Raw genomic sequence first — 138,827 nt, 5'->3', positions numbered from 1 at the left:
CAGAAACGCTTTGTTCACGGTTTTCCCCTCGGGCAGCAGGATACCAGGTACAATCTCATTCACTATGCCAAGCAGTCGCAGAGACCTGATCTTGACAGGCTGATCCTATTTCTCAGCCTTCAAAACTGTCACGATGTGATAGTAATTAAGTGATAAACGAGTGGCGTTAAGAAAAGGTGGGCTTTGTTTTGTGTTCTTTCATTTAAGATTATGGTTTTTACTGCTGGGCTATGGCTTCAGCTTTGGGGCCAGCGGGGTAGCGCCGCTTGAGATGAGGGATCCCTGGATCGCTCCTGGTGACCTCTCCAAAATGAGTTTTGCCAGTGTAGTGTCTGCACCCAAAACCTTGCACTGGTACTCTAGCAAAATGAGCAGCTGATACAGAATGAGCAAATTCCTTGCTGGGTACATGGGCATGAGCCAGCATCCCATTTAAATGGACACATCAGATGAATCTGATAGAGCATGCTGGCTCCGAGCACAGCGTGACAGGCTCAGTGAGACATCTGTGCTTTCCACCGGAGCAGGGGGCCTCCAGGCACTGCCGTGTGGGCTGGTGCACGCAGTTTGGGTGTGCTGCCAGCCTAGACCCGAATTTCCGCAGCGCTGGGAACAGCTGGTTGTCCTGCTCTGCCCTCAGCTGTTGAAGCAGCTGCTGTACAAAGCCCCCCTGTGACAACTGCCTAAGCCAGGCACACCTGGGCATTGGGACATGCCGCGGCTTACACGTGCGGCAGGAGCTACAGAGAAACTCCTGTTGCCTTTGAGGGCAAAAATCCTTAACTTCAGCCTCCTGGGTTTGAAAATGAGGGTGTTGCAAATGTGGTCCAGGTGTGGGTGGGACCAGGGCTGTCACTGGTAGCAGATCCTTGCCCTGTTTGGCAGCGGGCAGCTCCCACAGCCGAAGGTTGGCTGAAGTTGCCCGAGTACCATTAGGAGAGACCATCCCAAAGGGCTTGGGAGCCCATGGGTATCGTGTGGTCTGCACACCCTCAGCCATGGCACTGAGCCACCCGGGGCCCTGCCCCTCTCCCGGCCTGCCCCTTTGGGTGCTCATCCTCTTCCATGGCAGAGGGATGAGCTGGCTGAGGGAGTAATCCACTGAAAAATAAGTTTATTTTGCTAGTGACTGTCTGTGCCACAGAGGTGAGAGCAAATGGCCAGGGGCAGCGTGGGGATGTGGCTGATGAAGCAGCGCTCTGAGGGTTTGACCACAGCCTGTTTGGCTGTAGGCACCGAGGTCTGTTTGGCTTGTGGCTGTGCTCACACTACAGAAAAAGCCGCACACACAGACACCCCAAAAGCAGTGGGCACCGCAGCGAATGCGGAGGCTGGAGCCAGCCATGGCATTGTTCTCACATTTACGAGTAGAGCTGCTTTTTACACCTAGGTGGGAACTGTGAGTGAAAGAGCTCCTGTTGGTAAATCACCTACTTTTCTGTGCAACAAGCTGCCTCTTAAAGATGTGCCTTTGCGGGTGAGCTGAAGTTTGCATGTTCTCTGCAGCTGTGCAGTGGTTTGTTCCGCTCATCGCTTCACTCTGCCAGAGGCGGCCGTCACCGCAGTTCTGCCTGCAGAGCTGGTGGTGGCCACGGTCCCCAGTCTGTCTCTGCCTGAAGCTGCTGGGTCAGCGGGGACCTCCCTGCCGAGAGGGGTGGCTCACCCCGAGTGTGTGGCTGTGGGAGCCAGGGTCACCTCCAGCGCAGCGGGGCCACAGTATCGCTGCTCTGGCACCGGCTGATGTCTTGTGAACCGCAGAAGGCCATAAAGGCACGCAAACTGTTTCAAGGGCCAGATGTAACTGCAGTTATTAAAGTTGTTCTTTTAATATTGGAACGCGTTTTAATGATGCTTTAAAAATGCTCTTTCCTCAATTAATGTCTTTAAAAGGCACTTACACAAACAAAGCTGCACAGGCCACAAAGGGGCAATAGGGACGTGGCGCTTTCATTCCCAGCTCACCCAGCAAGAACAGTGCCTCTTTCTTCTGCTGCTCTTTTTATGGATGTTGACTGTAGAACTGATGCCTGCTTAGTCTTTGATCTTAAAAAATACTTATGCAGAGGCTTTGTTTTAAACTTACAAATAGTTGTGGCCCTTTCTAGCTCAAAGGAGAGCTCCCATCGGTCCTGGAGTACTACAGGAGCCCACATTGTGTCTGTGCATGCAGCTTAGCTTGGTAAAATACCTGGTGCCCGGATGTATGGTGCTTGAAATGGCAAGTTTTTGCCAGTGAAATATCAGCGGGTGGGTATCACTTATACCAATCCCACAAAAATATTTGCAAAAGCATTCTCGGTTATCAGAGCACTTGTATTTTTCACAGAGGAGTTTACAAATAACTTTCCCACAGTCTCATTATCACCCTGATGATCTGTTACTGTCTTGCTTCACTCGGTCCCATTGATGGTTGCATTAGGTACACTTGCCAATTTATATGAGATGAAGGTTCAGTGTGTATATGAATGCTTCACACTTATCTTTTGACACACACTGTCTTATCAAATGGAGAAGGATTTGCCTTACAATGAATTTTGCTGATAATCAAGTGTTGTTTGCCTTAAAACAAGACAGGGCTGCAGGGGCCCCGCCAAGCCCTGCTGGTGTTTCCAGAGGGAGCAACCACACCAAGGAGGATGGCCAGAACTGCCTCCTGGTTGAATTCAAGATTAATAACTCTTGCGTGAGAAGTAGGACAGGATTTAATCTAAAGGAGGTTGTGGTTTGATTTATTGTGCGGTGCTGCTGAGAGAGGGAAGGCGCTTTCCCTTCGCCCGCTGTTTCGCCCTGAGCTGCCTGCTCCTGTCCGTCTCCTTCACTCACTGACCCAGGAGAAGCCTGCTGGCTTTGCACCTCGGGAGAAATGAAAAGCAAAGCAACGAAAGAGGAACAAGAAGAAAGTGAGCAAAAAAAGGAAATGAAAAGTTAACTTTTCTACTAGACCAGCTGGAGCAGCCAGGGTTTGAAAGGGAGAGGCTTCATGTGGTCAGATAAATACATTTAAAAAAGCATCTAATCCCCTTGCCAGCAGCGCGCGGTGAGCCAGGAGTCAGGTGCCGATGCGCTGGGTTTGGGTGCTCCCTCTCCCATGTGTTTGCCCCTGTCTGCAGGAGCCGTGTCAGTGTGATGGGAGCAGAGCTGTGTTGGGAAGTGGGTGGGTTTGCTTGGCTGGACTGAGACGTGCATCCCCTCTGGCCCTCATCCCTTCTGTTTGCCAGCACAGCCCCTGCTGCAGGATGGCCCTAGGGCCGTGGAGGCCCTGAGCAAAGGAGCCAAAACCCCTCCCAATGCCTTAAAAACAGGCCTATAAAATAAAAGATGAGTAACACCGATAAGCTAGGCCTAGCTGTCTCCTTCCTTGGGGTCGCCATCCTCTCGCTCCAAACCTGTTTGAACCTCAGGCTTCTCTAAGAGTCTTGTGCTTGTCATGGTAAAAGTCATACCAAAGTTGTTACTTGTATAAAGTATATAAAAATAAGGCGGTTTGTTTTCTTGCCTCCCCAGGGGCCGGTGCTCAGGAAGATCTGCTCCCTTCCGTGCTTTACCGTTGGGGAATTGTGTTAATTATTACTGGGTATTTGAGTGTTGCCTTTTGCTCCTGCAGGAAACATCCAGATTAGCCCCTTGAGGCAGGAATAAAATCACTTACCTGCCATAAAGGCTAACATAACATTTATAAAGTCAAAACTATAGTCTTTGAATATTTCATGAGTCTTTAGGCTCTGTCACACCCTGCTGCAGAAATACTTGCCAAGAGGCAAGTTTTCTTTCCAGCTCGGGTCAGCGGGTGGCTGGATTGCAGGGCAGGCCTCGCCGTCCAGGTGCATTTCCACCCCATTTCCTTCTGCTAGCTCCTGCAGCTTGCCTTTGCCCCCAGGACTTGGATTCAGCACACGGATGTCGAATTTGAGCAGGAGCTTAGGTGACTTCTGTAGCAGTTGCTTTCTGGCCAGGGAGCACCGTTCTGCAGCTTGACCCCATTGCTGCACGTTACTGTCGCATTGCTGCTGCCTGCGGGCAGCGGGGTTGCTGCAGTGCCCCTGCCCCTTGTCTCCTGATGGTTATTTCACTCACACGTGCGGGCTTCATCCATCCTGGAAGGTAAACCACCGGGCTGGGAGGCTGCACGTTAGGGATTAAGGCAATTCTTTGAGGGCAGAAAGGGATGAATGTTCTAAAAATAAAGACCTTCATTTGTTAGCTGTCTGCATTTGTATTATAGTCAATGTGTGCATTGGGTATTTGCAAGCTTTGAATGTCAAATATTCACTAAGTCATGTCAAAGTACCATGACGATGCTTTTATTAACTCTACTACATAGTCCGCACCTGTCTTCTGCAGATGGTAGGCCTTCTTCTGTCTCACAGGCAAGGTCTGAAATTTCACTTTTTTTCATGTAGTCTTATTTTGGATAAATATATTTTAACTTTAAGTGCAGGAGGAAAATAACTGCAGGGTTCTGTGAAGACCTGGTTACCTGAGCACACCTAAGGATGTTCCTGCAAACCTAAAAAAACCCAGGCCCAAACTGGTTTCTTTTTGCAATAGTGAGGTATCTGGATATATTTTTTCACATCCTGTCTAGCTAGTCAGGCTGTATTGATTAATGGAAGCTTCCAGAGTAAGCATAAGGCTTGGTTTGTCTGAGTTTGCAGAATATTCTTGTAAAACATCCCTAGGCTGGGATGCTGGGCAGAGGTGATGCTCTGGCTAAACCTCTGATTATTGTCCTAATTTGGTGTCACTCTTCTCTTGTGGTCCTGTTCAAAGTCACAGACCGATCTCCTGACAAAACTGCGTTTAAAGTCAACCTGACAAATTAAGAGAACAACGTTTTATCTAATGATAAAGCGGACTGGATAAAGCAATCACCTCTGTGGGGTGTGTGTGACAACCATTTGTGGGTGATTATCTCTCTACTTGCTTTAGCTGAACACCCCAGCGGTCTATAGCTTCTATTTTGGGAATTAGTGTTAGTGCAAAGGTGCTCGTAAGGTGGGAAAGGCTGTGTAGACGCTGGCTGGTGGGGCAGTGGTGGCAGCAGTGACCGGGTCTGATCCTGCCTCACAGTGCAATTTCTTTTGGAATTTTGTGCAAGGTAAGATCCGTGGCCTGGTGTGAGAAATTATGTTGCATGGGAAACTGCTTATATGTAGCATATAGCAAAGTCGTGATTATTTATAAGCAGCGTATCACTTGTCCTCAGAAATATGAATATTAACTGGTATTCTGGGTAAATTCCAGTTGGGGTAACCCTGTACCCCAGCTAGAGGAGGGGCTGGGTGGCATTCTGAGATCAAGTACAACAAGTAATTAGAAGGTAAAGGATTAATCAACTTTGAGTACAAGGGCTGGGCAGGATCTCTAATCCTGCGTGAGTCAGATCTTCACATCACACTCTGCTCTTGATGTGTCCCTTTGACGATATTAAATTGCTACAGCCGGTTTAATGGCCTGTGTAAGCAAGTGTGTGATCTCTTGTTATAATTGTAATCTTGTTGTTGACCTATAGAAGATCTGTACATGTCCATACTCACATCCTCACTCAGATATCAGGTGTGACTATTTATGCTTATGGATTAAAAACACCTCTTTCTCTAAGTGCTACTGGAAAATTTATTGTTTCATTGACATACCTACTTCCTACAAAGCTTGTTCATTTGAATAATCATAAAGACAAAACAGGAGGAGGAGTGAATGCGAATCAAATCAGTATTATGTATATGGATGAATATATATTATATATATGGATGAATACTCACAAATAGGTCTAGTTATTGCAGAATTCTTTCTTTCTTCTTAGCAGAGTGGCTCATCTACAAGATCTTGACTTCTGACAGGCAAAGCTGCTGTAAGTTTCAACCAGGGATGTTCATACCTCCAAGATACAAGCCATTCCTCTCCCCCCATCTGCTGGATGACTTGCACTTTTACCTAACTTCATCCAGCGGGCAGGCAGCAGCCTACGGCTGTGGTAGTGAATGTGTGGTTTGCCCCTAGAACTCCTTCTTCAGTGTTTTAGAGAAAAACGAAGTTGCTTTGGGAGTTTAAAGTTTCCTTCTAGAGAAGGCAGTTCTGTTTTGTGGTGGTCTGGAAGGAATCGCCCGTTGAATGGCAGTGCCAGCCAGTTTTGCAGCTCCTCTGGGTTGCAGCCAGTTGCTGGAGAAAGCTTTCACCTTCATTTTAAACACACGCAATTTCATCCACTATCTGTTTCATCTCCTCATGCTCTTTCGCAATGCTCTGTGAGTACAGCCAGCCTTGTGATTAATCCTACTCATTCTGATACCAGTTAGCCATGGGAAATTTTTTTACAATGAGCAATTCTCTATTCTTAGCAAGAGTTTGGTTTTTTGTTTGTTTTCCTCTGGATACTTTGACCATACAGGTTCATCCTTTGTTACCGCTCTCAATGGAAACAAGTTTGAAAAGTGTAGGTCTCACAGATACCTAATTCTTCATGTTTTATCTATTAATCACCTACACTCAGTGTTCAAAAATTCCATTTTTGTCTAGAGGCTGTTGGTAAGTTATTCCAGGAAAATGTTTGTTGTCTCCTGTGTGCTTGTCCTGGATGGAGCAGGATGCTCAGGATGCAGCGCACGATGTCTGGGGTCTGTGGGGTTGATTAAGGCTTAGGGCTGGGAAGTTTGTGCTTCATCTTTGGATGGCGTGGGCTGTAAAACCATCCCGGGCAGGGCTGTTGGGAGCACTTGGAGTGCCCTCTTGTGATGAGCCTCTGGCTGAAGCAGCAGTTCTCCACATTTTCGGAAACCTCTTGTGTTATCCTTCTCCATCCCACCTTCTGCCCCGTCATCCCTGTTTCTTCACAGCTGCACCTGCCAACGTGGAAACCCTCTTCTTTGTCTTTCAGCTCTGCTTGTAAAAATATGCTACATTTCACCATGAGGCCTGGCATATGGTAGAGCTTGTCACTACATTTGGAGTCCAAACTGGGCTCTTGTTGCCTCCTTGCAAACAGCAGCTACTGCCGTAGAAATCCCTCCCGCTGAGGCACGTTTTGCTCTTTCTCCCTTTTCAAGGCCTGCTATGAGAGATGGAAAGGAAGTTACTCTGCTCCTGCCCTAATCAGAAGATCTAAAAAATACAATGTATTTTATAGTTTATTTATAATTATAATTTGTTATTATTATACATTCCCCTATATTATTCATTTGGAGATAGTTTTGCTGCCTCTGCTGCTGCTGGGTGAGGTGCAGAGGAGGTGGAGAGGTTTGCGCGGTGGCTCCTCTCAGGGGATCTTCAGGGGAAATTAGGATAAATGTGTGTAGGAGAAAGATGGATGGTGCTGGTGGGTGGGAGTGTAACCCTGTAGAGCATGAGGCGCTCCTACCTATCAAAGTCCTGTAACAGAGCTGTGGCAGAGCCAGAAGATGCTCTTCCAGCCCCATGCTGGCAACTGCAGCCACCACACAGGAGACCACGGGTGGGTACGCTTTTTGGGAGATGCGAACCCGATGTGCATCTCACTGCCTCTGCAGCTCATCTCTGAGCATGCTGAGGTGTGAAATGAGCCCCAAACCATGATGTTCTTCTCACACGGCCTCTCGCCTGTTGTTAAGTGGAGAGTTGTGTTTCCAGGACAGTTAATTTTCACCTTGCATGGGTATTAGGCGCCTGTTCCAAAGAAATCAGTGGGAATCTTTCCTCTGACTTTGGTGTTGATCCAAAGTCCCTTGCAAACTCTAGTTTGTATGTCAGAAAAAGCAATTCTCTGCCTCCCTGTTGCTTTTTAATTTTGTAATACTATAAACTCCCAACAATTTTTGAGTCCAGGACACACACAGGCAATTTTGTTCCCAGATTTTTTACTTCCTATCAAGATTTTAAGGTTGCAGCACGCGAGTCTTTAAAACACCGTGACTTTAAGTTCTGTAACCTTGCTTTATTACAAAACATATATTTGCCAGAGCAAAGAAGAATTTGGGTTAAAGGAAAGCAGATATTTCCATTTCCTTGTTTCCAAGGGATGTTGCAACACCTCCCGATATAAAATAACCTGCAAAGGAGCCTGCGTCACTGCGTTTTTACATTGTGCCACAGAGGAGCAGGACAAGATTCTCTGCTGAATAAAATTTGCTGTTGTGGAGATCTATAAGCCCTTTGTCTCCTAAGATGCTTATTAACTTGGGTAGTTTTGGACTGACTGGATTTCACAGTATTACAATAGATAATGATTGCAGTGTTTATTATAGAATAATAAGCATAGGACAAAAGCTTTTGCTAATGCAAAGCACTTGGCCAGGGACAGGCTGTGTCCGACAGTGAGACATTGCCATCTCTTGGGCAGGTGCAGCCTGAACATAGACTTTGTTTAAAACCTACGATAATTAAAAGCCTGGTAGTGTAGCTGAGGAATACAAAGGGGCTGAGTCTATCACTGAGTCCAGTATCCTGGTATTTTAGTTGATACTATTCATACGTATACATCTTAATACTGGCAAGGGCACAATCAGACTCAGAAATCAGAAACACAGCTTGTTATCTCTTTGTGTAAAAATAGTTGTAGTTACCAGGTTGATGTCCCTTAAATATTACAAGCTGTGAATCATTTCTTCTCCAATTATGAGACTGGAAAAGTTTAGATATAATTACATCTGGGATTATTGTCATTTACCTCCTAGAGTCTGAGCCTTTTTAACACAAGGCTTAGAACTGACTTTTAAAAATGGAATCTGCAATTTTCTGCAGTCACAGGGTTTTAAGAGATTAAGCTTTAAGAGTACTAAATTTCCTAACTCTAATGGCAAAACTACGAGGGTTGGCAGCATTGGTGCCTGACTTGCTTCTTGATACTACGTCTCCTTTTTTAAAAAGAAGGTGCGTAGGCATAAGCTCCTGATTTTAGTTAAATTCTGTCTTTCAGAAGGGAAAGTGGCAGGTGTATGGAGCTAGAGAGACCCTCTGTGAAATAATGAGATGAAAACTGATAATATTTGGCTTAATCCAGAGTGCTGGCATTAAGGTTCTTAGAAAACAACACCTGGCCTTTGCTGATTAATAGGCGGCTGCTGTGTTATTGATCCTGGCATACACCTTTGGTAAATGTTGCCTGTTCTAATAGTAAAAAAACTTCCTGAAACTTGGCAGCCAGGCAAGGCAATTTTATTTGTCTGTGGAATTTTATGGGAACTTTACGTGAACTTTACATATATGAGAATAATTGCACCTGATCCAAGTACAACAGCAGCTGTATGGACAAATCTTTCCTCATTTGTAAAAAAAAATTAAAAATTTTGAATATTAGAATATGAATTTTTAAACAATGGTGGTTCACAATTTTTGACCAAGTTTTGAACTTTAGGTATTTGGCCGCTATGGGCCTGTAGGGTCTGTGCAGAGAAAAAGAGAGAAACTGCTTATTTCCTGAAAGAGCCCCAAATCTTAATGCCTGCGCCGCATCGGTAGAGCTGCCAAGTCTGGCGTTGGAGCCGGGGCGATACCGGGGTGTGTGCTGGAAGGAGAAGGCATTGGCGTGATGGGATGTACCCCTAAAAACTTTGGGGAAGGCAGACATGAGGGATGAATGAGACAACAGGCAAATGAGGCAGTACAACCAAGGGTACAAAAAATGAGAGACAATATAAAACTTTATGGTGCACGTTTTATACTTTAAGTTCAGCAATATGCAATAGAAAAATTTCCTAGAAATACTCCCATTTATACATACGTGCATGTGTATATATATATCTCTATATATCTAAACCCACACACACTACAGTGCTCAGATGTAGAAGCTCCTGTGCTCGGGGTGGTCCAAGCAGCCTGTTGACTACTCCAGCGCATCTTTCTCCAGGTGTGCTGTTGCCAACTCACCGATCCTCTCTCTTCCTTACTTTGGCTCCGTAAATGCACTTTGGTTTCTGAATTGCACCCACCAGAGGCCAGAAAGAGCCCTCGCCTCTTTAAATTGTTCAGAAAATCCAGTTAAAGTTGGATGTTCATATAAAATCACTCTGACAGTTCATGTCCTTGCCATGATATTATTCAAAATACAATTTTATAGTCCACAGTGTGAGTAGTTTTAAAAGGTAAATTACAGCTCATGGCTGTTTATAGGGGTCACTGTGATTTCTACCAGATTATTCACAGGCAAACATTTAGCCTGAGAGAAAGAAATATTTTGAATCAGTTAGGTATCTATTTAAATGTAATCAATTATAAATTCAGATACATAAAACTGCTGTTTTGTAGTATGCCATAGACATGATGTACTTCCTTTGGGATTATTTTGATCTCAGAATAATTAAATACTTGGATATACATCACGAAGTGTCGAGTGGGCACTTTAAGCTGCAGAATTTGCTCAGGAAGGAACACAAAGGCAGCACATTACCTCATAGGTAGCAGGTCCTGGGTCTATCTCATGGGTTTCATATATTAAACATGAAAAAGGAGATTTCAACCAGAAAATATCATTTCCAGGAAGCTGCAGTAAAGCAGCTGTTGCTCTATGTGTCCTCCAAATAGTGACAGTGGAGATCTTTCTGTGCTTCTTTAAGGACTGTACAATATATACAGATTTTCTTCTTTATTTTAGCATCTACTCCTGTGAATACAACAATCTCTGTATTTGCGGATGGGAAAGAAGTTTCTGCATTGGTAGATGTTCTTCAGGTGGGGTACCTGTACTGCATTATGGCTGCGTATCGCTTCTCTACTTCTTTTAGAAGTAATCATTTTGCTGGGAAGGCTCTTGCTCGTGGTGCATTCAGCCGGTTCCCACTGATACCAGGAGGAGTGGGGGACGGGGAGCAGGAACAGGGCACCTGCCACGGGCACCCGCTGTCCCCGCTGTCGCAGGCTGGGGACACATGCCACCAAAGTGGTCCCAGAGGGTGGCACTCGGGGGGGCTCCCAGGCTGCTTTGACATCCTCAGCCACAGCATGCGGCCAGCGGGGAGGCTGACAACTCTGGCCCCGGAGGGACAAGCTACTATGACCAACCAGCCTGGCATTTCAGACCCTCCCTCAGCAAATATCATCTTTCCTGAAAGACGGCACTGGAAACAAGGAGGGAAACAATCCCACCACCTGCTATTAGCAAAGGCATGGATATTGGGGACTGTTTTGTTTCTTTTTCCTTAAACACACTGAAGGAAAACAGCAGTACACCAGAGAAGCAGGGTTTCTGTGACATCCCCGAGCCCAACACACAAAGGGAGACCAGAGTGAAAAAGGGGAGCCAGGTAATTTTATCACTTTTTACCTTTGGCCATCTAGAGTTTCCAGACGAGCACAATGGACGTGTTTCTTAGTCAAGACCAGAGGCATCTGTAGGTCCTGACAAAGGAGATCCGTGCCCTGGAGCAGGGCTTGGAGCGGGGCCGCACTCTGCTCCCCGCTGCGGCGGTACGATGGATGGGGGAGTGCGTTTGTTTGCAGGGCCATTTCACACTACTAAAAGGGCTTCAAAAATCAGCACCAGTGTAGGAGTTCAGCCCGACGAGCTACAATAACTCATGTGCTGTAATTCCGGTCTCTCACATAAATAAGTACGTTACTGGTATTTTAAATATGCATTTAGGGACTCTTAGAGTGATTGACTCGATAGAATGTAATAGGTATCATGAAGTTCTTATAGTCCTTAAATAACTCTCTAAATGCTTATTTATGTGAAACGTTAGCTTTTGGATCCTTCTAGCCATTATACTTTAAAGTGCCATAAATCTCTATTTAGGTGTAACTGCACTGCCATCCTGCAGACTTAGGAAATTTAAAACATATGGTGTAGGGTTTGTGGAATATACTGGCATAGACTGATGCAGGTTTTTTCTGATCTTATTTTCCTGTTGATATCTGAATCTTAATAACACCAAATGCAATTATACTGATTTTACAGGGAGATTATTTTATTCCTTTGCATCCAGTGAAAATCCCTATGGCAGTATTTTTTTCAAGTCAAGCATTTTGACATCCTATGTGAGTAGTAGCTCCTTTTTCTGTGTAAATGACTTGTTTAATATTTACACCACACAGTATTTAAAGTTCTCATCACAAATGAAAGCCCCCCAAAATTTTAAGCTGAAAACAGAGCAACTGTAGAGACAAATTCCAAAGATTTTTTTTTTAATTTTTAGGTTTTATTTGTCTGAAGCATTTAGTTCATAATTCTTTCTTTTGCAAAAAAATGCAAACTAGCATCCCAAATGCTGTGCACGTGGGGACACCGCACGTGACCTCCCAGCATCCAGGATGGCTGCAGTATCCCCAGAGTGGGCTGTTCTCCATGGCATCTGAATAGCAGCATCTCCAGATGGAAAAAGATTTTGATCTTTTATATTTTGCTTGCTTTGTTGTGGTGTTTTTACACCACTTACAGCTTAGTTCTCAGTAGTCATATGTTGCATAGAAAAATTCGACATTATTTAGGTGAACGTGTAATTTGATGACCAGTGAAGGCTCTGCTACAGAGCTGTATTCTGTCTGTTCTGACATCTTGTTCTTACTAAAGGGAATTTAACCATTTTTTCCCTTTTGTGGGTAAATCAGGATACAATGGGAAGAGAAGAATAGAAGGACCCCCAGGAGGACCTGGACAGCAAGGACCAAAGGCAGAAGAGTAATCAGGTGCTCAGTGGTGAAGCAGGACTTCCTTCTTGGAGGGGACAAACTGGTCCTAGAAGACCTCCAGGAACTGCAGGCTACATGGGGCAACTGGGTCCCAGAGGTGACACAGGACTGAGAGGTAACTGGGGAGAAAAGAGGTCCAAGGGGGACAGAGGACAAATGGGTAGGAAGGGCTGGAGGGAAACGTGGAGTCACCTGGTGTCTGAGGATTGCTGGAGCCCAAAGGAGACCCTGAAGTCCCTGGAAAAATGGGTCAGCCTGGAAAACACGAGCTGGCTGGATTTCCAGGTTGAAAAAGAGAGAAAGGACAGAAGGAAATTGGGGGAGAAAATGAAATTGTAGCTTTTTTAGTGGGTCTTAAAAAAAACAAACCAGCCTTCTGTTTTTTTTTCACCCAGCAAGGGTGAATTCCTGCTGTCCATTTAGCACTGCCTCTAAGCGATGTTTAGGAAGCTACAGCATACTGAGTACATAAGAGAGGAGAAAAAAGGTTGTAACTTGACTTGAGTAATTTATCTGTTGCACTGTCTTATATGGAAATATTCCCTCCCCTAATTAACAACATATTAACAGCTGACATTTTCATTTCAGTCTGTTTTCTGTTTAGCTCAATTGTTTTGTGACAACGAATAAAGAAAACCAGAACACATTTCAGTCTTTCAGAAAATAAAATTATTGGTGGGGGAGAGGAGGGCCTCTTCCAGGAGGTCTGCTAAATTGTTGTGGGAAATCTTGTGAGAAGTGTTGATTGTTTTTTCACACAGAAATGCTAATTTCCTTTTAACACTTCTTACCCAACTAGAATGTAATTTAATTCCATTTTTACCCACTTCCTATTCTATGTGAATACTCTCTTTTCCAGTATGCCTCCTTGATACTTGAGCATTAAGATTTTAAATTACCTATTATTACAAACCTAGCTTATTTTCTATGCTGCTTGGGTTTTCACTGTTTCCTCCTTTATTCCAAAACAGATTTTTTTCAGTTTATCAGTCTACTGTGTGTCTGCAGGTCTAAATTTTCTATTTTCATTTGCAAACAATTGGAAGTGGAACCCTCTGGGAGGTGCTTTTTGAATCTCTTTTGCTGATTTCATTTAAGAAATACTCCATTCATTTAACACAAAATATATTTACAGTTTACTGTGTCCCTTTGTGTTTCAGAATGGCAGGCAAGGAGAGGATCCCGCAAGTACAAGGTTGTTGCGGCTGCATCCAGGCTCAGGACCCTGCTGTGTCCCTGGAGGAGGAGCAGGCTGCAGAGGAGTGGAGAGGTGAGGGTCTCTGGTGAAATCCTCCCTGTCCTCCCCATCTCTGATAACGATGGGGAGCCGGCATTAGGGTTGCAAGGATTAGTGGTTACAAGGATGCCGCTTCCTTGGGGAATTGCTTTATGCCGGTTAAAGCTTCTTCCAGGATGCACTGGCTTTTGTGTGTTTGCTTCTGCCCAGCCCCAGGAGGAGCTTTTAGTGACCCAGCAGTTATGAGAAAATCCCAGCCCTTCCTACCCATGCCTGGTGGAAGAGTCGGTAGAAATCAGCAGCATGGAGGCAGCTTTTTTTTACTCAGCTTTGCAAATCTCCGTCAAAACCAGTTATCTGCAAATATGCAAGACTAGGATTGTGTTTGAAATGTACTTTGAAGGAATTTTAATAGCCCACATGCATCATTTGTATCAGTAAAATGTAGATCCAGATCCCCTGAATAAACAGAGTGATTAATCTAGTGCTAAATGTTAATTTACGCTCTCAACCCATGAGTTTTCCAAACTGCTTCAGTAACTCAATAAGCACTGTATAATTTAAAAACCTGCAGTAGTCACGTAATCTAATAATACTATTCCAGACTGCTACTGTTCAAGCTACTCAGGAAAATACACTAACCCAGGATTAAAGCTGTGTTCCTTGCTTTAGCTTTAGTATGCAGCAAATACGGCATTAAATTGAAGTCTGTGAAAGAGTAGCTTTGGTGAATATGGAGGCAACACTGTAAAATGCAGTAATCTTGGTTAAAAATGGTTAATCGTCCCCTGTTGAATAACTTCTGTTGCTAATGAAAAGTCCCGAGTTAAGACCAAAATAAGGATTTGATTATAATTTATTTGATTGCCTTTTATCTTCAATTTATGTCTCCATGATCTTGTCAGAAATATAACTGCTGAAGACACAAGTATTTTTAACTTCAGTTTAAAACATTGACTCCAATTACAGTATTGAAAAGGGTTATTAATTTTTAAAAAGAACTGTTTGAATTCAGGATCCACCTCTGTTTTCAGCAGTACGAATGAGAATCAGTGAGTGCTGGTGCAGGTTCCATTGCAGGAGCTGTGACAAGCCCATGTCCTACACGGGGTTAGAGCATCTTGCTGTAAAACTCCTAATTGATTTCTTTGGAATAGCCTAAAAAGCTGGTGAATCAATCTAGCCTGGTATGCTTAAATAATAGACTTTCCTTAATCAACTTTTTATTGCTGAAAGCTGTAGACTATTGTGCAGGAAAAGGTGGTTGCAAATAAATCATGGAGGATTACAAATCTCTCCACTTACATTAAAGGAGAATTGATTGTTTCCTCCAACCTGCCTGAAACAAGCAGCCTTTCTTGTCCAGCAGCTGAGCTTTGAGTGTACTGGTATGTAGTAAATTCAGAGCGATTGAATGAGATGGTTTCCTTGCTCATATTTCACCAAGACAAGGCAATGAAAGGCAATCTCACATTCCTGCATTTCATGCTGCATTCTGAACTGGGTTGGGAAATCTAAGAATAAATGCTGGCCCATTTTAATGTCACTGGGGAAGGAAACAAGTGCTGTGATTGCTGGGAAAGAGCGAGGAAAATCAATTAGCTCATGAAATCCTGAGGGGTTATCAGTTCCAATAAGAACAACGTTGTCGCAACCCTCTCAGGGGAGATTTGTCCCAGGGGGACAAAACCCTACCCTGGGTACCCTGCTCTGCACTGGAGGTGGAGGGAGCAGAAAGCATTTGCTTGCCCCGTCTCTGCATTTCCCCAGGACAGCCCTGATTTGAGGCTGAATTCCCATTTCGGTGCATTTCCATGCAGGAACATGCACGCATGCACTCATGATCCCATACAGCTATTTCTGTAATTTCTCTTTCACCCTTTCTAAACTCCCACTGCAAGGAGGGGAGTGCGATGCCAACCTCTGCACGCTAAATACCGAGAGAGAAACCTGGACCCTGCTGAAGCAAATGGACAAATTCATGCTGAGTCTGATGGTACCAAAACATGATGCTCTGAGTTGAAAGAGGAGTGTCCCTAAAGCCCCGAAAACTGGTGTTGGGGGAAGATCCAAAAAAGTCGCATGTGAAGAACATCATCCCAGCCCAGGGAAAGCATTTGAATTTCCTCAGATTTCAATGTCACCTTGCTCCTTTCAGGGGACTTTGCCAATCCCCCCTTCTCTCCACACCATGCAGGCTCTCATTGGCCACAGGAGCAGCTGTTACACAAATAAAACTGATTCTCTCCGAAAATAAGATTGTCTTTTTCAAAGTGCCATTGAGGGGGGGTCGTCCTGGGAGCAGGACCGTTTATAAGGTAGGAGACAGCACGCACTGGTCGTTTAGTCTTCAGGTGGGATATTTGCAATGAAGTCGTAGAATTTAAGACATAATGGCAATATAATTTGTCTCAAGAAAAGTTACTATCTGTAATGTACGTATAGCTGCATGAGGACTAGTGTTTTGACTCTCCTGTATAAGAACTTGAAATAATTAAATAACAGAAAGTGCCGTCATCTCCCTGATATTTAAAGCTGTGAGATTGGGGTTAAATACCTGTTGTGAACTGGAATATCTAAATACTATAATTTCAGGGACCAAACAAAAGAAGTGTATTATTACAATGCTGTTATGGGACACATGCTAACAATTAGTAGATATTTAGATCCAATTAAATATAGATGTACTGAATGAGATGTCACTGCAGCAAAGTTTAATTTTATGTCCACTGTGAATCGTAATCATAGAATCATAGAATCGTTTAGGTTGCAAAGATTTTAAGATCATCATGTCGAACCGTTAACCTAGCACTGCTAATCTTTCCTGGTGGGGGGATTCAAATGAATGATTTTAGAATCAGTGGTGGTAGCTAATGTAATGAAAAAGTCCAAAATTTCAGTTTTATTAAAATGCATTTATATATTTAAGAATAATTATTTTAGGAACAGTCTTGCCCATTGTAATGAAAATCTGTTTAACAATTTGTTGGTCTGAGCAATTTATTTTCTAAACAGACTGGTAAGGTGGTGTTTTTTATTAATTATGTTTTTCCAGTATTTGACAGCAATCCATCAATCTGGCTATGTAACTGGAGAGCGTCTGTTTTTAGAGCTTGTTGAAGAAGCGGCTTGTGACAGTAAAACATAGAAATGCGAAGTTATGGGTTTATTTAGTTATCTCCAGCAGTGGCAAAACACTCCTGCATGAGTATATTCTTCAAAAGGAGAATTTGGTGCTTTTTTTTCTCTTCCTAGACAGCAGATGACCTTCCTTCTCTGCGACTGCGGCTTCTTCCCTGCTGCTGGCTGTAAGGTCTGGCTCCTCTCTGCCTGCCTGCGCTGAGCGCTGCCCTCCCGTGCCAACCATCCTGGAGTTAAACTCTTCATGGTAAGGTTGGCAGGGGCTGGTTGGGAGCAAATACAGGCCTATGACAAAAATCAGTGCCCGGTATCCTGTCCTAATGCGACACACGCCCGGAGAAGGGATAATTTATCCTTTACTGGAGCCGATGGGGTGAAGAATGGGTTGAACGGCATCAATGGGCAACAGTGATCACTGAGGATTTTGTCTGGACAATCAATTTTCCATTAAACGATTTGGTTTTGTGTGAAAATGGAAAAACTCATGACCCTTTGCCTCTAAAACTGAATTGTTAAAGATGGAAAGATTATAATCCAGCCCCCAAATACCTGACTTTGAGTCGGACCTCCTTTTGCCCTCTGGATAGCAAGGACAGTCAGTGTTTCTCCTGGTGACTTTTTCATGTAATAAAGTGCCTTAGCTGCTAAGGAAGGTTAGATTACAGGTTCAGCAAGAAAGGGAGTCTGTTCTGTTGGTATTTACAGGTCGGTACACTGGTTTAAAAAAGAAACAAAGATGCTTTATATGACAAGTCATCTGAGAGGCATCATCTGTCCTATAGGAAAAAATGTGTGCTTCTGACTTTGTTCTTTCTTCCTGGTTCAGCTAAATCAACACTTTAAAAATAAAAAGAACAGACCTGAAAGTTTACACTAAAAGAATATGCAAGTCCAGAAAATCAGTCAGTAACAAATTAAAAATCAACATAAAAATTTTGGCATATTTGATATTTCATTTTGTTTCCATTTATTCTTTTAGAAGAAACCTTTTTATAATGTGCAGTTGTGTTGGACTCTGAAGTCATTACTGAATTATTCCTAATCATACACTCGGAAGGGAGACATCGTGTGTCCCAATGATCATATAACTCTCAATCAGTCCCTTGAACTTCCAACCACAGTGAACAAGAGCAGCCAAATGACAAGTGCTCTGTAGGGTGACAGTCAATAGAGGTGAGCAGGCAGGAGGTTTTGCTAATTTTGCTTTACTTTCCCCATAAAAAGTGAGGCGTTGTAACGTAGTCCTCCAGGCAGATGCCTACGTGTTCCTGATGCTACTCCTGCAGGTCTTCTGGCTTTGTGGGGAACATGTGAATGCAAAGGGTGTTGTGCAGCAATTTATTATTGTGTTTGTCTTTTCCTACAGCTGCCAACATGTGGAGCTCACCGTGGCCCATCTCAGCATTTGTGCTGCTGGTTGTTGCTGCCGTGCATGCGGGAGTGAAGGTGACCCCAGCTGTGAAGTACACGAAGACGAAGCCCTTACAGCTGGCGGGTGACGGTGCCTCTCACACCCCCCTCACTCCCCTCACGGGGAAAAGCTCGATTCTGGCAGCACCAGGCAGAGCTGAGTTACCCACCCTGAGCCCCGCAGCCCGAGGGGCCACCACACTCTTCCCCTTTGAGAACTACACGCTCGACCCAGCCGATTTCTTCTTCAACTGCTGTGACTGCTGCCCACCTGCTGTGGGGCCCCGAGGGCAGCCGGGAGAGCAGGGACCCCCAGGTACAGGGACTCCTGTCTCACCACACTCAGCTAAAGTGCATAAACCGCATCAAGGAGTCTCCTGCTTTTCCTTCAAGAAATGAATCAGCAGGACTTGTGCAGCAAATGCTGAATGTGATTATACCTTGTGTAAATCCAGAGCAAAAAAGTGCATGCCAGCCACATCCCATAAGTTATAAAACACCAGTATGAGTGGGAAAGCCCCAAAAAGGAGCTTCCTCCTCATGGCACTCACTTTGAGGACCACACTGGCGTGGGAGCGGATGCAGAGCTGGCCCCATACCACATCGCTGCTGGCGGGTGCCCCACATGGCCACGCTCTTTGATTCTGTGTCCCTGTGTCTGATCCCCTGGCAGTCACAGATTTACTTTCACATTCACTTCAACCATGGTTTTATGACCCTCAAAACTACCTGCAAGCAGTTTTGTGTCTTTGCTGAAGGTTTATGATAAAAGCCTCTTTTTCTTCGATTTTTTTTTCCCCTTGGAAAAGAGGAAGTTAAATACAAAAATAATTTTGGGTTCAAATTTTAAAATAATTATTTGCTTTCACAAAAGGCAGCTCTATATAGAGCACCTAAATATTTTATGACACACTTTGTCTCTTTTTTCTACTGCTAAAATACATATCTATAGAGTGCCTAATTCTAATACCGCTGTAATGAATAGTGCATTAGTCTGCAAATGTTCACTTTAATAGCACTAATATTGGAGACAGAAACTATTCATCTGAGGAAAGGTGGTAAAATCTTGAAATAATTTTCTTTCAATACAATGGACTCAAGGGATTTTCACTTCCCATAGCTTGGGAGGGATTGGCTAATGGAAATTATAGTGGCTGCAGAGGGAGTTTGCACTCATACATCTCTTGAGTGTTGATGGAAAAGTCCTTGTGTCAAATGGGTCGTGTTGTGATGATTGAAGCTGCCATAGTCAGCTCCCAGATGTGCACCGGGATTCTCTAGATTCCCAAGTGGATGAAAAAGTACAAAAAGATGGAAGCCCGCTTGCTTGCCTTTCAACCCATCCTTTATGCAGTATGGAGCTGTCTGCCAGGTTCCACTTTTATATTTTCAGACAATTCTTTTTAAGGAGAGGGGCAATTACGAAGCTATGGGAGCTCCTTAGATGCACTCAAATATTAAAGACTGGTTACTTCTGATGTTTTATGAATGTCTGAGCTCCTGTGGCTCAAGGGCAGCTGAAAGTTGGTTTTAAAAAATCTTTAACTACAGCCACGAGTGAAATGCAAAACTGTAAGATTTGGGGATTGCAGTAGCTGAAAGGCCAAGGCTGGGGAGCTGCGTGCCTGACCAGGGGACCTGCGAGCACTCACCCCACTAATCCCAGCACGAGCAGTGCAGCATTGCCCCTACCACCCTTCGCCTTTTACCCTGCTGTAGGGTTTCAGCTGCAGTGTTCGCAACGCGTAGGGGAGCAGGGCTCAGGCCAAACCCCTCTGTCTCACGTCTTCTTTGTATTGGTTGTATGATGCCAAATAAGCAGCTCTTCCCAGGGTGATGGAAACAGAGTTTGCCTTACATGCATCCCTCAATGCCATGTTGCCTAGCTATTATTGTGAATTTTCTTTATAAACTTAAACCTTTGAGTTACTAAGATAATTTTCTTGATGTGATTACGTTACAGGTCCCAAGGGGGAGAAGGGAGATGCTGGTCTGCAAGGTCTGCCGGGAACTCCAGGTCCTCAAGGTCCGAAAGGTTCTAAAGGAGAAAGAGGTAAAGCACACTAACTGCTCATTTCAAAAACAGATGCTGTTGTCATCATCAAATACCAGAAAATTATAGGAAAAAATATTTTTCAAAGGAAAAGGAGTATGCTGATATGGCTTGACACCTTGCAAGATTTAGCTGGCATTAGTGCAGGGACAATAACTCAGATGGTGGTCATGTATGCGCAGGTGGTATAGCAACAGCTGCTCATAAAGATCTCACTCAAAGTTCCTCGTTCTGAATGGGAGTTTAAAAACTGAGTTCAATTTGCTTTGGATTAGGGACATAAGTAGGAAAAAAACACCATGGAAGCTACGCGCAGGTGTAGAAGCTGCATTTCAATTTAAGTATCTCAGGCAAAATGATTTCAGCTAAGATGGAGATCAATTATTATCCAAGAGTAGTAACAGAAAGGAAACGACCATGCCCTTCATTTCAGGCTTGGAGCAGCTCTGTCCTGCTGCCACACACCACTGGTAGCATCCTGCGGCTGCCTTTGGTCATGGACAAACACCCAGCAAAGCCGATAACAGGGGTACCAGCAGCAGCGTGCTGTGCAGTTCAGTCAGTGCGGTCTCTTAGGCTTTGATTCACTTCTTGAACAAGACTTTTGGCAGTTCTGGAGTGAGAAATGCAGAGCTGCCATCTTCTCCATCTTGCTGTTAAACAGCAGCAACCGCCTCCCAACGAGGCACTGATTAGAGCTGGAAATCCAACATTCAGGTGAGATGCAGTTGTCTGCGATGGTGCTTGGTGCTGTGAGATTCAGCCAAGGTTTCTGAAGGCATTTCTTGAAAACACACATTGCTCATCTCTGTTTTATTAATGAAGTGAGGGACACATGCAACATGGTACCAGTCATCATCTGTGCAATGACAGCTGTGCTCCAGACAACATCACTAACAGTATATTAACGGTGAAATGTCCTAGGAGGCAAAGGGGAGCAAGGCGAGCAAGGAGTGAGTGGAAACCCCGGTTATCCAGGCAAACCTGGGCTGCAAGGTACGTAACACGGGCCGGGAAAGCCAGGAATATTGCACTGACCTTTCCTTCTGCTGTTGGTGATGCCCCTCCATCTCCAAAGCAATCCAATACTTTTAATCTTTTTTTCCTCCCCACTTTGCCCTTTTCCTAGGTGAAGCTGGAGTAAAAGGCAATAAGGGCAACTACGGCTTCCCTGGACTGAAGGGACAAAAGGGGTCCAAAGGGGACACTTGTGAGAACGGGACCAAAGGAGACAAGGGAGATAGGGGGGATGCTGGAGATCCGGGAGTGGACGGAGAACAGGGTGACAAAGGGGAAAAGGGAGACACAGGGGAGAAGGGGTATTGCGGGGAGCCAGGAGGGAGAGGCGCGAAGGGAGAAAGAGGGGAAGGGGGGACAAAGGGAGAAAAAGGGAGCAAAGGGGAGATGGGGGTTGAGGGAATTCAGGGGGTGGATGGAAAACAGGGAGAAAAGGGTGAGCAAGGAAGTAAGGGTGAAAAAGGGGACCTGGGACCCGCCGGTGTGATGGGACCTTCTGGGCCCAAGGGAGTTGCCGGCAGCAAGGGAGGTCGAGGGGCCCCAGGAAAGAAAGGCTCCCGTGGGGCGAAGGGCGCCCGAGGGGACACCGCAAAGCTCCTGCGATCAGCGTTTAGCGCCGGCTTGTCCAAGCCCTTCCCTCCACCCAACGTCCCTATTAGATTTGACAAGATTTTGTACAACGACCAGGAAGATTACAACCCTTCCACCGGGAAATTCAACTGCAGCGTGCCCGGGGCATACGTCTTCGCCTACCACCTGACAGTGAGAGGGCGTCCAGCCCGTGTCAGCCTCGTCGCCCGCAGCAGGAAGGTGGCCAAAGCACGCGAGACGCTCTACGGCCAGGAGATCGACCAGGCGTCCTTCCTGACCATCCTGAAGCTGAGCGCGGGCGACCAGGTGTGGCTAGAGGTTGCGCGGGATTGGAATGGGGTCTACGTCAGTGCTGAGGACGACAGCATCTTTACGGGGTTTCTTCTGTATCCAGATGTTTTTGAGATCCTGCTATAGATTTAAAGGGCAAAGATATTACTGAGAAACATGCCTTTCCCTCTGCCTGCGAGAGGAGAAATGAGCATCAGTTTAGCATATTGGTTTAGTTGCTAGGTTTCATGATCTTTTAACAAAAATACTTATATTTGCAAAGTATGGATTAGTTTTAACTAGCAGCCCCAAGAAGTGGCACGTACTTTGCGCAGGTGGGTGATGGCTAAGAGAAAACGTTGTCCAAATACCAGCAGGACCAGCACGGGGAAGGTATTTCACATCACAGACTTCAGGTTTGTAATTAGCCTATTCAAATTATATAATGAAACTCATTGTCCGACTGCAATTTTAATCAGGCCAGCTCCTGCAATCCTCGCATGGTCAAAACTCCTCTGGAAATCAGCACTGATAACTGTTGGTTTCGGTAAAGATTGCAGAGTTTGATTTGTAGAGCTTAATCAGATGTGAGCATAAGCAGTAGGTTTCTTGAAATCATGTGAAAAGATTTGAAGTTATTTTATCATTGAATCAGTATTATCTAGTACTTTAGACTTGGTCGTGAATTATATAAAGGTTTGTCTAAAAGAGTATTAGAGCTATTTGATCAGTGTCAAAAAAACCTAACTAATGTCCTTAGGCAAAAATATATCTGAAACTTTCAAAAGTAACTGAGAGAGGTGCATAATCCACCCTATTAGGCTACTCAGAAACCCCCGTTTCCGAGCCGCTGACGGTTCAGCTGATGCTGCAGGGTTGGCCTTGGCGCGGGGAGGAGGAGGCGGCAGCCAGGAGCAGGCTTTGGCACTCGCATGAGTCCTAAAGCATTGTGATGGCCCAGTGGAGGTGTGGGCAAGTTTTTAAAAAGCTGGTTTACCAAAATGGAACTGAATCTTGTGAAATAAAAGTATGACATTAAATAATCTCTGGATGTCAGATTGGATATATTTCCTTATTATTAATGCACCTTCTCATTGTAGTAACTTTACACCACCTTTGGCATATTAACCATGGCACACAAAATTGTTCCAATCACTCTTTTTTTGAGAATGAAAACTCAAGTCCCCAAATTAGCTTTCAGTGGCACTGCGATTTACTTGTCTTCTCAGGCAGTCACAAGCCTGGGACATTTTCCCGGTGATTTGATGAGTGCTGGGTCTGACCCCAGCGCAGACAGGGCACATTAGGCTACTATTCCCATTGCTCTCAGTTTCCTTGCTTAAATTGCTGTCATGCTTTCCATACCATATTTAAATACCATCATAAATCATGTCCCTGTCCCTAATGTCTTCTTTTTAGATGGCACCAAGATGAAGAGTTCCTGACTAACAAAATTAACACCAGAGAACTGCTGTTAAATTTTAAGATAAAAACAAGGCAATTTTAAAAGGCTGATCCTATCTATCCGGTAAACGTAAAGGGTCCTTCAACTCATCAGCTTTGCAGCCCTCTTTCAATATCAGCACTTCAAATGTGAGATGTACTGGCTTTGTCAAAAAGTTGGTACTTAATTTGGTACTTAATCTGAGTTAGTTCCTATGTGGTTCAAATCTAGAGTACTAAGTATATAAAAGATGCAGATTTCAGTTTATGAATTCTCTGGCAGCTGTTAAATATTGATGAAAACCAAGAAGTTGTAATAATAATTTTGGATTCCTGCTGTCACAACACCCTCAATTCTTTTGTTGTGCCTTCCTGCTGCTTCCCATACGGCCCCTGTAACAGATGGTGGTATATGGACATCTGACTAGCAATTTTCCTCTTCTCCTGCTGAAGTTTCTTACACTTTTTGTATAAATAACTTCTACAAATGCTCTTGAGAAAACAATGCAAAAACTCAGGGTCTCTCAAGAATCTGCTCAGATCTAATCCTCTCCATAAATTAATTACCCGGTCCTCTAGAGGAAAGAGGAGCTGGCAACACCATACAAACCAGAAGAGCACCTGCTTCCTTCCAAAAATCTCTGCATAAAATATGCCCATAGAGGGGGCAGCTGGATTAGGAGACTTTGAGCTGCTTAAATCCTGCAAAGGTGCTCTGAGAGCAGGTTAATAGGAGCAGCTGGAGACAATTCAGGCTGTGCAAAGGTCCAGACTTCCAGATCCTGGGGAAGGACGCGGGACACAATCCCGCTGATTTCTAAACCCCCATAATGGCCACGGGAGGGCTGCGATGGCAGTCCGTGCTGGCTCCTCTGCTAAAGACATATTTTACCATTAACTATGTACCAGCGGAAGGGATTTCTGCCTGGAACCCTGACTGGGAAGGCAAGAAGCATGCATATAAGTTACTGAAATAACACACAGCTCCTTCATATTCATAAGTTTCTTAGGGTCTATAGCTTTGCCAGTGGTACTTTTAGTTTAGTTTAAAGTATTGATGTTTATTTTGAAAGCAGATTTTTAAAAAAATGTAATTAAAATACATTAAGCAAGTATCTTGCAAAGTCGAGTGTGTTAAGCACAGTGTGGGGTGGATTGGATAAATATGGATCTTTGCAGGGAGGGAGTTATCTTTGTCTAATATCAAATTGAATTAACAATAATGCCTGGAAAATATTGTTTCTCTACATTATTATTTTTTCTGCTTTGGTATCTTGGCCAAACCATGTGTTGTTTGTTAACCAAGTACCTTTAATCAGATCAGTCCACAGCTGGGCTCAAAAATTGCCCCAAATTAGCTGAAATTTTCAACACAAACAAATGTACACACCTCCTCCTTTTACAAGCAGCAACTGAGGGGGCTGGTGCCTTGGTAGGGTTTCTATCTTTTAAAGGCCATATGAAACCTCCCTGCTCAAAGGGTTTCAGAGCTTTAAACACAGCAGACCTGCGGGAGGGCTGAAATGAAGGAGACGGGCAGAGCCGCTGCCCAGCTGGGTGCGACATGCTGTCGGTCGCAGGTCTCGCCAGCTCTGCCTCCGCCGGCGGTAGCATCGGGCCTTACCCTCTCCTGCCTGCTCCCAGGTAGCCTCCCCGAGACCATTTGGCTGGAAAACTTTAATCCAAGCCATTTTCCATTGTAAAACGTCATTTTTTTTACAGTAGTGTTTGCAATCTCACTGCTGTGAGCGTTCTTTGGTGAAGCGTTCTGCTGCAACAACTTTTAACCAAAGCAAACTGTTCTGCGGGAAGTTTTGAAGTATTAAAAAAGCCCTCATTTTTATAGGCTTTCCTCATTTTTCATGGCGTGTCAGAACAACAGTGAATGAATTGATTGAGGATGTGCTTTGTCTCAGTGTGTACCACTGCTAAAAAATGCCAAAATATTTGTTCCGTTTCGCTTCTGCTTCTACTTAGCACAGATTTATTTTGTAAAACTAAGCGTCTCCTGTCTGCATTGTGATGAAGCAATTTGACACTGGTATAAGAGAAAATGAATGCTCAGTGTACTAATCAGAAGAGCAGCTGTTTTCAGTAACTAAGAAAAATTATTCCAAGCTGACATAAGGCCATAAAAAGCAGCTGCTTCTTTAATTAGGATGTTGAGGGCTAAATCTACAGAAGGGTTTGGGTGCCTTGCTGGCAAAACCATACTGGAGCCTTGAGTTAGGCAACTAAGTCCTCTGTATAAAACCAGGGGAGAGTGAGGGATATCCGACGGATGGATCCTGAGCAGTCACAACTCCTTGCTGCAAGCACTCTTCCTAACCTCAGAAAACAGAGGATGCTGGTGGGAAGGAAAAGCATTCCTGATACTTTGATAAAGCCCCTGTCTGATATATGGCTTTGCTTTATGCCATTGCTTTTGTCTCAAAGTAAATAAAGTACCTGGAGTGGTGTCAGGGCAGCGCCGACCTCACTCTTGCCTGGCACAAATCGTGCTGCAATCAGCTATAATGAGATTACAAAGCTGTGCTGATTTCCAGAGAAAAACACCTCCCTTCTGGTATTTTTCATGCCTTTTCATCCCTGTCTCAGATGTTCTACAGATGCCACAATATTAACGCTTATTTTCATAATTTTGTCGGCAAGGGTGTGGTTTTTGCCCAGAGGAACATAAGAGGCTCTGTCCTACACCAAGTAGCTTGGGTGTCCCTGTTTTTCTTGTTTTGTGGCTTCCCAGGTGCCCTGTGCTCCTGAGAGCCATCGTGGCTTTCAGGCAGCTCACCCTGCTCACCAGCTGAGCTGCGTTTGCCCCAGAACGAAGGCCACCTGCAAAGCCTGAGGGCTGCTCTGTTGGTTAATAAAAGGGCTAATATCCCCCCAGCTGGGAGTGCTGGGTCTCCTGGGGAGCAGAGACGGTGCTGTGGTGGCCTTTGCTGGTGGAAGGTTGCTAAGCTTGGTGAGATCTTCCTCCTGGATCAATACGCTGTGTCCCAGGCAGCAGCCAGGTAAGCAAGCGCTTGCTGGTATAGACCGGTTTGGATGAAAATGGATATGTTTCAGTAAAGATGTGCTGACTTCAAGAGAGGAATTTGTAATAGGTTTGAAAACATAATATAATAATCCAAATTTGGGTATTTTAGCTGAAATATGTCTTGTTTTTTCAGAGATCTGTAACTTTGCTTACAACTGCTTGGCTGCGGAAAGACTCTTTCTTCAAAGGAGAATGTGAATTAAAATGGATTATAGCGTGATCACTGCCAGTTATCCAGCATGCTTGTAAAATGCTGGAGCTTCTTAATAGGGGGTATTTATCAAGTGGTGTGTAGGCTGGTATTGTTTTCTAGATATAGCCACCATTATTTATTCATAGTAAGAGTTTTGTCACAGTTTTATATGCCCTGTCTGCAAAGCTGCACCTCTGAGGCTGGGGTTTCAGAAATATTGCTTGAAATTGTTTCAGAATGGCAGAGTACTGCCCCATGCAATGATTTAATTTCCAAATGAAAAGGGTTTAACCCTTGCACGGTGTTACAAGGTCTGTTTTAATAACAGCTATGGTCTTTTATAGGGGTGCCTGAACTTAGATGCATACATTAAATGTTGCAAAGTCAATTTTGGGGTAACTTTGAATCACTTTGTGCATTTTAATGACTTTGAATAGCTCTTGTTTTTTGTAAATGAATTCTTTTCAAGCAGGGATGTTTCTGTCTTGATAAAAAAAGCTTTCTGGTTGAAGTTCCACTTGCTGCAGCTGGAGCTTTCATATTTTATTCCTTTTATAGGTCATTGCATTTAGGGTAAAACCCTAAATCTCTTATTTCAATAAGATAAAATTAAGGATGAACAGAAAATGCACTAGCTTTGTTTTAGCTAATCTTTCTCAGTTTAAGCTTTGTCTTGCAATCTCCAAACCAACCTGTTATAAGTTTGAGACTCTCCAGGCTTTGACTCAAATTGGGGGAGGTGTGGGGGGGGAGTCGTCCTGGAACTGAGATATCTGAGTGTGTTTGTAATGGAACAGGTATTTGCACTTGAGACACTGGGGGTTGAGTGAATGGGATACCAGGCTAAAGGCCTGGTATCAGATTGTGATATTAGGCCCATCAAATCAAGCAAAAAAAGTGCATGCTGTTTGAGAGATTAAACTGATAAATTATTTTGATTGAAAAGTTTTCTGGTATTTGGTCAAAAAGCCCCATGCAGCTGGTTCCACAGAGCTTAAATCTTGTTTTGCTATTAATCCTCTTTATGGTCAATGGGATTCGAAATTAATTATGGGACTATATCTAGGAGTATTTTTTTCCTTTAAAAAAGTTTTATTTTAATTAGACCTTAAATGCTTGCACCTGAGTGTGCACCTGTATGTAACTTCATGCTTGCAGGTGCCAATGCAGATGGATGTTTTGATGTGTTTGTGTATTTACATGGGAGGAAGGCATTGCTTTTGCTACTAACTTTCGGGGTTTCTAAATGGTGACTGAAACTCCTGTAGACACACCTGACCTCTGGAAACCCCGTGGCTGTGCTGTCGCAGGCATGGGTGGCTGTGGCTGGCAGAGATCCCGGTGCAAATCCTGCTTCGGGAGCGTCCTTGTCATGTGCTGTTGTGTCCCTGTTCCTCCCCCGCCACCTCCCTGCGTGTCCGTGATGCTGTGGATGCCAGCACCCATATTAGTGTTGTGTGTTGGGATAAGCATGCTGGTGGGTGCTGGGGCTGCTCTGTGTACTGGGTTGCACATACTGGCTTATTGACATAGCCTATTTGGTTCCTCATTGTGACCGATGCAGTTATTAATGTTAAATATAGCTCTCATGTAAACAGGAGGAAAAAAGGCAAGTCTGATCTAAAGGTGCAAAGGTAGTGGGAGAGGCAGGGAACAGGAAAAGAGGTTGGAATGTCTTATTAAAAAATACTAATATATTTTTAATATGCTGGCTCTGTCTTAATTGCTTTGTATTTTCTGGATGTAAACAAGGTGGTGGTCTGGGTTCCCCCCTCCCGATGTGTTTGATTGGATTCAATGAGGTTATTGAGTTTTATCTCCCTGTGGAATCTGGACCTATGTGTTTTGGAAGAAGGCAGATAACAGGAGCAGTGAGTTTTTAGGGAACCTATGGTTTGGTTTTGCTTGAAGTCAATAGACCAATGTTAATGAATTCAGTTAGGAGCCACAGCACGTCGTGTTTAAGGGAGCGTGGCAAACTGAGCTGTGTGGCTTTGGTGGTTGAGTGTTTTTTTTTTTTTTCCCCCTCCCCCTAAACACCTTTAGATTGCAGTCGTGTCCTAGTAAAGCAATGTGGGGAAGTTTGTTAGGAAAAGAAAGTTGGAGGGATGAGCAGCATTAAGGAGTGCTCTGGTGAGCACTGCTTAGCAAATGGAAATTCAGAGCTGAGCACCAAATCCCTGTTGCACCTCCAGGGCAATTGTGGCAAGGGATGACTTAGTTGTTTCAATGTCCTTGGTGTTGCTAGAAAAAAATCTATACGAACAAAGTTGGTTTAGGAGTATTTACAGGGAAGAGCATAGTATCAGCTGAAGAGATTACAGATTAGGTTTTGGGTAACTGTGGTGTACAAATGTTCATTTATAGCAGGGACTACAAAATGTATTTGCCCTTGGCTCCTTGCTGGTCCTTGGCCACTTCCCATGTCCTCCCCAGCTGGAGCTGTATATGTAACAACTGAGTACATCTGACTCAGTGTTACCAAAATATTTTGGTAATCTGTTGTAATTCTGTTTCCCTACCTCTCCCTGTCTCTTTTTCAGGTAGGTTTTTGTCTAAAAGTGCCATGTTCTGATAACAGATCAGCTTCCAGAGATGTGTTTCTCAGTGAAATATTTTGCATGTCAAGGCAAAAAAGCTTCAGAGAAGAGCTCTAATTCTTGCTCTGCATAGGTTAGTATAGGGTTTTGGGCCTGTTTCATCACACACTGCGTGTGAGAGCAGCTCAGCTGCTGCTGCTTCTAGGGGGAACCAACTTTTTCTTCCCCACTGGTGCTGCTGAAAAGCCTGGGTTTGTTTGGATGGCAATCAGTGTTTTTCTCCCTAATGATCAGTGCTCCTTACTCGAGATAGCAGTAGAGCAGCCGGGCACAGAAGGGGTAGGGTATAACTTGAAAACTTATTTTCAGTTTCCCTTCCTGTGTTTCTGGTGGATGCTGTGTGAAACAGATGATTAATTTGTTTGGCAGCCCCTCTAAGATAATATAAATGTTTAAGACTCCCATTCCTGCTCCAAGCAGCTTTCAGTTTGAGTGTGATAGGATCATCTGAAATGTGATTTTTTTTTTTTCCTCTCTCCAAAGAGGCTGGTGCATGTGGTCTGTTCTAGCCCAGCTCTGTGTCTCTTAGGACGCCAGGTAGATGGCTGGGAGAGGAGATAAACAGACAGACCTGCTTTTTTCTTTCTCTTATGCTCTTCTGGTAAGAGATCAATGTAAATGTGTCCCTTCTAGACAGCATAGCACTTAATTGCTTCCCTTCCTTAGAAGGAGCCATGAGGCAGTGGAGGAATTGCTGGTGCACCTTTTCTCCCTGGCAGAGGAAATACCTATTCTTGCTTTATTGTTACACTGCCTCTATAGTTGCCTCTTGCCCACCTTTATCTCTGCACTTTTTCTTCCTATACCTTAAACTTAAGCCTATTGCTCTCTAATGAAAAATCAATTATCGTTAAGTAAAAATTACATCTGTGGAGTATCTTGCTGTGCTGTGTCACCAAGTAGTGGGAAAGGGCTGGAAAACAGAAGTTTGCTATGAGGGCAAAGTCATAAAATGAGCACTGGGTTTTAGTTTAGTTGGATTGTGATTCAAATGAGTAATACTCTATGGTGCCCATATGAAATTATTCTGACATTTCTAGTTATCTACGTAAACTTTCATTACTCCATAACGATTTATTAAGCTATAGGGTATTCATAAATATGTGGCTAGCCTAATGTGATTGTTCATCAGTTTGGTATTGAAAGGGCACCAACCTAGTCAATAAAGATATCTGTCTTGGTGTTTCTTTCATTTTAAAGCGTCGATAAAATGTCAGGATAATACAATCACTTTATGTGAGCTAAATTGTTATTTTTTTCCACTTTGACTGTTGCCCTTTATCTCTGGGTATTCAGCTGCGTAACACACGCCAGTAAATTGGCTTTAGAGGTGTAAGATTGGGGTTATGGAGGATAGCTTTATAAACACAAACTGTAATAATTTAGATTCAAAGCAGTTATGACCCTAGAGAACATCTCTTGCTGGATAAAACTGTTATCAGCCTGTTCAGAATACTTTCTTTTTAGCGAGTGAAGCAGCCTGGAGACATGGAAAGTACAGCTGAAACTGCAGGATATCTTGAGAATGGGAAGAAATAAATTTTACAAGTTTGTGAGTCCTTATAGGCTTTTTGGTATCAAAACCAAATAAAAATTCTTATTAAACCTGGCAGGTCATCTTAAAGCTTTCAGTATCTCCATGGCATGTAGATCGCAGCTCCTGAAAATCAACATTACTAAAACTTAACTAACAGTAACTACTCCAAGTGTTCTGGGATCAGTTCCAACAGCCAAGGTGGTGGTTGTTTTCCCCTCTCAAGATCCCCAAAATAAAATAATAAAATAACTGGGGATTCACCTGCTTTCAGTGCAACATTGCTCGATACGTAGAGTACTTGGACATTCAGGGTGACTGCCTGCTTAAACAGGGATTTGGACTGAACTTGAGTGGTGTAAGGAAACTATTGAGAAACCTCATGTCCCAGCTACTGCCTTGCTCGGGAGGTACCTCGATTAATCGCCACAGACATGACAGTATGCAGAGAGCATCTGTTAAGGATTTGTTTCTAACCTTTGGAAGGTGTCTGCAGGGCCAGGTGAGCTGGTGGAGCTCTGGTAGAGCCACCCAGACTGCATGGAAGAGAGGACAAACCCAACTCTCCTCCCACCATCTCTTTTCCCCTCTGCTGAAGCATCATCTTTAAATTAAGCAATTCTGTTGTCTGTTCCATAGCTCGCTTTCCTGCCCATTTCACGCGGACCAACACCATCTTCAGCCTCTCTCCTCTGCCATGAGACATAGATTGAAGGGCTCTGATGTATGTGATGAAAGCTGACGTTTCTCAAATTGCATAGCTGCTCTGCTTTTGAAAGCTGACGAGCAGGATGGCAGCACGGGTCTCCCTTTAGCTCTGCCGGTTTCCCCACTGTGATAAGAGGAGGAGGAACACCTATCCAATAGCTGCAATCGGTGTCGGGGCTAGATCAGAGGAAACGAATGCCACAGATGAGAACTTTTTATGAACTCCTCTGTAGTTTGTTATGGTTACTTGCTAGGACCTGATTACATGAGAGAGCTCAATTCAAATGCATTTTTTTTTTTGCCCAGTAAAGCTCTACTGCCTTATAGCTTTTGTAAGTGGTCAGAAAGGTCAAGGTCTGACCATGACCACCACAGAGCCCAGTGGTCCGGTTGTCACAGGAACCTAGGATCTTTCTAGCATGCAATTACCTGCTCTAAACAGCAGATTAAACTGTCCCAGAAATGCAGCTCCAAGTAGCTCTTTGTGGCATGTTCCTCTGCTTTCCCATAGAAAGTGTAATTAACATAGCTGCAATGAGCTCTTTCAGCAGTTTTCCCCACTGTCCCATAAAATGTGAAAAAAAAATATGGGTCAGTGCGTTTATTAGACCCTCTGATTGTGCACAGCTCTATCGGCTCCTGGCACTTAGCAATAAGTCCTCTGCTCCTCCATTAAAATGTAAATTGGAGGAGAAAATGTCTTCAGGCTGGTGGGTTTCTAACTTAGCTTTTCTGGTACTGCATGGGAAGTTAATGGGAGAATGTGATTTTTTTCACACTCTCCCTAATGCTGAAAGAATTGGCTGTTTGAGGCTGATGTTTAATTATTCTGCTTCTCCTGGATAATAAATGGGGAGAAGGGAGTTGATGCATATGTTAGTTAACTTCTGCCTGTAACGATGACTTGATGGAAATAGTGAGCAACTGTTAATTCCCCAGCGGTTTTGCCATGGCTGACACAGCTGTGACTGGAGGTTCCTACCTCTCTGCAGTGCTAAATAGAACTGAAAGGTGGACAGGTATGGCTCACATCAACGACAAGCAAACTGTACCTTTAGACTGCTCTCCTTTAACTGCTTTTGGTGAGCTAAGGGGTGTCACTGAGTGCCAGAGCCTCTCACTAGGTATATGAGATGGGTGGGAGTTTTGTGGACTCTTAGTGATGAGAAGATTTCAAATGTTTCTGCTCAAAATAGTCACACATTTAAAATCTATTTCTTTGAGATAAATTGAAATAACTAATGATACATGCTCTTGAACCCAATGATGTGTGGTGTCCAGTCACGATGCTTGGGCTGGAAGTAATTTCAGAATCAAAATATTTCTAATGTTTTGGTGCTCTTATTCTTTGGCTGTTTTGTGATACCTCTGCTTCTGCGATCCCCGCTCCAGCCCAGCTCCATGGCATCAGGAGGAAATAAAGTACTGATGGAGGCAGGCTGAAACATCAGGATCTTTTTTTCCTGTGTTCAGGACAAAAGCATGGGGTTCCCTTACCTGTGCAACCTACCTCTCTTCTGGTTCCTGTTGTTCAAGCTCCTAAAATCCTTAGGCAGCGAACTCCATGGGATTTAAAAGAAAATCACAAAAATTCTTATCAATGGAGAAAGGCTGAAGTCCAGTCTGGTCAAAACAAGATGTGGGTTGTATTTTTCTAAAAAATACTACACCTTTTGACTAATTTTCTTTGAGGCACTAAATATTGATGACACTTATCAAAACAATAAATTGGTTTTAATCATCTCAGCTTCCATCTGGAAATACCTGAAGATAAAGCCTTTAGACCTCTCCTGCTCTAATTGAGTGATACCAATGCGGATTTTGGTTTGGGCCTCTCCTTGGGTTTGTTTCCCAGGCAAAGCCTGTTTGCTATTCCGATGCTATCGCTATATAGAGAAGTGGGAAATAGCCTGAGTAGTAAGTAGCTCATCCCTGTTAATTTACCAAGTAGATGGAAACAGGGCAGGGACTAGTGTAACTGTCTCTCACTGCCAAGTGTAATCCAGATGTCTGACGTGCTCCTGGAGTGAATACTTAATGCTCTTGTGGCTCTGTTTTTTCCTTTTTCTTTCCCCTGCCCCCCTCCTGCCTTCTGTGAAGGGTAAATACCAACAATCTCTCAGCTCTTTATCCCTGTGTCCTCTTGTTGAACAAGATGATAGCCTCTGACTTAACAGAACTTGCATCTGTGGATCTGGCAAACAATTTCTGGACAGGTGCAAAGCAACAGGGTCCAGGAGAATAACCTGCTGTGCATATGCTATTTCTAGACACCGTGTATTACATGTAATCTGTAATGCAAACTGAAGGTAACAATGCAACCCTGACATGAGAGATGATTAGATCACCCAGACCATCTTCTGCCTTGGCAAGGTTGCTTCCTCTAGAATATTTCTAAGAGAAATGACTCCAGAAAAGCTATTTACTGCCTAAGAGACCCTGCTCTGTGACCTTCCCCCCTAATAATTTTAATCTTAAATCTTGAACCCTAATATAACCTGAACATCCCATCGCATCTAGCTGCTGATGCACAGAAGGTGAACGTGCACCGCGCAGTGCCTGTGCGGGCAGTCTGATGCTGCTGGCAAACACTGGGCGCATCACATGCGTGCTCCTGGGTGACCCCGTGCCCGGACTACCCAAAACTTGTAGGATGTGCCAAAATCACTCTGCGATGTCAGACTATGTGTGGTGCCGGCCAGACATAGTGCGTATATGGCTCTCATGGTGCTGGGGGGCTCTGCTGGCTGTTCACAGCACAGGCATGCTGGAAGGGATTTGTATGTGCAGAGCTGGGCACATCTGGGAACTCGACAGCCTCAGTCTTCCTCTGCAAAACTTTAGGGCTGGGAAATATAAAAGTGTCTGAGAAAACATACAGGTCCATATATCTGTGTTACAAAGGCTAGTATATTTAGTGCTTTTAAGATCCGAATATGTTTCTTTCATTGTGTTATAAATGTAGTCACACAAGAAATGAGCATTTAGCAGTGAGTTGTATATGCTTGCTTTGTGTTGCCTTGGCTCTTTTCTCTTTATATTCACTTTATAGCTGTTTCTGTCTTCTGCATACTCATAGTCTTTATTTTTCCTAAGGTTTTATTTTAGTTCTATTGCTTCCAGATTTTTCTTTTCCCCAGGGCATATCTATTTGTCTGGATGACTAACTTGCTTTTCCTGTATAAATCTGAATTTCTAAGTTGCTGATCCAAGTCTCTCCAATGATAAGTCACTGTCCATCTGTTTGCTTCCCCCTGAGCTTGCACTGTGAGCTGCAAAAAGGATTAACGTATGTATAGTAGGCATGCAAGTTAGGCAAGTCAGAATTAGCAAGGAACAGCCTCATGCCTTGTTCTTTCTATATTCCTGTTGGTGTTTGATTTTTCTCTGTCGGCTTCTGTGCCTCTCTGTAGCCTGGTCCTCTGGTCCTGTGCTTTCTGCTGGAAGTTAATGAGTGATGCTTACTCCCCTGTGCACTCTGCTCTCTGTTTGGTCAGGCGGCAGAGATGGTTAATGCCATTTCCTAGCTACTGGTTTAGACTTCTTTTGAAGTACTGGATGAGCATGACTGATCCCCTCAACATTTCTCACGAGTAAGGGGCTTTTATTTCCATCCTACAGACAAAGGAAGACAAGACATGGTGAAATTAAATGATTTGTGAAGAGGGGTATTTTCCAGGTTTTTAAGATGCATTGGCAATGCTGAAGACGGGGTCAAAGTGAGCTGAGGTTTGTCTCTGGGAGGATCCTTTTCCTCCCTACCTGCAAAATGGGGCTCCTGCCTTCAGGATTCTGCTTGCGAAGAAGAGCCAGGACGGGTGGTGCCAGGAGGAGCAGCCTCCGGGAGGTCCTGCTTGTTTGGCCTTTCTTGCCCAGCTGGTGGAAGGGCGAACGTAACACACAAGTTTAAGGAAAATGTGTTGAAGATGGTGTGTTTTCTCTAATATTTTGTAAAGCAAGGAGGACAAAACAAGAAAAGAAATAGTATATCTTGCCCAAAATATTTCAGTGACTATTTGCTTATGGGCTATATGCAAACCTGTTATTGTAAGGCAAACGGAGTAATTGTACTCACCTTAACAGAGGACTGTGACCAGCTGGGTGTACTAGGCTGGATACCAGCTGCTGAGGAAGGAATCCCCTTTGCTAGGTTTATTTTCTCACTTTTTGTGTCCGGGTAACTTTCTGAAAAACAATATTCTTCCGATTTCCCACCATAATTAAGACTCAAGTTCCATCCCCTGAGTCTTGGGTAGTTTTGTCCCAAAGCCACTGCTTAAACTTGTGTTTAATAGAGCCCTTTCTGCAAGTTCTTTAGAAAAAAAATGGACAGGACCATGGGCAAGCCATGAAGGTTGTTTGCAAAAGGAGGTGGCTTGCCTGGTTGCATGCAGGATTTAAGCAGAAAGTTAAATCTGCTGCAAACAGCTTGGTGTATCATTTCGGGAACCAGTTAAATACTATTGTATGTTTGGATGACAAAAACAAGACATTATTAGCTGACAAGGCATGATTTATTCTTGAATGACTGAATTGCTGGAGTATAAAAAAGCTGTTTTTGAAGTGATACACCTGTACCTGCTATCATCCTAATGTGCCAAGATTTAATACTTGCATTGCTATTGTACACTGCTTTTTGTTTGTGACACTTCATCTGACTGTGTCCTTACAAGCTCATGTCTTGTATTTCTTAAATAGTTAATGAAAATGTTAAAATCCATTTAAATAACTGATGGATCATGAACCTATTTGCATTTTGAACGGCTTTGTTTAGATTGCGCTAGCTGTGCCGCTGTATTTCACCTGGTTATTGGTGAGGCTGCCAGGGAAGGTGAGGGACAGCAGATGGCAATGTGGTGCTGCAGATGGACCAGCAAATTCGAAGCAATTCTGGTCTGGCCTACAAAGTCCCCTGAAAAATCAAGACAACTGCTACTGTGTAGGACCTACCTTCTGTTCTGACCTTGGTGGGGTGGATGCAAAGAGTGGCTTTATGCTGGAGTTGAGGCTGCACGATCGGTTCTGGTCTCCGATGTAATTAGGTGTGGTGTACAGACTGCTCTGCTCATCAACCTGCCTACAGGCTTCCTCTAACAGCAAGGCTCCCCACAGCCTGCTGCTTTGTCCCTTGTCCTCAGACTCGCTGTGTCCTCTTTGCTGCTAGTTGATATTTTGGCTAGGTGGAGAGCACTGGGCTTGGGGCCGTCGTGATGGTGTGGGCATGAGCAGGGTGTCCCTTCCACTTACAGTGTGTGACAGTGAAGGTCAATTTATGACTTGATGCCCCAGAAACTGCAGGAAAGGCTAAGCTTGGGCCCATGAGTGGGGTGGTTTGCACTTATCAGTGGCTCCTGTGTATATTTTGGGGCTGTTATGAAGAATGGGATTCCCTTTGCTGCTACCTGCCCCTATGTCTGCCTGTATCTTCCTCCCAGCCTCTTCCTTACTCTCAGCCTAACCAGTTGGGAGTCATAGAATAAATTGTGACACACATTGTCACGGTATGTCACACTGAAGACCTATATATGGTCTGCAAAAGTATGCAGGCCTCTTCAAAAGGGGTGGTGTTGAGAACTCATAAATGTTGATCAAGTCCCCGAAGCTAGCTTGGGTTTTAATTTGAATTAAACATTGTTTTACCACGGAGGATATGTGTCCGTGGTGAGAGCTCCGAATGCAGAGCTGCAGTGCAAACTCCAACACATATGTGTATTATTCTCCAACTGTTACAGTCCAGAGTCTTAAGAAGTGTGTGACCACATGGGGGACTCTAGTCTTGTTTTTTACCTATAAGGCCTGGGCTAAAAATGGACCAAAACCTAAACCTCCACATATTTGGTGTCTCCCAATGCACAAAATCAGGAGGCAGAAAAGCTCTAAGTGCAACATATAGCTCCTGGACATCTACTTGATTTGTGAGACCCATCAATTAATTAGACATCCAAATGCTGTTATCTCTACCTGCAATTGATTTTTTGGATGGCAAATTACTGGTACATAATTAGAGGTGGTCTTTTAAAAAAAAAATATTCATTAGCCTTTCTGGAGCCTGAAGCATAAATAAATCCAGTGGGTTTTCAATGTGAGAGATGTTTCTGTTTTCCCTTTTACTGCCTGGAGAATGAGAAAAAGATGTTCTCAGTTTCTTTGCAGGTACTGATGCTTCCCAGGTGCTTCATTTGCACTGGAGCTCATTTTGGATGGAAAAGCAGGGAGAAAAGGGGCAATGTGGGAGTTATTTTGAAGAGCAGGGTTATAGTTACCAAGCAAATGAAACTACATCAGGGCCCACATTCTGCATGCCCTCAAATACACTTGTATGGCACTGAGGAGCCATTAATGGGTGTCCCTATTTCATAACTAATGCATGCTCAAAGCACTGGAGATTGTGGAAAGCTCTATATTAAAAAAAAGTATATTTTTTTCCTTTGCTTAATTCTTGGTCTAGCTAATGAACCAGGGGAATATCAGAATTTAACTTCTCTGTGCTTTGTGGGCTGAAGGACCCCACTAGTATATCCTAGCGTTGGTGCAAGAAGGTTTGAAGATCTTGGCTTTCTCACCCAGCTGAAGAAAGAAATGCTGTGAGTAGCAAGGACACATGAATACAGTGGCCAAGCACTTGGGCTGGAAATGGATCCCCTCAGAGTACCCTGCCTGGGCCCAGAGGCCCAGGGATATCGGCAGAAGTTATTGAATGAAGAGTGGAAAACAATAACTGAATGGCAGTCATGACAGATCTGGTGACTGACGGCTGAGAAAACAGGGTAAACAAGCAAAGATCTTGCTTGCAACACAGTGTGAAGGCTTTCCAGGAAGATGCACTGTGAAATAATTGTGCTTTCCATTCTTCAGGAAGAGCTTGCAAGCACTATAAGTGGTTCACTTGATGGATATATTAGGTCTCTTTAATTTTATGCTCTCATGTTATTTTGGAAGATCTGTTCTAATTTCTGAATGAGCCAGGATTTGAATCTGCTGTACTTTTGTGTCCTTAACTACTGCCTCCACTGTGAAGGATGACAGAAGCCTCCCTTAAAAGCTCTGCCTTGGAGCTTTCCCATTTACTAAAAATCTCATTTTCACAAGGTATTTCCCCTGGTGCAGCTGGGCAGGGGTGGACTGGTTTTGGATGGTGTGAGGTTAATCAATAAGCTGTTTTTATGCTGTGAGACTCTGGGGCAGGGGAGAGAATAGCACTTGTTCCTGCGCTCCCTTCTCCAGCCCCCACGTGTGCTTGGAAAACACTTTTTTGGCTTTTCTGTCTGCTTGTAGCTCATGCAGCCTCTGCTCCTGAGCACCTGAAAACACCTTCTACTTGAAGACCCTGATCCCCAGTGATGAGGTCTGACACCCAGCACCGGTGGGTGCTTCCCAAAGCCCAGCGCTGGGTGCCAGCCCTGCCTGTGCTGTGACTGCAGGCTGCCCGCTGCCCTGCCTGTGTCCCCTCCTGCTCCTCTGCCATGGACACCACTTGTCTGTCCACTTGAATAATTGTGCACTTTTTTTAAAAAAAGTCTTAGTGAAAGATGATCAAGATCGGGTATCCACACTGTTTTCTCTTTTCAGCTGTAAGCTGGACTTTAGAAATTGTCTTGGTCAAAATGATTATTAATATACAAATTCATCACACTTCCTAAATCTATTCTTTCTGTATCTTGTACAGTTTCACAACTGGCAAGCACATGTTGACTGCAGAATTTAGATCTGGGCTGGCCTCTGGCCTCTGAAGAGCTCTATACCAGGGTTTTAATTCCTACTACGCTGCCAAGCTTCACACAAGCATAAAATTATATTTCTTTCTAAAGCACCTCTTGTACTAGAGACTTCTTTTCTCATTAGGCTGCAATGCAATGATTTCTTAAACACTGTCAGTAACACTCAACCAGTCTAAGCTATTTTAGAATAGCAATAATTTTTTTCACTAGAAATCTCTAATACGGTAATGTTCTCTGGAATGTACTGAACCAGATGGGAATAAGAGGAGATGAACATCTTGTTTTTGATTCAGTATAACTTAATGGAAGTAGCCTTTAAAGCCAAATGGCTTAAAGCTGGTTTTCACACAGTTTATATGTATGAAAGAACAAATCCTGCCTTGTCAGGACACCCAAATGAGTAACACCAGCAAAATCTCTCATTATGAGACAGAGCATAAGTAGTGTGGGCATATAAGAAGACAAAAGTGTTATTAACATCACTGAGGAAAGAAATTAAGTCGTGTAGAATAGACTGAAGCTAGATGTAAGGATCACTTGCACTGAGCAAGGCTTTACAGTATGTTTAGCATAACACAGTGTGACCTTTAGCGAAAGACCACGTCTACAAGGTAGCTGAGTTTTCTTCATCCCTGAGGTGGTTGTTTTACACTATTTAATCACTGCCTCTCAAGTATCAGACAATTTTAGGGGGGAGAGGTAGTGTGTGTCACTTAAATTCTTGAAAACTGAAACTTTATGATGAACTGTAACTATGCTCTCTAGGTTTCCTAGAGAAGTCGATCTGTGCTTTTAAGTGAGGGCTTCCTGTGAAGGTGAGAGGTGTCTGGCATGTCCCCCAAACCTCCACCTCCAGTTTATCAGGTGCTTTGACAAGCACTTGTGGTTAATGGCAGTTCACAGCGGGCTGGTGGGGTGACACATGGCTTGGCCTGAAGCACAGCTGTTGAATGATTTAGGTTGGAAGACACCACTGGAGGTCTTTGGTCCACCACCCAACCAAGGCAGGGTCAACTTTGAAGCCATAGTAGCTTCATTGGGGTCCTGTAGTGTCATCTACAGAAAGCTGATTAACATAGTTGGTGGGGACCCCCCCGTTTTTTCCTCCTTTGCTTTCCTGTAAGCTATATGAGTGAAGTTTAGCTGTGGTATGTAATACATACCGTGATGTATATCTTCCTTGACTCTCATAGACAAATGCCTCTTTCAATCTAGGCTTTGACACTTGTTAAATATCCCAATGGAGCACCTTATCAATGTTCTTATTTCCATAATATAACTAATAGCTGGCTGTTTGTACAGTGTAACTATTCAATTCATACCTGCATTTCACAGCAGTGCACTAGGTTTTGGGGATAATAAATCTATCAAACAGGTGCAGTAACAGCTTGTCTTTAAGCTTAATAAGATTTATTCATGTGGATTTAGCGTGTGAGAAGTAGTCACAGGCTCTATTGGCTGTAGCTTTACATGCACTGCTATTGTATAAAGAAAACAAGGTGCAATAAATGGTGTTTGAAATCTCGGAGCTCTGGAATACCAGAGTTTTGTGAAGATAAAATGGTATTTGCTATCTTTAGTGGATTGTATATTTGGCATTGAAGGCCCTTCCATAAGGTTTACCTACTGGTGACTCCAGACAAGAGGAATCTGGAGGAAAGTGTTGAGGATAAAAAGACTTGCTTGGTAGGCTTTGCAACTTTGGTTTTATGAAGAATTTATTCAAAAACACTCCTACAGTGGCTATAGTTTGGAAATACTATTTAACTGTGAGGTGAATTGCAATAAATGTATTTGTGGTATCACCTTGCTGTTTACAGCCACTGCAGTAGACCTTTGGACCCACCATTGTAGCTATGGTATTTATGAATGGGTTGGACACTTTGGATGCTCCAGATCCAGCTGTGGCCTATGAGAGCAGTGCATGTTCTATGATATAACAACTATGTAGAATGATGCTATAGTCAGGTATCTTAAAAAAAAAATAAATTTCCTCTTGTGTACTGGTAGGAGGTCACTGAGGATTGTATTAACCAGGAATCCCTCCCTGCGTCCCTGCACTTTGTCTTCTAAGCTGGTGATACATATCAGACTTTGCATTTTGGAGGCATAAATTTGTTAATAAAGCTCTGGAAAACTGGACAAACAGGCTTGCAATGAATGGTTAAGTGTGACGTACTTTCTTTTGGGAGAATCTGTTGTGCATCTTGATAATATAGCACACGGATCTCTGTGTGAGTGTGGTTTTCTCCCCAGGCCTTTTTAGTGCTATTTTTGATCTTGAGGTTAAGGGTAACTGCTCCTTGGCAGAAGGACCAAATAGCTTTTTGGAAGGGAGCAGGCTCTTTGATTTGTGGGTTTGACTAAAGACAATGATGGTATTGACATTAGATGTTGATCCTGTGTTTGCTTCTGCTCTGTTACTCATGGGCTTTATCTCACTGACTCCAGAGTGTCCCTGGCTTGAACACTTATTTTTGCAGGCTCAAGGCACATCCATAGAGATATTGTGTGAAACCTAACATGGGGACATCAACGCTGGCTGCCACCGAGACACTTACAAGCTGGAAGTGGCATGGCTGTGTTGATGCCTGATTGGAGGGGGGTCAGCCCAAATCCTTCTGTATTTACCTCTCAGCAGGTACATCCTAGCTCCTGTTTTCACTGTTAATCTGCAAAATTATTGGTCCAAATTATCTTTGATCATTAACTTGCCATGTAGCAGTGCTTTACAGTCCCATTGAATGTGTGACCCCAGCGCCAAAATGAGAAGCTTAGCCTACCTTCCTACACTCAAGAAAACATAAAGAATAATTGAAATGGATTGATTTTTGTTCAATCTGCACACAAAAAGGGGATTCCCAGCTAGCAGGAACTCTGCTCTCGATGCCATTAGCTTCTGCATGTGGCTTTTGAACGTAGCTTTTGTTCTCTGCTTTAACTCCTCTCTCAACTCCATGCAGGCAGGGCTGCTGAGTGCTATTGACTTTCAGACCTTTCCCTTGAGGTTTGCTCCAATGCCTTTTAAAAGGAGCAGAAATTTTGCTCAAGGTCCAGTCTGATGGCTGCAGGCAGGAGGACACCTCCATGATGCACCGAGGCTCGGGCTCAGCTGTGCTGAATCCTGACTCTTATTCCTCAGTTAGACTTTATAGGTTGAGACTGAGCACAACTTAACTTTCAGTTGAATAACAATAATGAAAAAGAACTCTAAGCTATTAAAGCAGTAATCACAGTTACAAACAGCTATGCCACAGTCTGGCTATTTCCAAATATATCTTCCCATTTCTTATTCACTGTTGTTATCAGTGTTTAACTCTGATATAAATGTTTCCACTCAATTGGTTGTAATTGACTCAGTCACTTTAAGGAAAATAACTTAAAAAAATGCATCTAAATATATTCTTTCAGAGGTTCATAAAACCTTCCCTAAAACTAAAAAAAAAAAAATAAATCCTGTATACAAGCTGCTGCTCCCAATAGAGACTAAATTCATCTGCAACATGATTAGAGTTATGGTGCCTCTTGGCAGCCAAAAAGAGTAATCAAGAAGTAAAACTAAAAAAGATCTCATGCGCTGAAAAGTTTTATTTTAAAACTTAAAGCACTTGAGCAAAAAAAGTAACTTACAATAAAAACCACTTTTAGTAACAAACTGTCAGCTTGGTCAAACCAGGTATCAAGTTAGAGTTATAGCTACATCTCTGTTTTATTCTGAGTAAACAAGTTATAATTGAAATTACAGGAGTCTCGACAACTCCAGTATCTGAAGTGAACCCACAGACACCAGTATCTGAAATCATATGAATTCAGTGCAGAAAATACCAGTCAGATTTCAACTCCATATGGCCCCCTTTTGTTCACAAATGAAGGTATTCAAGAGGCAGCGCTTTCTTCCCCAGATAATAACGTGCTTATTAATTTCCTGGGCGCTTTAGAGTTTCTCGAGCGCTGTGGAGCGAGAGGTGCGCAGGCTGATGCGGGTAAGCTGAAGTCTGCAGCATATGCGCCGGCTGCAAACCTGTGGCGCTCCAGATGTGCACGCCCCCGTGGACGGGCTCCTGGTGGAGCCTTTATTTGTCAAAGGAGTTGCTTAATACCATTGGAAGGGCTTTGATGAAGATAGAAAATATTTTCTGTTGTTACTTATGCATTAACAGATAAAAAAAATACTCTGTATCAGTATTGCATAAGAAAGTGACCTGGCTTTTTCTGTGTGTATTTTTAATGGAAAAAAAGTGATTTTTTTTTTTATATAATATATAAAAGACAAATATATGTGGGGCAACATTTTTCAAGTTGGTGTGAAAAGTATAGGTATTCCTTCATCACTGAATATACAGAATAATCTGCTATACCAGCCCTGTGTGTGCTGGGGCAGGGGGGCTGTTGGGCAGGGTGGGAAGGGTGATGTTCTCCCTGCTGGTTCCACGGGCCCATCTGGGCTTTCCTGGCATGTACGTGCTTCCCAGGAGAGCAATTGTAGAATTACCTTCAGGTGCCAGGGCACAGGGCCAGAGGGTTGTGGTGCAGTCCCTGTGCTGAAGCTCTGTGCGCTGGTGGAAGCTGCTGCTGCCACCTGTTAGCGCTTCTGCCTTAAAAGTCCAAGGTGTGATATGGCAAATACCGTTTGCATGTGAGATCTGCTAATTAGTTTTCTGTCCCTTTATTGCTTCATTGCTGGCTTTTACAGATCCTAGTTCAAGGGAAAAAAAATCCTGGTGAGTTTTACACAGTGAGTTCCTGGTAGCAAGATTTCTTCACTAGTGCTTACTTCATTCAAATAGAGAAATATCTGCTATTGAACCAGAGTAACTTGTCCATCTAGGAGTATTTCATCATCTGTGGCCTCCTAACCAAGCCCAGGCATGCTCTCGGAGGGGTTATCATTCCATATTACACAGAAAAATCCCTAAACACCTTCATCCTAACGAAAAAATCTTTCACTGTGGACAGTTTGAAAGATGTAAGAGTTATTCTCAGTCATCAGGATTTTACAGCAAAAGAGGGTTGAGTGCTGTCTCCCAAAGCAATCTTAATAAATCAACACTGCTGAAAACATTAAAAAGTTTAGTGGGGCAGAATAAATTATACTTTCAGAAAAAGATGATTTTTCTTTCTGTAATACTTTAGGAGCGCTTCACTGTTTTGCCGGAGCCAGCCCCTCCTATGAAGTCTATGGCAGACGTGAGCAGAATTGGTGTGCTGGACCTGGTATGATAGCTGTGTGTTCACGAGGTATTCTTATCACCCAAAATGTGTTTAACACGCCCTGGCTCTGCTGGGATTTATGGAGAATCGCTTTCCATGAGATTTAAAGCGACTTCAAATCTGTCTGAGATTTAAAAGACTTAGAGCAGGGAAGCTTTGGGGATTTACAGTGTTTTCAAATTTGCAAATGCTAGAAATGCCATTATCTGAGCAAGCCTTTATTAATCAAAATAAACAAACCCATTTTTCTCTCCAGCAGAAAGCTGTAGAGCAGCTCCCTAACTTCTGGGGAGTGTGTGGTAAAACATGCAATTGAACAGAAATCTGCAGTTCTGTGCCTTGGATAATAAGGAGCTATTTAGAGCCAAATTGAGCTGTCTTGTTCAGGTGTAGCTCAAATTGTTTTTTAGAGCCTCTCCACATGTGTAATGTGTTATAAGAGGTCTCCAAAGCCTGTGGGAGTTTTTACTATCAATGTGAATGAACTTGGGATGCAAAAGGAGAATAAGATTTATTTGGATAAGTTTTGGCTAATTTGGGGGGGGTAAGACCTCATTTACTGTGAGTGGCTTCAGATGCTCCGGGTTATTGCTGGGGAGGGGTTTTGGAGATGCGGGATGTGAATTGATGGGACCCTGAAAATAGCCCCTTCAGATCTCGACATGGCGATTTCCACGGCTACCCGAGCTGTCGCCGCTGGGCTGTGCAAGAGGAAGAGTTGGTTACGTGCAGCTCTGGATGAAGTGCTGAGGAGCATATGGCTTGTCCGCGGGGAGCGTAGCGAATGATTTGCTATGTGTGCTGTGTAAAAATGTTATGTTTTGACATGCTGGCTCACTAGATTGTGCTGGGAGTGGGTTGCTAACTGCAATATATAAATGAGCTTAGTAAAATCTGTAATTCCAGCCTATTCCAAGCTTTGAGGATGTGTTTGCAATGGCATGAGCAGGCAGCTGAGCAAGCCCATACCTGGCTCTGTGTGTTAGCCCACCCTGAGTTGATACTCTGGACAAACCTTGAACGTTTTAGTGCAAGGCAGCTTATTGTTCCCTCTTGAAGTACACGACCGATGCTGACAAATGCTGGTGATACCACAAAGGTGTGTGAAGTGAGAAATAATATTCATGGGTATCTTTTCCTGGCCATAACCAGGGTACAGGATCAAGCCCCAAATTACTTATTCAGAACTGCTTCCCAGCCTGTGGAATCTGCCCTTGTCACATAGGCTTTGTAACCAAATTTAAAGTTTAAAAAAAAAAAAAAAACAAACCCACCCAAAACTAACTTCTTGCTCTTGGGGGAAACAATACAAAAGTGAGAGCAGTCTAATTCCTCTTTTTCTTTTTTGGTTTGTGTTTCTCTGAAGAGGCAGCTTGCAGACATGAAATGGAGGTTGGAACGAGGTAAAGAGGATTCAGATCTGGTATTTGAAGTCAGTTAATTTTAGCACAGTTTTGCTAGGTTGCGTATTATCATTCCAGCAGCTGTTTTGAAAGTTTGTCTAGTTTACTTCATGCTTTAAGCACTTACTGAAGCCTCTGCATGTATAAATTGTTTTTATTTTTCCTTTCCACTGCTGCCTCTCCCCAAAAGTTTTACCTTTCATTTATGCATTATCTTTGTCAATGCATTTCTCAACTTGACACTTTTCTTTCTGAGGTTCCAGCCTTCTATTACAGGGGCTTTTTTATTGCTTTGCAGCAGGAAATCGCCACATGGGGGTTTTTCTGCTCTTCCTGATTATTTCACTTCCCGCTACTGCCAACCCTTCAGGTGCCTGTGAATGGAGGTACCTGCATGCTGCTCGCTTCCTCTCATGCCAAGTCATCTTTTTAATACCAGAAGAGTCTGAGGGAAAACAAAATGTAAAGGATGATATTTCTGAAGAAGAGAAGATTTGCATTTTGTCAATTCTTCCATCCAGTGCAATGTTGGTATCAGGATGTGGCAATGATTGATTCTCTCTGCTGTTAGTCTTCCTTATACTCCTGAGTAGGACCACCAGGAATCCAGCTAGAGTCATCTGCAAATAAATTTTTGATTGCTTATCCCATTCAAAAAAACTGAAAGGTAATAAAAAGGTGCTGGAGCATGTCCAGAGAAGGGCAGCAAAGCTGGGGAAGGGTCTGGAGCACAAGTCTTGTGAGGAGTGGCTGAGGGAGCTGGGGTTGTTTAGCCTGGAGAAGAGGAGGCTGAGGGGAGACCTTATTGCTCTCTACAGCTACCTGAAAGGAGGTTGTAGCGAGGTGGGGGTCGGTCTCTTCGCCCTAGTAACAAGTGATAGGACAAGAGGAAACGGCCTCAAGCTGCGCCAGGGGAGGTTTAGATTAGATATTAGAAAAAATTCCTTCACGGAGAGAGTGGTTAGGCATTGGAGCAGACTGCCCAGGGAAGTGGTGCAATTACAGTCCCTGGAAGTATTCAAAAAACATGTGGATGTAGTGCTTAGGGACATGGTTTAGAGGCTAGGTTAATGGTTGGACTCTATGATCTCAGAGGTCCTTTCCAACCTTAATGGTTCTACGATTCTATGAAAAAAAGTAAAGTAACAGCTCTTGCTGTGTATCATGTTACTGTGTCCCTTCAGGCTGTGGACCAGCATTCAATGAGCTCTATTAAATTATACCCGTGTTCTAATAGTGAGCTCTCCTATTTTTTTTTCCTGAGCCAGTGACAGAATATTCTCACATCTAACATGACTGATATCAGTATTGCAAAGCACTTACAAGTGATGCTTAAATCTTGTATATCTTAAATATTTTATACACAAGATCATACAATCCCCAAATCATACAATGCGTGGCAAAGCAGGAAAGAACAGAAGGTCTGTTTAACCAGGAGTGGTTTAATGGGAGTGGGATAATCTCTTTCAAAGTCTTCACCATTAGACAATAGACTAATTGGTCAGACCAGCTTGAGTAGTTCAAGGTGAATTCAGTTGTTTGTAAACTTAGCCTAAAGCTAGAATATCTTCTACTGTTCTGTTACATTAAGTAGTATAAATGCTTTAGACTTCAGTATTCAAATGCCTTTTTTCTTTTTTTTTTCTTATTCTTTCTGGAATTCCCATTTCATTGCTCCTCCTCTATTGCTAGCTCTTCTCCCAATGTGCTGTTTCATCTTGGCCAAATTTCCACCTTCTTTAAGAGCTCAAATTTTTGAAGTGTTAGTATTATGATTGTAGAGATTTCTACCAGATCCTTAGTCTCCTTACAATATTCACGTGATCTGTCCTCCCAGGTCTTGCTTACAGTCTCCTGCTTTTGTTCTCGCTAGCATGCTAATTAGTGCCTATGACTCAAAACTGCTTGTTTAGGGAGATGTACTCCCCAGCAATTGCTGTACGGTGGTGTTGTTGCTGTGAAATTTTTTTAGTGTTTTCATTAAGTGTGTCCAGAGTTATAACTGCGTGCTAACCAAAGAACATTGAGCAGACAAGGCTGCAGGGCTATAAACAACTTGTCACTTGCAGGTGACTTCCCTGCTATTTTGGTCTTATCGCAGTCTCTATGTCTACTTTTTTTTCTTGGTATCTTGCACTGTCTCATGAAAAATCATGTGCTGGATATTCGGTCTCGGTGGACCCCAGGCTGATCCAAGGTGGAATTTTTTTCCTGAGATGCTGTGGATGTACTCACAGCATAAGAGCAGGTCTGCTTTATCTTATAGCCTAAGTGTATCTGTATCTGAAATGCTGCTTGAGACGAATGTATAATCACTGTGAAAAAGTTATCCCGGAAATAAACTTTTTCTCTTTCCAAATTGTCTGAGAACATTAAGATTTTTCTTGAGCTCATTTGAAAGTCAGTGTTAGCTTTTTAATACGTTCTGCAAATACATCCTAGCCTATGGATTTCTTGTGGACAATTTGTTACAAGTATTTGAAATCCAGGTAATGCCTCTTTCTTTAATCACCAGAATGGATTTATCCTTGATATCAGCTTGGAGCATGACCCAAAGCCAGCTGTAACTGGTGAGAGTTCTTTCAATACCATTAATCACTAGAAAAACAAAGTATGTTAAAGGTCTGACTTTGATTTTTACTATCAATCCCATTGGCTTGAACGGGGTTACAGAGACTTCAGAAAGGAAGAATGTTGCTTCTTCTCCAGCAACTTTAAAGAGGATGCTCCTAACTTTGGACAAATCATTTGAGGTTTATTAAAACCAAACTATAGGCTTTTATTCTATAATCAATACATCTAATCAAGTTTTATAGGAAGGGTGGATTTATTTTATGTTTTCATAAATTCTCCTCCTTTTGTCTATCAATATTTACAAGATATTTGACAAGTAGTTTGAAAAAGAAACCCAGTTCTGTCTCTCGCATCTAGTTTATCAACAGGACTCTTAAATCTCTGTCCATGCTACATTGAAAGAAGAATTGCAAAAGTGTTTGATAACTGCTTATTAAATCTGTTCTCCTAAATCAAGTTAAGACAGACACCTCAGATGGAAACTCATCTCATTCTCATAAACACGCTTTATGCATACAGGCACAAGGCATGGATACTGATGAATCACTGAAATAAAACTGATAGATTAAAAAACCAACCAAACAAAAAACCCCACCAACCAAAACATTGTAGTACTAAATCTCAATTCTTCATGCCTTTAACACACTACCGTTCTTGTCTGTACCTGTTCTGTCATTAAAACAAATAACACTGGGTGTAGTGTCTTCCAGCTGCAAACTTAAAGGAAGGAAGAACATTGGGTGCTCAGTCTCGGACTCCATCCTTAAAGTGCATGAAAACAAATGGACATAACTTCATTTTTCATTGTTTGCTCTTCAGCAACATGGAAGATGTCTAGAGGATTCAAAAGCCCTTTGCAGTCTCTCAGAAGTGAACCCTGGGAAACCAGAATGTGGTGCAGTTTTACCCATTCCCGTTTTGAAGAGAATAGTATTTTTTCCCCATTATTTTTTCTGAAAAATGGTTGCAAACCTGAAACATAGGGTACACTAGTGAGTACTATATCTGAGGTACTGTAGGTAGACCGCAGGGCCTTTGAAGTCTCTAGCAGTTCCTTGTAAAAGTAAAATTCAACTCCTGCTCAAGAAGACTTCGAAGTGGATCTGTGCTGCTTCAGAGGTAGCACTGGTAGAAACAGATTCCCTCCATGCTAAAACTCATTTTCTGCTCTCTGTCCTTTGGAAGGTGCCAGGGAAGCAAGAGTTATTTTGGTAAGGGAGCCTAATCTGCTACTAGTGGAGATGTCTGACTTTTGGACTAGTTGTTTACACCAGTCTTCTGTGTTGGGGGGTCCCTGCTTTCCTTCTGTGGACCCTGGAGAAGGGTCACAGACAGGAGGTTTGTGTGGTGCAAGGAGGGAACAAGGTGATATTCCTCCTTTCCAGCTGTGCTGGGTCACCATCCGAGTGAGTTCAGACTCATGGACATCAACTTTTTGAGCTAAGTGCCTTCTAGACAATTTTTTTTAAAGTGAGACTCAAGGCAGCTGAGTTTGTTGATAAATTTTCTTTTACACGCTAAATTTCTTTTTTAACCTAATGAAATCTGTGTCAGTGTTTTCTCTGAGAAAAATAAGTATTTAAAACCATTTTAAACAAATGATTGCAGATATATAATTTAATCTGAGGCGTAAGTGTGCTATTGTCATCTGTTGCTCCTTTTGGTTTCTTACCAAATATTGGGTTGGGTTTGGGCTTGAAATTGGCAATTACTTCAAAGCGGTACTGGGATAGGCAGACTAAGGATCTGAGAGCTCAGGAATTACTCACAGAGACTCCCTTACATATGCAGTAAATCTAATCTACTTAACAGCAAGCACAGGGGTCTAAAATGTTGGAGAAGGCTGGTCAGCTGCACATAGCTGTGGGCCTTGTGCATGGCCTGCCTCTGAGAACGTCCCCATGCTACAGGCTCACTCTGAGCCTGGGAACTGGACAGTCTGACCCCAAAGGATGAGATATACCTACTTAGATAAAATTTTATCCCCCTTAAGGCACCATTAGTTAAGGCATAAGGGATCAGATGAGGATAAAATGCCCCAAAATAAAGTTGCTGTCACTTAGTGAAGATGATTTCTGTGCTGGAGATCTCTAGTAGAGCAGGTTGACCTTTCCGGATGCAGAGAACTATCATCATCTTCCAGACCTCCCCTGTGGCAATGCTTTAAGTGGGCAGACACCTCACAGAACTTTCTTGATGCTCTTTAGTGTATGCTCTTTCTCATTTAGACTTCTTCCTCTTACATTTCTCTCTCTTTTTTTGCCTTTTTCTTAATCTCCTGTTACAAGCACTTCTTTCCCTGCTGTGTAACTGGGAACCTGTTTCCTGGTAACCTCCCTCTGAAGTCTGCCCTGCTCTTCAGCCTTCACTGCTGCTTGCTGGCTTTCCATCTTCTGCTGTCACATGCCAATTAGGTTGGGGTTACTCCTAGGACTGCCTCTGAATACCAGATTGCTATAACATTTTTTTTAAAAAAACTCTTTTCCAATGTAGAGTATTCTCAAAATGAGAAGTGTATGTATAGTACGTTATGGAGAAATGCTTTTTGATGTCATGCATGAAAGTGTTTATGGTCAAACTCATCTGAATTTGTTTTACTTTATTTTACTTTCACTATAGACAAAAAGACATGCAAGAAAGCTGTCTTGGACTAGAAGCAATCTACCTGCTTTTGTATGGCTTAGGACAATAGCCTGTTCTGGCCAGACACAGCCTTGCTGTGCGTGCAGCTGCTGGGGTGCTCCCGCGATGCTGCCTGCGGCATTTCCAGCTGGCAGTGCTCGGCAGCTTGAGGTTACGGTTGGGTAGGACTGGTGCCGTGATGGAGCTGTGAATCCTCCCTGATGTGAGCTGGTATCATGCAAGCAGAGCAAACCTATGCTCTGCATGTAGAGTGTCGGAGCTTCCCTTGCCCAGCGTGATGGGGTGTGGGCGTATGCTTAGCAAAGCAAACAGGTATTGGAATATCATAGTTTGCTGCAAACAGCTATTTCTGTCCCCTGTCATCTTAAAATAAGCATTGCTTGTATTTTTGTGTTGAAAGTAGCCCTTCTCCTCAATTAAGGGGTGTGTGTGTTTTGTTTTTTTGCCAAAGTGGTTGTGCTGTTTTCCCCTACGAGACAGGATGGAGTTTGTGTTGGTACAGACTCCAGAACTGAATCATTGTGCCTATCTGATGCTGTTTCACACAGGGGCTGTTGTATTCATGGGGAAATGATTCATGGAACTCTTCCCAGAAGGAGAGCAAATATCAGCCTTTGGATTGTCAGGTTACTGCCTGTACATGAGCAGAGGTCCTTTGACCCTGAACTTTTTTTGCAGCAACAGAAATAACTTGTTTGCTTTTTGTAGAGGTCCACTTTTGTTTTGGTGAGGAGTATGTGTGTATATGGACACATGCATAATGTTGCACAACTATCTAGGGTGCTGATTTAGTTCAAGGACAGGATCAGGAAGCATTGCCAAGGGATTTAAGATGCCCTTCTGTTGTGCAATATTGTGTCCTATTTTCACAGCAGACTAAATAGTTTACAGACATCTTGTGTTCAACAGTTACTGTATGTTTTAATTTATGTTTATGTTGTAATTTAGTCATGGCCAAGCAGACATGGCTGGATTATTAATACTCTCTTAATTGGTCTGTTTTCTGGTGGTAACTTGCCTTTTGTGGCTGAGCAGAAGCTGACAGTAGAAGTTGGGTGGTAACCTGGAATGATGTGACCCCTTTGGTCCTGACCTTGAAAGCAGGGCAGGCTGCCTTTTTTCATATTCGTACCTCTTCCTGCTAAAGTCACTATAATTTCAGAAGAAACTGTACTTACAAATAAGAGGCAAAATGTTGCGTTTTCATGACATATTTTTATGGTACGAAGATTTAGAAAGGTCTTAGCTACACGGCTGTACCTAATGCATTACAGCTAGCAGGTTCTGTGGTGGGTCACCTCCAAGTTCATGAGGGTACTGTTTTTATTTTTTTTAACCTTTGATGGCATAGCCCATGGAACACCCTTACAGAGTATCCCTTGTTTTACAGTCTAAAAATAAAATAAGTCAACAGTTAATAGTGAAAGACAAAAAACATTGAAACCTGGCAAATGCAGCGAACTCTTGACTGGGGACCTCTTGTTCCCTCTGTAGCTGACCATTAGGGTCACTATTCTTGGGGTGGCTGTTGTGCATCAAACAGGAGCCACTTAAAAGTGAGGTGGGTTTTTTTGTTGTGTGTTTGTGTGTTGTTTTTTTTTTTCTTGAGGATTCACCAAAGTATACTCGCATATGCGGGGAGGGTAGAAGAGTCAAAATGCCTGGAGGTCTCAAACCTGATAATGTTCCAGAAAAGCTGTGAAGGCAGAGGAGGTGAGTACAGCCTGCACTTGCTCTCTTGCTGTCTTACACTTGCTGCTCAGGGCTGCTAAGGACAGTGTGTGCACCGAGCATCAAACAGGGAAGATGCTCTTATCTTCTGGCTAGTAATTAACCCCAAAGTTGAGCTCCTTCCTGCGTAGGAGGCTAGAAGCATGGTGTGGGAAGCAGGTATTTATCTGATTACTTCTCTTTGGTTGTTCTTGACACACTGCATATTTATTTCCAGCCTATTTCTGGCCAGCAGGAGTTACTGATATTAATGATGGGTAGACTTTCAAAAGATCCTGAATTTTAAAGCAACTTTGAAGCCAGTTTCCTTTAAACTCCCTTGAAAACTTCTGCCAATGCAGTTTATTTAAACATAAATAATTGAAATCTTGCATCCGTATGATCTTATGGTTATCACTCTCCATTCTTAACTTCTTGTTTTTTGTAATCTAGATTAATAAATTCATTTTTGGGACACAGGTAGACTATTCCTATATTACCTTAAATATCCTTATGTAGGTTTCCAATATAGTTTAATACGATTAAATCATGACCTTAAGAGGACGCTTGAGCCTGTATTGTGAGGATATTCAAAATTGATACTACATCTAAAATGTGTAACAGGCCCTCTGAACACATTTTGCACCAAATGAATCAAATGCTCATAAACATAGGGTATTTAAAATCCCAAATGCAATTCGGATTGCAATTTTGGTAACACGAACCTCTCTCTATTGCTGCCTTTTGCTATCACAAAAGGGTAAATCTTTCTCATTGAAATGTTAAAGAAGCCATTAACTCAATCAGTGTTTCAGTGGTCTTTTGCCATGACTGTACCTTCACCTTGACATTTGATAGCAAAACATCATTGTTATCTCCTGTTCAAAGAGGAATTAATCTGAGCTCTGCTCCTGTTATTTCCTCCTTGGCCACTTGTCTGATCAAAGCCTAGTGATGGGGGAGCTTCTGACTTTTCTCAGTATAACGAAACCCTCTTGCTGAAATTAGATCCAGCTTGTTTAAAAAAAATTGCTCTGCTGCAATTAAGAAGGTGCTTGATGGCCCCTTTGATCTCTCAGCTAATTAGCAGGTTAGGGAACAGAGCTGCTTCTGTTGAACTGGCCCACAATGAACCAGGGAATGGAAATTACTGTATTGCTTGTCTCCTCCTCCCACCTGGAGCTGCTGGGCGTGTGCTGATGGAGGCAGAGCTTGGCAATGGACCAGATCCACGATGTGCAGTCAAACCCGCTGCTTTCTGTCGGATCTCCTGTGTCGCTTAGGTTTTGGGGTCTGGGTTTTGTATTACAGACTTGCTTCCACACGCAAGTGAATGGTATAGCAGCTAGTTGTCTTCTGTTTGCGTGTTTCTTTTTAATTTTTCCACTAGAGGTCTAAACCAAAACTGTCAGCTTTTGGTTACTATCAGTTTATTACTGTTCTTCTGAAGCTTTTCCTTGCTGGATATCTAGTAGCTCCTGCTTTATGGATGCTCTGGTTTATGGCTGATCAGCACAGGCATGCAGAGCCCACCATTCTGCACAGAGCTCGGGGTCTGATGGGCACCTTGGACCATTTTGTCTTTGATCCATGTGCTGTCCTGGCTGGAGACACCCCGTTGGACTTGGGGGTTTCTGGCAGCCTCATTTCCTGCTGTGTTCCTCCATTGCTCTTCTGGTATGGAGGCCAGGCTGGAGAAGCTGCTTTGCTGTAGCAGTTCACATGTCTTTCAAGCAATGCTTTGTGCAAAAGCAGGAAAGCTTGATATTCCCTCATACCCTTTCTCAGCTTTCTGTCCAAGAATTTTTACTGGTCCCTTCACAAGTAGGAGGTAAAAAAAATAAAGGAAAAAGCAATGGAACCCTGCAGCCAGGGCAGGCTGAAAACTGTTTTCTGTTGTGAGTCTCCCCTTGTAGAAGAGGAGCCAAGAAACCTGATGGGAATCAAAGGTCTCCAGGAGCCCTGAGATCCAACCCCTTTGGTCTGAGTACTCGGCTTTCAGTGTGACTTTCTGAAAGCTTTGTTTTAATTGGGTTGCTGCAACCAGTGGCTTGCTGCTGGCATGGACACAGCAGGGCTGATTGCTTTGCTTCTGTAATCTGTGCTATGTTCTTACCCCTCTGGCCTCCCACAAGCACTACTTTGGTGGGCCAGCCCAAGGTGGTGGTGGGCCCTTCAGCTCCCTTTTCACAAGCTCAGCCCCACCATGGGAACCTGTGCGCTTCCTTGTGCAACCCTGTGCTCTGCCTGCCCTCTTCTCTGGGGCAGCGCATGCTGTTTGTGTATGTGCCTGTATACCTATGCTTCATGGTATATAAACTAGCTCTACAATTTACATTGGGAGTCTCACAAAAGTGTCATAAAATTTGGTAGCAATGCATATTAATCTTCTGTCTTGTTTTATAATGTGTGAAATGTTGCGGCTCAGGTGCCTGTCTCTGAATAGGTATAATAACCATGGTCCTGCTTTGCTTTTCAAAGAAATAATTGATATTCGCTTGGAGATGTCTGCAACTATTCTCTGCTTTATTTATGTGGGCTCAAAACCAATCAATTTAGTTTGAAAAAGTGATGATGTTGCCCTTACAAAGTCAATATTTCAGAACAGCTTCAAGGGGGGAAAATTTAGAGGATACCAATACCCAGAGTGACGGCTTTTTAATCCTTTAATTTAGGTCAACTATTGTGAAACAATCTTGTTATCCATAACTACCTGGCTGGGTAGGATGACATATTCCTTCATTGTTCACGTCTCTGTAGCTGACTGCCATCCTTGTCTGTAATAGCAACATGTTCCCAGATGCCTAATCATAGCATGCAAAGTGTCTAATATTTTTAGATATCCTTTAGTAAAAGCTATGAATTCATATTTAATGAAGCCTAAGTGTCAGGGAGAGTCATTTCAATTATACTTCTGACAAAAATAATATTTCAGAACATAGAGAGCTGTGAGAAATAATTGTATGTTCCTTATTTATATGGCAACTAACAATGGAAAATATTTTTTTTCCTCTCTCCTAACATGACTTAGTCTTGTGAAACAATGATTTTCTTCATTTTTCTGTGGAGTGTGGTTTCAGCTGCTGCTCTCTACTGAGATGGGAATTTGTTAGAGATTTCTCTTCTGGAGGTCAACTGCTTTACTAGCCATCTGAGTTAAGTGATGTGACTTTTAATTTTAGCCAAATTTCCTAATATTCTGTTCTGCATGTGAAGCAGAAAGATATTATTTGACAGATAATGGATCATTTACAAGAAGAATTACTAAAAAAGTAAAAGAAATACTGCTTTTAAGACATGTTCTTCTTAGGTGTTTGGGGGCTGTCTGGTAGCAGGGAGTGAATGACTTGAGCTGGAAAGCCCAGTCCTGGTCCCAGTTGCTGCTATCTACTCCCCAGGAGATTAAAGGGAAAGAGTATTTCCTTTAGAAGCTTTTATTTTGATGGACAGTGTAGAATGAAAATACGTTCTGATCAGCAGAAAACTCTTCTGGTTGCATTGAGAATATTTCTGCAGTTGTGGGAAGCGCATATTTTATTGAGGATAAGCTGATATTTGGTAATGTCTAGTCCATGAAAATACTGTTGTGCTGTTTGACATTTAAACACAGTGATTTCAAAATCTTCATGGGGGAAAATATTGGCTTTTTATTTTTTTTTAGTGTTAGTACTGAAAATATTAACTCTGTGTGAAGCTCTGAAGTTGAGAGTTGTTCACGTTACTTCAGGTATAAAAAATTTACTGCTCACATAAACTTTCTTTGTACCTCAACCATGGTTTCACAGTGAATCCTACTGGAGAACTTGTCTGATATGGAATAGTTGTAGATAAAAAGATGAATGTTTATTGTAAATTGGTTTAATTAAAACCAGAACACCTGACTGATACCTGTAGTTCTAATAAACACCTTATATAAATTGCCAAGGTTACACCTGTGTGGGATTTTTTTTACACTTAAGTGCAATGCTTACCCTGGTGCCTGCCCATAGGGAATTGCAGCTCTGGGCCTCCTAAGCCACCATAAGGCTTCCAGGAACCTGTGGTGGGAAGGATGAGGGTAGTGCTGGAAACCTTTGCAGATTCCTCCCTAAAGAATTAAAACCATATTTGCTCTTTTATCACTTCTTTTTTCCTGCTTCCTCTGAATTAGTTCACCAACTGTCTGTTTTAACACAGAGCCAGGAAGAAAAATACCCTTGTGCTCCTGTTAATCTCTTAAAAATCAAGTTTAATTTTCTTCGTGCAGGTTTGTTTAAATAAATGATGTGTATTTAACTGAAACACATGAAATAGACCTCAATGGCATAAAAAACATCAGTGTACTGTGGACCTTGTTGAACTTGTGAACTCCATGTAGATAATGAGACAAATTCAATGTTTGGCTTAAGTACGTACAGCTCCACAGACTTCAGAGATTCACAATAGCAGTGAGTTGGCTTCTGGCATGTTGAACATGATGGTGTTTTTCCTTCAGAGGTAATTCTGGACCTACTTTTCTGGAATTAAATTGAGGAGGGGATATATTTTGGGTAGATAGTCATTTAATTGAGTTTATTAAAAAGAACATATTAAATTTTGGAGGGTACGTTCAGGAGAACTAGATAATTTTTGTCCAGGATTTTTGGATCAGAAATCTTTAAACAAAGACCAGGAGCTTCATAAATGCAACACTTTTCCCTTGAATTTCTGAGCAGTTAATCCTTGAAGAAAAAAAAACCAAAAAACAAACAAACACAACCCACAAAAAAACCCCCACCAAAACAAAAAAAACCTGTTGCTGATCTTTGCCTATCTAATGCTACAGTGTTCCCCATGATGTGCCTGACTGTCATGGCTGCCCAACAGTCCAGACTGACATGCCCCAGTAACACATCTTTTTATTGGCTATAAACCCATGTGAAGATCTGCATATGATCAAGTGTTTTGTTTTGGGTTTTTTTTGGGGGGATTCGTGTGCAGAAATTAAAAATTGTTTTCTGTTAAGGAATAGGTAATGCTAAATTTTTTTTTTCCCCCCCTTCTCTTGATGATCAAGGCTGAAGTGTTATTGCATTTCAGAAATGGTCAGCACTAACAGTCTTAACTGCTAACACCAGTGTGTTAATTGGTACGGACTATGCAGTAATTAGTCATCTAACTAAAATAAAGGCAAGCAGAGGAATCCCTTGAATGATCACAAAGTAACTGGGACATCAATCAATGGCTCAAAGATTTTGAGATTATTCTAAATTTAAATAGAGTTCAGAGCCCACTGGGGAACTGTACCCTGCCTAGGAGGCTTAATTAGACTAACTGTCTGCAAGACAGCATAAAACAGATGGGTGCGTTCCTGTTGGAAGCTGTTTAATGCACCTTTTGATGGCTCCAACATTTGAACTTCTAAGCATCTTCAACTAAGCCTTTTGTTTGGCCTCTTATTTCCTTGAGGAGAATTTCAATAATGGGAATAGCTGTGTTGAAGAGCCTCATATTTCTCAGAGCTGGTAACATCTGCCTAGTGTGGGAATTCATCTACAAACCAAACCTGATAGTTGGCTGAGTAATTTGAACAGCAGAGCCCAACATCTCAGCTAAATATAATTTCTAGTTTGGGAAACATGGGGGATATTTTTTAATGAATGGAAGCATAGAATGTATTAAATAAAGTGTGTGTTAATAATGAAAATGTTGTGTAAACTGTTTTTTTGGGGTGGTGGTTTGTTAAGTAATCAATTTTTCCCAACCAGTATTTTTTGTGAAGCAAAACAGCGCCCCTTCCTTGCATACAGTTATGTGAGTGCTTTTACAGGAACTGTTGCAATTAAACCGTAAACCAAAGACAAATAAATTTTTCTGCTGCCAAGATCTTGCCTGGGGCTGATCTCGCCTCACCTGCTCTGGCCCCAGGTTGCCCAACCGGTGGCTTGTGTCCCATTCTTCTGTCACTTATCCCATTTAGACAAATGTTCCTTTCCTCAACAGCTCCCACAAATCAGGGCTGACACAAATCCCTGTCCTTAGCTCTGATACAGCCGAGGCAAGGGCATGTTGTGATGTTTTATGTTGCAGAGGCAGACTAAAGGAATGTTTTTCTTTGTAGAGTAGAAGGTAAGAAAGTTTTCAGTGACTTTTAATTAATTTAGCTATTTGCATGTTAGTTTATTTTCTAGCATAGGAGCTGCTACGAAGCTGTGCAGTGCTCTGCTGGCACCCAAACATACTGGGCAACGCAGAGAAATGAGGAAAAATTAGTCTCCTGCCCAACAGGAAAGACAAGAGATTCTACCCCGTTAAGAAAACGTGGTAACTTGGTACCCTTTGGTGTGTGACAGTCTGGGGACAAGCAGTACGTTTGCATTCAAGAGTTTTGGGACATTTCTTTGCTTTTCTCAAGCCAGCCCAGCATCCGTGGGAGCTCTTGGGGTCACTTAGCAATCTTCAATTTGCTTTCTTGCCCACGAGAACAGATGGAGGCTGACTTTGTGCTTGGGCTAAGTTCAAGCAACATCAGGAAATCGGTACAAAGGTAGATAAAGAGAAAAACACTGACATGTTTATTCCTGGTTTATAGAACTCTCTTATATCCCAGCGCGGGTTTTTTTGTGTTGTGCCTTGCCAGCAAAGCGGTCTTACCAGCTTTGTGTGGGATTTGGGTCATCAGACAGAAAGGATCAGATCTTCTGTCCTTGAAAAGCTTTGAATTGACTTCTGTGGATTTTTGGTTAGAGTCCTGAACAGATTTTAATTGTTGGTTTGGCTAATCTATTAATTCATTTTCTGAAAAATAAATGTGATCCTTTTGGAATGGTTTGTTATGTGCCTCTGTTAGAAATCTGTATTTATTTCCCTAAAGTTAGTTTTCATAATATTATGGCTTTTGCTGCAATATCACTTTCCCAGCTTTGAAGCTTAAAAGAGTAGTAGAGCTTCCTAGCTTTACATCTTGCTGGATGCTTCATAAGTGATTTGTATTAATGTGTGCTTAGATGAATCAGTTTTCATGAAAACACTGGGGTTTTCATGGATGAATAAGACCTAATCCTGCCTGGCAAAAACATCACTATAAATAAGAGCTGATGCCATTGTGTTGAGAAGAAGCAATTGTAAATAATGGGAAGAAAATTCTATTCATGGAACTATTTCTTCTCCAGAGGGTCATACCTGTGTGTGTTTATCTATTTGTTTTTAACTTGCAAAATGTCTGTATTTGGGTTGTATTTTATTAGAAGTAGGAGCTTAATGCTCTGGCTGGAATTGGCCAAGTTTAGAATAACTTAATTGCTGAAAATGCACATCATCTGCAGGAAAACTCTGTATGATAAACTCTGCCTGGCACAAGCGGCCTGCCGCTTTTTTCAAGCATGGGTCTTCATTTATTTTTGTGTCAGTGGCTGTTTTGATGCTTCAGATTTTCTCATAGGTGTTGAAATTTTCTAAGATTAAAAGGAGTTACATGAAGTTATTCTTTATGCTTCCCTTCACCAATTTTCTCTGACATTTAATTCTTTTTTAATGCTGTATTATGCTTGATTTATCCTTAGTTCTTCTAGGTCTCCTTCCTCTTTTTCTTTCTTCCTTCTGACACTATAACGTGTTCCTTTCAATGTTTTTATAGATCAAAGCATTCTCTTCTACCTTTCTTCCTGTCGCTGTCTTCAGAATAGGTATTTCAATTATTGTAGACTGTAACTGGAAGGGAAAGATGATTCAAGAGCACTATAGTGCTGCGGTAATTTAATCTGGGCATCTCAGAGTATCTCACTGAATTTCCAGTTATTAGTGTGCTTAAATTTTTTTGTCACATTTGATTTTCATGGAAATCTTAGGGGACACCCCCAGACCGCCAAAGCACCCCAAAGAAAGCAGAAGAAAGGAGAGAGTTTGGAGAGGTCTTGTTTATTCAGATATTGTTTTTGAAGATGAAATGAATTTTTAATTGGCAACCAACTCTCCGGGAACGTTGCTCTGTGGTTGAGGATGTCCCTTGGGATTTGGTCACCTCCTAAGCAATCTCTTGCCTGTTTTAGTTGTCATCTGTGCTGCTGGCAGCCAACCTGCAGTGTGCTCCCAAGGGGAAGCCTGGTGCGCTACTTGGGGGAGAGCAAAAATTATCCATAGTTCAGAACCAGCTGCTTTGCTGAGATCATTCTACTTACTTCATCAGAACAGCTAACTAGAGATTTGTATGTTTTCTCTCTTTATTGATGTATCTTATCAAGCAAACCCGTAGGAAGAGGATGGAGGTGGAATATTTCTTACTATGGAGCAATTTTACTTTCTCTGCTATGGAGCAATTTTACTTGGCAGTAGAGGCTGCTAAGGTATCAGAAGGCAAAAGATGGATGGATGCAGGTGGTCTTTCTATAGCATCAAAGGGATCAAAGAATTATAAGGATGCTTATTCCTTTTAGAAAGCTACCAGTTGTAAGGAAGCATTGGTTCTCCATAAGGAGGACTCTTGCTATCTGAAGAAAAGTCTTAGTAGCTGAATTGCTTGGAAATAGGTGTTTTTCCCTGGCACACTCTGCCCCTGCAGTTCACCTCTGGGCTCTCCTGTCCCTGTGTCCTGGCTTGGCAGGAGGATGGAGGGCAGTGGGTACGAGCATGTTTTGGGTATTTGTGCCTAGAAAACATCTGTCCCAGACCAATGGTTGTCTCCTACTTTCCATGGTATTGCATGCCATATGTGGTTTCCCTTCCCTCGTTGCAGGGCCTCATCTGGTCCCTTCCTCTGGCTGCAACACAAAATTAAGATGGAAGAAAGGAAGTACAGTGGCTTGGAGCCTCCTAAACCAGATTCAACATATGAGACTGATTTTGGCTACCTGTGGTTTGTTCTGAAGACCGGAGATATGGATGTGCATCCAGTCCTTTGCAGAGAATCTTAATTTGTTGCAAGAATAGGTACTTTAAGGTACTGAGCTGAGAAAACAGGGACTCTGTTTATAGCCCGTATTAGCTTTAGTGACTACATGAGAGATGTACAGCTGTGCCATGTTGGCTCTCCTCATCTGAAAACTCTTGTTTAAAGCAATAGGAATATGGGATATTTCTGGGTTATTTAGCCACTCAGTTGGAATAAAGCAATTGATATCTACTGAGATGCTGATGACTCTGGTCTGTTCTACACATGCCTGTTTCTAGGTGAGAAGGTGTTGCCTTGTAGGTAGGTTGTGAATCTACTGAGAGCAGTGCTTCAAGAAACCTGTGGAAGAGAAGAAAATTTCAAGGTGGACAGTTACAGAACACCATCTGTGTTCACACATCCTTCATGCTGCGATCAGCTAGTGGTTAGGTCGTAGCCTCACAGGAGAGGGGTTCTCTCTACTCGCTTTTAGAAGTCTTCATCTAAAACCCTCTTCTAACCCTGATAAAACCATGGTCGTGTCACTAGCTTATTTCTGCAGATCTGGTGTCAAAATTTCATGGAATGGTTATGGACTGGTGGGCAGTGTAAATACATATTGCAATTCTTTAAATTTGTTTTGAAATTTAATTAGCTGCTACTTTGATCTGTTGCAGTGTAAGAAAGAGTGAGATAGTTCATTTCTTCCCAAAAGGCCCAGATAACGTTTAAACTGATAAAGAGACAATGTGTTTCTGCAGCTGCTTTTGGTTTAGTTTGTCATCAAATCTGTTTATTTGTTAGAAAACTGCCACCAGGATCATAGTCTTTTTTTACTTTCAATTTCTTCTTTCCATTTTCAAATACTGTAGGAGCATTGCACTTGCGTTATGTTAATCTCTTCTTACATTCAAACTGAAATTGCGTTTGTTATAAGTAATCATAAACTGACAGACTTGAAAAGCTAACATTTGCTAGCTTCAAAGGAATGAAAATTGGTGATAAGTGAGGTTGTAAAAAGTCAAATTAAATGTTAATTGATGCAAGGGCACAAAGCACTGAGGCACTTATTTTAGATGCAGGCACTACATTTATCAGACTTGACAAATTGACCACTGGTTTCATGGATACTCTCTATTTTCTTCATCTTCATTTATATGAAGAATAAGCTGTTAGGGGAAAAAATGGTGGTTAGACTACAGCTAAAGTCAACTGTTTATTTAGGCCGATGCAAAACTGCAGGTAAGACTTGAATGCCATGCTGTGTACTTAAGTGTTTTATTTTGGGAAAAGTGGTGATCTAAAAAGAACAGTACTGAGTAGACCTGATAATTTGCATAAAGAGAGAAGGGACATTCACATAGTTGGGGAAATAAATTGAAAATCCTGTCTTAATCATCATATTGCATTTAAATTATATGGATTTGCATAAATTCTGATAAATACTAAAAACTGAATGATTCTTTTCAGAATCATAACATCTACTTGTTACTACATATATAAAACAAAGAATTAAAGTTATCAAAAGTAAATTAGATCTTAGGGACCATTCTTCTTTTCTTGTTTCCTGCTCTGTCTCCGTAATAACGTGAGATGAATCAGGCTGTTTAGAATTGCTTAATGCTTAAAATAGGTTGCAGAAGTAGGACAGATACATGAGCATACATTTAGAATATTTGCATTGGCCTTCGCAGTAAGCTGATTTTGCAAAAAAAAAAAAAAAGGGGGGGGGGCACGATACACAAGTAATCTTTCTCCTGAAAATTAAATTCTCTTGAATTCTAAATCAATGTGTTTCCATCCTTGAATACTGTCTGCTCAGCTGAGGAAAGCTTTGGAGCAGAAAATAGCAAGACTCAGACCCTGGTCTTCCGATTTCTCTTAGCTCAAAGCCTAGCCCTGCCAAATCAGCCTCAAAAGAAAAAAAAACAGCAGGCACTTTCTCACCCACTCATTTGACTTGTGTCAGGAACCCTTTGGGGCTACTTGGGTGAATAACATGAGTGGGGTTCTGCACTGAAGCTCCTAATATAAAGCCTTCAAAAATTAATGCGTATCTGGAGTCTGAAAGCAGATCCTTTATAGTGATAATTTTTGTGCAAGTAAAGCTGTACAGCAGCATAATAAAGGTTTAAATAATGAAACAGTGAGGCAGTAAGTGATACCACTGAGAAGTGTTAGTAATATTAGACCACGGTTTCAGGTTTCTGTTGTTGGGACTGTATAGATGTGAGGGGTGTAAGAAACCTCACCCTTCTTGATAACCCTTCAGCAATGTCAAACCCCACAGCCTTACCTTGTCTTCAGAGGCTCCTGCTAGTCTTGGAGAGAGGAGTACTTTACTACATGATGTAGAACAGTGTAGGATGCTCTCTGGAGGAGCATCTCACTTGCTCCTTACCTAAGTGTATGAATACTTAATATTTTTTGTGGTTTTTTTTTTTTTTTTAAAATAAAAAAACCCACCCACCCCAAACAGACCAAAAACCCAAAATGCAAAACCTGACAAAAACCCAACCAATCTGACATAATTACGTTGTTGCAAACGCAGACTTCTACCAAGGTTTGATGGCTGGCTTCGCTTTCAGCTTTCTGACCTTCTGGAGAACATAATCTTGCATGAAACTCAACCGAATCTCTCATCTTCAGAGCTCATTAGTGCTTTAGTTTTATAGTGCTGATGCTGTGAGAAATAAACTTGTGTCCCTCAGTTAGACTTTGAGTTGACCAGTTGGTATTGCCTTTGCTACGTAGTCAAAGGAGCCTGCATTGCCTTTGACTAAAAACCCAAACGTTAAGGTTTTCGTATAAATTACGAGAACGTATTTTAGATTGTTGCAAGCTAGTCATAATGGAGCCTCCTGATCATTCAGTCTCTCCTTGGCATCTGAATGCTGGTTGCAGAGATAGATGTAGAAACCACCCAGATTTCTTTTTGTGAACTCTTTATATACTAAGCCAAAACAAAAGCAAAAAAAAAAAAAGCAACCTAAGTGATCAGGTAAATGTAATTAACATTGAGTAATCCAGGTGAGATAAGTTAGTACCTGGATAGCTGCGTAAGAAATTAAAGGACAGTCTTGGTGAGCTGTTAGTCCTCAAAGCAAACAGGACAACACCAACTCTGCTGGTAACCGATTTCCGTTTTATAAAAGCATCTCGGTGTATCCAGAAATGTGTCTAATAATTCTGGGCTTGGAAATGTTGTAAGTCACTTGAGATGTTCACAGGTATTTTGAGATATTTCAGTTCAAGGGTCAGTCTATCAGCAATGTGTCAACCACTCTAAAAATTAATGTGTTGTGTGGTTTTTTTTTGTTTTTTTTTTGTTTTTTTTAAAAATAGAGACCAAACAAAAGGCTGGAGATGCATTCCTGGTGAGTCAGAAGTCATATGTTGCTTCAGCTGGATGCATGAAGAGGTTCCTGATGATGTTTGCAGTATTTTTTTCTAAAAATATGAAAAAGCATAGTGTAACTTGCTCAGGAGACAGTTGCTTTTGGCTTGTGATGACCATCTTATATAGGTGAGCCCCTTATCTTTTTTTTTTTTTTTTCCTCCCAACTCAAAGTTTGAGTTTCTGGTTGTGAACCCACTTGCACTGAAAGCCTAGGGAACATGTAGTCCCCCAGAGCATGCCAAAAATCAGTTTCTCCCAGCTTTCATAATTCTGCCTTCTGTTGCTGCAAAATCCTCCTCTGCCCTCACTGCAGCACTCATCTCTGCGCTGCAGATCTCTGCTTTGTATTCTGCCCCGCTTCCCTGCAGGGAGTTCCCATTGATGCTGGGGATCTTTCTGCATGCAGAATAAGCAATAGCAAACTCCAGTGGTGATCAGAGCAGGCTTTTGTCCTCAATATTTGATATAATTCTATATAATTGTTTATATAAAGAAAAAAGGGTGGGGGGGAATCAACACCCCTTCCCCCTTGCCCAATTTGCAGAATTAACCTCTTGGTAATTTACCACCATCTAAATTTTCACTGCAATGTATAGTCTTGATATTGCCTTTGTTTTTGTTTGCAACAATTACTCATCAAAGGTTAAGAAATACTTCTATTGATGTTCACCAAGTTAAACTTGTCATTCTTAACAGATGCCTAAAGACTACTGAATTTTGCAATGTATAATAACATTGTTGAAAGTCTTCCATGTTTACAGAGAGTTGAGGGCTCTTATCTGAGTACTTGGTTTCTAGCCTTTCTGATATGACAGTTTGCTGACTCGCTACTGTTTGTTTTGTTGTCCGTCTTTGATTTTTGGTAGTGCTTGGTGGTTTGGTTTTTGGTTTTAGGTTTTTTTTTGTTGTTTAGGTTTTGTTTTGGTTGGTGTGTGGTGGTTTTTGTGTGTGTTGTTGTTTTTTTTTTTTTTTTTAAGCATTGCAGTGTCACCAAACTCTGGTCAAAATCACTGGGTGGGGGGATTGCAGGTGTTCAGGATCTCTACCTGCCACAATAATTTCTACATGTCCTAGTAGTGCCTTACTGTTTGAGAGGGTTCTAGTCAACTGGTTGATGAAAATACAGTATTTTTTTGGACCGACTACTGCTGCGTGTCAAGTTATGGCTGACGCTATCCAACCATGTACAAGTTGGATGTATCTTCCAACTTGTAAACTTTAGAAAAATGTGTCATATTGAATGTTCTGACATGTGGAGTTAACGCTATTACATCTGCAGAAGTGTGGATAGTGTAGATGTAAATAGAATATCTTCTGTTAACACGGTCTATCAGTGTACTTAAAGATATCTAATTGCATTGTGAAAGAATTCTAAAAAATAGCAAGGGTTTTCTAGCTATATCTGTCTGTCTTTATGAATTAGCACTTTAGTATAACATTATTCATTAAGTTCCTGAAGAACATTTCTTTATTCAGAGTCTCTTGGCTTTTTGGTGGGATGAAGTAGGCTTGAAACTGGACAGAGATGTCTAGAAGACCCACGGAAATGTGAGAAACAGAACTATAGCCTGTGCTGTGCTAGTGACAAAGGTTGCAAATAGAAGTATACTCAAAGTACACAAATGATCCTATTATCTCAACAACTGTTTGCATAGTAACACTTAGAAGTATTTAGATTAACTACATAATTAACTGTTACCGAAAGGCCACTGTATGTGAAATAGCTTGGAACACGTCTGCCTGTTTAAAAAGTACCTTTAAAGATGATGAGGAGGTAGTGGTGGTGGTGCTGGGAAAGAGGTGATAAAGTATGGACAAGAAGCAAAAGTTCAAAGACTTTCTTTCAAGGTCTGTGCTATCCATGACCTATTTCTCCAAAGCACCCATCTGTTTTTAAAAGCAGGACCAATGCTGCATTTTCTACTTGCATGAATTTATATTTTGGTTATTGATGATCGTAATTCTGGTAACCAGTTTATTGTGTGCTTGGCCTTGCAGCCTGCTCAGTGTACCCTGAGCTAACGTTGCCAGAGTTGGACCAGTATTCCAGCTGCTCCAAGGCAGAGCAGGGAAACCCTCTGTCCTCTTCCCACCAGATGCTGTGGGGGGCACTTCCATCCAGGTTTCCCTGCACTGCTTTCTCTTGCAGACAAATTCTTGATGTGGAAAAGAATAAACTTTTACACTCTAACTTTTATTTAAACTCGGGTGGTAATTTTGTGCTCTGTACCCAGACAATTTTGCAAGGCCAGTTAATTTTCTTGTAAACAGTAGTTTGGTTGTGTTTGTTGTGTTTTGTTTTTTTTTTTTAAATTATAGTAATAGCTTCTAAAAGATCTAAAATGCTTTTAAAAAAGATATTTCATGATTCTCTGGTGTGAGTTAACATCTCCTATCCATCCTTCTCCTCTTTGACTTTGTCATTGTTTGTTAATTCACTGAAAATATCTTATTCCATTTCTCTAGGTTTTAATTTTTGAGTTGTTTGTCTCTACTTCATCTGCTTCATATGGGTTAATTATGTAAATCTTTATTTCATGTCATGCAAGCCTCTTCATTTCACACTTCCCTGGAGTTGGTTAATACCTCATAAAGGTGTCTGTCTTATTTTTTATTTGTGTGTGTGTGTACCTCCTGATTACAAGTTAATGCTCCGTAAGACCTGGGTTTTAAATTACTTAAAGTATGTTGGATCTTTCTACTTTGTGTCAGGGCAAGTTGTATTCAAGATATATTTTTAAATATATTTTTGATGAGATAATAAAATAGCCTAATAATTCTGTATGTCAGACTTGAAGTGTGTAAATAAATATGGCATACAGTGAATATATAGTCTCAATACTGTCAGCTGTTGTATACTTTGTTTTGTGTATTGGAGTTTGAGGAGCAAGAATGAAACAACTTCTTTAATAATGAACAGACTAACGAATATCATGATTAACTTCTATGCCGCTTGATTTGCAGGCGGGCAGTGCAAGAGTTGGCTGCAGTGTGGGGGGGGGGGGGGTCACAATTCTGATAGGTTTGGAATGCTCCTGGGACAGCACCAGGGTTATGCTGGACTCCAAGAAACTTCTGAGGCAGTAAGATAGTGGTTGTGTGCATTAAAACAAGCCACATTCTAATCAAATTGATTTTAAGTAATACATTATATACACATAGACTAGTGATGCCACTAACAGTAAAAAAAAAAAAAGGCAGCATCTGTTAAAAAGTCCATTTAGCACAATGATGCAGCCTCTTGACCCCAAACTGGTTGACAAAGCTACCTGCTCTGGTTATGTCCAAGAACTCCTTACTCAAAGCCAAAAGAAATAGTGTTGTGTTAAGGAATTGTTGTGTTGTTTGGAGCCACTTGGTAGAATTTGCAGGGCATTATCATTCCATCATTTCAAGGCTTTAGCTGTAAACTCAGGAAGCAAAACAACAGAGCTTGAGAAACTGGAACAGTTTGGTAAACAAGATAATTAACGTATTTCCTTTGTAAGCATACACACGAGTTCAGTCAGAGAAAACAAATTGAACTGGACCTTATTCTTAATAAAGAGAGTTTTCTCCTACTTCCTTCTTTATGTGAAAACTTTTCATCTTTTGGAAATTTAAAAATATCTCACTCTCCGTAGACTTCATCATCAGCAATCTCTGTATGCTGCTTTGGGCTTTCAGGAGAAGAGTAGACTTGGTGCCAGGGGACGAACTTTTGTTGAGGACAATACTATTTGGTTGAGTACAACACCTAGGTGAGATGCTTGGTTTGTGTGCTTTCCAAGAAATCTAAGGAAAGAACTGTGGAGACAAAGTCAATATTACGAAGTGTAACAACTGGTGGTTGAGATGCAGCAGTGACCTCTCTCTAAAATATAAAATACTTACATATGTCTGTGTATGCGTATGCATGTATAAAGGTGCATTCTAGGATGCTTATTTTTAATTTTTTTTACTACATGATAATTTTCTTTATTCTTTTCCTTAGCTTATTTTTTCCTTAAACTCCTGGTTTTGTTGCTCCCAGATATTCATTTGTGTGTGTGTACAAGAGTACAGTATCCTTGACTGGACTATGTGTGGCTCATGCATATATATTCTTGTTCTCCTTGTCTATTTTTTTCATCAAAATAAAGTAAAATTCAGAATAAGTGGATATAAATTGCTTGACTTAATGTGAGCTTAATCTTGATTAATTTTGAAATTAGTATTTCCTATCATTTAGCCCCCTCCCCTCAAAAGGTTAAAAAAACCCTGCGAATTTCACTGCAACAACAAAAAGTTATTCTTCCGATACCATAACAAATCTTCTATTTCAACCTTTATTTTCTTTTCAAAATATGTTTCTGTTTGTCTTGGATTCATATCTGGAATAAAAGGTCTGTTTCTCAGTCCACATGCAACAGGTTGTGTGGGTGAGCAAAGGAGAAAACAGTGAGTGAAATAGTTTGCTCTGTTGTGGTCAGCAGGGAAAGGGATGATCTATATAGAGATTTAAGGGGTTTAGCAATACTTGCTATTGCAGCTGAGCTAACATGGCGAATGAAAGCTGTTGATACAGAATGGGATTCTCACCTGACTTGTGGCTGAAGCAATATTTGCAATGAAAAATCTGCTTTTTTAACATATGTATATGGTTATAGATGGTTGTAATTACATTCTTTTTGATTGCAGTAACATAATCTTAAATTTTTAGAGTGTATCTTTTGAAATTAACTCAATGGGACAAAACCACAGATAAAATCCTGATCAAATATCTGGTCTGTGCATAACATATACTTCTTGCAGCTTATCCTGCTGTTTGTGCTCTCCTGTGATCAACAAATACTGTTCTCTCGTGTGTATCTGCACACCCGCTAAGCTGGCTATCTGGAGGTATGCCAGGCGTCAGGTTCCTTCATTGCTGACAGAAGTCAATGACAGAAGGAGATGTCACTCTAAGCTGCCTGTTGTCCTGTAACTGCAGGACTAGTCTTTGCAATAACAACAGATCTTTCTCTACTTAATGTTTAAGTGACTTTACTTTTGTCCTAAGGGATGTTTTTACTCAATCTATTAGTATGTGTGCTGCTTAATTTTTACCTAGTGCAGAATTAAGCAAAGCAAAACTTTAGGGTTAAGTTAATCCTGGTTTTATAGTTATACTTCTGTTTTGCTGCATGTGGTATTGCGTTGGCAGGCCATTGTGCTGCGCACCTCTGTCTCGAGGCGTGAGATGTGTATGCTGAGACAGTGGTAAGACTCCTTTAACCTTATATCTACACAGGCAAATTCATGGCCAGAGCATTTGAAATATTTCCAAAACTATATAAGAAGAGTTGAAACTAGGTACCATAACATTTATTGTGGACTGTATTGGACATAGAAAAATCTAACAGTTTATTTTTTCAGTGTAAAATTGTAATATAAACATGAAATGCAACAAAATGAATCCAATATCTTTGCACTCTTGAGATTTCAATGTTGCAGCCTTCTTGCATGTTTTACGTTGATTTTAGTGGGTCTCTTCACTTTGAAAACTTTAGGTGATTTTGTGGGTACTGAAGGATTTTGTGCTGTAGTTTTCTTAAGGCCATTAACAATCATATCCTATGTCCTGACTAATGTTTCATTCTCTGGTGAAAGTTAGAAAGGGCTTTTCTACAACAGAACCAGGACAATTACTTTAGCAAAATTACAGTACATTATCTGTGAAGTGTCAGAAGATGGCAGCCAATTTCTGCTGTTTGATCAGGATATTCAAGATCCTCTTCATTCAGTAAGAACAAAAACGCTCAGAAGAGGAAATGAGATGTAATGGTAATTTTCAGATTGCCTGTCAGCCCTAAACACATTTCTATCCATCAAGACAGTGACATAACATTGACTTCTCTAGCATTTTATGGTTAAATTGCATAGCCCACAGCACCTGTACTTTCTTGAGACTTCATAGCAACTTTTTCACATGTAATTTATAGAAAAACCTTCCACACAGTGTAAACAAAAGCTAAAGAAGTTTGCTATCATTATCTGAATGTATCATGGTACTGCTGCACAATTTGTGTATAGCTTTCAATAAAAATGACTGCTATAAAATCAAAGCTCTCCTCAAATAAACCACACTGGTATTACTTTACACCTCTTATATCTGTGACTAGGGTAATAAATACTAAACAATAGGATTTTTAAGGTTTTTGATGGCTTGCTGTTACATGACTGGTTAAACGAGTGCCTTTCTGTTTGCCAGATAAGGGCTACTGAATTTATTGCCTCTGGATTAGCAAGGATGCATGTCCTGCTGGCTGTCCACATGACAGATGGAAAACATAACGTTCAAATGTTTAGACTTGTGAAGTGGGTTTATTTGGTGGTAAAGGACTGAACTTGCAGATTCAATTAATGAGAAATTCCCAATAAGATCTTGTAGAATGAAGTCCCATAGGGGGGAAAAAAAGTGTATTTACTTCTTTACTACTTCTTCAGATTATATCAGCACAATGACAAAGAGAGCAAAGTCTTTAAATAGGTTATCTTACTGTTGGGTGTTACTGGGGGAAAAAGGGATTAACAGTTTAAACTTTTATTTAGATTTACCTAGGATGTAGCTTATACTGACAAAAGTGCAGGCACCAGTGCAGCTCTACCAAGGTCTCTGAACTATGTGATAGCAGAAGATGGCTAGCCTGAAAGGAAAAGGCTTAAGGAAAAGCGAAGAAAAATGGTAATGGAAATTTTTTAAATGGAAATAAAGGATAAGAATATGAAACATAAATGAAGAGGACAGTGTTCTTGTCCTCAGTTAATACTGAAAGAAGAGGCGTTACTATCTTACTTGCTGCTCCATTTTACTGGAAAGATTTAAAAGACAAGGAGGAAGAAGAGTTTATCCTTCTCAAAGGGATGCTAGAAAGGCAAAGAACTTCTCTGGGAACGATTTGTGCCAATAGGGACAACAAAATCTGCTTTTGGGTAGTTTCTTTTTGTTGTCTTTGAACGTGTAAAGGGGCAATTAACAATAAGGATTTAATGTGACTTTAAATGTAGTCTGAGATAGATTGGGATGGTTGAACCCAGGGGAACAGTCAGGAGGCAAGTTGCCTTATATAAAGCAGTGTTATCTTGTATTCACGCTTCTGTAACACAAACTCTAGAAATGGTTCATTCTTGTTTAGTGAAATCTGAGAAATTCACCTCCTGCAGTCAGGTTACGTACAGTATCCCTGCTTGGGGTATGTGCCTGGATTGATCCTCCCCGTAATTCATTCATTTGCTGCATTGAAACAACTGTGGTGACACAGTCTCTGCTGCATTAACGGTATTTTAATTGTATGTAATGTTTCAAAATAAGTGAAGCAACAATTTGATCTAGATGATAATCCTGCTTTAGTTAAAGACGTATGGCTACTTTACCCATGTGTTTTAGAAGAGTTTGTCTGTATCCTTTACATATTCATAATGTGTAACATAATCAATTATTATAATTCTAGTGGATTTATAAATACCTTCTTACAGCTATTTATAATTCTACATATATATAGCTGTAAACTGGAAGATAATAGACTCTATACTAGGAGAAACGTATTCCTGTGATTTCCCACCACCCACCCCAAATTGTCCAGTTTGATTTATCATACTGGTTCTAGCACAAATGTTGTCTCAATGGCTTCTATAGCAATTATGGAAAATTTACTTAGACTGGTCTGGGCTGATTAAGGAACATTAGGTTTCAGCAGTGTGGGGGTGCTCTGCAAAGACTGGTCAAACAACAGCTAGGACATGCTCAATCCTCTTGGGCTCCAATTAAGCCTCTGCTTATCCCCCTACTTAGCAAAGCTCTGAGGCATGTTTTGTGTTGGGTGATCTACATAATCTGTGTCCCACCAAAGTGGAAGAAAGTATAGCTGCAATTCCACTGGAGCCGATGGGCCTAGCAGGGCTTATAGCTAAATTAAATTCTCTTTTAAATGCTTCTGTTTTCTTTAATTTTTCCATAAATATTCCACATTAACCACTGGTTGCATGGTGACTTTTCACAAACTGTGTGATATTAAAGTCTAAAACCAGGAAAAATATCCCTAAGTGTGATCTGCAAAACTCTGCAGGTTGGTCACCGTACATGGAATGTTTTTGGGTGAGAAGTTTTCTTTTGTCTGTCTTCAGCACCTCTGGAAGCTTTATCCCTTATAAATAATCAAAATGTCTCCTGACTTATTGCAGTGATATCACTTGTACACTGGAAACATCAGACTGAAGGTGAACAGACTTCATCTGATAGTGTGACTTACTGAACCTATCAGCTACAGAGCAGCAACCTAGCCTTTTTGCTGAATTGTGTGGTGGGTTTTTTTTTATAAATGGTTTATTTTTAGTGCCTTTATCTTGTAGCGTTTTCTGTGGTGTTTTATCAACAACCTAGTCATATAGAATGACCCCATCCTTGCCTGAAAACCTGATGATCTGGCAAGATGTGAGCTATCAGGTGAGCAATATGGGCTGTGATACTGTACTGCAGAAAAGGGAGGAGTGCAGAGTTTGTTTGGGACCTAGTTTGTCCATATATGTGATGTTTGTTATGGTAGCCTCTGAGTGTACACTTGAGGTTAAAACCAGGGAAGGGTGGTGGAAGTGGGGAGCGATTGCTGCTGCTGTGCTGGGTAGGAAAGGAGGGGAGTGGGTAGCTGAGCAGCCTGTGTACTGGAGAAAGAGGAGGATAAAGCTGAAAAATAGGCTTTGAGGTCAAGTCTGGGAGAGGTACTGCCAGACTCTGTGGCTGGTTTATGTATGGAGTGGGTGGAAGCCAGGCTGCAGAGTGCATCCAGGGTAAGAGTGTGGATGTGGACAGACTGCTTGGTGCATTCAGGGATGCAGGGGAGGAGCAAGAAAGGATGGCAGAAAACTATCTCCTGAAATAGATTGCCTCCGAGAGTGTGTTTTGTTTCTGGGACTACAGGAAAGGTATCATTTTTGATGACTAGTCTATCTATAATTAGGCTCCTAAGCTGCTGCCAAGGAGAGTATGATTTTTAAAAGGAACGTGTGCCAAATGTATTGAATTAGTTAGAAACAAATGGGCTTTGTTTACATTTTTGAGGGAACTTCCTAATTATGTTAGGTTCAAGTGCTGAGAATGTCAGCAAGCAATGAAAATAAACAGGTGATTTAAAACCTTTACATACACTATCAACCCTTTCACTCTGGCAAAGGTATCCCTAGTTTGCAAGAATATTACAAATAAGGGGTCAAGTATAGTTAGCCCCTAAAGGCTAATCATAGAATAACATGTGTTTCACTTATGTAGAATAAATGCAGGTATGCCACCTTGTCTGTAACCTTCAACTCGCCTACTTAAAAGAAAAGCTTTTCTTTTTATCCTTTTAAAGATGTAATATAAAATGTCATGGGAATGTAAACAGAATGAGTACTTAAATTTTTTGGTAGGAATTCAGTTTTGATCAAGTCTGAGGTTCTGTTCTCACTGTGTAATTTTAGACTCTCAGTGTCAAAACTTTCTACAGAAAAGAACATTCACACTAAAAATGGGAATTCCTTCAGATAGAGTTTGCACACCTGTGAGTATCTCCTGTGGCATCTCTGTTTCACTGCTTCCAACATAAACCAAATGATGTGCCTCATAACTCCATAGCCTGCAAGGCGGGACAGAATCCTAGGGTCCCAGACCAGAGATGCACTTGCACATCCAGGTCTTCAATGTTATCCCACACCGATGTCCATCCAAACTGTGCTGACGGTTTCCACGTGCTTCCCAGCCAGAATTTTCCAATATGTTGTTGGTATTGCTAGAAATGTTAAGTTAAATGCAAAGTCAAATACTTTTGTCCTGTCCCCCATGGACAGATATGTAGAAGAAATTCTTTTTCTTTGAAGTGACTTTTGCCTGTTTGAAGCTGTTATCCCATCTTTCCCCTTTCATTTCACCTCCAGAATTTTCTGCTTTTCTCCTCAGTTTGATCAGCCTCTCATCATTGGTCCTCTTTTCTAGTCCAACAATAATTACCACTGCTTTTCTTATTTTTCCTGAAGTTGTCTCCAAAAGTGAACTCTGTTTTCACTTCATGCAAAATAAATCAAAAAATACTAAAAATCGTGAAACAATAAGGGGTTCTCATTTGATAACTACTATGTTCCTGTGTTAGCCTATTGTCTGTTATCTCTTGAGGCTTTTAGACACAGTCCACAAATATCATAATGAGACATTACACTTCATGTTGTGTTCACTGCTTTGACATATCTTGAAATTCTGAGAAATTGGTTTCTAAGTAGTAATGTACTGTCCTCGATTTCAATGGTGAACGATCACATGTACTTTAGTGAGATGAACTGGGTTATGAGCAGCATGGAACATCATTTGGTGTTGATGTTTCAACTATATGTTGATTTAGTCTTTGAGTTCACTGTTACTTTCTTTTGTATCTCTGATTTAATTTCTCAGGATCAGTACAGAATAATTTTGGAATTCACTCAATGACCAGAAATTTTCAATGGGACTGATGTTTCTCTAAAAGCACACCAAAGTAACTGCAGAGCCTGCATATATGGGTACTGTGAGAGGAGGAGGGTTCTGGGAAATACCGAGGCTAGTTTCCTACCTGAAGTTCTTGCATGGCAATAGAGATGAATGAAAAGGGGGGAAAAAAAAATTTACTACTTTGATGGGTGAGAACTATAATTTACCCTTCTCAGATGAGCTGCTGAGTTTTCCTCTCCATTATCCATCTCACAAGTGAAAGATCCCTGTTAGTTGCAGTAAGGCAGGACTACTAGATAATCAGCAAGTGCTGTGACCCTATGAGTTTCAGAAATTTGTTAAAGGTCAAGTGAGAAGAGGTTTGGCTCTCAGACGATGAAATACGCTCTGGGAAGGGAACATTCGGTTTTTGCAAACACCTCAGACAGCACTCTTTCTCTGCCTCTGCTCATTAATCTTGACCTGGCAGCATTTCTCCCATCATATATCTTTTCTCCTGTTAAAGACAAAGGTGGTTTGTTTTTTTTTTGTAATTATGAGGGCACAGTTGTAGACAACAGCTTTTTACATGCTGGATGAAATGTTATCTCTTAGAGCTGAATATCTTCAAAAAGGCGGTGACACACGTGACCCATGAAGCATACTGAAGAGAATTAGTAACTTTTAGAAGAAACAGGTATTTTCTTTTTAAACTTTTAAAAGAAAAAACCCTGAAAATACATTGCTGTGAAAATGTGCTGTGTGTGTTCATTTTACAGAAAAGAATGAGGCTTTACTGATTGTACATTGTGTCCTAAGACCCCACAAAAAGTATCTCCATGTTTTAAAATTTTCCTTGCTAAAATAGTCAGTATTGAATTTTGGTGTTTGGTCTTTGCTACACTTGCAATGGTCTCTTCTTGAATTATTTTGAGCAATTGCTGGGTTTTTTTATGTTACCTTACTGATATATGCTTTAAATATATGGTCTCCGAGGTCTTTCCTCCCATTAGAAGCAGTACCAAAGGAACAGCTGGTACCCTGTCATTGCAAAAGGTGGCTGTCTGGGGGACTAAAGATTAGCTCTCTGACAGCAGATTTCCTTCTCTTATAGGTGAATGCTACTTGGGAGTATTTATTTCCTAGAGGAGAAACAGTCCAAAAAAAACCCCTATATTAATCCTTTCTAATAAAAGAGCTAGATTTTCTTAAGTCTAACCATAAATACTAAGTAACTCCAAGTCTCAGCCTCTCACTCTTTTAAGGTGGAGGTGCTAAAACCTGTTGGAGGACTCGGAGTACTTGGAGTTTCCCTTCAAGTGTTGCATTAGTGCAAAGATCTTTTCTGTTATAGTAGAGAATAGCTCAGAATAATCCAGAGACAAGAAAAGATACAGCTGAAATAATTTGCTTATGTTTAGCAATTAGTAGGAACAAAAACTATATCTCCTGAAATTTTCTGCTGTATCATAACTTGCTTCATTTTTTGATTAATAAAAATTAATGTGGCATTTTAAATTTTACCTTACTGTTACTTGTAAGCCACTGCTCTGCCAGTAAGTCTAGTAAAGAAAGGAAAAGCTTCCCCTAGATTTGAGTTTTACATGTTCTATCATGCATGGTGATTTCTTTTCATTTGTGTGAGACTATGGGTTGAACTCTGCAGTTCTTTGAATAATGCATGGGCTGTAAGTCAAATCCTGGTTAAAAGTCACAAACTCAAGACCAATGGAAATACATACTCTAGCTCCCTTTTTCCCCCCCTCAGCCAACTTACACAAATGTGCATTGTCTACTAAATGGAAAAGACAGGTGGTGTTCCTACTACTCGGTGCTTTCACAAATTGAGATGAGTTCTTGCACTTTCTTGCTTTGATTGGGGGGAAAAAAAAAAAAGATCTCTTCTAACTGGGCTCATAAACACAGACATTCAATATTTGGCAAAAACTGTTGTACTGCTTTTCTATTATGCTTTTTTTTTGTAGGGGCTGAGAGTAATTAATCTTACAAAGATCCTATTGCATTTTGCACTGTAATATTTCATAACTTGACTGTGGTATTTTGTAATACTTTAAGTGAATTTCTCATTGGTTTAGCGATTGCTGCTGAAATGCAGTGCTAAAAACTAGCATCTAGTCTTGGTTCAACCACTCTTTAGCTCTTGTAAGAGTTTGTTTTTGATCTTGGAGACAAACATATTAATATCTGTTTCACTTTCTGCTAATGTCGCTCTTCATTTTCAGGGCAATTTTCTTTCCTGCAGGAAATTGATAGCCTTTCTGAAGAGTAGAATTAAATTTAGATGCAGAATGTTTTTCTGTCTCTCTTTTTGAGATCCAGGTGGGAAATCAAAAGCTCGTCTTCTGAGATCTCACTTGCACCACACACAAAAAGCCCATATCTCTTTGAGAGTCCATAATTTCGCTGTTGTTTGAATTAAATGAAGTAGTTCTGATACTGGAAAAAATGATTCTTGTTTCACATCTTCAGACCCTTTGAAACCAAATGCCAGTGTGAGATACCAGTTAGAAGCACTTAGGATAAAGACATGGAGGTGTAAATCTTCTGTGATAAATGCAGGAACATACAACTTACCAGTGTTTTGGAGTATTATTTTTAGTGTAATCATAAGAGACTTGTCTTGCCCAAAGAACAGCGTCCAGGCTTGGAGATTTCAGCCCCATTTGGATTGAGGGCTTGCTCTTGTTCCAGTTGCATTCTGTGAAAACTTCCTTTGCTCTTGAATGAGTCTATTAGATATCATCTACACTCTGCTTCTTGCCTGGGAAATATTTAGAGAAAGAGAAATAAAGACATTTTCCATGTTGCACAGTGTAACTATTTGCTGTGTGGAAAAAGGACTGACTGGTTTGAAAGCCAGATGCCTCCACAAAAGCTTTGCAAAAGAAAGGCTTAAATTATACCCTATAATTCTCTATCCGCACCTAGGGATATGTAGAATTTAAGCACGCTGCAACATAAAAACAGTTTTTGTTTATATAGATTGTTACAAATAAATATGTAAAATGCTTTTATTTACCCTCCACTGAGGGACCACCAGTACAATATTGTGCATTAATTTTACATAAGATGAGATTTTAAGGTGCATGTGCAATTTCCTTCTAACTCCTTGTATAAATAAATAGCATTTTTTAATGCCAATATGAGAGATACATTGGGTAATCCATTGCTTTCTGTTATTTTGTCTCAAATTTTATGTGTATGAGATAAAATTGAATTAATCTTTGTTAAAAGATGACCTTTTGAATAGGTTCCCTACTGAGTGTTTTAATTATTTGAGCAGGTATTCACAGCTTGAGACCCATGAAAGATTGATTTGCTTTGAGTGTATCAGAGTGGGTCAAGTTAACGGCTAGTGTAACCTCACTGAAGTTGGTACCATTTCTGAAAAAAGAACAGTAAAAATATGCTTATAGGAACACTTATTTTGCCTAAGGGACTCTTCTAGGAAATGTCTTATACTCAGACATTTTAGTAGTGCAAACGTTGTTAGCTATATGAAGGTTGATCGGGTTTTTTTTGGTGGGTGGTTTTTTTTTGGTTGGTGGGGTTTTTGTGTGTGTGTGGTTTTTTTTGGTGGTGTTTTTGTTGTTGTGGGTGGTTTTGTTGTTTTTTTGTTTCCGTGTGTGGTTTTTTTTTTTTTGGAAAGCACCAGATGAGAAATGTGTTCCTTTATAAAAGAGCAACAAGATGGCAAACCACCCTTGGTGCTAAGCCACCCAGGAAATTTAGGTGTAGGTAGCCCCTACAGCCATTTTAGCCCTCTGGATGGTGTAAAGCAGGATGCTGGGCTCAGGCCATGGTCCTTGCTCACACAAAAGATATCAGAAAGCTTTGGTTGCTGCCCCATGCTTGGGTCAATGCCCCAGTGATCGTTTCCTACAAATCTGGGCAATGCATATCCTTCCTGCCTGCATAAACTGACAAATTTAATTTAGTCTCCAAAGACTAAATTATGGAGCAGGGCTTCCAGGAAGCCAATTATTAGTTAAATAGGGGATAATTGCATTTAATAGGAAAACTGTAAAGGGCCTAAGAAGGAGGCCAAAGATGTGAGAACAATAGGTTGTGTTGAAAGAGGGCAAGTCATGGGCTGGAGGGTAACTGTCAGTGAAGTTCCTCAGTGACTTGTTTTAGACCAATATTATTTAATATTTTCATTAATGACTTTGGCACAAAAGTCAAAATGTGCTAATGAAATTTGCTGATGACATAAAACTGGGAGACAGTGTCAGCACTGAGGAAGATTGGATTAATTAAGCAGAATTAGATGACCTTGAAGACTAGAATAATAGAATTAGTATAAAATTGGGTGGTGCAAGTTCAGGGTCATGTCCTGAGGACTAATGAGATGAATATCATTCAGCAACAACAGGAAGACAAAGACCTTTGGTGCATTTAGTTGATCACAGGATGCTTTTGACCTGTTAATGTGATGCAGTGTGTTGTGAAAGGTGCTGTTGAGTTCTCAGCTGAAATCTGCCTGGGGTTATGGTTACCCATGCTTGGGGAAAGCCCAGCTGGGGCTGGAACAGATGTCTGGAAAGGCTGCTTGGCTGACTGGGGATGGGACAGCCGGTCCCACCGGAGGCTGGAGCAACTCTGCTTGTTAAGCTGAGCAAAATGAAGACTGAGAGGGGATATGATTGCTCTGTATAAGTGCATTGGGGGATAAAGAAAAGAAGGGGGGAAACTGTTTAGAGGATGTTTTTGTCAGCTGGACAAGGGGATATAAACTAGGTTGAATAAATTTAGGCTGGAAATTAATGGTAGGCTTCTAGCTGTAGGACTGGGAATACTGGGCAAGAAATATAACTAGTTTTATGAGGGACAGGGCTGATATATGGTAAAGGCTGAGGCTGTCAGTAGGAAGAGGGCTGGTGTTGATAGCTCAGGAGCCCTTCCAGCTCTTTTCCTAATAGTATAGAGCTCAGAGCTTCCTGGTACCCAGCTGTGTTTCATGAACCACTCAGAAGTAATTTACAGACACATCTAGACAACCATTGCAGCATTTGAATAGCTTGCTGGTATCCATAGAGGTCTTAACACCAGTATAGAGAGGGAATATGGCTAAATTTTTAAGCCTGTCACTTATGCATTCAGAGCTGTGTCTGCCTCTTGCAGAGACAAAGTATGTTCACATGGAACAACCTTTTGAGGGGCTGAATTTTGAATTAATGCTTAGTTGGCACCTGTGGTGCAGATATACTTTCCATAACTCTTTTCAGCAGATGATTTGCTGTAAAACTTTCATTTTGTAGGGCACACAGAAAAGGGAGTTGGAAGAAGTAAAGTTCATCTTGAGTGCAATGTCTATTTTAGTGAGGAATACTATGTATCTTATGGCTGTACCTCAAAAAAAAAAGACAACCAGCAGATGGTTTTGTGAAACACCATCGGGCTAGTCGTCACACTGTGCGATTATGACACATTACAAAGAAACACCAAACATTTCTTGAGTGCATCTGGAGAGAAGTGCTTCCCTGTCTTCACTTGACAAGTGTGGCCATTCATGTATGGGAGTAAATGTGAAAGGCAACTTGCTGTGCTTATAGATGTTTTTAGTGACTCCTGACACTCCAGGGGCTCTCGGACTTACCTTAATATGCTTGGATAGCCAAGCACCCCAAATTAAAATAGCAAGAGACAAATCCCTTTAGAAATCTGTTACTGGCTTGCCAGTCCCATACATTCTGCAGCTGAAAACTGCTTTCTCTGAGTCTTGTCCGTACCCATCTGTCTCAGCAACAGCATGCTACAGAAGCAGAGGACTTGAAAGCTTTCATAAACTCTTTGGCCTTTAAATTGTCCTTTGGGAAACAATATAAATAGAGTGGGACAGGCAGCAGAGATCTATCCTGCTGCAACGACACATGCACGGTAGATCTTTGGAAGGCTTAGTTTATCAGGTCTTTACAACAGTCCCTACACTGATTTAGGGAAGGAGAATCAAGGATTTGCAGATGTTGAGATGTTGATGAAAGAAATGATGAGAAATGGGAATTTTTTTGTGCGTGTGTTTGTATGGTTACATAGAGTCTATCTCTGCTTCAGCTTTGGGGGCTGCTGGAGCCCAATAGCTAGGAATTACCCAGGTATTGACGGAGGGGGACAGCAGAGGGGATAAACCAGTTTTTTTTGTTTTCTTAAATAGGCGTGGTGTTGAAGCCCCTTAGACAGTAACTTGTGTCATGAAGGGGAGAAAGCCACAGTCCAAGCCTATTTTTCCTTGTATAGATTTTGATGGAGAACACTTTTGGTTTTGGTCATGTTCTTTATGGATCACTAAAATACCCAGGTGAATTCAAGAACATGCAAAATATAGTCTACGTAACACTTATTTTCGGGTCCTACTTTAAACTTGACTTTTGTTTTTAGGACATGGGGTTTTTTAATATCTTCTTCAGTAACTTATTGTTTCTATTTGCAGAAGGCCAACTAGAAGTGCCTATTACTTTGAAATTTGGCAGTTGATTATAGATATCCTTTTTCATTTCCTACCCTTCTATAACTTTACAAAGGCAGTCCCATATGGGCTTCTGAGGGTACAGAGCTTCAGGGCTCACTAAGGTGATTAGCTTCTAGTTACATGCACAAGTGCTGTACAGCATCCTTCAGTAGGTACTCTGCTCGGAAGCATAGAATGTTAATGCTTTTATTTCTGTTGCTTGATTTCCATGGTCTCCTCAGATCTGCATATGTGGGACAAACAGGATTTGTTGAAACAAACAAGCAAAAATCCTTTTTTTTTGTCTTCCAATTTCTTTGCTGGTGTGGGATTCACACTGCTACTAGGACATCTTGAGAGCTTTGCTTGCTGTTTTTGTTGTATCCCAGCCATGGCTGCTGTGTCTTTCACAAGGCACTTCCAGCTCTCTCATCCCTCCTGTTGTGCCCATCTGAAAGAGGTGGACCACCAGCTCAACATGTAATATAGTTTCAAAGATGAAGGGTGATAGGGCAGAGGGATCCTGTGGATTCATGCTGTCACCTGGTGGCATGGGCACTTGAGCCAAGGAGCTGGAGGAGGTGCTGGATGGTGTGAGCACCAATGTGTTATTGCCCAAGACAGAGCTCATACTCTTTACACAAAACATCTGGAATAAAATAGGGCCATGAGGTCAGCTGGGGTGGCCCTGTATCCCTTGCCACGGCAGCTTCCCTGGTGCATGGTGTGGGGTCGATGGGAGACCTGGGATCTGTGTCCAGTTCCATCTCTTGCTGCTGCAGAGCTGCCTGCCTGACCGGCTGGGGGCTGTTTGTTGAGGATTTACTTTTTAATGAATACACTTTCAGAAATGAATTTGACTGCTTTCAGAGAAAAACCATAGCCTTCACAATTTTTCATTTGAGCTAAACTGAAGAGGAAAAATTTATAAAGAACCCCTGGAAAGGTTCGCCATTGCTCTGTTCCTCTACAGAGCTGGACGTTAAACAATTCACTTGTAGCATTTGGGCTCCAAGACATGATTTATTTGCATCAGAAAATGATTTTTGACTGCTGTGTCTGTGTCAGGAGCACATATAAACCTTTTTTAATGAGGCAGAGATTTCATTGCTTGTCTCTTGGAAGCTGTTTCCTGCATATAACCTGGGATTGTCTGACTTTCCCAAATGCAACCAGTTACAGCCCCGTTTTAAAAAAAAAACCAACAAAAACAAAAAACTATTAGTTTATTATTTTAGTGTAGTTATATTCTAAGACCAACTCTTTTCCAGAATTAGTTTTGGTTCTGTTCTTACAAGCAGGTATTATTTGCTTTATGTAATTGTAGATCTTCAGTTGCCTTGGCAATGTAACATGGTTTTAAATTTAGAAACTAATTTGTTTTCTGTCACTTTGGTCTTTACTGTTAAGGAGACAAGCTGTTTGCTATTAAATAAAACTTAAAAAGAAGGAGAGAGATAAAAACGTGTATAAAAATATAACGTATAAAATATCATGTAGTGTTTGCTTGCAGATGAAGGAGAAAGCACTGGCAAGGCCAGGAGGGAAACTCCTCTGTTCCTTAAGAATTCAGTGGAAGCTTCTCTATGCTGCTGAGGGGGATTAGAATGGATATGTCCCTGCCCTGCTCCAGGGAGAGCATGAGGCATCGGTATACCTTTCAGCTGCGACCTTCCCAGGTGGGATAGAGGTGAGAACACAGGTCAGCCTCGGGGAAACATTTAATGGGATAAATGTGCATAGTTTGAAGTGAAATGTTTGCGCCACTATTTTTAAAAGCATGTGGGATGCAAACCAGTTGTGGTCCAGGAGCCGTGCAGGTGCGTCAGCGTGACTCTGTGCCTGAGTAGTGCCTCCTGCTTATAGGCCAGATGACTACAAATGCTTTTGTATACATATACGTATATGTGTAGAAATATATATAATGGGTCTGCTGCAAAGGACAATGGGGACTGGAGTTTCAAATTCCTGAGTTTATAATCCTATTTCTGCCATTGACTTTGTTCTGTACAGCAGGGAAGGTCGCTTGGCCTCTCTAACTTTTGGCTAAAATACTGACAATATAAAGGTACTGAATTAAGCACGTGGAAAATCTAGAAGTGAGCTTTTGCCCCCAAAGAAAGTCCCCTTTTGCCCTCTTTCCTGCAACTGAGAGATTTTTCTAATCTGTTTGCCTGCCTGGCAGATGTTTGTCTAACCTGTTCTTAAAGACCTCTCCAGATGGAGATCCTTAAATAACCTTTTCCACTGATTAGCTCTCCTCAGAAGTGGAAAAAAAAAATCACAATATCTTGGTTAAATCTTCTCTGCTTCTATTTAAGCCCATTACTCTTGTACTGTTCCCAATGGAAATGAAGTGTCCTTCCTCCTTATTGCAGGAACCTTTTACGTGTTTGAAGGCTGCTATCAGGCCTCTACTTGGGGGTGTGTGGGATGCAGGAAATGCCAAAATTGGTGATACGTGAAAAGCAGAGGAACAAACACTTTCCCACTAACAATGCCATCAGCTATATATCCGAACCACCAGTAATCCTGAGTTCAGCTGGGGCTATGTGTGGTATCATCCAGAATATTTAATAGGGAGCATTAGCACTGCTGAATGGGACGAAGTTGGGCAGTCTGTGGGAGGTGGGATCTGTTAGTCATTTTGCTGGTGGAAAAGTTCTTGAGTAGTGAAAATCAAATGGGTACCCTCAGCTGAAGGTGAATGCATTTAAAGGTTCTCAGCCCAAAATGTCAGAAGACAACGCAGGTCTCTGAGGGTTTTTTTTTTCATATGTAATGTGATTTGGAAAGCTGTGATTAACCTGTGTAGCATCTGGCTTTAAGTAGAAAATAGTAACAAGTAAGGAAGTTTGGCTGTATTTCAGAAATAACTTAAATGTGTGTTTGACCTTGGTGGGACTCAAATGCCTTGTTGAGCCTAACTACATATGCAAGTGTGTCAATGCCCTAATTTTGTGTTGTGTAGATTAGATAACATGGAGGTAGGGTAATTATTTTATTGGATGGCTATTAGTTTAGACTACTGGCTTAAAATAAAAAAAAGGAAAAGAAAAAATGAAAAAGCAAGCACTCAAAAATGGTAGTCAGTGTTACTATGCAAAATCTCAGGCTGTTACAAGGGTAATTAATTTTGTATGTTTTTTGGTATATCTGTATTATACTGCTATACTTTGTGTTAGTATGTCTTATAATATACATTGAAGCAGACAAGACTGCAAATTAGATGGGACTGAAGTGTACATCATCTCACAGCAAAAAGCTTAAGCCAGTGCTCGGAACTTTCCAGTGATGTTAGCGGACGATTCCTCAGGAAAAACCCATGGTAGTCATCTCCTCTCAGGGCATGATTAAGCATACACTTTCACAGCCTCCTTAAAAGTGCAGGAATCCTGGCTATATAACAAAAGGTCTCTAGTGTGTACAACTGGCTTTTGTCTAACTGGTTGTGTCTGTGTGCTGATCCTTAACTTGCCTGTGAAATCATGAAATTGCAAAGTAGATATGCAAAGAAGCATTTTAGATGCACACCTGCTGTCATGTTATTAGACTTTTGCTTCCTTAAAAAAAAAATAAAAAAATTAGGAACCTGACATTATTACCAATAAGTGGGTCAGTCTACAAATGGATAATAAAGGAATGAAAAGAAGGTAGAATAAAAAATCCTGCTGGCACAGATGGATTGCTGGGCTAGAGCTGCTGATGATCAGCATTGCTATGCAGCCACGCTTTCAGTGGCTCTTTATCCAGCCACTTAAAATAGACCATTTGTGACAATTTAGGACACTACTAAACATGCATGGCCACTCTGATGTGCCAAATATGTCAGAGAAATAAAATAATAATTTTCTAAAGCCATTCTGGGAATGTTCTGTGGCAAAGCAAGCTTATTTTTAAGGAATTGTGAGTTTCCTTTATCTTAACGCTTTGTCCACTGTGGGTTTTGCTGGAGATTTAATTCTCAGACTATTTCTGTAGCTTTGTAGCTTTGGATTAAAATGTGATGTTCCCTTGGAGACAAAGGTGGTATTTCATATTACATAATATGATGGGTTCAGTACTTTTTTTTAAACATATAAATCAGCCTGGTATCTTTACAGCAAAAGGGAGAATATAAAATATTGATGGTACTGCTGTAAAAGTAGGTCTTTCAGATTAATTTTTTTTAATAAAGTAGAAAGCCAGGGATGTTTAAATGACTAGAAGAATAGGCTGGTGAATTTAGCCCAAGTAGTTGCAGTTTTGTGTTGTAGATGTTTTTGTCCCACTTATGCTGGTGACCCCCAACTAGGGCTGGTGAAAACTGAAAGTCAGTAATCACAACTTTTCTCACTGGACATTACACCAAGCCCCAATCTGTCTCCGGTTCTGCAGAATACGTCAGCAGATAATATTCAGTAAGGAACTACTTCACCCTGTAGGCTTAGAGCCTTTCTAACAGTGCCTGACGTTGTGACTTGTTATCCTACAGTGCTCGAGCACTGTTTGTGATGGGAGTCTCAGCTAAACTTCATGCAACCTTTAGATCTGTTAAGTATTTAAAAATAATATGTATCTTGTAAAGGCCTTCTTTTCCACACAGTAAGTTTTTGTGCATATTTTTTTTGCATTTCTACTTTTAGGAACTGCTAAACTGATAATGTAAGAATGATTTTTAAGTTTTTGTATTCTTGGAGATAAACTCACGTAGACAAAACTAATTCTGTAGACCTATATGCATCAGTTTCCAGTGTGTATAAAGCTTTGTATGATGTTAGATGCTCAGCTTGCTTTAGTATTTTAACAAGAGCAGCAGAGCAAGGATTGGCTATGTAATGCCATATGTCATTGTTTGATTATGATCTATGGCCCTAATAAATACATTAAGCAATGTCAAATTTATCTTTCAGGTTTTTATTTCTCTAGAAACAAGTAGCAATCTGTGTAGAGGAAATCAGTTTGGGAGGTTTCAGTTCTGTAAGTCTGAATTAAACTCGGGCTAATGCTGCACTCTCAGCAATGCCACTTTTGCGTAGTAAAAATCAGATCTGAAGCAGACGGAGTGCTACATGTTTGTGCACTGATGGGTGCAGGAGAGCAGACACTGAATCCTCCAATTTTTTGGTTCCGTCCATTTTGGTGAGAATGGGCTGGTCTTTTACTGCCCTTGGCTTAAGGGCAAATAGATGAAGTTAAGGACTCTCATCACAAAAAGCATAAGTGTTAAGTACTGCTTTTGGCTTTGGAAGTGTCCTGCCAAGGGTTTTTTGTGACCGACTTTTACAGAAGATACATAACAGGCAAGCTCAACCTACAGGTGCCTGCTTTTCTCATGGTGTCTCCTGCATAGCTACTGTTGACAGTTGTATTCAGCCTTTGGGAGATGCGATTATGTGGGGTTATTTGGGAGCATGGTGAGCTAAAAAGTTTATATGCTTTTACTTTACATGTTATGACATCTGGTAAAGTGAATTTAATTTATAAAAATACTTTTATAATTTTCATTAACGTCCTGGGAAGAATAAACAGGATTACCCTCCAAAATAACTTCTGTGCCTGGAACAGATAAAGTTATGTTTAACTAGTTTTTAAACTCTGATTAAAGATTCAGTACAACTGAAAGGCATACTTATATAACTTTTACATTGTACTCAAATTAAAAAAAAAAAAAAAAAATTGAGCCTGCACATAATCTTAAACAGGAAAGATGTGGGTGTCAGTTTTGTAATCCCAGTGTCTGGCTTTGAAAGACAAATCTGAAAAGCATGCAGCACTTCTGCTTGTATTGAGAATAAAACTTGTTGAATTTTTTCAGCCAGAGAAAAGTAAGCCAATTATAAGTCCTTTATTTTTAGTTCAAGTAGAATTATAAGATGTACCAACCAATATGGCATTTGGGTGTCTTCAAATAATCTTTTTTTTTTTTTTTTACCCAAGCAAACACTGTAAAGCATTTATGAATAACTGATTACTACTTATCTTAGCTCAAGTTAAAGCTTAACAAAGTTGATGGAGCTACATTGGTGTAGGTGCTTGAGGAGCTTGCCTCCCTGTAGATTGGCAGGGAGCTATATCCAAATCCTTTTGTAACGTGTCGGGGAGGAAAAAATAAAATATCTTTCTGCTCTGTTTGCTTTCACTTCACTGTCAGTATTCCTGGGTTAAACTAGAATGAAAAAGTAACAAGTGTTGAGTTGCTGTTCCTAGAGCTGCACAAGGATAGTGACAGCTGGCTTGTGCAGTAGCAGAAATATTAAAACAAACATAAACGCCCCAAAACCATGCAACATACATGTATTGTAATGCAAAATCTCTCCTAGAGATGAAAATTATGGCTAGTCTGGACAAAAACAACTCAAGTTTTTAAGCAGTTATTCATAGTATATGGTGAGTGGGAGTGGTGGTTACCAAAAAGCCCATTTAAAAAAACTCAAAGCTGCATGTGGGATGATCTTCCCAGTGAGTGATGGATGCAATAGCCTCTCCTGTGAGTTGGGAGCATCTGTAGCCACGGCTCCTTGTGCATGGATCAATCGTTTTCACCTGGTCATCCCTCTGTTACCTGGCCCATGCTTTGCCCAGAGGATGCTCGGCTCTCCCCACCCTTGCTTTTAGCGTGTGCAGTGCTGCTTGCACCCCTTTCTGTTGAAGTTTCCACAACTGAGTACTTGAACTGGGCTTTCAGACAGAGCTCTACTTTAAAATCTTTTATTTTTCCTCTTTGGGTAATGAGAAGAGTACACAAAAACTTAGAATTTCCTTGATTTCACTGTTCTAGTTTGCTGTGACACGGATTTAACGGTATGTATTATAGAAGAGTAGCAATACCAGTAAAGAGCATGCAAAAGTAGTATAAAGGAGACCCAGTTGCAGTATGGATATATTTTGTGTAAGCAGTTCCCCATATTGAAAGGTGACATACTGATGCCTACCTAAAAAACCTGAAGTATCTAGGAACACAAATCATAAATTTAATATATTTGCTTAATAAAATGTTCCCTATTTCTTTTGTATTCTTTTACATCTAATTATGCCATCTGTGTAGCTATTGTGAATGCAAAAGGCTGCATCAACTGAATGATGCTTCAGCAGAGCTGCTTCTATCTGTCCAACTTATGAAATTACAGACTGACTTAAAAGACATTCTGCTTTTTAATCTGCTTGATAAGTGTGCCAGTACTTCTCATTTCATGGTGTAGAAACAAAGTCTTGTCGAATGACTGATGTATACTTATGTGATGAGACTGAAAAGTGTGCGTTTCCCAATATTTGACCTGCTGTGTGTAGGGGCACTGGGACAACATCTACTTGTCGTAGCCTCTTGCCATTGGCATATATTTATCTTGGTTAACCGTTAGACATGCAGTCCCACAGTATTTTGTCAACATTTCGTTATGAGAGCTTTGAGGAGGCAGATGTTTTCTGGAAGGAATCAGTAAAAGACACTGACAACTTTATTGGATACTGATGTGAACTTGGATTCATCTTTAGAATGGGTTTGGAAGAAGTGATGAAATGGCAACAACTTGCATCCCTTAGAGCAAAATAAAATTCAATCAGTCTTTGCTAGATATTGGATGAACATTTTTAGCCAAACCTACCCAATGTTTCTCTTAATTTGGATGTTTCAGATGATCCATTCTGCTGTGAAGGGATTCCAGAGATGACAAGCCTGAAAAGAAAATATTGGAAGTACATTGAGAAATACAATTTGCACAGCTAATTTATGTATGTACTTCATAAAATGACAGGATTTCTGGTTTTAACTTTATGCCCACTCAGTTTTCTTATCAGCTGTATGCCAGTGGCTATACACATAATTCTCTTTCACTGCTTACTGGACCCAAGCCTACTCAATTTAGTGTAGCTGGCAATGGCACTTCTCACTTTCTTAAAACACAGGGCTTTCCAATTTCCAAGAATGTTTATAGTATCATAATAATTTGAAACAGGTGTTCAAGCCTCTCTGCTCTACTGTGCAACAGAAGTTTTATATATTTTTCATTATATATGGAGACAAACCATAGCACTTAGGCTGACCATCTGTCAATGAATTTCTTCTCTTTAACTATAAGCAAAATGGATTTTTTTTTTATTGCGAACACCGGTGAAGATGATGGGACGTCCCACTTCCCACATAGATTTTTATGGCTAGTCATTTCCAGGGGATTAGCCTGCTTGATTACTTCATGTGACTTTCTCTTGTATTCAGATAATTCCAGTAAAAATAAGGCTGTGTGCTTGAGTCAAAACTTCTTGGTGCTTAGTGTCCTTGTTTGAAACTGATGAAACCCCGCTGTGCTACGTGATCACTCCTATGGGACATGTCCCAGAATTTCTGCTGACAGTGAATAACGGGGAATCTTAGAAAGGGCTCTTGATCCTGGCAGTGTCTGTATGCTTTCTCAGGGACAGTCTCCAAATGCACTTTGTATATGCTGGGTGCTCCTTGGTGCTATCTGAGCTTACTATCTCACTGTCTTCATCTCATCTAGACAGGTCTCATTCACTTCCCTGTAGAGAATAAAAATTTCTTTTATTTTCTTCAGTATTTGTTTCCATTTGTGGCCCCGATTAACCTCCTCCTGCCAGCCTGGCAATATTCTTCTTTCTTTCCCTTCCCTTCTTTGTGTCCCCTGACCCTGCTTGTTGTCCCTTGTACCCCACTGTTTTTTCCCAAGCTCATCTGTCCAGCTTGTTGTGTCCCCACTGGTGGCCCCTCTGCTGCCTTTTGGCTGCCTCTTGTTTTGTCCAGCAGCTTCAGCCCCTTCTTCACAACTGTTTTCAGGGCAATGCTACAGGACATGGGCTCTACACTGAGCAAGATTTAAGATGCTATGGGACTTAGCTGTGAAACTGGAGTGGTAGTGGTACCATCATGATGGGCTGCCTCAAAAAAAAAAAGGGGAGGGTTTCTGTTGGAAAATACAAGTAACACTGCTGTGTTTTGAACAGTTCGAGCTTTTTGTGGTCTGTAGTCTATACTGTAGAACTGAGTATTTTCCTTTTACGTTAAGGTCACTAAGGTAAACTGTGGGGAGAACCGAGGAAACTGGGAGAATTTGGAGAAGGGAAACAAAGTTGAAGATGCACTCGTCCAAGGTGCGTGGCTGCCAACGTCTCCACTGTGCATGGTGGGGGCTTCCAGCTGTGCCTGAGAGCTTGGAGCTCCCTTAAATGCTTCTGCCAAAATGCTGTGCCTTCCACCTTCAGCCTGGTATGTCATTCAGCACCTGCTTTGGCTGTTTGGCATCTTGCAGTGGGTTTCTATTAAGTTTGCCTCTGTTAAGGAGGGATTAGTGGAGAGATGTAGGGAGAGAAACCTAATCAGGCTGCTTCGTGGCTGGGGGGCTGTGGGAAAGGGCAGGGAGATCCAGAGAGGTCCCAAACAATGCTGTCAGCCAGTAGAGAGCTGGGCTTCTGTTAGGAGAATGAAAATCCAGTTGAGTCTGGGGTGGATTTTGTAATGGTTTGCTCTTTCTTTGAACTTGCTTAATAATATAGTGTCATTAATGTGCTTCTAAGTATGTTAACACAGCTGCAAGCTATTGTGTTTTATGGATATAACAGATCTTGTATCCCTGCCCGAAGAAATCTTATGGGAAATTTTCCAAGAGCTCATTAATAGCAGACATTAAATATACATTCCTACTACAAGAACAAGTTCTCTCGGGTCTGGTTAATTGTTATGTCAATTAATTTTATACAAGAGCACTTCTGAGTGAGCAGGTGGGTGAAGGCTGCAGAGAGGCGAGAGGCTGTATCAGTTGCTGTCCACTTTCTGTTCCATCCCATCCAAAATTGCCAAAGTGAATCTCCATCCAGAGCTGGTTCCTGGAAGATGGCTCACGCTGAGTTGAAGTGAAACCTTTTCCGTAGTCATGCATTCAAGGGGACATTTAGTTCAGTACGAGGTTAGTCATTTCACTTCATGGTTTTCTGTATTTTAGAGGTAGATACAGCTCTTCCCTAAATAACTCTGTCAAGCACGAAGGCTCTCCCGCCCTTTCATAGTTTATAATGGGCTATTATTTACCTTTGTAACTGCAGCTGAGGATGATGTCTCCTTTTCCCCAGGAAAAGGTAGTGCTGTGAAAGGGTAGAGAAAGATGCAGCTTGGGGATCAGCAAAGATCTCCCTCCCTGCACTATACTTCAGTCAGAGTGAGGTGGCTGGCCAAACGGACTTCTGTCCATTCTGTCTTTGCCATCCATGTTTTTCTCAGCAACAGAAGAAATGACTCTTCAAATATAATTTAAGAGATTTTCAGAGCTGCCTTACGGTTCAGTCCAAACCAGGATTTGGAAACCATTGTGTGCTGAAATGAATGGGATCTGGGCACCCAGAGCACTTTGGCAGATTTGAGCATCTTGGCTGCATAAGAAAAGGCAATTCGTCTCAGCCAAGTCCTCGGTGTCATTAACTTGGGGATTCAGTTCCACTGTTCTGGTTGGCTACAAAGGGACTAGAGTTTGGCTCTTTATTCTCAGGCATGTTTAATTCTGATACTGAGGAAATAATTATTATTAGTTGACATAATTTCAGTATATTCCAGCAATATGAAAAGGAACAAGCACCACTCTTTACTAGCTTGACTGATAGGTTGAATGCTAAGAAATAAAACATAACTTATGAAAGAATGAATATAAAAATAAATAATAGAACTGTTCCTCCTCATAGCTTTCCAGAGTAGTTCAGAATAGATAACTCAGTGCAGTTTTGCATAGAAGATTTGATTAGCAGGTGAGGACAGACTTCCCTAAATCTCAAGAATGGCAATTAAAAGGAAGCTGTAATAGCTGAGTGAAGAGCTACAATTAACACAGCTCCGCTAGTCCCCTTCAGTTATAAAGTAGCAGGAACGGTGAGTTGGTTCATCCCTTGGAGGTCTGCGTCTGCCTCCATCTATCTTCCCAATAGGTTCAAACTCACATCTGAAAGTAACTCTACTTCTGTGTTTGTGGAGTCAAGGGCTGTTATAAACATTGGCAGCTGCTGACAGACTGAAGGTAAGCTTGCTCTCAGGTCTGCTGATATTTAAGAGCTGAAACCTGGATTACAAAGCTTTATAGATGTAAATTACAACTTTGAACAGAAGTAAACATGTTTGTAGTCAATTATCTTATTCAGCCTTTTGTCCTGGTTTAGGCTGGGAAAGAGTTAATTTTCTTTCTAGTAGCTGGTACAGTGCTGTGTTTTAGATTTAGGATGAGAATAATGTTGATAACACACTGTTTTAGTTGTTGCTAAGCAGTGCTTATACCAGTCAAGGACTTATCAGCTTCTTATGCTCTACTGACTGAGAAGGCTGGAGATGGGCACAGCCAGGACAGCTGACCCAGACTGGCCAAAGGGCCATTCCATATCGTATGACATCATGCCCAGCATATAAACTAGGGGAAAGCTGGCCGGGGGGCCACTGCTCAGGGACGGGCTGGGCATCGATCAACAGGTGGTGAGCAATTGCATTGTGCATCACTTGCTTTGTATATTCTTTTATCATTACTATTATTATTACTACTTTATTTTACTTTATTTCAATTATTAAACTGTTCTTATCTCAACCTGTGAGTCTTCTCACTTTTACTCTTCCGATTCTCTTCCTTATCCCACTGGGGAGGGAGTGAGTAAGTGGCTGTGTGGTGCTCAGTTGCTGGCTGAGGTTAATCCACAACACCTTTGAAAGAGAGAACATACAATTCCATATACGTCTTTAGTCCATTTATATCTTGTACGTAGAAAGACTTATAGTTTATACCTATAAGCACTACATAGTCTCTGGCTTTCTCTGTGTAAACATATACAGGGAGAATGACTTGAAAATCGATTTCTAAATTGAATATAGTTCAGCCATTTTGCTGTTGAATGAGTTGCAGGATCATGCTCCCCAGGAAGCAGTAATTCTCTCTTTGTGTTTCCAGGGTAGCTCTTGATACCAAAATGCTTTGGTAAGCTGAGGTCATGGCTGTGTGTACATGTTAATCTTAAAAAAAACAAAACAAAAAAACCCAACCAAAAAGAAAAAAACCAAAAATACAAACCAACCAAACAAAAAAAAACCCCAAAAAACCAAAACCCAACGTTGTTGGTAAATAAATCTGGATTCGCATCAGGAAAAGGCTCTTTAAGTTGTCTCCCACAGCATTCTCCTGGAGAAGTGGGCTGCTCACGGCTTGGATAAGTGCACTCTGTGCTGGGTTAAAAACTGGCTGGACGGCCGAGCCCAGAGAGTGGTGGTGAATCGAGTCAAATCCAGTTGGCGGCTGGTCACAAGTGGTGTTCCCCAGGGCTCAGTGTTGGGGCACCAGTCGTGTTCAATATCTTCATCAATGGTCTGGATGAGGGGATTGAGTGCACCCTCAGTAAGTTTGCAGATGACACCAAGTTGGGTGGAAGTGTTGATCTGCTGGAGAGTAGGAAGGTCCTGCAGAGGGACCTGGACAGGCTGGATTGTTGGGCCGGGGCCAACTGTATGAGGTTCAGCAAGGCTCAGTGCCGGGTCCTGCATGTGGGTCACAACAACCCCATGCAATGATACAGGCTTGGGAAGGAGTGGCTGGAGAGCTGTCTGGAGGAAAAGGACCTGGGGGTGTTGGTTGACTGCTGCCTGAACATGAGCCAGCAGTGTGCTCAGGTGGCCAAGAAGGCCGATGGCATCCTGGCTTGTATCAGAAATAGTGTGGTCAGCAGGACCATGGAGGTGATAATGCCCCTGTACTCGGCACTGGTGAGGCAGCACCTCGAGTACTGGGTTTGGTTTTGGGCCCCTCACTACAAGAAGGACATCGAGGTGCTGGAGCGTGGCCAGAGAAGGGCAACGAAGCTGGTGAAGGGTCTGGAGCACAAGTCTTGTGAGGAGTGGCTGAGGGAGCTGGGGCTGTTTTAGTCTGGAGAAGAGGAGGCTGAGGAGAGACCTCATTGCTCTCTACAACTGCCTGAAAGGAGGTTATAGAGAGGTGGGGGTCGGTCTCTTCTCCCTAGTAACAAGCGATAGGACAAGAGGAAACGGCCTCAAGCTGCACCAGGGGAGGTTTAGGTTGGATAGTAGGAAAAACTTCTTCACCGAAAGGGCAGTCAGGCCCTGGCACAGGCTGCCTGGGGAAGTGGTTGAGTCTCCATCCCTGGAGGTATTTAAAAGATGGGTAGACGTGGTGCTTGAGGACATAGTTTAGTGGTGGACTTGGTAGTGCTAGGTTAACGGTTGGACTTGATCATCTTAAGGGTCTTTTCCAACCTGAATGATTCTATGATTCTGTAAGTTATACTTTATGTATGGTTTTACTGCAGTCTAATAAAATAATTTTGTAATTAAATTATTTTCTTTGCATTTTGTGGTAAGATGGGAGGTATTAGTTTAGAAATACATATGGGCAATATATGGATTTTGATGTAGCGACTCCTATGGGAGGCACTACTGAGGTATACAGAGGCAGGAGAAATTATGTCTAAAATATTTTCTTGGTGTGTCGTCTTACACATGTGATGAGTGTTTTGTTTTATCTCTTGAAATGGAATAAACATTTTCCTCTCTCAGGGTATGAGACCTGCTTAGGGAAATAGGAGCTTGAATTTCTTTGACATAGTCAGCCCTTTCCTTCATGTCTTACATGATACTACTATAATGTATAAAGAAGTATGTCTTCCGATTCTTATATCGGTGTGAAGTAAAGCTCCAGTTTCTGCATAGTTTATATCCAAGGGAAACAAGTATACCCTCATCTCTATGTGCTTTTTAGCATGCTCTGAATTTGTATATTTTGCAAGAAATGATACAGTTATCGTCAGCCTGCAGCTGAGAGCATCTTGCTAATTTTAAGCTCTAACTTGGGGGGTGTTCCAAAAAATAAGACTTTTCAAAAAAGAGGGATAATAGATTGAATAGAGTCCTGCAGAGAGAGACTAGTTTGGTAAATTCAGTCTAACTCCCCATAGGAGTGACCCCTTATTTGATCTCTACCACCACAACCTCTGTTTTTGAAGTCTATAATTCTTACGAGATCTTAAACTTCTTTCTTTAGATTCTTATTCTATATCTAGACACATGAAGACATGGGAGATTAGCAGAAACTGGATCCGATGGCAGAAGTTCTTGAATTCATGTCTATACTCTCTCGCTTGCCTTTGTACCTTAATTATAAAGTTCTTGAGAAGAAAGAATATCTTTCTGGTACTTTCCAGTCACCTGGTGCCCTGTGTTGCCAGTGGAATCTAATAGTCATTAGCATTTGCTGGTTGACTTCAGGAAAGCAGTGAGGGGTGCATGTGCCTACCACCAGGAAGGAAAGGGACAAGGGCTGCAGAGCAGCTGATATAGGTAGGATGAGGGTCATAAATCATGGATATAGTACTTCTAGATCTTTACCTTATGTTGTATTAAATAGGTTGGTCATCTCTGCATTGACACCTTTACCCAGATGAGTGTTCCCAACCCTCCTTCATCCCAAGGTCCTCTCCCCTTATCCTAGTGCTATGGCAACACCTTATTTTAACAGCAGATGCAAAATTCACTTTCACAAAGAGCTAATGTGAAACAGTAGCACAGCGAACACCTCCCATTTAGAAAAGAACCATCATCGTTAGAGAAGGGGGATGGAGGTCAGAACAGCCTCTCCGAGGTGAATTCACATTCAGCACTTTGCTGCTGCAGAAGCAGTAGAGCTCTGTAATAAGCAGAGCTCCAGTGATTTGGAACCTCCCACTTTACCTAAGCCCTCATATCTTGTTTTCCTTAGCATTTTCTTAACCTTCAAAGAAGAATGGATTAAAGTTTTAAGTAGGCATTGTGCTGGCAACTATAAGAACTTGCATTTACTATCCAGAAGTAACTTGTCAGTAGAATAAGTTTGGAAGAGTAGGGAATGATTCCTTGCTTAATTATACATTAAAAAATGGTAAATTTATTCCTGCAGATTATTCAAAACAAATTATTCAGTCACCCTTAGGGAGTACTGTGAAGCCTGTAAAATGGGTAATGCTTGGGCACTTCTGCTGGAATAGAGTCCTCCTCATTGTCATGGGTGAGAGAGTTTGAACTGATGATTAGCCCATGATGACTGGAAATGTGTGAGGAGCAAAGGGATCACATCAGCTCCTAATCATCACGTTCCTATTAAGAGATATCTGTTACAACTGCAATGAGTTTCCTGCTGCTGTACTTACATCGATTAACACTGGTTTTCTCTTGATTTTAGATATGTGCGATAGCAGAAGCCCCAAAACTGACAACATATGATGTGCAGGAGAGAAGGGTTGGAATAAAACACTTCCTGGCAAAGCCCAGAAACTGTCACAATATTATTTGTGACCTGATAGTAAATCACAGTTATATGTTGTGTACCTTGATCTACCTATTGCACTGGCATCTTATCTGTCTTGAAAATGTGAAAACCGGTGTTACAATGTAGGTGCTCACAAGCCAAGACCAGCCTGGGAATCCTCACAGATGCTTCCAACAGCTTCAGGGCCAGCCTGGGGCATCCTACTGTAGGACCTTGTTCAGCTTTGCTGGCTGTGCTGCTGATGCCCCTTTCTGGGGAAAATATAAGTTTCTGCATTCTTGAGTGAACTTCTCTTTAGCCTCAATGTGTTGTGTCCAATAACTCAATTTGTGTCATTAAATTCCTGAAATAAGAAGTGTGATTATCAACCTTTGTTTTTCCAAGAGTGTGCAGATCAACCATCAGTGGTGTTGTCAACAGCCTCACGATCTAATACTGTTTCTGGAGAAAACACTTTGACTAAATTCCCTGGAGGTGAAAAAACAGTCTGGACCTGGATAGTGAGTAGGAATTTCTAGAACTTGTGGGCTGGTGGCAGAGGAGTTGGAAGGGTTGACTGATGGTGGACCTGAGGGTATTGTGAGGAGGTACCTTCTTCTTTCACCCTGCCTGTTAGCCAGTGAGATTTTTATGCTGGTTGAGAAATCTCTTTGTAATTTGCTGCTTGGTTAATAATTTCAGAAGGATGGATCAGTTACTTTTCATGCAGTGCTGTTCTCTTTCTGTCCTTGGCTGGATGTTCTCATAATAGACAGCTCAGAGATTGCAGTCAAGATGCAAGAGGACAAAACAGCCAAATTGTATGTGCTAAACATTCATCCAGAAGACAAACTTTCCAAGATAATCAGAAAAAGAAGAATCTGTTACTTGATATCATTCCTAGCTGAGTCTTGCAAAGCCAGGTTGAATCTAGGATGTGCCACTTTGCGTAGTATGTTATACATCATGCTGGATTTTACAAAAAAACATGGTATATGTAAAAGTAATAGAGAAGTTTTGCTGCTGTAATAAAATACTTCTGCCATCTTTAAGTCCGGTTCCCATGGGTAAAAGTTATGTAAATCGTTCTTCAATAATAAGTTTGTTATTTAGTTTTATTTGCAAAATGAGAACACTGAGTAATCACAGAACATTATTTACAAAATTAAACAAACAGTGCCTGCAATTCAAAGAATTAATATATCCACATATTCAAAAACCCAAACAAATCAAAGGGAATTCATTTGTTTGACAGCCATACAAAATGAATAATAAAATGGAAAAAAACAGGAGTTTGAAGCTATTTGGCTTAGAATAAGTTGAGATAGGAAGAGAAAGGAGACGAGGGACGGGGGGAAGGAAGAATAAGGGAGAAAAAAAATATTTTAAATGGCAGTTTAAATTGATAAATTCTCTACAGAACAAAGTGCATGAGGTTACAGCCATATGAGTGTCAGTGAAGCGAATGTGTAACAGTGGGCAAATAAATTCAGTTAAAGTTTTACAAGGCACTTCTTTTCTTTGAGCTTTAGAAAAGATGCTGTTTGTGACCGCTCAGTAAGTAAAACTTAAAACCTGCAGATTCTGGGGTGTTTGCTGATTTACCTGCTTTCATTCAGGCTGCTGACAGGACTCCAGTTTCCTTTCTTACTCTGTCCTGGCACTTCTGAACTGTATCTAAAGACATGACTTTACATGGATTCAACAGGCATATTAGTGCATAATTTGCTTTTTGATCAGTTTAGCTTTGAATTTGGTCTAGTAGCATCTGTTTTGGCAGGCTGTGATCATAAGGTAGTCAACCTGATCTTTACTCATTTGTCTGTAACCGAGGGTAACCAAATCAGCCCTACTGAGGAAGAGGGCAGATCATCTTCACTTAGCTTTCCATGAGGGCTGATCATTATGTGCTTCCATTTCATTAAATAGAAATCCCCTAAAGACTGGGGCACTGTCTGTGTGGGGAACATCAGCCGTATCAGCTAGAGGTTATTGGATGAAGAATTGTTTTAGAATATTTCTGTTTGAAAACTTGGTAATTTCTTACCATTTTCAGATGTTTCTGGTACCTCATTTTCTTTATTTTTTTTCTATTTGTGCTGTACTTAAAATTTCTGGCATAACTCAATATTTTTCCTCAATTTGTCTTTACTGATTGTAGACACGTGAGGATTTAAAATACCACCAGGTCTAGAGCTATCATTATGGAATTTCCACATAGAAGTAACAGAAAGGTAGAATTATTTCACTTTTAATTATTTTGGTATCATTATAAAAACAATTCAGTAGGGCCCAATAAGTAGGACTGAAAAGCATGATAGCTTCTCTTTAGGAAAGACAGTATGTGTTACAATCTGAGGTTAACAGTAATAACATTTTTCTCTTTTCTGATTTTAATAAATGCCTCAGGGCATTGCATTTGGGTAAATCAAGCAGCAGACAAAAACGTAATGCACTGCTAACCTCTAAAGTATGTGCAAAAAGTTTCTTCATAAAATATGTATGCAGAACACACTGCTGTAATGATAATGATCCTCTCTAGGTTATTCTATGAAAGATTTAGTATTTTAGGGTCTGTAGTCTTTAATCTTTTTGAAGGGAGTTCCAAGTATTGTACTTTTGTATTTGTTTATTTTTAATGAACTTTCCATTAGCATATGAAAGTCATATTAACATACACTATGCTGAGTACTCTGTTTCTACTCCTGGTACATATTTAGCTGAGAAGAATTGTAACATAGGCCTGTAGATGGCATTCTTGCTCAGCTGTTTAAAAGTCTGTGGTAGTCACAGAACTAGTCTCCCTTTTTGCGCTGATATGGAAGATATATTTTAATTTATGATGCTCCCTTCCCCCATGTATATGTTGCGTATGCTGCGTATAATCCATTTGGGGCAGCTGGCATTTCCACAGAGTATAAGAATGATAAAAAGTGCATTGAGCTCTCCTGATAACCATTTAAGTGATTTCTTCTACTGCCTATGTTTGACACTGACATGATCTGTAGTTAAATATGCATTCCCTGTTAAAACCTGGAGTCCTCATCCAGGCATGTAGGCAGAGGTGTACATGGGGGCTGCTCCATTTCCTTTTCTGTGGAGAATGGGGTCTTTTCAGGCAGCAGAAATGGTTATTTGTCAAAAGATACTGCTGTTTGCTTTTTGTCCTCCTTCTGTTAGGTGTTATACTGCAAAAGAAGGAAATTGCCCAGCACCATTACTAAATAGTCTGCAGATGAAGACAACCCTTCCTGAGTTCAGGTGCAGGACTTGGCACCGGAGCCGGGCGTATAGCTGGCGTGTGCACAAACACCACCGTGAAGGCCAGTTATGCATGAGTTTTTCACAAAGTGCTTACTCTGTGGATGGTGCTCTGCAGGACTGTTGGTTAGAGAAGGAAGATGATGGCAATTTGGTGAGGGAACGATGTTGCCAAACAGTTGAAACTTTCTGATTCATCAGAAGGCAGAAAATAATCTCAGACCGTAACGCTTGCCATAATGCAACAGCTTCTAGGGGATGTTATGTTTATTTTGCAGCAATGACAACATGTACCCAGTTTCCTTCCCTAAACTCTCAGATTAATGGATTCAACTCTAGCTAAAATCAAGGTCCCTATGGTCCCTAAATTACTTTCTGCATGGTAGGAACTAGCTGTTTGTGTGTGCGTTTTGGGGTCTGGGTCCTAATTCCTTAGAATAGCCTATTTGTCTGCATTGCTCTGTCCTGCTCTTCCTGTGCCACGGCTGCTGCTGCAGCTTAGCTTCCCCTTCTCAAAACTAAGCAAACTTTTTGTTTGCTTTTCTCCTCATTCCTTTTCTCCTCCTTAGCTGGAAGACCTCTCAGCTGATTCCCAGCCAGTATCTTATCTTTGGGGTAACTATCCCTCCCAGAAGACTTTAAGTCTGAACCAACCAACTCATCTTTTGCCTGGGAACAGTGAAGGTCTATCGGACCAGTGATTGATTTTGCTGCTGCCACAACAGGAGGTGCAGTAGGGAGGGTCTGCTCCCTGTGTTCTAGCCTTGCCTCTTTTTAGAGGTTACCCTTGCAAAAAGTCTTTGAAAGCATAATTGTCGTATAAAACAAGCACAGAAACCTGCCTGTGTCAACATGTGTTGAGTAAACAGCAAACCCTGTGTGTGCAAATACTCCTCGATACTACTGCACCAGTAATCCTTACTAAGGAAGAAGAGATAAGAAATGTTTCTTCATTAACTGCAGTCATAGGCGGAGTGTAAAATATTGTTAGTGAATAGACACAGCAGACTAATATTGGGTTAGAATAAGCTACAGTTTTTGTAAATTTACTGGATATGATTGACTTTCTTCTAGTATTTCCTCCATGGCCTCTCTTCAGGAGACCTTGTTTTAATTGTCAGATAAAGTGAAAAGTAGTGGCTATATGATTATGCAAGGTCACTGTTGTCTTTGCTAAAAGACAAAGGAAGAAAAGCAATAAAAATAGAAGCAGTTTTACTGCATGTGGAAATCTGTCATTAAGCTATGTGACCAAAACATCCATAAAGAGAAGAAATGGTGAGAGTCTGTAACATCGCTTTGCAGAGTCCAACATATGTTGCATTGCTGTGTTCTTGAAGATATGGGATATTTAAAATTCCAGGCTAACATCACTTTCCATTTGTTTATAAAAGCAAAAAGGTCATATTCCTTCTCCTTGTTGCTGCCAACCTTAACTCCTATGCAGTGCACAGTATGCTAGCGCTAACACTTTTTTGTCATATGAAGTGGCTTCAAGCAAAATAAATAATGGGAGCCCACATTTTATCCTGTAAAGCATGAAGCAGACATTTCTCTTTTCTGGTATTCTTGGACTTTTTACATCTTTCAAAGTGCAAGTAGTATTGTTTTAAATGAGTGTAACAGTGATGCCTGATGGCTCCAGCAGATATTGCTCATTGTACTTGAGCTAGATAGTATACGAGGAAAAGTAAGACTTTCTGTCACAAGAGGTTGGTAATCTAGATTATGCTATTAATAATCAGTTAGAGTACTCCAATGCCTTGGAGTTCTAGTCATGGACTAGATGACCCATAGTCTTCGTCATGCTTGAAAACAGGACAAAGAAGGTAGTCTTTTGCCCAAAAGAGCTTGCAGCATGGGTGTAAGACAGGAGGAAAGTGATAGAAAGAAGCAGGAAGAAAGGAGACTAGTCAGTTTAATAGGCAATAGTCTCAATATGTTAGTGGCCTAACCACTGTCTGGTTTCTACAGGTGAGGAGCAAGAGGAGAAATAGAGATATGTGCTCTTGGAGTGCAGGGAGATGTTCAGGTGCTCTAATTCAGAATCCAGAGCCCTATTCAGAGCTCAATAAGGTACTCATATGAATATATGGACATATGGTTTTCCACTATTAGAGGGTTCTGTGGATGTTTTCATGGATTTTTTTTTTTCAGTGCAGCACCAGGTTTGCAGAAGAATGTGGTTTCTGTGCTCTTGTACTTGTGTCTTTCGAGAAAATGGTGGAGCTGGGATGAAGGAGTTTTGATCTCGTTGAACATGGTGATTAATGGAGTGCAAGGGAGAGAATGGGACTGCATGTTTTCCCTGGGTGACTTAGGTCCTTCCCTCCTGTTGAAGGAATTGAAGGGCAGGCCAGGTCATGGATGGCTGAGCGGCACCGCTCTATCCTTGGGACTGAGCCGATGGACTCCAAGTCTTAAGAGGTAAGGAGAGGACATGAAAGAAAGAAAATCATATCTGCTTCCAATTTTATCTAAAATAAGTTTGTATTTCTAAAAGAATATATTTATTGAACAGCCCTGGAATATTAAGCTGATATCTTTTTTTTTCCCCCATGTTTTTTCAGTCTTTTCTATTTTATGATCTAGGCTGTATTCTGGGAATATCGGAGAAATGCAGAAGAGACCATAAGAGGGAATGTTTGATTGGGATACCAGGAAAGGAATGATAATGTAATGCCTATTTATTTTTTATTTTCATCTTAGATACAAATATGTTTCACATTAAAGAGGGACTTTTGGCCTCTGTTGATAACTGTAGTTGTGCTGGGACATTGCTGTCCTTCTCCAGGTTGCAGACGTGCGTTAACTCTATCTGCGTTTGAAGACAAAGGAAAGGAAAATTTTAAGTGAAGGAAGGAAGTTTCAGTTTCTTTGCACTTGTTATCCATGTAGTCCTGTCACTGGTTTATCAGGAGCAAAATATATTCCAAACACATGCTGAAATAAATAGCACACATGAGTTTCCTCTGATGAATACTCAATACAGAGCTGTCTGCTGTCTGAGCCAGATGAGTTTACACTTTTTTTCTTTTTCAGATGCGAAGACCAGGAGTCAGGGACATCATGTGGATTTGTGACATTCAATGGCAGACACTGACTTCAGAAACCAAAGAAAATGTTGCTTTCATTCATACAGTGACTTCTGCAGCCATTCTTTATCTCCGACAGATATAGTATTCTGATAGCTAATAATCATATAGGGGCAAAAGCCACATTCAGTGCATATTGAATCTCATAAAATGATTCCTGTTGACTTAGTGGCAGCACTGAGACCTTAGTAACTACTCTTAGACTAATCCAATCACACTATTAATGATTTTGAGAATGGCAATTTAATTTTTTTCAACCATGATTGAGTAAAAACTCCTTATGCAGTGAGAAGAAAGAAGCTGATAGTTTCTGGAAAATTGTGTTATAGTTTTGAGATGGATGATACAAAATGGTGAGAGAGTTTTGTCCTGTAACAGAGAGGTAATAAAATAATAAACGGTTACTTGTTTTATGAATAACCTTATGAAACATTAGGGGTCTCATTACAACTATTGAAACAAAAACATACAGCTGTTAAGTATTGGATGCAATTATATGGTTAAACTTCCATAAACTTCTCTAGAACCACCCACAGTGGATAGTTTGGTGAACATTGTTACCATGCTATAGCAAGTAAATAAATCAGCATCCCGGGGAAAGACTACTTTTCTAAATCTGACTGAGAAGGTGCACTTCTCAGCCAGTTAAGTATATTTGGCTTGTATCATGAGAAATGGGGTTTCAGTTTTTGCATAGCGATAGTGCTCAGAAGCTGTGCTTAGCATTGAGGTTGCATGGCAGGAGTCTGCTTGAGCAGATGTATCAGTGTCATGGAAAGCCAGAAGAACACCTCACATCCACCAGAGATGCCTTTTGCAAGGAGCCTCTACTCTGAAGAGTTCAGAGTTTTCATTGTTGTTGTGGCGGAGTCATTTTGAGGGAAAGACAGCTTTTCAGGCAGCATGTTAGTGTCTTGTGGGTTTTATAGGATCCATGTATAGGAAGGAGGGAGCCTACAGATTACTGCTATAGGGGTATATGGTGAAGAAATCCAGTAAGAAGGTAACTGTGTTGTGCTAAATCAATGACATGCGTGTGAAACACTGTCTCTACAGATTTGGATTTTGTACACCTAAAGAGAATTCTTCCGGAGCCACTTCTGTATTTCAGAAAGGTGTGACCCACTGAAATCCACTTTTCCTAGTACTGTTAACATGAGTGTAGTGACTTGTGGGAGTACTTACTAATCTGGCATTTACACTGTAAACAGTGTATACTGCATATATACAGAAAAACATTCCTCGTCACATTTGAGACATTTTATGAAGCTCAGCTTATATAATTACTCTGAGCTATATGGTAGCTTTTATGATTGACACTAAGAAATATAACATAATTTACTATCCTAGAGTGACATTTTAGATATTAATGAACATTTTAATGGAAGCCCTTGGTAAGAATGAGGGAATTTATTAAATGAAGTTTAAAAAGCGAGCTAGAAACTGTGTGTGAAACTTCTGGAAAAATACCTGCAAGCTGCTGACCAGCCAACACATTTCAGAGTACCTGGACCAGTACCAAATTCTAGTCTTATGCCCCTGGCATGGGGGAAGACAGTGTTGTAGATACGAAACACCATCAACAAATAAAAAAGATTCTGAATTTAAGAAAGTCTGTGTACCAAGCCTCATTGTTGTCTTCATTGTACCTTAAAAGGGAAGGAGGAAACCTTGGTCAAAACTTACAACGATCATTTATGGTGATAGGTGTATAAGAACATTAAAGAGTACTAGGCTCAAGAGCAAAGCTGGCAAAAGAAATTTCATTATGTGTTTTGGGTTATTTCTTGGCTTTGAAACATTACTGAGGTCAGCAAGGATTTTGTCAAGCTTTTCAGCTGAGAAGGCTGGAACTGTCAAAGTAACTCTTTGACAGAGCAACCCATGATGTTTAAAGGTGTAATTCTGATTAATGATCATTGTGGGTGTGATGTATTTATCTGGTTGTTTGGATAAGGTTGGGCATAGACAATAGTTGGCACAAAACACATGTACCTGATAGTAAAGCAAAACCTGTACAGCTCTAGTGTGCTGGAGCTGTCTTTCTCCCCAAATGACTAAGTCACAAGTCAACGATGAGCAAGACCCAGCTCATTATGTAAAGACTGCTCCTATAATCTTGTCAAGGTCAGAGTCAGTATGACTTATTGGCAGTATAAGTACTGGTCATGGGAGTTAAAGATGCCTGAAGACAACCTTAACTCTTGAGCGCATTTCAGTGTAATTCAAGTGTTGTATTCTTACTTCCTACAACTGAAGCTGACGGAGTGCAACACTGCCTGAAATACTTGGTATTACTAAGGGCTTAGAAAGTATTTTCATCTGTAAGTATGTCAGATTATGTTAAATAAGCCTCTAAAGATGCTTCCAAGGTTAAGCATGTTTTTTAACGTGTTCAGGTAATGAACTTTTTCCCCCTGCGCTTATTTGAAGGGAACCTTGTTTTCATGGATACAAGGGGTTGCACCTTATTGCAGTCTGGTTCTATATTTAGAATGGCATAACTAAACTTCTCATTAACAGGATTTCAAATAACACCACTATATTTTTCTAAGATTTCAGTGCCCATCTTTCTGTTGAGGGGGATGTTAGCAACCAAGAACTAATATCGTTGTGTGAAGCAAGCTCAAGAGCCTTGGAGCCCCCATGGAGGATGTAGACCTGCAGGGATGTTCACTGGTGCTTCCTCAACTCAGTAGGTTTTAGCACAGAGTAGTCTGGGCAGAGGCTTTTCAGCTGGTAGAGAACCCAAGAAAAACTTTTATAATAGACTGTAATTTGTTTAAAATTTTGCTAAAAAGTTTCCATAAATACAGGTTTTTTTCCTACATTTTATAAAAAGCTGTTACACGTTGGCATGTCAATATGAAGACAATACAACAAAGAAAGAATTTGCAAGGTTTATAAAGGTCTGGTGGTGATTGACCTCGCTATCCTGAGGTAGGAGGTGCCCTGTGCTGTTGGGTAAGCAAAGATGGACCTTGTGAATTCATGACTGTGTGCTCAGAAGACATTTAGTACCAGAGGGGCAGGATGCAGGATCTGCAGGCTCTTCTGAGAAGAATGAAATGTTTGTGACTTGCAAGTGTGTCTGTCTTCTCTCTGCTCTGTTGAAGATTTTAAAGAAACGTCTAGTGACAAACATGTTTTAGCACTACCTTAAATATACTTGATTCTTTTTTTGGCAAGGGGATGATAGGTTAGTGGTGAGATCCCTTCTTACTGGCCTGTTTTTTTTAGACTAAGAAGCATATACTTGCACAGGCAACCAGTCTCTTCTGGTGCAGATGTTGTGGTTTAACCCCAGCTGGCAACTAAGCACCACCCAGCCACTTGCTCTCTCCCCTGCAGTGCGATGGGGGAGAGAATCAGATGAGTAAAAGTGAGAAAATGCATGGGTTGAGATAAAGGCAGTGTAATAGGTAAAGTAAAGGCCACATGTGCAAGCAAAGCAAAACAAGGAATTAATTCCCCGCTTCCCATCAGCAGGCAGGTGTTCAGCCATCTCCAGGAAAGCAGGGCTCCATCACATGTAACAGTTACTTGGGAAGACAAATGCCATCACTCTGAACATCCCCTCCTTCCTTCTTACCCCAGCTTTATATGCTGAGCATGATGTCATATGGTGTGGGATAGCCCTTTGGTCAGCTGGGGTCAGCTGTCCCAGCTGTGATCCCTTCCAGGTCCTTGTGCACTCCCAGCCCACTCACTGGTGGCATGGGGTGAGGAGCACAAAAGGCCTTGACTCTGTGTAAGCACTGCTCAGCAGTAACGAAAACATCCCTGTATTATCAACACCGTTTTCAGCACAAATCCAAAACATAGCCCCATGCTAGCTACTACAAAGAAAATTACCTCTTTCCTAGCCAAAACCAGCATAGCAGAGCATGTGTGTGTCAATTTGTGTAACAGTACACAGCCATGCAGACAGCTTAAGCATAGACCGGGTGTTTGCTAAAGGTAATACTGTTGTTTTTACAGAGAACATAGGCATTTTATAGTATTTGCTTCCCACTTGCAAAAATATAAAGAGCAAAGATGTTGCAGAAAAGACCTTTCTCCATGATAGTACAGTTACTCCAAAGAGCTTTTATACAGGTATTCCAAAGGTACATTTCTGAGCTGACAAGTTAGTATTTTAGTACCAGTCTTAAAAATAATTAAGCAGATATACTTTTATGACATAAATATTATTAAAGGTACAGCAAAAGCCAAAAAGACCCCCTAAAAGGGCAACCCTTTTGAGAGTTATCTATTTTTGTGGATGTGGTGAAGGATTGCTGGACGCAGGATCTGCTGAACAAGAAAAGATTTTTTCTGGATAACATCCTGACGTGTTTGAGACTTGTGGGCTCCATGCTGGGTAATTTGTCTCAGAAGAGGGTTTCTGGCCTTTTCTTCCCTTTCACTTTAATTTGGCACATTTTGCTAGTACTTAGTAGTGTTGGATACTACAGGAAATCACTTTGTATTATGTACTCCCACATCATTCCTGATAATATATGAAGTCTGAATTCTCTTCCCCTATAAGAGTGGGATTAATTTGCAATTTGCAATGCTTGATAGAGCTGGTAAGAAGAAATTTACCTCTGCAGCCTGTGCTGTGGTGATGCGCTTGTGCTTTCTGTTGGCTGTATCCATTCTCCATCAGTTCTCTCAGATCTCATGTCCTGTCTGTAATGTTTCACGCATCCTTGGGTTAAGAATTAACTTGTTCTGTGATAAAAATTTCAATTTGATGGTGGTGCAACACCCCCTATTTATGTCACTGTGCAGCCCCAAATGAATACGCAGTGAACTCTCAGCTGCTCTTGTAATTGTACAATCCCCTGCGTGGTCCATGGCCAGGAATAGCTTCTTGCAACTTGAGGGTATCTGAGCCTGTGAGACCAGTTGTAGAACGTTGCTACAAGCAGAGTAATAGTGCAGACATTTTATTATGGGCTGACCCAAGATGAGGGTGGTTAAACCTGCTCCAGCTCAGTCTGTGATGGCGGCACCAAGGCAGAAGCAGGGCATCCTTGCTTTCCATCCTGTGGTCTGACCACTACATAACACCAATCCATACTCTGTCATTGAGGTAGTTCTGCTACTTTTTTTCCTAAAAGAAAATTACATTTTTATAAATGCAGACAAATACAAATAAATTACGTATTAAGAAGACTGATGTGTAAAACAAGCTACGCAGATCTATCATTCTGGTGGTGCACGTTCAACTTAGTTCAGTTTTTCTTATCTTTAATAGGAGAGCAATTTTGTATTCTCTGAATTGTTTCAATAACTATTGACTTTTGGCAATTATAAGGCTGCAGCAAACAAAACAAGCCAGTGTGCACAGGAGTATTTTAAACATATTATTCTCTTTCAGATGGTATTTGATGGCTGCGTATTGCTACAGCGTATAATGGCATCCTGTGACATATGTCAACCCTACATGACAAGCAGCATGAGGAATAGATTTGAGATGTAGAGGAAATAAATGCAAGAATCAATGGCTTCTGCTGGCTGCAGTGAACTGTGCAGGCCTCTGTGCTTGACAATTTCATGTTTTATGCAAAAGAAGAAACTCTTCTGGAATGTGTTAGGGAATCTGTGCTCAAAACCATTTACAGTGAGAGAGTCAAAGAAAATATACTTATGTAGAAAGCAGACCAGTGACCATACCTTGTATGTCTGCAGGTAGTTTGAGTAGCAGCTCACAACTCTATGGGCTGTTTGTATCTTAAAGACTCAAACACAATGATTTAGGGAAAGAAACATAATTTAATGGAGTTATGTAGGGATTACATTATTTCCTCTTTAAGGGCATTTAAAGGTTGCAATATTGTTGCATTAGTAGTAGGAGAAAGGGAAGTTTTTTCTGAACCTTAAGAAAATGTGGTGAAACTTGTCTTTATTAGTTGACTTTGCCCTGTAGTGTAATTTATGCGATTGCATCTATTGCAGACCACTTTGGTCCTACTGAGCAACTTTGACTCTGCTTATCTTTCTTACTTTAAAAAAAGACATTTTTGTTAGCCTCCATTTCAGTTCTTTATATGAAGATGTGGAATGTGATACTCTTTTCAAGGTGGCTAATTTTGAAAAACAAGCCCTAATTTTATAGTTGCAAATAACTGGGTACGATTTTGCTGACACGTTTTATTGCTTTGAAATGTCTGATGATATCTACAAATCAGTGAGTTAAATGCCTATAATATACTGTTGTATTTATTGAGTATCAGAGGCCAAATAGAGGGTTGTTAGGTTGTGGTTTTTTTCTTTAAAATGCAAAGCTGTAACACAGTCGGATAGGTTAGCTTGATTACTTTGTGTCATGTCTACAAACATAAAGCTTTGAAAATTGTGAATAATCCTTAAATTCATAAGATACAGTGGTGAGATGATAAAAGTTCATGTAGAGTCTATCCTTCTTGCCCTTTGTTTTTTTGGCCTTTTGAGTTCTTCTCTCTTACCATCAAAGGTAAGCGTAAAACATTCTTCAGTTAGAGTTAAATTAATCTTGAAATTTATACAGATTAAAAAACAGGATAAAATTAAAAACCTATGAATTTGTAAGAGTTGCTGATGCTGTGTAAAGAAAAATACTTGTATGATACAAAGGAGTTACGAGAATTGTTATTGAATCTTGTGTAAAAGAAAAAAAGTCCTATTGCTATTGCTTAAATGTGCAGTTTATAAAAAAAAAATTACCTCAGCTGTGACTCAGTACTTAATGTGAAGATGCCAAAATATCTGCCTGTTAAGTAAATTATTTTCCATTTTTTTACTAATGTGTTTCATGATATGAAACTGCAAAAGCAGATAATGATTATTGTCCCTTTAATGCCTAATACATTTTGCATGTATTGTCTCATTTATTGAACGTTTTCTAAGTCGCTACTGATGTTCTTAACCAGCTCTTTTTCAATTTTAACCCAGATACTTTGTTCTTACTTTAGGAAGTCAAACCACTTTGGAAACAAAAGTAATAATTGACAGCTGTTGTCCGTGGTGCAGTGAGTGTGCCTCTGTTTAAGGGTCAGAATGGACTCATAATACTCATGCCATGTTTTAAATATGTAAGATTTGCCTCAGAAATGATTCTCAAAATCAGAATGTGTTTTCTCAGAGGAAGGAGAGAAGGTGTAGCTCCCAGAAGAGCCTAGAGCTCTGGTGTTACAGCTGAGATGTGGAAGACCCTCACTCAAATTCCTGCTCTGATTCAAAAAGGCTTCACTGCATGGGTCATCTTGGTCAACTGGGCATCCAAACCCTCATAACAAGGGGAATTGCTCCACAAAAGTGACTGTTCAACATTTGGAGCTTGATATTAGCTATTGACTTAATTAGGGAAGGAAGGGATGTTTATTTCCTATTAGAAAGCGAGCGAACATAGAGTTTGCCACTGTGCAAGGAGCGTGATGATGATATTGCCGGTTCTTTTCCCATTAGCCCTATCCATATCTGCTCTCTGTGCCAGCCTACTCTGCTGGTGTGCTCAGGTAATTCCCATCCTCCTGTGTCACGGGGGCGATGGACCTTCCCACCTCCTGGCAGGCAGTGATGCTCAGAGATCACTACGTATCGCAGTCTTGTAAAACCGTGATGAGAACCACTCATGTGGCTCAGGCGCTCTAGCAATGCTGCCATGACAATGTGATTTAAAACCTCTCCTATTTGTGTGCCTACTGAGTGGGGTTGTAAATGATGATACAATTATTCCAAATGCCATGAATCCAAAAGGATTTGAATCACTCCAGAGCGCAAATGTTTAAAAGCAGATCAGATGTAGCTGACCCCATTTCTTTATGTCCTAACTTTATGTACCATAAATTTAGCTCTTCTGCAAGAGTGAAAACTTACAATGACATTGAATACATAGCATAATACTGAGTAAGGATCCCTGATCCGCTTTGTTAATGTCGTGCTGGGCTTGCTGTTAAAGAAATGAAATGCGGAAGATGACACACAAGATATGGCCATCTCTCCTCAGCTGCTTAAGCACCCTTTTCTTCAAAGCAAACTGCATATCTTGTTCAAATAAATATAAGGTGGTCCGGAATGTAGGGTCACGGCTGCCGTATCAAATTAACAGTCTGTGCCGAACGCATAGTATTCAGCAACAAACCTCGTGGTCAACACCAGTGTTTTCCTACTGGTTTCCTTCTGGATGGTTGTAAGCGCTGCTGATTTTATTTTCTTTGGGTAACTTCAATGCTTGTCAAATGTGTCGGGTTGATGGCCTTGGAGGAATTATATCCCTGTGCACCTCTAGAGTGAGTAGCGAGCAGATGATAGTAGCATGGAGCTTGTGTGCTGGTGACCACTTGTACCACCAGCAGCACTTGTCCCTGGTCCTTCACATCTTCCTCCTCTGTGCTCTTCATGGCCCTCAAGTTTGTTTTCAAGTGGGGATGTAGATATCTGACTGCTAAGGAATGGGTACCAGCTCATGTGAGTTGGCATAAGACACTAAAATGTTGCAATGAACATTTTTGTTTATTTACTTAAGATATATTTGTATTCAGGTAACTATCTGTTAAGATAGATTTAATTCTAAAATCAGGGCATGCAAAATATGAGTGCAGAGTTTGTTTTTTATGCACGAACATTTTTGCTCTGAATAATACATTAATTTCTCTGCAAGACATGGAAGTCTGGAGACTAATTTTTATAAGTATTGTGCTTCTAGTTATTTTCAACAGAAAAATTTTGTTCCAGCTGAATGTCAGATGGCAGCCTCAGATGTTCGTGTGCAATGCGCAATTTAGCCAGTGGAAAGGGTGCGCGTACCTAAAAGCAGACCAGAGCGGAGATTGTTCTAACTGGAACATACGGTTTCTGCTTGCTATTGCTCAGCTATCTCACTGGTTCAGAGTCATCATACATTGTTCAGACTGGTAAAATGCTGTGTGAGCAGTGAAATGTAGGGAAGTGCTGTACTGATAACAAAATCTGTTCTTTGCTGTTTGTTCATTTTAAATTAGATGAAAATGTTACTTAAATGGAGCTAAATGGCACAAGCAAAGGGAGAGAACTTAAAAATATATTTTAAAAGGATTCACTCAGCTTGTATGATGTTTTTCTCCGGTTTTGATAGCTGAAGCAACCACGCTTCCCTAGAATATGAGATATTGGCCTTGCTTTATGGAAAGGTAAATTGAAGTCCCTGAAGGTCTTGGAACCTGTGAGAGTCCCTTGGAAAGCCTCTCACAGAGGAGTTCCAGGCTCCTGCACCAGAATAAATTCTAGCTTAAGTCTTTATTAGAAAAATGTAGGGGTTCGGGCAAGGGTTAAGTATTTTGTCTTCTGGATGAAATATGCATTTGATAAATCCTCAAAAACTGAAAATGAGAGGTACTGGGCAAATTAACAAATGACACTGCTGGCTATAATTTTAGCGATGTCACTGTTTTGACAGATTCATTTTCTTTCACCCACTATGATTGATAAGTGTATCTGTCTGGGATTAGAGAAAGTTGCTAGAAGGGGAGTGCTTGAAGGTCAAATTGCTCTAAGGAGAAGTTATATTTTTCTGCCAGTTTTGCTTGGTAGGGTCAAAGCTTTTTTCCTTGCTTCTATAAAATGTAGAACGCAATTAAGATTGATTCATGCCATGAGCTACTTGACTTCTTTTGGTTTTGGTTGCCTGTAACCGTTCTAGCAGGTGAAAAAAAACCAAACCAACATCCCTCTGCCCAACCCTGTCACTTGGTCTGTATTGCTGAAAAAAAGGTCCAACACACTGGGCAACCCTTTACTGCTCCAGAAGAGATATAACTTGAAAAATATATTAGAGGTATGTAATGCTATCCAAGCAAATTATTGAAAAATGCATCAGTAGAGTGGACACGTGAGAAAGCTACTAAAATATTGCTTAAAGAGGACAAAGTACTTATATGCCGCCAGCATTTGGGTCTGGAGAAAGCCATTAATTATTTCGCTGACATAGCTACGTCTTCCTAGGATCTTGCTATCTCTGCTGTTGGCATGACAGCTGCTTGTTTGCACATATTAGTGTGTGCAAAATAAATGATTACAAGCAAAAGAGCAGGCCAAAACTCTGAAAAAGTCAACTAATGCTGTGTTTCTCCTTCTCTGTCCAATATGGGACCTCATTTTATGCAGGGGGGCAGTAGAAGGCACTTTGATATTTGGGATGGACGATTAGAGCCAATAGTCCTGGTTGGAGCTGGATGGTGTGAAATGATCCATGACCATTGCCATGGAAGCTAAAAGGGAAGATTGCTAAGAGGTGGCCAGTAGTGATTTTTCTCATGAGAGATCACTAAAATGATCCAAATCTGTTTTCTTGTTTCAGACAGAAATGGGGATTTTTTTTTTTCAGCAATGTCTGCCTCAGAGTTGGGGAGAGCTGGGCACATCTGACTTTCTGGCTTTTTATTTTTGGGTAGTTGCCTTCTTCCTCTTGATCCTGATTTGTCTTCACCTTTTTTCCTTCCTATTTATTATTGTTTCTTTCCTTCTCTTTTAAAAAGTATCATCCACTTCTTTCCATTCTGTCCTTTCTTCTTCCTTCCCCAATTCTTTCTGCCTTACTTTGGTTTCTGCCTAAAACACCTATGTAGTGGCAGATGCTTATTTCTACAGCCTGATATTTTGAGGGCTGTAACCAGAAGTTGCTTTCCCTGGATTAATACTGCCTGAGCTCTGAGCAGCTTTCTGGACAGGCAAGACCAGCAGGCTGCTGCCAGCTGGACTGCTAAATGAGCTAGGATTACCAAGCTGCATTTAGTGCATAGAAGCAGTGCAAAACGGCAAATAGCAAGAAAGCCTTCAATTAAGAAATGTTAAGCAGAATGACCCCTAAACAGTGCAGTCTTTGTATTAATGGGGAAGAGAAACTGTAAGTACCTGAGGCCACAAAAAGATGGGTATCAAGCTGCCCCAGTGTTCATTGTACTATGTCTAATGGTGTCTGAAAAATTTAGCACAAAGCATCATTTTATCAGTTTAATTTGTGAAGCTATTTTTTTTTTTTTAAGTCTAATTCTTCATGAAATGGGAACTTGCTAGCTGAGGTTGTTAGTGGCTAAAAGTTGTGGTGGACTGCTTGAAATGGGTTTGAAGATTTTAATTCGGTCCAGGACAGCTGTAGGCACAATGGAGTCCACAGAGAAAGTCCCAGACTGATGCATCTGAGGCTTCCCACCATCCTGCTAGGAGCTGAGTAAGCTTTGAGTAGACGGGGACCTTTTTTCCTTCTCCAGGGTGATCAGGAACGGCGCAGCCCTGCCTCAGCAATCTGCCTTATCCCTGGAGTGGGTTGTATTTTGAACAGACAAGGGCTTTGATTCAGCTAGGAGAGGACAAGGAGATTCATGTTTGCTGGAGAGTTATGTTCACCTTATGAGTCTCCTCTGAACCAAATCAAACCCCTGTTAATATAGAGAGCTGCTCATGGGCTCCTAAAAACAAGCTACTCGGTGAGGTCCATGCAACCCTCTGAAACAGTTCAGTGGCTTAGCAGGAGATTTGGGTTCAGCTCTTTTCCCAAATTTACATGTTCTCACATCAGGTTAGGCTGTAGGCTGTTCTGTACAAACTTTTCTACTTTGTTTGAAAAAAAAAAAAAAATTCTTTGAGGTTGAAGTTTTGAGAAAGACCCTATTGTTGGGTGGCTCTGGGAACATTTAGATCCTTGTCCGTGATTCACTTGTTTCTCAGGATAAAATGCTATTCACTTAACATAAAATAGGGAAAGTTTTGGGAGGGTAGAGATAAAAAGCCTGCCCCAACCACTAAGGTGTAATTCTCATCCGAGGAAGATTTGAGATTAATGGAATAACTGCAGCAGAATGGTTCAAAAGCATCCCTGTGACCCAGGCACGAGATTCAGGGTATTTGGAGTCTTTTGAAGCATGATAGTCGGCAAATTCCATTTAGGCAAAGGAGAGACTTGAATCCAGGTCTACCACTGTAACTGCTGGACTAATTCATGACCATCTTCAGGCCTTTCTCTTTTTAGAAAGAGAGCTGGCTTTTTTTTTCTTTTTGAAACCTCAGAACAGGGGACAGAACTGGAGCATCCATGCCAAAATATGACGCCTCAGTCCTCAGCAGGGATAGGACCCGTCTGCAGCGTTTCCTACAGATGTTTTTCAGAGTTCCCTGCTGCACATGTCGGCTTTTATAAGCACCAAAGCTTGCTTGTGGAGTTCGTGGTCTAAGATAGGTGTTGTGAAGTCTGTCAGTGTGGTGAGACCCATGTGTACTTTACAGAACTATGCACAAAATAAACTTTTATTTCTTTAAAGAAAGCCCATTGGTCCCTTTTGAAAACCTGGTCATTAACATTCACAACAGGAAATAGGGAGTGCTGGGCACTTCTGAACACCAGCCCTAAGTTTCTGACAAATTTTTAATTAAGAGACATGAAAGAAAGTAGAAACTCCTTGACAGTTGGTCTGTTGTGGATTTAAATATCTTAATTATAGTAGCTTGGATTTGTTTGTTTTAGCATTCTGTGCACTTCTGTGCTTCGGGAGGTGCCTGATCTTCTCTTTGGGGCCATGTTAGGGCCATGTTCTTCTACTCTCAGCTAACTTCAAGCCCTTCTCCTGGAAACAGCAGTTCTAGTCTAGGTGCTAGTGCCAAAAGGCCTTTTTCAATTATCTTGCCTTGCAATGTGGGAAGACAGAGGATGTGGTAAAAGCTTTTGTTCGCATAAATTGAGCAGTACATGCAACCGCTTCTTTTGCCAGCAGCAAGAGCAAGAAGTCAATCTTGAAAAGTTTTCCTCTCTTTCTTTCTTCAAAATGACTCATATTTTGAAGGTGCAGCTCTGTAGTGGGAACTCATGTCTGGAGGCTGTTTGCACGATACCCTGCGATGCTGCTGAGAGCAGTGTAGGACGTTTGCTTGATGTTGGTGCTTGGAGCTACCCCTTGTTTCCAGTTGGCTCACTGATCCCTGCTGGTCATGGGCTGATGCTATTATAGCTCTGCAAGATACCACGGTGTAATTTGAAAAGGATGAAAAGTGTTAAGAGCACAATGGGATGCACACTCTGAAAAGCTGGATGGGAAAGCTGAGACTTTGAAGTGCAAAGAGGGTGAAATCTTCCCTGTGTAGGGAACTTGAACAAGTTGTGTGTACCATGTAAATTCCTGTTAAACCATCAAAGTAAGGCTTAAGTTGAGCTTAAGTGAATGGGTCTCATGCAAGTGTTCTGCCTGAGGGTAAACTTCACCCTCACTGCTTATTTCTGGAAAATAAGCTGTTTAGAGGAAACTGGAAAACACAATGCTAGGTCAGGATATAAATAGGTATCTATTACCCAGGTGTAAAAATCAGGACCCAAATCCATCCTTTAGCCCCTCAAGAGGGATGTTATAGTCTTGGAAAGGGCTGGGCTGGTGCCTGAGCCACTCTGCCAACAATCTTCTCTTCAAATGGTGAAAGATCTGAGGAGATAGTGTGGGAGGATAAAAGGGAGGGAGGAGATGCAGTGGGGGAAGGAGAGGATGAAGAACAGCAAGGCTGGGAGCGGGTGGAAAGGAGCAGTACTGGGCTCTGGCATGGATCCCACCTGAGGAAACTGGGGGGCTCAAGAGGCTGGTGAGGGTCTCGGAGGGATGTTTAGGGATGTTTGTGAATTGTAGTGTGTTGTATAGTGAGGTCAGGGCTGCAGCAGGAGGGGAGATATCTTGAAATCACAGAGTATAGCTGCTTCATGGATGAGCCACCTGCTCATCGAAGTCCAACAACTTGCCTATAGCAGAGAGAGGGGAGGACTGCTCTCTTCCCCCCCCCCCCCCCAAAAAAAAAGAAAAAAAATCCAAAACCTCAAAGAATGAGATAGGTACAAAGCTGCAATGAGGATCACTATTGTGTAATATCGTTCCTAAAAAGTAAATTTTTCACTGCAGCATCCCAATAAAATCTTTGAAAGTGGTGTTTTCTTCCAGCTCCCCTCTCTAGAGCAAAAAGGTGGTTTTTGTGGTGTGGTTTTTTTTTTTTTTAAAGTGCATATATTTATTTATTGAAAGGACTGAAGACCTTATCTTGGCCTCAGAACCAGCTTGCTGGTTTCCCACTGTGCAGGAAGATGCAGCCCCCTCCCACAGCTGGCAGCGTTTCTGGGGGCTGCTGCAAGACATGAGCACCCTTGGCTTGGGGCTGCTGCATTTATCAGCTGCAGGCTCCTGTACCGCAGCGCGGGGGAGGCTGTGCAGTACAAGGCACCGGCTGCTGGTGTCATCCCATTACCACGGGATAGCGGTGGTGCGCTACGTGTTTCTATTCAAGCATTTAATACATTATTCTGTAATTTTTGTCTTGGAAGTAATGAAACCTGACAGCTTTGGCTTGTGCGTGATAACAATCCCACACTGGTATCTTTTGAATCCTTCATTGCCAAATTCATAAAGGAAGAATGGCTTTTCCAAAATGACAGTAAACATGCTTCGTTATATAAGACATTGTGGCTAACGGCCTGAAACAGCGAAGTGTTTTTTTGAGCTACAGCTAAACTAATTTGAGCTGTATTAAAAGTGCTGATCTGGAAGCTGAGCCACTTTTTGTAACAGAGCAGGAAAACATATATGGCCTAACTCTCATAGTTTTTATCGGGGGGTGGGTGGGTGTGGATGTGTGGGGGGGTGTGTGTGTGTGACGTTTGCAGTGTTTTCTGTGCAGCTGGATCCTGCAAAGTGTGGGAATGACAGTGAGGTGGTCCTGTGCTGTGCTGCCAATCTTGCGCACAGATCAGCTGCAGGCTCAGGCAGAGGACTAGCACTGAGAGTGAGCAGGCATTCATGCTAATAACATGGTTTAAGCCTTTTAATGGACTGCTTCATCATAAAGAAACTTTTGAAAGACACTATTTAAAAGAAAACTGCATACGATTAACTGAAGCCTGTGAACATCCAGGTGCTCTGGAGAGCACCACTGTGGTGATTCTAGTGCAATGGGCTTGGGGGATGGACTTGAAACAATAAAAAGTCATTTGAATTCTTGCTTTACTGTAGGATAAGTACAGCTTAATTTGGCTGAAGTAGAATGAGTTACTCTGGGATTATCTTGATGTAAATTTGTCCCCCTAAGGCTCTTGCCTGTTGCTTTGCATTTATTTTATTTGAGGATATTTTATGCTCATAATTTTTAAGTGTAAATAAGATGGCAAGGGGCAGAATGGCTGTGGAGCAGACCCCAGTAATGGCCGTATCTAGGCTGGAGAGGTTGGGTCCTTGTTTTAATTTAAGTGAATTGATTGCTCATTAACCTGAGTTAGCTAATGTGTGTAAATGCTTGTCTAGCTAATCTGCAGACACTTGTTCCAGGATGTAAGGCAGAGCTGAACTGGATTACAGAGAGGCTAAACCAGATGTTAGCTTGCATTAGCAGTCCCTTAATTTCTGCCCACAGGGAGCAAACCCCTACCCATGCCAGCGATTTCTGAACTGCTGATGATTTTTAACTGTGCAACACTTAAAGTTTTCTTTAGGAAGTGAATTAGCTAATAACAAACAGTAAGCCATCTAAAAACATATTGTGAGAAGTCTAGTGATTTATTGAAAATATCACAATCAAACTGGCCTTGATTATGCCTCATAGGCACACAGTGCTTTGGGGGCTTCCCAGGGAGCTGGGGAAGCGTGCGTCCAACCGTGCTTCCTGAATGACAGTTTTGCTGAAAATGTTGCAAATAAAATAAATAAGCAAGCAGGAGGGGAAAAGAAGGACAGGGTAGGAAAGGAGGAGAAGGGAGGGACATACTGAACTTTTATGCCAAAAGGTGAACTACACTTTGGTTTGAGGTAGCATGAGCAACTTTAACTGGAAGCTCTTGAGTTCTTCAGTCCCTTGTGGGTCTGAGCATGTCCCCCATGATTGCCTGCTCAAGGGGCTGGGAGGAGCGGCTGGTCCCTGCCTCTGCTCTGCCTTTCCTCCGTGTGGTCTTTGGAGAGCTGCGGGAGGCAGCACCGGTGCTCCCGTGCATGCAGTGATTGACTACAAATCTGCTGACCTTTGCTTAGATTGTGGAAATGAGAAGGCGGAATAGAGAAGCACATGGTTTTTGCATCAGTGTTACTGGGAAAGCTGTGAGCATGGTTACAATTGTAGTATACTGCTTGCAGGGTGGGCTCTTACTGCAAGTAAGGGTAGATTTTCATGGTGGATAAATGCCAGTCCAAAAATGACTAACTCGCCCCACAGCACATCCAGATGAAGGGCACGTACACTAGGTTGTGGGGTGGAGTGGCCATGCAGCTGTATGGCCCCCGCACCTTATCTCCATCACAGCTGGCTCAGGCAGGCTCATGCAGCTTGCAAATCCCAGCCTGACCTCACATGATACTCTGGTGTATTTACCAAATCCTTCAGTGTTGCGTCAGTTGTGATGATAGTTAGAAGTTAAAGCACCATTCACAGAGAAGGTCCCTCTGTTGACAGCTCCAGTGGAGAGGCTTGTGCTGCCAGAGCCTCTGCTCTGCAAATTGACAACATAACTGCTAAAGTTTTCTATCTGGCACTTCTTGTGAATTCATTTTGCTTTGAAGGGCATGAGAAAGCAACAAAAGGTCAGGGGAGACAATGACATTTTTAAACTGAAAATGTAATTGCAATTTCTCTCTGAGGCTTGTAAATATGCTCTCAACTATAAATAGGCCATTTCCATCACTTCTTTTAAAAGAATTTTAATTCACTTATCAGTGATCACAGTAAATACAGCTCTATAACTTTCTGACATACTTAATGCTGTCTCCTTGAGGGATAGTGCATATGACTTGTCAGGAACACATCTCACCTGCCAAATGGGAGAGGGGGAAGGGAAAGCTGGTTGAAAACAGAAGTTTATTTTGCCCTGCAATTTAGTAACCACTAATAAGCTCTTTAATATGCATAGGTGTTTTTCACATCCCTAGAAAAGATATTCCCTCTGCAAATGCAGTATTCTTTTTTTTTTTTTTTTTTTCTATTGGCACAGCAGCTATAAAAGTTGGTGTTCAAAGGATGCACTGAGGCCATCTGAGAAGGGATGGATACCAGACAGAGCAGTTAGTGCTGGTTATGGAAAAGTAACTTCATAGATGAGGAAAAGCAGAAGGTGCTTTTAAGAATATCCTGGGGAATGCATATGAGCTGAGGACTTTGGGTCAGAGTTCAGCCTGGGTGCTGCTTTCTCAGCCCCTTGGTCTTGGCTCCTGGGGTTTGTTTTCTCAAGGCTTTGTTGTGGCTCCCAGGTTGCATGTTGATGGTGCTGTCACAAGGGACCATGGAAAGATACCGTGCCTTGAGATAGGCTGAGGTTCATGAGAAATCTTTTGGTTGTACTTAATATCTTTTAATACTGCCATCTTTGTGCTGCAATGCCATGCAAGACAAACAGAGATGCCATGGAAACTATTGGCAAGGGGAAAAAAAATATACTCCGTTTCAAATTTCTGCTCTTTTGTTGTTAAATCTCCATCTAATACCTTTGAACATCTTCCCCTTTAAAAATGTGCACTTGTATTTAAAAAATTGTTAATTATTTTGTATGTGAATCTTTGTTTTGCATTAAATACAAAAACAATGGGGAATGCGACAAGCTAGGTGTGAATTATTTGTAAAAAATATAAAATGGTGTGTTATAAAGAGTGCAGCAAAACAATACTTGATTAATAACAGCTATAACCATAAAACCATCAATTGGTTAAGAGTCTCTTAGTCTTATGATTAATAGTTCACTCAAAATCTTAACAGAAAGACTGTGAAATTAATCTTAAGAAAAGATTTAATGCTATAGGTGAGTTGTTGAAAAATTACTGGTAAAATAGCTTTGAAAATGTTTACGTGTTAGAAGCTGGAGTAGATTGGAGGTCTTGAGCAGAAATGCGTAGGTATTTTGGCATTTAGGTATAGAGCCATAGGACAACTTGTATTCTAAATTGCAAAGTGTATAAGGCAGTTCAGTCTGTGAGAGGACAGAGACGTTTCATAACTCCTTAGATGCAAGGTGCTAGAAATCCACTGTAAGATGCACCTATCAGAGCCTGTCTTGTGCTTGGCTCTTGTGTGTTATTCTATATTCATACACTATCTCTTCTTTACTAAGGACCTGGTTCAACTCCCATTAAAAGGAAGCCAGATGAGTCATAACATCCTTAATTCCTTAATACAAGAATATTATTCTTGTCCCATGTGCTCCCAATCGGTTTTGCTCAGCCCCCACTCCCTGTGGATCCCCCAGGAGCTGCGGCCAGACACTTGTTATGTCGGCTGCACTAACAGCCTGTCTCTGGGTACTCTGCTTGAAAGGTGGGTCTGTAATGATCTCAGAATAGGCTAGCAAAACTTCTCTATTGCTTTATTCCGTGGCAACTCTGTGTTGACTTATGTCATGGTGTCCTCAGGTATGCTGAAAGTAACATCCTGAAATTTAATTGCTGCTTGTAAAGGATGGTAAGGTCACCCAGGTGAGATGTTCATTTAAGGTGATAAGTGTTTCTACCTGTGCCCATGCCATGGAGGGACTCTGTCCTGAAGCTTGAAATCCTTTTGTTCTCAAAGCTAGATATTGGCCTCTTTTCTTACAGGACTTAAAGGGAGCACGACTTACAGGTTTTGCCCTTTTTGATGACAGTTCCTTTGATTTTTTTTTTTTTTAGCAAGATTCTTTAAGCTTATTGGTTCCTGTTCATATTTTAGAAGGCAGGTAATGCAAAACTGAAGATGGTAACAACAAGTGCTGTTCTAAAATAGTTTAAAAATCCTCTTGAGAAAAGGATCTCCCAGTTCCAGATGGCTCCTGCATTTATTGTCATTATAGTGTCATTCGCTACAGAAGAATGAGTTTTCTCTTGTGGAATAAAACCCCACAACCTGACACCAGGACAGATGCCCGGAGTTCTGCATCCAATACAGCAGTTGTATATTTATACGCTGGACAGAAAGCTCTATGGTCTCCTCTGGAGCCCCATGGACAAGAAATGATAGACATGTCTGCTGAGACCTTGTGCTGCCCGAGTAATCTGTGGTGACAGCATGCAATGCATGTATGTGGTTATGTCATTCAGAAATATCTTAAGACAGGTAATATCTGTTAAAAACAAGAAACTAAGTCACAGCCATCTTCTTGTCAGAATATGCATGTGAAAATAAAAATAATAACAATACACAAAGTTCCCTGAAGAAAGCAATAGTTCAGTATTTAAAATTTAATCTGTGCCTTAATTAAAGTGTTGTCTTTCTTAAGGGGAAGGAAAACAAACGGCATGCAGCCTGTCAAGGCACGTGCCACCTCTGAGCCTGGTGAAATTTAAAATGCCAAGTTACAAACTGCAGGAAAGAAAATTGGACATAATGAAAGGTAAGGAGACAGTGCTCGTGACAGCAAGCGGTGCAGTTCTCTGCTTCCCGCCAGCTGTGCCTGTCAGTGCCCCGAGTCCGCCTCTCGCCGTGCCACACGCTGATGGAGCTGCTGCTTTACCCGTGCAGCCCCTGCGTCCGCACGCCGGGAGGCTTAGCCCACTGTGCAGCTAGGTGACGGGGCTTGGACAGAAATGGGTTTTTATTGAGCCATTATTCAAAATAAAGCTGCTTTTGCCCTTTCAAAGTCAAACTCTGAACTTGAGGGAGAAAACATATGTGTGCTTTTTGCAGTCTAGCAGTTGGAGAGTGGAGGACCTCTCTTGCAAGACGTTATTGCATGAGTAGCTCTGCCTAAGGTGAGGAACTCACCTTGGCACTCAGTGAGGAATACTTCATTGGCCAAGCCTTACTCTCAGTATGGGGCATAGCAAGCTCAGCTATGTTTTCCCCTGAGGATAGGATGCTGCCTTTTTTTTTTTTCTCCTGTTTTTGATCTCTCTTCCATAGGTACTGTAGGGGTGGGCTAGGTGGTAATTTTGATCATTGAATGTTTTTTTTTTAAGTAAGTTTTTTAAAAAAAAAAAAGTAAAATTTCTGAATTCATTTTATTTTATAATTATGTCACCTTCTTTCATATGCTGCTGCTGCTTCTATGAGGTTGTTAATCCACGTCACTTCTCAAAGCTTTGCCACATCTTCGTTTATATGCTATAATTCAGTTTAGCACTGTAATGTTGCTTATGATAATCCACTTAATAACCCTGCAAGAAACATCTCAAAGGTTGAACATTTGTTCCGGTGAGTACAATGTACAAGTCCTAATCTGAAGGTATTTTAGGTTATGAAATGACACTAGGGAATCCAGTATTTTCACAGTTGATATATTTGGTGTAAAGCTGCACCTCCTTATTTTACTAAATCTCCTCAACGTGAAAACAAAGAGAGTCCATGCACTTGCACTATTACTTTTAGCTAATAAACATTTCCTCCACCTAAATTTTGTTATATTCTGTCTCTGGTCATGGAAGATGCTGACGAGTGTGAGAGTGTGTTTTAATGTCTTAATTTTCCAGATTCTGTATACCTGGTATCTGGTATGTAGATGGACAATGAGCACTTCTCTCTCCATGTACATCTGATTTGCTTCAGCACTTCTGATCTGGTTTCTCTCTCATGCAGGTAGTCCACTGTAGTGATGAACACAGAACACTGCTATGGAAATTTGATATAAATTAATAACTGTCTTGTGGCTTTGCAGAAAGCTGTAAAATGTTGTGAGCACTATGGAAGTCTAAGATGACTTTTTCAGTCTCATTGATGATGACTTGGCTTAGAGTCAAACAGATCCAGAATTTCAGACTAAATTGACGGTGCTGCCACATAGGGTGTTTCAGTGAGTAACCCTGGTGCCCCAGAGTGCTGTTGAATGTGGAACTGAAGAGTTCAGCATCTACAGAGAAGGTGAAGGGGGACAGCCTAGGAAGGACAGCAAATATGCAGAGCAAATCATCAGGAACTACTGAAGAGTGAGAGAGAAAAATATCTGCACAAAAGGGTTACTTATATGCCATTGTTTTTTAAAAAAGTTGACTTTAAAATATGCAGATTGTACTATATTCTTTGAGAATACTATGCTTAAGTTGATTCATATACCTGTGCCTTGCATATCATTTCAGCTTTTAGAGTCTGAGGGCTAAGGTGCTGCGCCTATGTGATGAATTTCAAAATTCAAATGCGTTCCAGGGTGAGCTGGACAAGGATATGTCTCAGTTTCTTGTGTTTATGGCAGTTGGCGTTGGGCATTTTAGCTAATAATTCATCCAGAGCACAGTGATATCTTAGCTCAGTTGGTGCTGTGCTGAATGTCAGCATTAAGTAGTGCCCACTACAATTATTTAATAGCTTGAACTACACCCATTTTTACCCCTGCATTGTTGATAAACTCCTTTAACTCAGTCTATCAGAGTTTATGAACCCATTTTTTGTCTCTTGACTTCATGCTGAAGTTCTTTTCTCATAGATCCTTTTCTGGATATATATATATGGGATCCTAGGAGTGGCACAACTTATGCTGTGGGAAGCAATGGAGACACCTGACAGACCCTTGACTGCTGTAATACAGGATTTAAAATGTTTTTTTTTTTTTTGTTTTTTTTTGGTTTTGTTTTTTTTTTAATGGCTTATTATTAGTGTCCTAGATCCTCTGGACAAAAAAGTTTAAGCTGTGAATAGTGTCAGAGTTTACTAGAACATTCTGGAAATTTGCAGAAGCTTTGATTAATCTTTTTTTTTTTCACATTTCTCCTTGGACTTTGGTCTCACTGCAGTCCAGCCCTACTAGTAGAGGTGCTATTTACAAAATGTTGGTATGAGAATGTTGTGCTGCGAATATCTTCTAGAGGATGCCCTTCTGTGCATGCACCAGAAGCTGGGCAAATATCTACAAGCTGGTGGGACGGGACAGTTCAGAGGGACTTGTATCTGAATCCATTGAACGGCCTTCTTGAAACTGAGAGTTCATGCATGAAAAATGGACACAGAGAGGGTAAGGCTGAAGAGCAGGAGCGAAATCCTATTCTTGATTAAGAAAATGGTGCAAATATTAAGAATTTGTGTTCTTAAATGTACGTAACATTGAGGAACCATAGTCACAAGACATGGCAAAGTTATTCCGCAAACTGCGCTGCTATAGGAAAACTGTCCCTTGTATCAAAGACCTCATCATCTAAGATAAGGAAATGATCACGAGGGAAAATTGATACGGGTTGGCTGAATGAGACTGCAGATTGTCTTAACAAACCAGAAACGTAGCTGTTGATAATTCATTTGTCGCGTGGCAAAAAAGGGTTTTAGCAGAGGGAGTAGAAAATGAATAGCAAAGTAAATTCCCCCAGAGTAGAGAAATAAGACAAGTGCGTGATTGTTTTTCAACTGTTGTAATTCCTGCATGTCTATTATCCGTGAACCCAGCCTACTAAAACACAACTTTCAGCCTACCTCCACCCTTTTTTAAATACTTCCAACATCCAGATGTTCCTGCGGAAGTGATGATATGTGGGTTTTTTTAATGAGAAAATTATTAGTAACAGAATTTATGTCAACAGAAATATGCTGTAGCTATACTTCATGTTAATATTGACTTTAAAGTTTCAGTGGGTCTTATTTTACTGAATCCCATTGGATTAGTGAGTATTCTTTATTGCTTTGCGTAGGGGATTTTGCATTTTGTCCACTAGCTAATTAATACTTAATGCAAGTTTTGTGGAATTATATATTTCATAGTTGGATTTAATTAAGCAGAACAGTAAAAGAAGCATTTCATTGTGAGGCATTTTGACGAACCATGTGTCAAGTCATTATTTTAATGTAGGAGGATTCATTTCTTCAAGAGCTTTTCCTCAGGGGGAAAAAAAAACCCAAATAAATACAGTAAACTTGCAGTCTTCTGAATACTGGCCAGACAGCATCTAGCCTGCTTTACATGCCTCCTAGTGCTAATTAGGAAACCAGATTTTTTGTCTATATAAACACAATAATAGCTTTGTGTAAGCAGGTTCTCAATGTGTGAAATACCTTTCTAGCTGAAACAGCTGTTAACTTCCGGATCCCTTTCTTTTGTACTTTTTCTTCTTTAAAGAGAATTTGCAAAAACAAAGTTATAAACATATGGCCAAAGTTTTAAGTGCTTTTGAAGCACAATTTTGTAGCTAGTGTCTTCTTGCCAGTGAAGATGAGGACTGTTATTCTGATGGATGCGTCTCTAGAAGAGGTTATAAGCTTGTGAGAATGCATGTTAGCAATGTGCATCTCTCTCTGCTCCAAACGGGAACGTTGGAGCTGTTTCCAAGGAAAAAGGAGACTCAGTGCAAAAGGAATCCAAGGGCCCTGTGCAAAGTGATATTTCAGCAATGGAAGAAATGTCAATTAATCACCTTCTCAGAGGCTGAGACAGTTTGATTTCCCGTGCAAGTGCCTGCACTTAAATCATGGCTGATATAGCGTAGCTGCATGCATAAAGGTAAAATTTACTCTCTCGTCAATAGATGTTGAACTTTTGAACCTACCTTCTGTGATTATGCACCAAAATATATAATACAAAAAACTTCTATTTATGTTAGAAGATGCTAAATTTTGTAGACTTTGGCAAACTGTGACTTAAGATCAAGCGTTGATTGACCCTTAATTGGCTGAAGATTTTAGTGTGTCGGGTGTAGATTGGGATTGAAAATTTTTGATGGGATGGTCTTTTTTAAAATGCTCACTTGTCAAAACCAAAAGGAACAGAGTGATTTGATTAATCTTTCCAGGACTTCTTGGGCTTACATCTGAAATCTCCTTGCTTTCACCCTAGACTCATATGGATTTGTGCCTGTGGCCATCCAGAGAGCTCTGGCTCTCCTGTTCTGTGTGAAGAGCTCCTGACAAGCAGGTGAGTTTTTTTTCCAGGCAAATCTGACTTTCTCAAATCCGCAACTTGGTGACAGACCTGGCTCTCCATGAAGATGAAAATTCAGCCAATCAGAGGGCAATGTACTTGGAAGCCTGGGGTGTAGGTCTACATATTTTTATTTTTTTTTTTTTCATTTTTCAGGGTTGCCCATTGCAAAATAGTGTATAAAAGTGAACAAAACTTCTGCCTTATTTTGTTCAGCTCTTATTTTATGACAAATGCTGCAAGAAACAGGCAGAAACGTGCAATGGGCTTACTTGTAGAGAAGTATTCCCCTCAAAAAAAAAAAAAAAGGTAAAAAATGCAACTTAAAGCACTTTACAATTTAGCTTAATTAAATCCAGCTTTGAAATTTCTAAACCATAAGACTGCATGAGGTGCTAATTAGCTAACAAACTTACAGGAAAAAAAAAAGTGGAAACCAAAGTAAGTGAAAACCAGAATAAACTTGTAGTAAATAAGACCTGTCCAATGCTTTGTTATTTCTGGAGCCCTGTGGGGTGCCCAGTGATGAGGCTCTGAGGTGGCCTGGTCCCCGGGCTCCCTGGTGTGAGAACAGCCTGCTGTCTGCAAAATTTGTCTGCAGCCTCTGCAAGAATGTCGCAGTACTTCTGATGCATAATGTTAAAAACAAAAACAAGTCCAAAGATCTGAATATTTTCAATCTGGTCTTGGAATGACAGAATTGTTACTGCTTGTAGGGTTTTTTTTTGTTTGTTTTTAATTTATTTTGTGTAGGGTTGGGATGTGAGTTGCAGACTATTCTTGTCAGAGGATATCTGAATCTTGGCTGATTTGGTGTCCTTTGTTTGTATTCTCTGAGCATGGACAAGCCCCTGTCCCGAAAGTGCAGCTCTTGAAGGTAGGATTCACTGTGTCTTACCTGATGGGTTTAAATTCTCAGCGATTACACTGCAAATACAGAGTTACAAGAACTGGACAGCAGAGGAAGGAGCACAGGGTGGAGGTTACACACTGGGTTTAAAACACTGAGAAAAACTGAGGCTGCTTGAAAGCAGAAATAGCTACATGTGGCAGCATTCTTCAAGTGGCTTCTTCCAGGTGTGTCTCTAATGTACTGCAAAATGGGAAGGTCCCTTCAGGATAGAAAGGGTGTGGAAAGACTCATCTTTACCCCATATGTAATTAATGCATTCCAGATGTGGCCTTAGAATCCAGGAGTTAGTACTAGGATGCCTGATATCCACACCTCCAGCAACAAATAATCCAGCAAAAAGTTTGAGAAATATGGTGAGAAGTTGACAAAAAGGAGCCTAATAAAGGTATTAGATCAGGGAAAGGCCTTAGAAAAGGAAGAGCTGGTTTTATTTCACTTGTAGCAAAATGTTCAGGTTTGAGAACTAAACTCCTCCCTGAAGAAAGTCTGGTTGGGTGCTCCTCCATGGTGGTTTGCTGTTAAATTCCACATTTAGTAAAAATTAAACATGTTGAGCTGGCCTGATGCCTCCTAGCTTCCTTACCCAAGGGATGCTCTATGGAAGGAAGCCTTACCGTACCAGTAATGCTGCTCAAATGAGTGTTTGCACATGCATAGTGTCTCCCTTTCCCCACATGTATCTGTGCAGTTACCCGCCTTCTCTTTATGAAAAGCTTGACAATGTTACTGGTTTAATTTGGAGATGTTATGCTAACATGATAAACAGAAATATTATATTGAATATATGTGAGCAAACAGGGTTTTTCAAAAGAATTTTTGAAAGAGGCTCGACATTGAAAGCAACTATTCTAAAATGTTTTATATAATTTTGGGGTTTTTTGATTTAAATATTTACAAAGAAATGTTTATCTAGTTGCTTTTTCAGAACAATAACTAATTATGTTAGTTAAGGATTACTGCTGTTATTTTTGAAGAACAGCAAAATGATTACAAAGTACAAAAATTGAGTGTTTTTCTGGTTTGCAGTCTCAGAAGAGCAAATGAAATTAACTTGAAATAACTCTTTACATTGCTACTGCAGTCAAAAATGGGCATTACGTACTATTTCCACCAGAAGCTGCAGACTTTCCTATTTGGCTTGTTGCTTGATTTGCTCTTACTCTGATTAAATTTGAATGTGACTGTGCCTCTTATATGAGTAAATATTGCTCAATAGAAGACCTACAGATTCTGGTCCCTTGTTAAAAGATTGAAATATGTTGCTGTGCAGATCTCAGTAAGGTTTCTAAGCCAATAAAATAGGAATTCAGGGTTTTTTACTGTTCAATTTGAATTGCAGACAGTGTCCTTTGTTTGATAATGCTTTATACACAGGAGCCTCCTGTATGCTTTGGGTAACAGCTCTGCAGTGGTCTTCTGTGCAAAATGCTTTATGAGCTTGAACTATTAGCAATCTAAATTTTTGTTGCTGTCATATTTGTCACTCTTTGCTAATGTGCCTTAAGGAAAATCAGTGCAGATGGGGTTTTTTAACTTGGAGATGCCCTTGTGTGGTTCTCACGATAGTTTTTTGGCAGAGGAGGTAAGGTTCTGGCTTGAAAGAGGTCGACTTCAGAAGAGCTACCCAAAGGCTGCGTTATGAACTTTAAGCATTTTTCTCTCTCGCTCTTAATGTCAGTATTTACATTAAAACAATGAATCAGTTTTCTCAAAGAAGTCTCATAGAAGTTATAACCTTGCTTCCCAGCAACTGTATGTGTAATTTGACACTGTATTGAATAACCCTTTCTTGAAGTATCCCAGGGCTGTTCTGTACTGTGGCTGCTCTTTTTAATTCAACTTTCACAGTGACCTCTTCCAAGACAAAAATAGTCCTTTAGCATTCTTTTTACCCCTTGACTCTCTATTCCTTTGTCCCAGGTTTAATGTTCAGCAGCTTCCCCTCTATCTACTAAATCTCTGAAGTATTCACCTCTGTAGCATTGCCTACAGCAAATACTGCTAGAGAAAACTAGGGCCAATGTACAGTGGTTGTAAATTTTCCCTTGGGAGTACGAATATGTCCAGTCTCAGTAGCTACCAATTTGGCTGGATCCATCCAAGGGAAGTTTCATGTAAGAAGTATAAGAAAAGTTTGTCTGGAAACTGCCTGGACTCTGTGTGGCTTTACTGAAACTTATTCAACTGAGTTATATTAGCAAAACTCATTAAAAAAAAATTCACTAAGAACCCCTAGGGTTTGATTCTGCTTCATCTAGCATTTGTGATTAACAGGAATAATAACTAAGATTAAGTTGATGGAGTTATACTTGTCTAAATCAAGAAGGGAAGAAATTGGCACTTTCCTTAAATTAATGTGGTAATATGCTAGATTTTATTTGTTCTTTTTACAAACTACAGTTTAACTTCAGTGGGAAGTGAAAGGAGGGAATATGGGATTTTAAAGCACCCTTAAAGTATAATACTGTGAGATGGCCATTCAGAAATGAGCAGTTGTTTATAGGCAGAAGCCTTTGCCAATTTTTCTGACTTAATTTTTAATCGTGGAGCAGATGTTTTCTCTCCCAGTAGCTCAAGTTAACCAAGTCTATCTAAACTATCTAAGAATTGGGGAGAATACCTTAGAGTTAATTTTTTTTTTTTTTAAATAAGTAGTTTTAAGGCTTGGAAATAGAGCAAAATTTGAAAAATGAGACCACTAAAAAAATAAGAATATTACAACTCAGATAAGACATCCCTAATGTGAGTTTGTAAAACCTCGTGATTGCTACCTCTGTTTTAGGGCTGTGAATAGTGGGTTGGACTTGGGTTATTGTTTAAGTGCTTTGTCTTAAGAAATCTAGAATTGGGCCACTGAATTTGGAGGCCTCATTTCTGTTTTTAGCTTTACCCTTAAGCTGCTTGACAGTTTTGGGAAAAGGTGGGACAATTTTGTCATTACCTTTTTATTTCTCCCATTGTCTTTTTTTCTTTTTCTTTATGCCTAGCTCTTTCATCAATAAGATGGTTATCGGGGTGGTGGTGGGGGGGGTGGCTATCAGCTGCCCGTGTCTGCAGAAGGGCCCTGGGCTCTGGGTGTGCAGGATGAGTGGAGCTGTCACCATGTGGGTGAGATGGGACGTGAAGTGGTGGCAAGGGCTGGCAGGGTCGCTGGCTGCGTGTGTTCCTGTGGGGCGTCAGAGCTGGGAGCTGCAGCCCGCTGGCACGCTGCAGCAGCCTTTGGGGTCCTTGAGTGTGGGAAGAGGGTAGTGAGAATAACACAGTTCTTGCATGAGCTAAAAGTGAACGAAATAGGTTGTTTTTCCTGGTCTTCGTCTTCCAGTTTGTGATTGTGTTTGCAGTGCCCTTTAGAATAAAATCTGGGGGTTGGTGCATCTCCCCTGCTGTCTCTCAAAGGACATTGCATGTCCTGGGGCTGCCGTAGAAGAGGTGAGGGCACTTCTTCACCTGGGCTGAAGATCTACTTTGAACTTGAAGTCTTTCTGGACGGTAACCCCCAGCATAGCCCACCATCTTTTAGCCCCAAGATGAAAGCCAATCCTCAATGTCAATCTCGGAAATCACACTGACACAGTAAGAGGTAACAAGCTGACTACCAGCAACAATATACTGCTGGAAGTATTGAAAAATACTGTATCTTTTCACTGCTCCATTAATTTGTCAAAATACCAACGGAATAAAATGTTATCAGAAGGGACTCCTGCCACAGGCTAAGGGGTGAGGTGAAACCATCCCATTTATTTTGTAAGCTGAACTTCCAGGGGAGAAAGCTCCTAAAGTTAAATTTATTTCTTTTACAGCAAGGGGTTGATGTAGATGCATTTGGTGTTGTGGATGCAGGTGAATAGGTGTTCTTCATTTGACACACTTACCGAGTTGAGACACTTCAACCTTCTTAAGAGTGGGCTGTTTGCTGTTGCCATAAAAGGTGAATTTGTCTTCAGAAAAACTCCACAATTAAAGGCATAGGAATTCTATGAGTGTGCTGGACTCAAAACTTGTTGCAGCTAATGGTAATGTTTCTAGTGACTTCAAACGAATTTGCATGCAGACTAGAGAAATTAATTTGAGGAATACAGTTAGGTCATTTAAACGGTATCAGTAGGTATGGCAATGTGCTACCTGATTACCTGGCGGGTTTTGATTTTAGTTCACAGCTTCTTGGAAAAATATTTAGCTCAAAGTGAAAAAATTTCCTTTGGCTTTTGAAGAAAGACCTTGCAAGCTTATAAGGAGAATTATGAGAAAATGAAAGAGGCAGCGTAATGGGTGTTGAGATGGAGATGAACTGTGGGGCAGATTGTCTCTAATTAGTTTAAGGATTTTATACTACTTCCTATTTATGAACTTTTCATACAAAATCTGTGGCAATATCTGAGTGTCTAGAGTACTTTATGGAGTCTCTAGTTCCCACCCTTTTTTTAAGATCAAAAGGGTATTTTTCCTGCATTTGGGGCAATGGCTAGGTGTTATGAATAAAAGAGGATATTAATAAACTTAAATACCTTGCTTACAACTTTCTCAGATGCTTCCCAGCATTTCCTTAGGACCTTAAAGTTTTGAGTTGCCAGCTCTCCTCTGGAAGATTGTTCCATAGTCAAATTTACCCTGAAGGACAATGAATTTTTCATTGGTTTCTAAATGTTTTTTTCCTGAGCTTAAAAACATGCCTGGTCACCAAAGCATGTGCCTTGTTAGAATGATTCATGCATAAAAATGCATGTTGAACTGCATCTGGAATTTGCTTCACTAAATGCATCACCTTCCTCTGCTTGCTAGAAACTGATGCAGACCTGTGCTAAATGCTCTTTCAGCATATAGAAACTCAGTGATTATGCACATTTGTGATTAAAAACCATTATGCTAATATAATGGGTGTAAAGCCACTGGTTTTATTTGAGGAACCTGAGAGAGAAAATCTTATCAAAAGAATTATGGCAATACTTGTTTGTATGTAATAACCCCATAAAGAAAATACCGTAGCTAATTACATTCCATTTTGTAAAACTTGTACGTTGACATTCTTATGTTGTACAGCCTTCCTTGGACTGGGGGTGGTGGTGGTGATTTCACGCGTTTGTCGTGTTCATTGAGGCAAATTGTGCGTCTTGGTGTTTTTAAATTGATCATATTGTCTCTGCTAAGATAATGCCTGTAAAATAGGACCTTGTCACAGGACAATGGTCCTGCTGCCAGATACATACTGAGGCAAAGCTGGGACACTTATCAGAAATAAACATCAAGGTGAAGCTGTACAGTGCGTTGACCCTGGCTGTTTGCCAGGTGCCCACCAAAGCAGCTCTATCACTGCCCTCCTCAGCCAGACAGGGGAGAGAAAATATAACAAAAGGCTCATGGGTTGAGATAAGGGCAGGGAGAGATCACTCACCAATTACTGTCGTGGGCAAAACAGACTCGACCTGGGGAAAGTAGTTTAATTTATTACCAATAAAATTAGAGTAGGATAATGAGAAATAAAACCAAATCTTAAGCACACCTTCCCCCCCACCCCCGCCCCGCCTTCTTCTTGGGCTCAGTTTCACTCCTGATTTCTCTACCTTCTCCCTGCTGAGCAACAAAGGGGGACAGGGAATGGGGGTTGGGGTCAGTTCATCATATGGTGTCTCTGCTGCTCCTTCCTCCTCAGGGGAGGACTCCTCACACTCTGCTCCAGCTCCAGCGTGGGGTCCCTCCCACAGCAGACAGTCCTCCACAAACTTCTCCATCGTGAGTCCTTCCCATGGGCTGCAGTGCTTCACGAGCTGCTCCAGCGTGGGTCCCTTCCACAGGTGCAGTCCTTCAGGAGCAGACTGCTCCAGCGTGGGTCCCCTGTGGGGTCACAAGCCCTGCCAGCAAACCTGCTCCAGCCTGGGCTCCTCTCTCCACGGGGCCACAGGTCCTGCCAGGAGCCTGCTCCGATGTGGGCTTCCCATGGGGACACAGCCTCCTTTGGGCATCCCCCTTCTCTGGTGTGGGGTCCTCCATGGGCTGCAGGTGGAGATCTGCTCCACCGTGGACCTCCATGGGCTGCAGGGGAACAGCCTGCCTCACCATGGTCTTCCCCAGGGGCTGCAGGGGAATCTCTGCTCCGGCGCCTGGAGCCCTTCCTCCCCCTCCTTCTTCCCCAACCTTGGTGTCTGCAGGGCTGTTCCTCTCGCGTTGTCTCACTCCTCTCTTCCCTGGCTGCAGTTGCACAGGTTCCACCCCCCCCCCGCCCCCCCTCTAAACTGTGTTATCCCAGAGGTGCAACCACCATCGCTGATGGGTTCGGCCTTGGCCAGCGGTGGGTCCATCTTGGGGCCAGCTGGCATTGGCCCTGTTGGGCACAGGGGAAGCTTCTAGCAGCTTCTCACAGAAGCCACCCCTGTAGCCCCCCCACTACCAAAACCTTGCCATGCAGACCCAATACAAGCAGATACGTAATTTCCAAAGCAGGAGGCTTTTATCCTGTCAAAACTTTCTGTGTTCTTTTTTTTCTTTTTTCTTTTTTTCCCCTCTTTACCTGCATGTAGACTGAATGACTAATGGCCTAGATTCTGATTGTTTCTTTGGCTGATGGATGTTAATGGAGTTGTTGCAGGTCTTTGATATGTATTACTAGCAAGTTGTGCTCTTGTTGGATCAAGAGGACAGATTTACGTTATAGGAATGGAAGATGAAATGAATTTGTGTTGTTTAGGTTTTTATGAGAGCAGTTACTGTTGTCTGAATTGCCGTTGATGTCAAGATGTGATAATTCTGATGAACTTGATGTGATGGATGCGCTTGACCCCTTAACCAGAGTTGGCTAACGTAGGAAGGAAAACAGAGAGTTGTGGTCCCACACATCCATGCCTACATTTAATGAGGTTCCACATAATAGCAGCAGTAGGGTCACGTATTGTATGTCTAACATCTCTAAATAGGTCAGAAGAGGTCATCAATGCTTTGTTAACTCACACCTTTGTTGTGTTAGTTATGTAGACAGACATCTGTGAGAGACATGAGAAAAATCCAAAATATATTAATCGTTCTGAAAAATTGTTTACAGTTAGGTAAGTGTAGCAGGATAAGTACTCTCTATGCTCTTGTTGTGCCTAGCTGCTAGGGGGAAATGCAGTGTATAATACAAGAAATCCAACATTCCTGACTGGATGGACATGCCAAAAGGACGGAACACCACAAAGTAATCTTCAGATGGCATAGTGATGCAATTTTGAAACTTCATCTATCAGTTCAGTAGGTCACAAATCTTGGTCACCTGAACTTCTGAAGTTTCACCAACTAAAAAGTGTCTACTTAACAACTAAGGAGCTCTGAAGATGTCTGTTAAATTTTTCATCTGTCAAGTCAGAAGTAAAAGATTTTTATCCATGTGCCTCTTTGATTGTGAATTCGGGTCCAGGAGTCAGGATTTCCCAAAGCCAAGCACTGATGCATTATTCATTATGCAATGTCAAATCCTTACAAACTTAGTATACATTCAAAGCATTTTCTTCCTCATATTTAATATAAAGTACACTGAGGATGACTAATATTTCCCCTCATCTCCATGAAGTGATGGTAATTGTTCATCTGCCTGGAGAAGTTTCAACTTTCTTGAACTGTATGTATTTTGCACAGCGAGACTTGTATGTAGACCTGTCCTAAACTTTTTCTGAATTAGATTTTTCTAATCTCGTTGATTCAGAGCTATGGACACTGCTACTTCAACCTGAACAGTGGTGTGTATGTGTTTGGTTCCCCCCCGCCCCGGCTTTGGCATTAACAAGAGCTAGGCTCCCAAAACGAGGTGGGCAAATTGCCAGCTGCATTTGCAAATGTGTATGACCATGTCTGGCAGCAAATGATTCATTTCGAGTGTTGGCATGCATTTCAGGTTCAATCCTCTGTCAGATACATATGCCCTCATTGTTCAGTCTACTTCAGAAATGGACTGGGTGGTATTTTCTATTAGGATTTCAGCTGTACTTCTGCTGAACAGTAGCTGTTCTGCGCTCAGCAAAACCAGGCTAAGATTATCAGTCCTGACAAATATGTTTTGTGAGGGAAGAAGGTGGGTTAACCTTGTGTGTATGTGAACTTTCTGTTGATTCGTTACAAGAGTACTGTACCACACTGTAAGTCAATCCTGACCCAAGGGTGTCTCGCACTGTCTAGAATAGCTGATAATTTTGTCAACTCTTAATACTGTTTGAAATCTTTACTTTTAGCAGTAAGAGTTAATGATAAAGCGTACTACCTAGCACCTAACAGCTCTGAAAAGAAATCTCTATGAATTTATTTGTATTTATTAATTGAATTTATTAATATTTATTATTAATAGAATTTATTCTATTCCTATTTGTCTATACATACATGAAGTAATGATTTTTGGCTTTGATCTCTAGATTGCCTAGCCTTACAAATCCTGCCAGAAGGATAAGCAATTCTCAATCTCCTGTATTGATGTTGTTATAGTAGTATTCTTCCTCATGTGCAAAGGTGTACTCACGCTTCTAACCTTTAGGTGTAGTTTAGCACATCAAATCAAATGAAACTTGTGATTACAGTGTATTGTGTTTAATTTACGTACCAGGCAGAAGAGTCTAGGGTAGTTACCCTTGTGTATCCTCAGTGGACAACCCCGCATTGTGTGTGTATAAGCCAGATTCCTCATTCTACCTGCTGCCTGACCACAGAAATGTGTCGCTAGCCTGAGAGCATCTTGGCACCCCTCAAACTTGCTTTGTTCTAGCTAAGGAGCATATACTCTGTCTAATGCTTCATTGGTATATTTTATCCAAAATACCTTGAGCCTGAGAGTCGCACAAGGGGAGGAAAAAGTAGTTCCACAAGTTTCATAACATCAAAGCTGTGGAAAATCATCAGAAGACAGCAGCATCCCAAGGCCATGCCGTGTCTACGAAGAGCAGCACTTGGCAGCCCTGGTGCACCACGCACAATGGAGAGGGGCAGCCCTTTGAGGGTGGACATGAAAGACCCAGCCAAAAGAGACAGAGCACTTGAGCAGGCAAAGCTGAGAAAGGGTGAGCTTCACCCAAGATGCGCTTTTGCTATGCCACGAGTACCAGCAGCCCTGGTTATGGGGGGATCACAAGGGTTTGCGCTACTCTTTGTCAGGTAAGTACCGTTGAGCGAGGCTCCTGGTGAGTGCGCTTGGCCTTTAATTAATGTGCATACTGAGGATGAGAGCTGAGGTCTAATGCTCAACAGAAGCTTGTTGAAGTCAATTTGAGTATCACAGCTTGCTCTAGAGGGTGTTGGATTAGAACCTAGAAGCTAAGAGGTTTTTATTAACTCTGATATGTATATCCGAAGACTGGTAAAATCAAGGGAGAGATGCTACCTGATCCCAGCCTCCGCTGAACGCAGCAGCGCTGCCTCTGGTACTCCATCCCTCAGAAGAGAGGTGCAAAGAGTTTGTATTTACATGAGATTTCCTATTCATGAATGTACTTTTCAGCAATTCTGGGTAAATAAGCAGTGGTGAGTGTTTGTCTTACTGTGGTACGTAGTAAGAGATTACAGCTATCATTGTTGCGGAAAGGAAAAATAAGTGTAGGCAAAATGCTGAAATGTTGTACATGTGAGCAATGTCACTTTCACAAACAAACATTGTCTACTCTATTGCCCAGCTTATGAAACGCTGCCTACTACCTGATAAACACTGCAGCTTGGGTCCCTACCACAAAACCGCACACATCTATCCATGTCGAAAAAAATGGATCCAATGTTTGATCTGGAAGAGAGCCATGGATAGGGTAGTGGTCTCAGAGAAACGTACCCAAAGTACACTTAACTGGGGGAGAAAATAATGCCTGGGTCATGCTGAAACTGCTGCTGATGTGGCAGAGGGAGAGAGGAGCTCTGTCTGACAGCTGGACCCAGGGAGGGACAAGGGCTGATGAGCTTTCTGGGGTTATGCAGATGCAGTCACCAAGAAAGCTGATGGCACAGAGCTTGGTGCTCTGCTGTGCTTGCCGACCTGAACCTTGCTCAAGGCATCACTGCAAAGCCTGCTGTTGATCTGGGGGTTGAATTGCTTTTAAGAGCTAATATCTGCAACACAGGTATGAGACCATCAATGTTTTACATGTAGGTTGCTTACAGTGGTTAAATCACTAACGTGGATAACCTGGCATCTCCCCAGCTCCTTCCCATGCCCTGACAATCCCTCTCCTAACCGCATGCTATACAGCAAGCAGAGAAGCATCCTGAGGTTGCATTTAATCTGTTACTGGGCCCTTATAATCTGCTACTCGTTTTCCTGGAAAAAGCAGCAGATTGCAACTCCTGTGGAAACAGCAAGGCTGCACTTCTCTGAGCAAATCTGGGAAGGAAAGAGATTTTTAATAACTGAATATTGATTGTTCCCCTTTCAGAGCAGTGTG

At 41.3% G+C, this 138,827-nt stretch overlaps 1 protein-coding gene and 1 long non-coding RNA gene across 3 annotated transcripts; both read left to right on the top strand.

Annotated features, from left to right (window-relative positions):
* Window positions 1–17,164: 17,164 nt before the first annotated feature.
* On the top strand, window positions 17,165–22,460 carry OTOL1 (otolin 1). The gene is made up of 5 exons (XM_087740209.1): window positions 17,165–17,219; window positions 18,339–18,698; window positions 20,346–20,435; window positions 21,360–21,431; window positions 21,565–22,460. Exons 2-5 carry the CDS (start codon window positions 18,347–18,349, stop codon window positions 22,458–22,460), a joined length of 1,410 nt encoding a protein of 469 aa, XP_087596335.1. The 5' UTR covers window positions 17,165–17,219; window positions 18,339–18,346.
* Window positions 22,461–26,666: 4,206 nt separating this feature from the next.
* LOC148050783 (uncharacterized) lies at window positions 26,667–104,071 on the top strand. Of its 2 annotated transcripts, XR_015700739.1 has the most exons (6): window positions 26,667–26,767; window positions 102,684–102,785; window positions 102,867–102,972; window positions 103,051–103,136; window positions 103,302–103,385; window positions 103,752–104,071. It is a non-coding gene; the product is annotated as an uncharacterized LOC148050783 (long non-coding RNA). The 2 variants fall into 2 exon arrangements; XR_015700738.1 differs by having other exon boundaries at window positions 102,867–103,136.
* The last annotated feature ends 34,756 nt before the right edge of the window (window positions 104,072–138,827 follow it).

Source organism: Nipponia nippon, unplaced genomic scaffold (assembly GCF_047370975.1).
Source record: "Nipponia nippon isolate SJK-2023a ecotype South Korea unplaced genomic scaffold, ASM4737097v1 scaffold_7, whole genome shotgun sequence".
Lineage (NCBI taxonomy): Eukaryota > Metazoa > Chordata > Aves > Pelecaniformes > Threskiornithidae > Nipponia > Nipponia nippon.
The sequence above is the reverse complement of the archived record's forward strand: the minus strand, read 5'-3'. Positions and strand labels throughout refer to the sequence as shown.

Excerpts from the sequence above, each read along its gene's own strand:
- OTOL1 (XM_087740209.1), top strand. The coding sequence starts at position 18,347 with ATGTGGAGCTCACCGTGGCCCATCTCAGCATTTGTGCTGCTGGTTGTT. Across the intron at positions 18,699-20,345 it reads GGGAGAGCAGGGACCCCCAG|GTCCCAAGGGGGAGAAGGGA; the intron begins GTACAGGGACTC and ends ATTACGTTACAG. Across the intron at positions 20,436-21,359 it reads AGGTTCTAAAGGAGAAAGAG|GAGGCAAAGGGGAGCAAGGC; the intron begins GTAAAGCACACT and ends GAAATGTCCTAG.